At 35.2% G+C, this 114,267-nt stretch overlaps 7 protein-coding genes and 1 long non-coding RNA gene across 10 annotated transcripts; all 8 read right to left on the reverse strand.

Moving 5' to 3' along the window:
• Positions 1-19,388: 19,388 nt before the first annotated feature.
• Positions 19,389-22,297, reverse strand: LOC135670959 (receptor-like protein EIX1). The gene has a single exon (XM_065178765.1). The coding sequence runs from the start codon at positions 22,242-22,244 to the stop codon at positions 19,572-19,574; it is 2,673 nt and encodes an 890-aa protein (XP_065034837.1). The 5' UTR covers positions 22,245-22,297; the 3' UTR covers positions 19,389-19,571.
• A 10,766-nt stretch (positions 22,298-33,063) lies between these two features.
• LOC135670964 (probable LRR receptor-like serine/threonine-protein kinase At4g29180) lies at positions 33,064-44,393 on the reverse strand. Its single transcript, XM_065178770.1, has 9 exons — positions 44,382-44,393; positions 43,906-43,985; positions 37,440-37,584; positions 37,068-37,281; positions 35,746-35,881; positions 35,583-35,657; positions 34,847-34,927; positions 33,310-33,643; positions 33,064-33,210 (listed from the first exon to the last, which is right to left on the reverse strand). Exons 1-9 carry the CDS (start codon positions 44,391-44,393, stop codon positions 33,064-33,066), a joined length of 1,224 nt encoding a protein of 407 aa, XP_065034842.1.
• A 589-nt stretch (positions 44,394-44,982) lies between these two features.
• LOC135671033 (receptor-like protein EIX2) lies at positions 44,983-49,615 on the reverse strand. The gene is made up of 2 exons (XM_065178903.1): positions 46,749-49,615; positions 44,983-45,308 (listed from the first exon to the last, which is right to left on the reverse strand). The coding sequence occupies exon 1, from the start codon at positions 49,538-49,540 to the stop codon at positions 46,820-46,822; it is 2,721 nt and encodes a 906-aa protein (XP_065034975.1). The 5' UTR covers positions 49,541-49,615; the 3' UTR covers positions 44,983-45,308; positions 46,749-46,819.
• Positions 49,616-63,086: 13,471 nt separating this feature from the next.
• Positions 63,087-65,880, reverse strand: LOC135671045 (receptor-like protein EIX1). 2 transcript variants are annotated; one of them, XM_065178925.1, is made up of 2 exons: positions 65,549-65,688; positions 63,087-65,472 (listed from the first exon to the last, which is right to left on the reverse strand). In XM_065178925.1, the coding sequence occupies exon 2, from the start codon at positions 65,397-65,399 to the stop codon at positions 63,090-63,092; it is 2,310 nt and encodes a 769-aa protein (XP_065034997.1). In that variant the 5' UTR covers positions 65,400-65,472; positions 65,549-65,688; the 3' UTR covers positions 63,087-63,089. The 2 variants fall into 2 exon arrangements, with proteins under 2 accessions (XP_065034997.1, XP_065034996.1); XM_065178924.1 differs by having other exon boundaries at positions 63,087-65,880.
• A 4,309-nt stretch (positions 65,881-70,189) lies between these two features.
• Positions 70,190-71,684, reverse strand: LOC103973044 (uncharacterized). Its single transcript, XR_010512630.1, has 3 exons — positions 71,544-71,684; positions 71,272-71,464; positions 70,190-70,846 (listed from the first exon to the last, which is right to left on the reverse strand). It is a non-coding gene; the product is annotated as an uncharacterized LOC103973044 (long non-coding RNA).
• Positions 71,685-72,418: 734 nt separating this feature from the next.
• LOC135671081 (receptor-like protein 11) lies at positions 72,419-77,544 on the reverse strand. The gene is made up of 5 exons (XM_065178996.1): positions 77,170-77,544; positions 74,775-77,093; positions 74,082-74,427; positions 72,954-73,016; positions 72,419-72,874 (listed from the first exon to the last, which is right to left on the reverse strand). The coding sequence occupies exons 1-2, from the start codon at positions 77,349-77,351 to the stop codon at positions 75,617-75,619; spliced, it is 1,659 nt and encodes a 552-aa protein (XP_065035068.1). The 5' UTR covers positions 77,352-77,544; the 3' UTR covers positions 72,419-72,874; positions 72,954-73,016; positions 74,082-74,427; positions 74,775-75,616.
• Positions 77,545-80,924: 3,380 nt separating this feature from the next.
• Positions 80,925-85,031, reverse strand: LOC103973071 (receptor-like protein EIX1). Of its 2 annotated transcripts, XM_065178995.1 has the most exons (3): positions 84,490-84,629; positions 82,534-84,416; positions 80,925-81,144 (listed from the first exon to the last, which is right to left on the reverse strand). In XM_065178995.1, exon 2 carries the CDS (start codon positions 84,341-84,343, stop codon positions 82,586-82,588), a length of 1,758 nt encoding a protein of 585 aa, XP_065035067.1. In that variant the 5' UTR covers positions 84,344-84,416; positions 84,490-84,629; the 3' UTR covers positions 80,925-81,144; positions 82,534-82,585. The 2 variants fall into 2 exon arrangements, with proteins under 2 accessions (XP_065035067.1, XP_009385814.3); XM_009387539.3 differs by having other exon boundaries at positions 82,534-85,031.
• A 13,835-nt stretch (positions 85,032-98,866) lies between these two features.
• Positions 98,867-105,309, reverse strand: LOC135670966 (receptor-like protein EIX1). Its single transcript, XM_065178771.1, has 3 exons — positions 102,939-105,309; positions 102,188-102,247; positions 98,867-99,258 (listed from the first exon to the last, which is right to left on the reverse strand). The coding sequence occupies exons 1-3, from the start codon at positions 105,307-105,309 to the stop codon at positions 98,867-98,869; spliced, it is 2,823 nt and encodes a 940-aa protein (XP_065034843.1).
• Between the last annotated feature and the right edge of the window lie 8,958 nt (positions 105,310-114,267).

Raw genomic sequence — 114,267 nt, forward strand, 5'->3', positions numbered from 1 at the left:
CGCGGTGAGAGGATGAACTCGTCATTACTTGCTTTATCTCATCTGAGGCACTTGGATCTTAGCTTCAATGATTTCAGCGGAATCCGCATACCGGAGTTCATCGGCTCCTTCAAGAAACTGAGATACCTCAATCTATCTTCTACATATTTCATGGGAGGAATACCTGCTCGGCTGGGGAACCTTTCGAGCCTCTACGTTCTTGATCTAAGCGATGCTTTATTCGTCGATGATTATGGCAACGGATATCCCGTCGACAACCTCGACTGGCTCTCCCATCTCACGTCCTTGAAGCACCTGGACTTGAGCGGGTTGATGAACCTAACCGACGTCCCAGATTGGTTCTCGTCGGTGAACATGCTGCCGTCCGTCCAGGTGTTAAACATGTCTTACGGTGGTCTTAATAGCATCCCGGTTTCTGTTGTCCACGTCAACTTCACTTCCTCTCTTACCGTCCTCGATCTCTCCTTCAATAGTTTCAGCTCCACCTTACCCAAATGGTTGGGGAACGTCGGCGGTCTCACCTCCCTTGGCCTTTCCTCTTGCGAGTTACGGGGCACCATCCCCGATGCGATCGGAGACCTGAGCTCTTTGACCTTTCTCAATCTAGGAAATAATTTTCTGCTCGAGGGGATCGTGCCAAGATCCATGGCAAATCTCCGCAGGCTAGAAGAATTAGAAACTGTTATTTTTCAATTGCAATAGCAAAAGCTCACCCGAGAAGTGATTGTTGGCCAAATTCAAGAAATGAAGATTTTGTAATGACAATAAGGGATCTCACCAAGTAATTTGTTATTCGAAAGGTCAAGGTATTGGAGATATGTCCATTGTCAGATTGACGAAGATAAGCCACCGTCAAGCATGTTATCTGAGATTGACACAAATCTAGCATGGGGCCATATCGGCAATTGCCCTGTAAAGGAATTATTGGAGAGGTATAGAGCATCAAGTATAGATGGTAGCATCGTTGGCAATGGACCTTCAAATCTGTTGGAGTCCAAATGTAGTCTTTCTTTCCAACTTGGTGAACTTTAAAGAAGATGGCAGCTTCCCTCCTCCTATTTGGTTGATGGAAAGGTCTAAATATGTGATGGTAGAAGATGAAATATTCCAAAACCAAGCAGGCATTCTCCATGCAATTTTACAGTCTCCCAAATATAATTCTTCCATCTGTGTTTGGAACTGTATTCCGATAGATTGAGGTATCTCAGTTTCTTGAAGATAGATTGAGGTATCTCAGTTTCTTGAAGGAGCCGATGAATTCCGGCATGCGGATCCCGCTGAAATCATTGAAGCTAAGATCCAAGTGCTCCAGATGTGATAAAGCAAGTAATGACGAGTTCATCATCCCCTCACCGCGTAATGCCCAATCATCTGTAAAATTTGTGTTTCGGAGGTCCAGCATGACGACGTGGTCAGTGGTGGTGTCGCAGGTCACTCCCTTCCGTGTGCAACAGTGGTGGCCTGTCCAAGAAGATAGCCGGTTGCGGGTGTCTCGGACACCAGATTTGAAGTCCAGCAGCGCCTCCCTCTCCAAGCTGAAACACCCACTTGTCACCGTGGTCCGGTGGAGGAGGACGGCCAAGAGGCACAACGACAATGATGATAAGAAGCGTAAAGGGAAAGCCATGGCGCGCAGTTTGATCTCCCTCCCAACCTTCCTACTTACTCCAAGCCGCCACAGTCAGAAGAACAGGATGAAGGTGGAGGTGCATGCTACGCTATGCCAAATCACAAATTTATAAGCCAACTGATGGACACAATTTCTTCCACTCCATGGTAAAAAATCACCATGGTCCAAGTGAATATTGGCTCTCTCAAATCTTAAGCAGCACATCAAGCATAATTTAATGTACAATCTTAACAAAACTTGCATGCGTTGGTTGAAGCTTGGATTGTCATAATGACAATTTTAAGAAAGAAAGTGCCTCATCTGCAGCGTAATATGTTTTCTAGATGCTAAAAGAGTACTGTATTCCCCCTCGTTTAGAAGCATCCTCTTGGTAGAACTTTTTTGTCTAGGAAAGACGTCAACTAATATCATGGACGCGCGTGCTTCATACGGAAAGATATACCAAAGAAGGTTAGTTGGGATAGCTACTCAACTCGATCGGGTAACCATCCACTTAGGTGAGTGGGCAAGACTCGAGAACTTTACAGGTCTTCCATGTCTACTGGTGAAATGAAGAAGATGACTTGCATGCTGTGTGGAAGAAGTTGGCCTTTATTCCGTTGTCGATTGGGCTGACAGGTCAAGTCTTCTTCGTGCAGAAGTGGAGATCAAAAGTAGTCCATGGAATGGGAGAATTTTGCGTACATCCCTTTCCTCATCAGTTGCTTTATAAACCATGCATGTTGGCTTTGTGATTTCACCGGCCATACACCTCCACCTTCTTCCTGTTCTTCTGATTGCGGCGGCTAGTAGGGGCAATGGTGGCAAGTGGGTGTTTTTAACACGGAGAGGGAGTTGTTGGAATTAAACTTATTAACTTATCGTAAAGAGATTTAATCTATCAATATATCAAGAGAGAAGTTCATTGTATAAAAAAGGAGAAATAGATTAAATATTTATAGAAAGATAAATTAAATTGACTAATGATTCTTAAAAAAAGTTTTTTAGAAAAAATAATTTATTTTAAAAATAATTAATATAATATATCTATGAAAACTTTATAAACCGTATGTTGGGTCATGAAACATAAAGTTTTTAAAGTTATAAATAGTTTTGAGTAAAAGATAGAATATTTTGTCTTGTCATACACTTCCATTGTGTGATATCCTATCTCTTTTTCCTAATTCAATATTTGGTATCATATCTTAGGTTAAGCTATGCTCTCTTTTACAAGTACTATCCAACTCCAGATTCCTAGATTTAGAAAAGAAATTTATGATATATGATACATCCAAATGAAGATTCTTCTAGACTCTCAAGATATATAGGAGTTTGAGTAATAGATTTGTTAAACCATGTCCAAGAAGGAGCAATAAATGTAGAAACAAGAAAATAACTCAAAAATAGAAGGAAGAAGGATAAAATGACTTTGTTCACAATCTTCTAAAGGGCTTAATGATACATTGTTAGAGATCATCACTCTAGTAAATACTTCAGAAGAGGCTTGAGAAATGCTTCAAAAAGAATTGAATATATAAAGTAAAAAAGCATCACCTACAAGTTTTACGAGTTGAGTTTGAAAAATTACAACAAGGTATTTCTAAATCTATTTTTGAAATAACTTGCTGTAATAGATAGGTAGCTCCGACATTGTCACAATATATTATAGGAGTAGAGTTGATGTTGAGTTCTTTGAGCAGATTTGTGACCCAATTGAGTTCTGCAGTGGTAGTAGCGATGGCACGGTATTCAGCTTCAATTGTAGATCATGCAACTGTCTTTTGCTTCTTAGAACTCCAACTGATTGGATTAGCGTAAAGGAAGACAATATACCCCGATGTGGATGTTCGAACATCAAAATTGCCTGCCCTGTATAGTAGATGACCTTTGTATAAACTGTGATAATTTGTTAACTACAAATGAGATATTAGGACGTGTAAGAGCTAAGTACTGTAGGGAACCAACGACTTGTTGGCATTGAGTGGGTTCCGTAGCAGAACTTCCATAAGATAATTTGAGAGAGCCACTAGCAGATAGAGGAGTTGTAACCACATTTGCGTCTTGCATGTTTGTTTTGGATAATAAATCTTGAATGTATTTTCTTTATGACAGAAAGAGACTGGAAGATGTGAATGTAGCCTCTACATCGAGAAAGTAGTTTAGGGGTCCTAGATCTTTGAGCGAGAATCGATCTGTCAACTGTTTGATGAATGCTTGGATTTCTATGAGGTTGTTGCCTGTGACAATAATGTCATCCATATAAACCAAAATATATATTGTGTTGCTATTGTGTTGTCTCAAAAATAACGAGGAATCAAATGTGGAGTTGAGAAAGCCAATTGAAGTAAAAAAAGAGCCAAGTTCAATATACTAAGCTCTTGGAGCATGACGAAGTCCATAAATAGGTTTTCAAAGTTTGCATACATGCCTTGGATACTGAGGATGAGTGAAACCAGGAGGTTGTTGCATAAAAATATCTTCAGTTAGAGTCCCTTGTAAAAAGATATTATTAACATCCAATTGGCATAATTACCAGCCCTTAGTGGTGGCAAGACTTAGGATAAGTCTGATTGTAGTGGGCTTAACAACGGGATTAAATATCTTAGTGAAATCAACTTCAGGTCGTTAATGAAACTCTTTGGCGATGAGACGTGCCTTATATTGAGCAATAGAGCCATCGGGGTTCCGCTTAACTCGAAAAACCCATTTACACCCGATGATGTTTTATGTATGATGAAAGGGTACTAGATCCCATGTTGAGTTATGGAGGAGGGTATTATATTCCTCACACATGGCGGTACGCCAATGCAGAGATTTTTGGGCTTGAGCGAAGGTGGTAGTTTCAATAGTGGTGGATGAGGAATCTACGATAGCATGAAGATCAAAGACCTGACACAGTTTGAAAATGACACTCTTAGAGCGTGTGGTTATAGGATGGTTGGATACTATGGGACCGTGAGGCTGTGTTGTTGGAACAAGTGGTTGAGAGTCATTGACACAGGCCGGGACAAGTGGAGATACATCAGGGTCACTTGGCCGAGAAGGAGATAAAGATAACAATTGTGATCCTGAGCCAAGTACCCCAATAGTAAGAGAAGAGAGAAGTAGAGTAGGAATGGGCAAATGTTGAACTGGAGGAGTGGAATAGTGTGGATCATGAGAGGAGGAACTGGACGATGTCATAGGAGGCTCGTCTAGTTGGATCAGAGGAATACCCCAATGAGAAATGGTTAATGAAGTGGTCTGCATAGTAGGAGAGGTATAGTTGTGAAAAGGAAAGACAGACTCAACAAAAATAACGTGACGCGATATAAAAAAAATTATGAGTGTGGAGATTATAACAGCGGAAAGCATTATGTTCAAGAGAGTAACCTATAAAATTACAAGGATTAGAGGCATAGGGACGCAACCATGGATAACATAGATAACCAAATACTCTAAGTTTCCGAAGGTTTGGAGGTTTGTGAAATAGTGAGTCAAAGGGGGATTGGTATTGTAGGACTGGCATAGGCATTTTATTAATAAGGTAGACGGCAGTTTGAAAGGCTATCGTCCAAAAGTTTGAAGGCATGAAAGCCTAATAGAGAAGTGTGAGCCCAGTTTCCACTATATGCCAATGTTTGCATTCGGTAGAGCCAACAAGTCAAGGAGTATGTAGGGGGGACTTGAGGTGTTGGATACCACAATCTAAGAGATAGGACGCCATGACTTGATATTCATCGCCACCATCAAAGTAAATCATTTTGATGGTAGAGTGAAAATGGTTTTCGACCAACTTTCGAAAAGTGGGAAAGACTGTCAAAACGTCAGATTTATGGTGAAGAGGTTATAACCATATGTACTTAGTAAAGTGATCTACAAAAATGATATAAAATCTGAATTTATCGAAAGATAGGATTGGGTCAAGGCCCTAAACATCTGTATAAATAATTTCAAATATTTTAGAGGTGGAAATGGAAGATAGGCCAAATGGCTGTCGATGACTTTTATTACTAAGACATGTATCACAATACGTTATAGAACTATGCGATTTAGAAATAGGAAGAAAGAAACTAGAAAGTAATTTATGCTGAATAAAGGACGAGGGATGACCAAGACGACGATGCAACATATCAACTCGAGCCGCAACGGAAGAATTAAAAGTGGGTTGGGTTATTTGTGAAGCTGACGGCCATTCATAAATGTTTCCTCTATTCGGGCCCTGGATCAAGGATGCCCATGTGCAAGTCCTTAATAAGAAAGAAATCAGGAAAGAATTCAATTGAAGTATTGTTATTTTTGCAAAACTGAGAAACAAAAATGAGGTTGCGTTTAATATTAGGGGCACGTAAAATATCATCAAGTGTAAATGTAGTAGTATCAAAAGTAAGTATTGTTGAACCAGTATGAGTTATAGGAAGACCGTTACCATCACCAATGATGTAATCTTCATTGCTACCATAGGGATTGTGGAGAGACAGATTCTGAAGATCAGAGGTAACGTGATGGGAGGTGCCAAAGTCCATAATCCAGTTGGGCTGGCTAGTCATCGGAGTAGTAAGGAGATTTGCCTAAGGCCAGGTGATAGTAGGAAGATGGGGTCGAGACCGACAAACTTTAGCGGAGTGTCCGATTTTATCACATAGCTGGCAGATGATCCGTCGTTGGTGGCTTGAAGGGGCAGGATGCCAAGATGGACGAGTATTGGAGTTGCTACTTTGCAAGAAGTTAGGATGATAAGCGGGATGTTGCATGGGACCCATAGGATCAAGAATACCTTTAGTGATGTTCGAGGGTATCGAGTGTTCTTTCTCTTTGACTTATAACTGACTTGAGCTGTGATGGATGGTTTGGGCAGTTTGTCCACACGTTTCAAATACATCTCATAGTCAGTCAACTTATCATAGAGTTCTTTAAAGGCGACTAGCGAGTCACATACCTGAATTATAGCCACCAACTCTTTGTAGTCGTCTCTAAGACCATTTAGGGTATGGATGATGATATCCTCGTCACATAGGGAATAATGTATCAAAGCCAAGTCATCGATGATAACTTTGATATTTTGTAGATAATCAGTAATAGTACTTCCCTCTTGTTTAGTCACCATCAGCTTGGATAGAAGATTGAGTTTGCGAGTACATGAATGATTCACCAAGGTTATTTACAGTTTAGACCACGTATCAGCAACAGTCACACATGCAAAAATCAATGGAGCGACAGATCCAACAACTGAGGTTTGAATAGCTTGGAGGATGAGATGATCTTGATGCAACCATAGTTTGTGAGCTGGATTAGGTACTGGACTAGGTTCTCCGTGTTGGGCTGATAGCCCATGTTCAGCCCATTGTGGGCTTTATCAGCCCATAGCCCATACCCCTTTGACCTAACCCAAGATCAATATAAGGGGGGTGTGGTGGCTGCGTTTTAGAAACAAGGTGGTTGTGTTTTTTTGGGAGAAAAACTGCAGCAACGTAGACATCCTTGTAGCAGCAAAGAGGAGAAGAAAAAGGCAAAAAAACAAGAGAAAGAAAGGGAAGAAAACAAGGACAACGCAGAGAGACTATTCTCAATCATCTAGCAGTGTTTTCATGTCAAGTTATCTACAATGGACTCTTGCTGTGATTACTTGGGGAGGTTTTAGATATTGTGGACAGTGACGTGATCCTTGTATCCCAGTTATTCTCTTATGATTGTTGCTAGGGTTTAGGGCAAGAGATTGAGATTTGTATATTTCATTATTCTCATAGTGGATTATATCTAGTTTGCCCCGTGGTTTTTATCATTCATATTGAAAGGATTTTCCACATATATCTTGGTGTTATATTTGATTGTGGTTCCATTTAATTTCGCTGCATGTTATGGCCTACTAGTATTTGTTCATATACAAAAGTTATTTCTCTTTATATCCCCATCAATTAGTATCAGAGCAGGGTTGTAATGATTTAATTTTGTATTAGAACATGGAGACCAATAGTGTTTCTCTCATGATTAGTTTAAATGGAAACAATTAGATAATATGAAAACCAAGAATGAAAGATCTCTTGTATTGCAAAGATTTGTATGGACCTTTGTAGGGGGATAATGCAAAACCCACAACTATGATAGATGATGAGTGTAAGAGGTTAGATCAAAAAATAATTGGGTTTATTCGACAATGGCTTGATGATAGTGTCTTTCACTATGTTTCTACTGAAATTTCTACATATTCTCTTTGGAAAAAATTGGAAAGTCTCTATGAAAGAAAAACACTTGGCAATAAAACTTTTTTGATCAGAAAACTTGTGAACCTGAAATATAGAGAGGGTGCTCCTATTGTTGAACATTTGAATGAAATACAGAGTATTACTAACCAGTTATCTTCTATAAAAATGTCTCTTGATGATGAGTTGCAGGCATTGTTACTTCTCAGTTTATTACCAGAAAGTTGGGAGACACTGGTGGTTTCTCTCAGTAATTCTGCGCTAGATTATATTGTCACCATGAGTTAAGTAACAAGCAGTTTGTTGAATGAGGAGTTGAGAAGAAAGAATTCACAGACACTTATCTCAAAGAATAGAGGAAGGTCAAAGTCTAGAAGCAGTTCACGCATAGGTAGGAGCAAGTCAAGATCAAGAAAAGATATTGTTTGCTATAACTATGGCGAGAAAGGACATTATAAGAACTAATGTAAGCAACCTAAGAAGAACAAGGAAAAGGGAAAAGAAGTGGAGTCTACAGAGTCAAAGGATAATACTACAACTATAGTGCAAAGTGGTGATTACTTGATTTTGTCTCCTTCTGATGATATTTTTTCTTATGTGTATCAGGATCTTGAGTGGATGATTGACACAGGTGCTTCTTATCATGCTACACTACAGAGGGAGTTTTTGCTACATACAGGTTTGAAAATTTTGGTATTGTCAAGATGGGCAACTATAGCACAGCAAACATCATTGGCATGGGTGATATCCACATAAAGTCCAACCTTGGTTGCAAGTTGGTGCTTAAGGATGTGAGGCATGTGGTTGACTTGAGGCTGAATTTAATTTCAGTTGGAAGACTAGATGATGAAGACTTTGGAAGCAGATTTCACAGAGGGCAATGGAAGCTCAGTAAGAGTTCTCTTATTGTGGCTAGTGGAAAGAAATATCATACTTTGGACATGTTGCAAGCTAAAGCTTATGGTGAGCAGTTAAATACTATAGAGAAAGACTTCAGCATGGAGTTGTGGCATAGGCGATTGGGACACATGAGCGAGAAGGGGCTAAAAGCTCTTTCCAAGAGAGATGTATATATTTGAACCCTTGTATTGATTGTTTGACTGGTAAACAACATAGAGTTTCATTTGCTAGTCCTGTTATATCTAGAAAAATGCATGCCTTAGACCGTGTCTATACAGATGTATGTGGTCCTTTGAGGATAAAAACTCATGATGGATCTATTGATGTTTTTGGTATAAGTGGTGCACTTTATTTTGTCACTTTTATAGATGATTTTTCCAGGAAAGTTTAGGCCTATGCTTTGAAGACTAAAGATCAGGTGATTAATATCTTCAAAGAGTTTCATGCTAGGGTTAAAAGGGAGACAAAAAGGCAATTGAAATGCATAAGATCATATAATAGTGGTGAGTACATTGGATTATTTAATAATTATTACAGGTCACATGAGATCCAACATGAGATGACAGTTCCTAGTACACCTCAGCATTATGTAATTGGAGAGAGGATGAACCACACCATCATGAAAAAGATCATATATATACTTTCACAGGCCAAGTTACCCAAAAGGTTTTGGGATGAGGCTTTGAGGATTGTAATTGATGTGATCAACTTGTCACCATGCACAGCCCTAGATAGTGATGTTGCAGAGCATGTATGGTCAGGGAAATATATTTCCTACAAGCATTTGAGAGTGTTTGGTTGTCGTGCATTTGTATATGTTCCAGATAATAAGAGGTCCAAGCTGGATGATAAGACTAAAGAATGTATTTTTCTTAGTTACTCACATGATCATTTTGGTTACAGGCTTTGGGATCTAGAAAAGTAGAAGGTGTTTAGGAGCAGAGACGTGGTCTTCTTTGAGGATCAAACCTTTGAGGATTTGAAGAAGAAGGCACCAGCCAAGACTTCTGCAGAAGGATTAGCAGATTGTGACCCAGTTATTCCTCTAGTATATCAGGGTGATGGGGGAGATGTGCAAGAAGATGGTGTAGAACCTGATGTTGATCTACCTGTAGGACATGTTGAGCAAGAAGAAGTAGGAGAGCAAGTTTCAACAGAACCTTAGTTGAGAAGATCTTCTAGACAATGTCAACATTCCAGAAGATACTCTACAGATGAGTATGTGATGCTTACTAATGCAGGTGAACCAGAGAGTTACCAGGAAACAGTTGAAAGTGAGCAAAAAGAGAAGTGGTTAGTTGCTATGCAGGAAGAGATGGATGCTCTTCAGAAGAACCACACTTATGATTTGTGATACTTCCAAATGTAATGAAGGCCTTGAAGAACAAGTTGGTTTTCAGGTTGAAGACCCAAGAATATTGTTCTCAACCAAAGTACAAAGCTAGATTGGTTGTGAAAGACTTTGGTCAAAAGAAAGGTATTGACTTTGAAGAGATATTTTCTCTTGTTATTAAAATGTCTTCTATTCATGTTGCTATTGGTATTGCTGCTAGCCAAGACTTGGAGGTTGAGCAGTTAGATGTGAAGATAGCTTTCCTTCATGGTGATTTGGAGGAGGAAATTTATATAGAGCAACTAGAAGGCTTCAAAGTCAAAGGAAAAGAGAACTTTGTTTGCAAATTGATGAAGAGCTTGTATGGGCTAAAGCAAGCTCCAAGATAGTAGTACAGAAAGTTTGATTCATTTATGACAGAAAATGGATACAAAAGAATAGCTTCAGATCATTGTGTGTACATCAAATGGTTTGGTGAGAATTTTATTATTCTTTTACTTTATGTTGATGACATGCTTATTCTTGGGAAAGATATGTCTAAAATTGACGGATTGAAGAAGGAACTGAGTGAGTCTTTTGCAATGAAGGTCATGGGACCAGCAAAACAAATACTGGGTATGCAGATTTCCCTTGATAGGAAAAATAAGAAGATTTGGTTGTCACAGGAGAAATACATCGAGAAGGCATTGGAAATATTCAGTATAAGCAATACAAAACCAGTTGGTTCTCCTCTTGCAGGTCACTTCAAGTTGTGCTCAGAACAGAGTCCGTCAAGTGATGAGGAGAAGGAGAAAATACAAAAGGTTCCTTATGCTTCAGCAGTTGGAAGTTTAATGTATACAATGGTATGTATGAGGCTAGACATCGCATATGCAATTGGTGTTACTAGCAAATTTCTTGCAAATCCAGGCAAAGAGCACTGGCCAATAGTGAAGTGGGTTTTTAGATATCTCAGAGCGAGCTCTAAGGTTTGTTTAAGCTTTGGAGGTGGACCACTTGTGTTGACAGGTTACACAGATGCAGATATAGCAAAAGATATAGATATAAGGAAGTCCACTTCAGGTTATGTACTTATTTTTGCAGGGGGAGCTATGTCATGGCAATCCATATTACAAAAGTGTATTGCTCTCTCCACCACAGAAGCAGAATATATTACTACTACAGAGGTATACAAAGAAATATTATGGATGAAAGAATTCTTACAAGAATTGGGGCTGAAACAGGAAAATTATGTGGTGCATTATGATAGCCAGAGTGCCATCCATTTGTATAAGAACCTAATATTTCATTCTAAATCAATACATATAGATGTCAGATACCACTAGATTCGAAATGTATTTGAAAAGAAACAGTTGCAGCTTTAGAAAATTCACACAGATGGTAACGGAGCAGACATGTTGACAAAGACTTTACCAAAAGAAAGATAGGAGATATACCATCAACTGGTCGACATGGCTTCAAAGACAGCCTCCCTTATGGGCTAAAGGGGGAGGTTGTTGGGCTGCCAGCCCATGTTCAGCCCATTGTGAGCTTTATCAACTCACAGCCCATACCCCTTTGACTAACCCTAGATAAATATAAGGGGGGTGTGGTGGCTGCGTTTTAGAGACAAGGTGGCTGTGTTTTTTTAGGAGAAAAACTACAGCAACGTAGACATCCTTGCAGTAGTAATGAAGAGAAGAAAAAGGTAGAAAAACAAGAGAAAGAAAGGGAAGAAAAGAAGGACAACGCAGAAAGACTGTTCTCAATCATTTAGTAGTGTTCTCATCTAAGGTTTGATCAAATCTATAGTAGACTCTTGCCGTGATTAATTGGGGAGGTTTTAGATATTGTGGACAGTGACGTGATCCTTATATCCTAGTCATTATCTTGTGATTGTTGCTAGGGTTTAGGGTAAGAGATTGAGATTTGTATATTTCATTATTCTCATAATGGATTATCTCTAGTTTGCCCCGTGGTTTTTACCCTTCACGTTGAAGGGGTTTTCCACATATATCTTGGTGTTATATTTGATTGTGGTTTCATTTAATTCCGCTGCATATTATGGCCTGCTAAGATTTATTCATATACAAAAGTTATTTCTTTTTATATCCCCATCACTCCAGGGATGTTGAGCATGGCTGGCGGACAATTGAAATAGTCGTCAACGTAACCTAGCAAGTTGTATCCAAATAAGAGATTAGAAAATTGAGCATGCCAGGATGCATAGTTACCATCCTTTGATAACTTGAAAGAGATTAGTGTGACTGCATTGATGGAGATAAGCCCGGTAGGAGAAGAACAGTTAGGAACTCACTGCTATAGCCACTGTTTTTTACTGCTGCAGCGATGAGGAAGCTGCAGAGATGCTGCAGCGATGTTAAAGAAATCTACAGCGATGCTGCAGCAGGAGAAATTTGTGAGAAATCTGCTAAAGCTCCGTCGGCCTCAATGCAGGAAGCGGCAGCAACAGCAGATGCAGCGAAAGCTACTGCAATAGAGGAAGCAAGATGCAGTGGCAGATGCAAGCGGCTGCTGCTGCAAGAACTGCAATCATTCCTGCTGCTGTCGGAAAGCAGTGATGGCTGTGCAGCGAGGATAGCGGCAGCAGCACTTCTTGCTCGAGCGAGATGCGGGAATGAAGAGGAGAGGTCACTGGCCGGGGAGCAGTTACGAGGACGGCGGCCACCACGGCAGCGTAGGCGTGGTTCTTGCGAGGGCGGGAAGTGGCCGAGCGGTCGACGAGTTCGGACCAGCTGCAGTGCTCCGAGAGGCAGTAGGTGACGGAGTCAGAGAGGCGAGAGAAGAAGCCCGCAGGCACCGGAGGAGAGGTAAGCAGCGGCGCTACCCTTTTCAGCCAGGAAAGAGGAGGCGGCGGGAGAGGAACCATCGGTCTTCTGCAGTGGAGGAAGGAAGTCAACACCAGTCCTTCCGGCTTCCACACCGACACCTAGAGGAGTAGCAGAAGGCTTCGACAAAGCTATCTACATCCGCAAGGGAGAAAGCTCTGATACCAAGTTAGAAAAGAAATGACCGAAGAAGCTTGTATTCAGTAACTACTCTCATGGTTCCCATTTCCTTCTTTTCGGTAAGGTAGGAAAGCAGCAATCTTTGGTAAGTCAAGTCAAAAAGGTGGAATCTTGTCCACGTCTTTGCACGGGTAAAAAGCTCCGTGCTTATCTCCTGCCTTACCGAATTCATTCGTGGAACTTTCTCGTTCCCGTGCTTATCTCCTGCGAACGCGGAAATAAAACCACGATGATCAGTTCTTTCTTTACTCATTACCATCAACAAAACACTATTGGTTTATCTGATTGATTGATGGCACGAGATGGCAAGATCCAACAGAGACTTCATATGTGACGAAAGAGGTAAGAATTCAGATGGGCGGAACCAGTGATTATGATGCAGAGCATCACGTGGATCATGAACATGAATAGATCGAGACTACACCACTTTGACTCAGAGCAGTAGCATCGCTTAAGACCACTATTTCGGCCTTCTAATGGGTCTAATGCAGCACGGGTCTAAGCTCATTGGTTTTCTCAACATGTTCACATAGTTTTGATCTAATACCAACTCAATTTGACCTAAAAAATCTCGAACAAGACTTTAACAATCCAATCATATATTTGGCACAATTACGAAGCTTTCAACATGTTGTTTGCCATTCCGACATGTCATTAGATCTTCCGATACTTCGTCTAAACCTTCGGCACATTGTTCTTTCTTTCAATATACTGTCCGATCTATCAGCATGTCGACTTTCTAACATGATGCCTGAACTTATAGTACGAAGTTCAATCTTCGGTATATTTTTCAATCATCCGACTCGACGTCTAATTTCTGATATGATATTTTTCTCATTACAACGTTTGATTCTCCTGCTGACAATTTGCCCTTAATGATTTGAGTTCTTGATCGATGTATTTCCTACATCACTTATCTCAAAAAATTATTAGTTCAAAAACTCATTAATTGATTTCATTATCAAAATTCGATGTTCAGCAATAATTTTAGAATTTGTGAGAATCTTGATTTATCTATTATTGTAATGTTATGTATAAAATTATTATTTAAGTAAAAAATTTTTTATTAGAAACTAGACTCTTCGATCCCTTATCTAAGTACAAATAACTATCCAAACATCTAATTAAATTGATCTTCTAAATTTTATTAACTAAAGACAAAATCACTTAACCTATATATCTTATTTTGGTAAAGTTTAAGATTCTAAGATATGAGCCAAATCTAGTATATATAACTTGACTCTCTTGTATAACCTCACACACACCAATATTCAAACGTGTATCCTTATTTAGTTATCTTCACCTTATTTTTAAGGATTCAAACTTAGTATACATCTTTTTTTGAAGTTACAAGATGGTTTACTTATTTTGTGTCTAACCATGGTGGTGTGGTCATCTAACAAAAATTGAACTTCAAAAAATAAATTATTTTGATTCAACCATCTCTTTCTCAACTCACCAACTTGAATCACTAATTGTATTCATCGAGCGTATATTTAGGATATCAAGAAATTACATAGGATACCAAGAAATCACATAACATCATGACATATTATCAATATGCCCACATTTCCATTTGTTTTTTCTTTTTTTTAATTTAAGAATAGTAACCGATCTAATAAATCTATAAAATCCCAAAATAATTAACTAATTATTCTTAATCATAATCAACAATTTCTTATATAGCTACAACGGCCCTCACAAATTGCGGATACTAATTTGTTACGAACCAATCGGATTGAAGCTATAGTGTCATCATTGGCTGGGATCGAAATATCTACGAGATCGGGGTCACAATTTGTATCGATTAAACAAATTGTCGGAATCCCTAAAATTACACATTCTCGAAGAGCCATATATTCTTCTTGCTGATCAACGATGATCACAATATCAGGCAATCCCGTCATATATTTGATACTACCGAGATATGTTTGCAGGTGGCAAATGGGATGTGGGTTGTTGATCAATATTAACAATGACCAATATTGTGTAAAGTTGTAGATCTTTGTGCAGCAGTGCTGCAGTCTATGTGCAGCAATTCTACAGTTGGGAACTTGGAAATAGTTCCGGATGCTGCTTGTCAAGGTGAAGAAGGTAGAGTGGGGGATACCAATTTGGGAGAAGAGCATATCACTGCTGCTGTAGTTGCTGCGACTGCTGTGGCAAAGAGGGCTGCTGCAGTTGCAGCAGAGAGGGCGTTGGCTCTGCAGGAAGAGGCAGAGGAAGGGCAGCAGTAAAGAATGTCGTTGGCATAGGAAGGAGAAGAGGGCACAGCCTAGTGGCCCTTGTTCAGCTTCGAAGGAGGCCGATGCAACGATCCTGGAGGACGTCCGTGGAAGACGCTGTAATGATAAGAGCTCGACGGAGGAAGATGCTGCTGTTGCTGCCACCTTTTGCCAAGAAAAAACACTGCATCTGATGGCGATGCCGGGTGTGGTCACGGTGAGAGCAGTGATGGAGGGGGGAGCAACTGAGATGGAGTCATAGTCCACGAGACAATAGGAGAAGGAGCCGAGATTCGGTGGAGTCCGGTAGGAAGACGGGTCTACTTCGAGATGTTTAGAAGTGGCCTTCACGGCAAGAACTCTAATACTATGATAGAAATAAAATAGAAAGAAGAAGATTTCATTGATTGAAACAATACACAATACTCCATATTTATACATGTTTGGAAGGGAGAATTTTCCTCAACAGAGGAGGATTTTCCTCAACAGATTTACGATATCTTTAGGGAGATTTTTGACTGTTATCATTTTTCACATGAAGAGGGAGGTGTTGGAATTAAAATTATTAACCTACCGTAAAGAGATTCAATCTATCAGGAAGAGAGAAGTTCATTGTATCAAAAGGAGAAATAGATTAAATATGTATAGAAAGATAAATTAAATTGACTAATGATTCTTGAAAGACTTTTTAGAAAAAAAATGATTTTTTTAAAAATAATTAATATAATATATCTATGAAACTTTATAACCCCCAAGAAACATAAAGTTTTTAAATTAGTAAAGAGTTTTTAGTGATAGCCATATATATTCTTTCTATCTAGTTTTACGTTTGGTATGAGAGCTTAGGTTAAGAAATGGCCTCTTCTCCAAGCACCATCCAACTCCATATCCTTTGATTGATAAAAACAATTATAATATATGGTATATCCAAATGAATGTTCTTCTAGGCTGCTCTCAAGATGTATAAGAGTTTATAGAAGATAAATTTGTTGAACAAAGTTCAATAGAAGGAATAATCAATATAGAAGTAAGAAAATAACTCAAAGATAGAAGGAATGAGAAAATGACTTTGTTCACAATCTTCCACAGGCTTGATGATATAAAGTTTGAGATCATCGCTTTAGTAAATACTTCAAAAGAGGCTTGGGAAATACTTCAAAAAGCATTTGGTGGCGTGGATCAAGTAAAAAAGCTTCGTCTATAAGTTTTACGAGTTGATTTCTAAATCTATTTCTAATTACTTATCAAAAGTTATTTCTATTGTTCATTAAATGAGATGAAATGATGAACAAATAAGTGATCAAAGAGTAATAGAAAAAAATACTAAGATCTCTATATCCAAAGTTTGATTTTATTACTATAGCGATTGAAGAGTCAAAAGACTTAAAACAAATATCTTTAGAATAAGTAAAGGGTTCTTTTCAAGTTTATGAACAAAGACTTACAAAAAGAGGAGAAGAAAAATTATATAAAGCAAGCACTACAAACCAAGCTTACTCTTGAAAACAAAGGTAAATTCAAATCTCAAAGAGAAAGAGGCCATGGATAAAGAGGAAGAAGTTACAAAAATTAGACCAATTAAGAATTTTAAAACAATGAAGGTGATGAAAAAAATTTTAACCGAAGAGGTCAAGGTTATGGTTAAAGACATGGATATGGTAGAAATTCTAAAAGGTTTGAAATTCAATACTATGTTTGCAAAAGGTATTGACACTACTCTTAATGACTTATAATAATAATTTGAAGAAAGATCAGTTTATAATATAGTATCTAGATACAAGAGTTTCAAATCACATGTGTGGCATCAAAGAACTATTTTAAAAAATATATACAAGTTATTCCGGGAACATTAAATTTGGTGATATGTCTCAAAAACCAATAAGAACAAAAGTAAAATTTTTCTTAGATTTAATAATGATAAAAAAATATGCATTTCAAATGGTTATTATGTTCTTAATATGAAAAATAATATTCTGAACTTGGACCAACTACTTGAAAAATGTTATGATATGGAGATAAAAGATACGACTCTCTTAATTTATGATAAGAATAAAACATTAATTTCACATGTGAAAATGGTGAAGAACATAATGTTTCCTTTACATTTATGCATATTTGATTGGTTAAATGATTTTAAAATTGATATTAAAGATATTTTTACATTATGGCATCTTAGATATACCCACTTAAATTTTGAGACTTTGAAACTTCTATGGAAGTATAATACGGTGATAATAATATAAAGAATTGATTACCCATCAAAATTATGTGAAGTATATGTCATCGACAAGCAAGAAAGAAATCGTTTCAGATTAAGAAGAACAAAAAAAGAATGGCATCGACTTGATCTGGTGTACTTACATGTTTGTGGCCCTATTAATCTAATATCACTCGAAGGAAGTAGGCTGCCAATTCGGTGAAGCTTCTCCTACCTACCTATTGGAGTATACAACTCTCATTGGTTAAGGCTTAACCGATAGAGCTGTGTTAGGTTAGCATTTCTATTATTCCATAAAGCTAAAGACGAAAGAAACTAAGGGTTTTTAAGGTGATGACAGAGTTGTTGTCAACATATTCTCGCTCTCTTAATCATTCATCATCACAACATATGTCATAATATTTTAACCACAGTTCCATAAGTTTTCATATGAGAATTGCAAGGCTTAAACTTGTACGCAACTTAAATCCAAATACATGCACCTGACACAATACAAAACAGATACGTCCATAATATCCAGCAACAACATATTGAGCTCTCAAACACAAATAAGTTCACCAAAGACATCCCACTAATGGATTATTACATCTCAAGTCTCAAGAGTTTGAACCATAAATAATATAATTTGTTGCCCTGATACATAACCAAATTCAATCTACTCTTAGGCATCTGAAAAATTTGAACAAGGATATGAGCAACCACAACCTAGTAAACACCAAAACTCATATATTAGAAAAACTTCTCACGGATGCATTTTATAAAACTATACAATTATACAAAGAGCAAACATATCTTTCTTTACATGCTTTTCAAATCACAACTTTTTAGCTTAATAAGCACATAAAACACCATAATATTTTTAATACATTTGCATAGAAAAAAATAAGTGGATAGATTTTATTTTAATGCCAAGATTATTATTAATCAATCATGAATATGTATAAGTATAACTAAGCCTTCATATCTAAATTCATGGATGGTCATGACTATAAGAAAAGGCATATATTAAAATAGAAGTCGAAGTGCTAATGGCTATGCATCCTTGTGAGAACACTTAACTAAAATGACCTATTGACATCTTATTTGAAATATGTCCAACAATATAGCATTGAAAAATATAATAATTAAATATTTTAATTATTTTTAATAAATACAATATCGAAAAACTTATTTTCAAAAGCCAATTTAACATTTGCAAATCACATAACTTCATTATTAACAAATATATATTATTAAATTAGAAAACAAGTTGACATAATCATTCGATACTTACGTTAATCATAGATTATTATAACTAACTGATATGGTAATCAAAACTCTCCTTCTTTTCTAAATCATTCGAATAATATAAACCAATCCAGTAAACAATCATAATATTTTTCTTTCTTATTACTATTTTTTTTCTCTAAAATAACAACATACTCAATAATTTTAGAACAATTAATCTATAGCTTTATTTACTCTCTGATTGGTAGGGAATGAATAAAGGAATTCAAAATCATACATATATATATATATATATATATATATATATATATATATATATATATATATATATATATATATACTCTTTTAAATTTAAAACTTACTCTCTTGATAATAAAAACAACATCCTTATTAAATCTCACACCTATTTTATTTTTTTCTCCTCTTTTCTTCCTCTATTTTATTATTTCGAAAGTAATGTGTTTGTTCCTTTAAAATCAATATACCATATTTTTAAACTATATCTTTATACGGAAGACTTAGGTTGTAGTTCTCTTCTTTTTGTAATATTTCTCTGCTTTAAAACTATGAGCCAACTCTTGCATGATGTTTTTATAATTATGCAAACGCCAACTCTTGCACGATGTTATAATTATGCAAACATCAAATAGAAGAAGAAGACGGTAAACAACCACATTACATAGAAATTGATCTCAAACTCCATAAATATAGCAGCCCATCCTTTCTTAGATCAACAATACAAATTCTTTTTTCATCGATCACAACCAACATCTAGGAATCCAAAATATCATATAAATAAAAAGTAGAGTGATGACATACCTTCTCCTCATCTACCGGAAAGCCTAGGATCATCCACACTAGAAATTTTAGGATTAACGTCTCAACAATCGTGGAAGAATTAATTTCCATTGCACCCAAACCCAATCATACGCATCATCAATGAAATGGAAATAAGCATGCCTCCATGCGTCTTTGAGGAAGAGAATACCACAAAAGGTCCAAAATCCTATCACATATCCTAGTATCATGCTGATATAGAACCATAACCACTGGGGTATCTCCTTCTTGTACTCTTGTATATCAATTTGAGTTGTTTTATTATCAAAACAACTTTTGAAAGTTGGTGGTCCACATAAGTCGGCATTGCCCATGTAAATGGATGGATCATTGAGTGTTTGAAGTTGATGACCAGATGGTATTATTCCCGAAAGATTATTATATGATAAATTCAAATAGCTCAAGAAATATAAAACCGATAAGCTCTCAGGAATACTACTAGAAAGATCATTTATCGATAGATCAAGTGATTCTAATGATTTCATTCCTACTATCTCCCGAGGGATTTTTCCTTGTAAATGATTTCTTGATAAATTTAAGTTATTGAGTTCTGCAAGGTCTCCAATTCCTTTTGGTATCTCTCCGGTTAGACTATTATTTGAAAGATCCAAACTTTTCATAAGGTTTACGTTGCATGTTAAATATTGAAGAACTCGTCCTTTCGTAAAGATATCTAATTCACAATCATAATATATACGAGAACGTAATGTCGGTCTTATGGTACTTAAATTACCAATGTTGTGAGGTATTGAACCAGAAAAGTAATTATTCGCAAGATCCAATATTTGAAGCCATTCAAATCGAACAAGTTGCCAAGGAATAACTCCCGAAAATATATTTGAACGTAAACGAAGCACTACTAGTTGTAGATTTTCTCCCATCCATAGCGTTATATTTCCGGAAAGATTATTTTGAGCCAGATCAAGATACCATAAATTTGTGCATTTTTTCAATGACAAAGGAACCTCACCCGAAAAACTGTTATTTTGCAGTTGCAATAGCAAAAGCACACTTAAAAAACCGATCGTGTGTGGAATTTCACCCGAGAAGTGATTGTTGGCCAAATTCAAGAATTGAAGATTTTGTAATGACTCCCCTAGACAATAAGGGATCTCACCAAGTAATTTGTTGTTCGAAAGGTCAAGATATTGGAGATATGTCCATTGGCAGATTGACGAAGATAAGCCACCGTCGAGCATGTTATCTGAGATTATCACCAATCTAACATGGCGCCATATCGGCAATTGTCCTGTAAAAGAATTATTGAAGAGAGATAGAATATCCAGTGTGGACGGTAGCATCGTTGGTAATGAGCCTTCAAATCTGTTGGAGTCCAAATATAAGGTTTCCAACTTGGTGAACTTGAAAGAAGATGGCAGCTTGCCTCCTATTTGGTTGTTGGAAAGGTCTAAATATGTGATGGTAGAAGATGAAATATTCCAAAACCAAGCTGGCATTGTCCCTGCAATTTTACAGTCTGCCAAATATAATTCTTCCATCTGTGTTTGAAACTGCAACCATTCTGGAAATTGAGGTCCCAACTGACAATTGGTTAAATTTACTAATCTGAGTTGGAAAGGGGGGACCCAACTCTGGCCAATTGATATGGTGATGGAGTTGCCATACAAGTCTAATACTTGCAATCTTGTAAGATTCTCAAAATGAACTTCTGAAATAACACCTTCAAGAGAATTTCCACCGAGATACAATTCAGTGATATTAGGCAGCTTACCGATGGAGGAGGAAGGCACGGAACCGTTGAATAAATTAGATCGGAGATCCAAAATGATGAGATTCGTCATTTGCTCTAGCAGACCGCTCAAATTTCCTGTCAATTGGTTGCCTGGCATATGTAATTCTTTCAGTCTGCCTAAGTCTCCAATTACATCAGGAATAACACCACGGAACCCGGTAGCAAGAAGATAAAGATGGGTAAGACTAGTAATATTCCACAACCATTTGGGTAAGGTGGAGTTGAAATTATTATAGGAGAGATCAAGCACAGTAAGAGAGGAGGTGAAGTTGACGTGCACAACAGAAGCTGGGATGGTCTTGAGACCAACGGAAGACATACTTGACACTTGGAGGGATGGCAGCATGTTCACCGATGAGAACCAATCCGGGACATCAGTTAGGTTTAACCCGCTCAAGTTCAGGTACTTCAAGGACCTAAGATGGGAGAGCCAGTCGAGGTTGTCAACATGGGATGTAAAATCTAAAGCATCGCTTAGATCAAGAACGTAGAGGCTCGAAAGGTTCCCCAGCCGAGCAGGTATTCCTCCCATGAAATATGTAGAAGATAGATTGAGGTATCTCAGTTTCTTGAAGGAGCCGATGAATTCCGGCATGCAGATCCCGCTGAAATCATTGAAGCTAAGATCCAAGTGCTTCAGATGAGATAAAGCAAGTAATGACGAGTTCATCATCCCCTCACCGCGTAATGCCCAATCATCTGTAGTATTTGTGTTTCGGAGGTCGAGCATGACGACGTGGCCAGTGGTGGTGTCGCAGGTCACTCCCTTCCATGTGCAACAGTGGTGGCCTGTCCAAGAAGATAGCCGGTTGCGGGTGTCGTGGATGCCGGCTTTGAAGTCCAGCAGCGCCTCCCTCTCCAAGCTGAAACACCCACTTGTCACCGTGGCCCGGTGGAGGAGGAGGGCCAAGAGGCACAACGACAATGATGATAAGAAGCGTAAAGGGAAACCCATGGCGCGCAGTTTGATCTCCCTCCCTACCGAACTACCTACTCCAAGCCGCCACAGTCAGAAGAACAGGATGAAGGTGGAGGTGCATGCTATGTGTGGTACCCATTATCCATGATATATAAATTGGGCATTGCTATGTGTGGTTGGAATAATAAATTAAACTTTATGGTTAGATAGAATTTTGATTTATGAATTCTATCCAAGATATAATTAAAATTGAAACCTTAACTTTACCCTTTATAAAATAAGAGCTCATGTAAAGTAATACTTTAGGTATAAAATTTGAGATGAGAGATGAATTAAAATAGATTAAAGTTTTTATATTAAATACATAATTTTGAATTTTGAACTCGCTTCCTTATTTTTGTTCCATCATCGTAGGGGTAAAATGATAGATACTTAAGGATGAAAGCCGCCATGATTAATACATCGGTCTCAATCGGTGGGATAAGCACTGTTTGACAGACGAGCGACTTGCAGGAAACAAAACAAAAAAAAGTGGGGTCATCTTCTTTAAAATTGATTGATGAGTGGTGAGAAGCCTCACATCCCTAAGCTGCATTCCATGGATTCTTTTTCTACACGTCGCTGGCCAAGAAGACTTTGACTTGCGGTAAATTAGAATTTAGATTAGAGTTCTAAATAGAAAAATTAATTTTTATGAACATAAGGATGCGCCAAACAAACTACAATTTGACTTGCGAATAACATCTATCATTTTCTCTTCTTCTCTTCTTTCAAGTGAATATTGGCTCTCTCAAATCTTAAGCAGCACATCAAGCATAATTTAGTGTAAAATCTTAAAAAAACTTGCACGCGTTGGTTGAAGCTTGGATTGTCATAATGACAATTTTAGGACAGAAAGTGCCTCATCTGCAGCGTAATATGTTTTCTAGATGCTAAAAGAGTACTGTATTCCCCCTCTTTTAGAAGCATCCTCTTGGTATAACTTTTTTGTCTAGGAAAGACGTCAAATAATATCATGGACGGGCGTGCTTCATAAGGAAAGATATACCAAAGAAAGTTAATTGGGATAGCTACTCAACACGATCGGGTAACCATCCACTTAGGTGAGTGGGCAAGATGTTGGGCTGATGGCTCATATTCAGTCCATGTGAGCTTTATCAGCCCACAGCCCACACCCTCTCTTAACCTAACCCTAATTAAGATTAGGGGGGTGTGGTGGCTGCGTTTTAGAGGCAGATTAAGGCTATAAAAAGGCAGCAACGAGGCAGATCTTTGAGGCCACGGGATTCCAAAGAGAAGAAGGAGATCAAGGCAGAAAAGGAAGAGAAAGAAAGGGAAGAAGACAAGGACAACGCAGAGAGACTGTTCACAATCATCTAGCAGTGTTCTCATCTCAGGTTAGATCAAATCTACAGTAGACTCTTGCTGTGATTACTTGGGGAGGTTTTAGATATTGTGGGCAGTGACGTGATCCTTGTATCCCAGTTATTCTCTTGTGGTTGTTGCTAGGGTTTTGGGCAAGAGATTGAGATTTGTATATTCATTATTCTCATAGTGGATTATCTCTAGTTTGCCCCGTGGTTTTTACCCTTCACATTGAAGGGGTTTTCCACGTATATCTTGGTGTTCTGTTTGATTGTGTTTCCATTTTATTCCGCTGCGTATTTTGGTCTTCTAGTATTTGTTCCTATACAAAGGTTATTCCTCTTTTTATCCCCATCAACTGGTATCATAGCGGGGTTTTGGTGATTTAATTTTTGTATTTGAACATGGAGGCCAGTAATATTTCTCGCATGACTAGTTTAAATGGAAATAATTGGATGATATGGAAACCAAGAATGGAAGATCTCTTGTATTGCAAAGATTTGTATGGACCTTTGCAGGGGGATAGTGCAAAACCTACAACTATGACAGATGATGAGTGGAAGAGGTTAGATCGAAAAACAATTGGGTTTATTAGACAGTGGCTTGATGATAGTGTCTTTCACCATGTTTCTACTGAAATTTCTGCATATTCTCTTTGGAAAAAATTGGAAAGTCTCTATGAGAGAAAAACAGCTGGCAACAAAGCTTTTTTGATCAGAAAACTTGTGAACCTAAAATATAGAGAAGGTGCTTCTATTGCTGAGCATTTGAATGAAATGCAGAGTATTACTAACCAGTTATCCTCTATGAAAATGTCTCTTGATGATGAGTTGCAGGCATTGTTACTTCTCAGTTCATTACCAGAAAGTTGGGAGACACTGGTGGTTTCCCTCAGTAATTCTGCGCCAGATGGTATTGTCACTATGAGTCAAGTAACAAGCAGTTTGTTGAATGAGGAGTTGAGAAGAAAGAGTTCAGCAACATCTCAGAATGATTCACAGTCACTTATCTCAGAGAACAGAGGAAGGTCAAAGTTCAGAAGCAGTTCACGTATGGGTAGGAGCAAGTCAAGATCAAGAAAAGATATTGTTTGCTATAACTGTGGTGAGAAAGGACATTACAAGAACCAATGTAAGCAACCTAAGAAGAACAAGAAAAAGGGAAAAGAAGTGGAGTCTACAGAATCAAAGGATAATACTACAGCTACAGTGCAGGGTGGTGATTATTTGATTTTGTCTCCTTCTGATGATATTTTTTCTTGTGTGTGTCAGGATCTTGAGTGGGTGATTGACACAGGTGCTTCTTATCATGCTACACCTCGGAGGGAGTTTTTTGCTACATACAGGTCTGGAAACTTTGGTGTTGTCAAGATGGGCAACTATGGCACAGCAGACATCATTGGCATGAGTGATATCCATTTAAAGACCAACCTTGGCTGCAAGTTGGTACTTAAGGATGTGAGACATGTGGTTGACTTGAGGCTGAATTTAATTTCAGTTGGAAGACTAGATGATGAAGACTATGAAAGCAGATTTCACAGAGGGCAATGGAAACTCAGTAAGGGTTCTCTTGTTATAGCTAATGGAAAGAAATGTCATACTTTGTACAGGTTGCAAGCTAAAGCTTATGGTGAGCAGTTAAATGCTACAGAGAAAGACTTCAGTATGGAGTTGTGGCATAGGCGATTGGGACACATGAGCGAGAAGGGGCTGCAAACTCTTTCCAAGAGAGAGGTATTACCAGATCTCAGAGGTATACATCTGAACCCTTGTATTGATTGTTTAGCTGGTAAACAACATAGAGTTTCATTTGCTAGTGCTGCTTTGTCTAGAAAAATACATGCCTTAGACCGTGTTTATATAGATGTATGTGGTCCTTTGAGGACAAAAACTCCTGGTGGATCTGTTGATGTTCTTGGTATAAGTGGTGCACTTTATTTTGTCACTTTTATAGATGATTTTTCTAGGAAAGTTTGGGCCTATGCTTTGAAGACCAAAGATCAGGTTATTAATGTCTTTAAAGAGTTTCATGCCAGGGTTGAAAGGGAGACAGAAAGGAAATTGAAATGCATAAGATCAGATAATGGTGGTGAGTATACAGGATTGTTTAATGACTATTGCAGGTCACATGAAATCCAACATGAGATGACAGTTCCTGGTACACCTCAGCATAATGCAATTGCAGAGAGGATGAACCGCACCATCATGGAAAAGATCAGATGTATGCTTTCACAGGCCAAGCTACCCAAAAGGTTTTGGGATGAGGCTTTGAGGACTGCAGTTGATGTGATCAACTTATCACCATGTACAGCCCTAGATGGTGATGTTGCAGAGCATGTATGGTCAGGGAAAGATGTTTCCTACAAGCATTTGAAAGTGTTTGGTTGTCGTGCATTTACACATGTTCCAGATAATGAGAGGTCCAAGCTGGATGGTAAGTCTAAAGAATGTATTTTTCTTGGTTACTCACATGATCAGTTTGGTTACAGGCTTTGGGATCCAGAAAAGCAGAAGGTGTTCAGGAGCAGAGATGTGATCTTCTTTGAGGATCAAACATTTGAGGATTTGAAGAAGAAGGCACCAGCCAAGACTTCTGCAGAAGGATTAGCAGATTGTGACCCAGTTACTCCTCCAGTATATTAGGGTGATGGGGGAGATATGCAGGAAGATGGTGTAGAACTTGATATTGATCTACCTGTAGGACATGTTGAGCAAGAAGAAGTAGGAGAGCAAGTTCCCATAGAACCTCAGTTGAGAAGATCTTCTAGACAACGTCAACCTTCCAGAAGATACTCTACAGATGAGTATGTGATGCTTACTGATGCAGGTGAACCAAAGAGTTACCAGGAAGCAGTTGAGAGTGAGCAGAAAGAGAAGTGGTTAGCTGCTATGCAGGAAGAGATGGATGCTCTTCAGAAGAACCACACTTATGATTTGGTGCTGCTACCAAATGGAATGAAGGCCCTGAAGAACAAGTGGGTTTTTAGGTTGAAGACTCAAGAATATTGTTCTCAACCAAAGTACAAAGCTAGATTGGTTGTGAAAGGCTTTGGTCAAAAGAAAGGTATTGACTTTGAAGAGATATTTTCTCATGTTGTTAAAATGTCTTCTATTCGTGTTGCTCTTGGTATTGCTGCTAGCCAGGACTTGGAGGTTGAGCAGTTAGATGTGAAGACAGCTTTCCTTCATGGTGATTTGGAGGAGGAAATTTATATGGAGCAACCAGAAGGCTTCAAAGTCAAAGGTAAAGATAATTTTGTCTGCAAGTTGAAGAAGAGCTTGTATGGGCTAAAGCAAGCTCCAAGACAGTGGTATAGAAAGTTTGATTCATTTATGACAGAAAATGGATACAAAAGAACGGCTTCAGATCATTGTGTGTACATCAAATGGTTTGGTGAGGATTTTATTATTCTCTTACTTTATGTTGATGACATGCTTATTCTTGGGAAAGATATGTCTAAAATTGACAGGTTGAAGAAGGAAATGAGTGAGTCTTTTGCAATGAAGGACATGGGGCCAGCAAAGCAAATACTAGGCATGCAGATTTCTCGTGACAGGAAAAACAAGAAGATTTGGTTGTCACAGGAGAAATACATCGAGAAGGTATTGGAAAGATTCAGTATGAGCAATGCTAAGCCAGTTGGTTCTCCTCTTGCAGGTCACTTCAAGTTGTGCTCAGAACAGAGTCCGTCAAGTGATGAGGAGAAGGAGAAAATGCAAAAGGTTCCTTATGCTTCAGCAGTTGGAAGTTTCATGTATGCAATGGTATGTACGAGGCCAGACATCGCATATGTAGTGGGTGTTACTAGCAGATTTCTTGCAAATCCAGGCAAAGAGCACTGGGCAGCGGTGAAGTAGATTTTTAGATATCTCAGAGGGAGCTCTAAGGTTTGTTTAAGCTTTGGAGGTGGACCACCTGTGTTGACAGGTTACACAGATGCAGATATGGCCAGAGATATAGATACGAGGAAGTCTACTTCAGGTTATGTACTTACTTTTGCAAGGGGAGCTGTGTCATGGCAATCCAGGTTACAAAGGTGTATTGCTCTCTCCACCACAGAAGCAGAATATATTGCTGCTACAGAGGTATGCAAAGAAATGTTATGGATGAAAGAATTCTTACAAGAATTGGGGCTGAAACAGGAAAATTATGTGTTGCATTGTGACAGCCAGAGTGCCATCCATTTGTGTAAGAACCCAATGTTTCATTCCAAGTCAAAGCATATAGATGTCAGATACCACTGGATTCGAAATGTATTTGAAGAGAAGCAGTTGCAGCTTCAGAAAATTCATACAGATGACAACGGAGCAGACATGTTGACGAAGACCTTACCAAAAGAAAGACAGGAGATATGCCGACAGTTGGTCGGCATGGCTTCACATTGAGGAGTCATGGGACAGCCTCCCTTATGGGCTGAAGGGGGAGGTTGTTGGGCTGATGGCCCATATTCAGCCCATGTGGGCTTTATCAGCCCACAGCCCACACCCTCTCTTAACCTAACCCTAATTAAGATTAGGGGGGTGTGGTGGCTGCGTTTTAGAGGCAGATTAAGGCTATAAAAAGGCAGCAACGAGGCAGATCTTTGAGGCCACGGGATTCCAAAGAGAAGAAGGAGATCAAGGCAGAAAAGGAAGAGAAAGAAAGGGAAGAAGACAAGGACAACGCAGAGAGACTGTTCACAATCATCTAGCAGTGTTCTCATCTCAGGTTAGATCAAATCTACAGTAGACTCTTGCTGTGATTACTTGGGGAGGTTTTAGATATTGTGGGCAGTGACGTGATCCTTGTATCCCAGTTATTCTCTTGTGGTTGTTGCTAGAGTTTTGGGCAAGAGATTGAGATTTGTATATTCATTATTCTCATAGTGGATTATCTCTAGTTTGCCCCGTGGTTTTTACCCTTCACATTGAAGGGGTTTTCCACGTATATCTTGGTGTTCTGTTTGATTGTGTTTCCATTTTATTCCGCTGCGTATTTTGTTCTTCTAGTATTTGTTCCTATACAAAGGTTATTCCTCTTTTTATCCCCATCACAAGACTCGAGAACTTTACAAGTCTTCCATGTCTACTGGTGAAACGAAGAAGATGACTTGCATGCTGTGTGGAAGAAGTTGGCCTTTATTGGAGTTGATTCCGCTGTCGATTGGGCTGACAGGTCAAGTCTTCTTCGTGCAGAAGTGGAGATCAAAAGTAGTCCATGGAATCGGAGAATTTTGCGTGCATCCCTTTCCTCATCAGTTGCTGCTTTATAAACCATGAATGTTGGCTTTGTGATTTCACCGGCCATACACCTCCACCTTCTTCCTGTTCTTCTGATTGCAAGTGGGGGTTTTTAACATGGAGAGGGAGGTGTTGGAATTAAACTTATTAACCTATCGTAAAGAAATTCAATTTGTATCAAGAGAAAAAATAAATTAAATATCTAAGAACAAATAAAAAACTATTGATTAGAGGTTTTTAGAAAAGAATGATTTATTTTAAATATAATTAATATAATGTATCTATGGGACTATATAAACCTTGGTCATGAAACATAAAGTTTTAAAATTGTGTAGAGTTTTGAGTGAAAGATAGAGTATTTTGCCTTGTCTACTTTTCGATTGTGTGATAGCCATCATCTTACTCTTCCATTGTGTGATAGTCATATCTCTTTTTACTATCAAGTTCAACATTTGATATTAGAGCTTAGGTTAAGTTATGACCTCTTCTTCAAGCATCACTCAACTCTAAATCTTTTGATTAACAAAAGAAAATTATGACATGTGATAACAAAGAGATTTTCTCAACTACATAGCAGATGAGATTTTCTCAATTGCACGAGGAAATCTCGCTGCTCCATTGAGGAAATCCTCTCATTCATCATATATAAATAGGCACCATATAATACTAATTGAGATGTGTTTTCCTTGTTTTTATCATTTCACTCTTCGTTTTATCAATATGGTAAATCTAAATGAATGTTCTTCTAGACTCTCAAGATGTACGAGAGTTTGTAAAATATGAATTTGTTGAATCAAGTTAAATAGAATGAGCAATCAATATAGAAATAAGAAAATAACTAAAAAAATAGAAGAAAAGAGAAAATGACTTTGTTCACAATCTTCTAAGGGCCTGGTGATATAATGTTTGAAGTCATCACTCTAGTAAATACTTCAAAAGTATTTGGTGGTGTGGATCAAGTAAAATAGCTTCGTCTATAAGTTTTACTAGTTGATTTTGCAAAATTACAATAAGATATTTCTGAATCTATTTCTAATTACTTCTCAAAAGTCATTTCTATTGTTTATTAAATGAGACAAAATGGTGAACAAATAAGTGATGAAAGAGTGATAGAAAAAAAGTACTAAAATCTCTATATCCAAAGTTTGATTTTATTTTTATAGTGATTAAAGAGTTTAAAGTCTTAGAACAAATATCTTTAGATCAACTAATAGGTTTTCTTCAAGTTTATAAATAAAGACTTATAAAAAGAGGAGAAGAAAAATATATATCGTAAACACTATAAACGTTTACTCTAAAAAATAAATGTAAATTAAAATCTCGAAGAGAAAAAGGTTGTGGACAAAGAGGAAGAAGTTACAGAAATCAGACCAATTAAAAATCTCAAAACAATGAAGGTGATAGAAAAAATTTTAGCCGAAAAGGCTAAGGTTATGGTTGAGGATGTGGCCGAGGTCGTGGACATGATAAAAATTCTAAAAGGTCTGAAATTCAATGCTATGTTTACAAAAGGCATGGACATACTCCTAGTGACTTATAATAATAATTTGAAGAAAGATTAATCTATGATATAGTATCAAGTTTTGTTGAGAAAGAAAAGAACCAAAATCAAGTTTTGTTAATAACCTGTAATAATTTGAAGGAAGATCAGTTTATAACCTAGTATCTAGATACAGGAGCTTCAAATCACTTGTGTGGCATCAAAGAACTATTTTCAGAAATGGATACAAGTAATTCCAAGAACATTACATTTAGTGACCTATCTCAAAGACTAGTAAGAGACAAAGGTAAAATTTTTCTTAGATTTAATAATGATAAAAAAATACATATTTCAAATGTTTATTATGTTCCTAATATAAAAAATAATATTGTGAGCTTCGGGCAACTACTCAGATGTGAAAATGGTAAAGAACAAAATGTTTCCTTTACATTTATGCATATTTCATTGGTCAAATGATTTTAAAACTGATATTGAAATCATTTCTACATTATGGTATCTTAGATATACTTACTTAAATTTAAGACATTGAAACTTCAAGTACAATATGGTGGCAATAATATCATGAAATTGATAGCCCATCAAAGTTATGTGAAGTATATGTCATCGACAAACAAGAAAGAAATACTTTCAAATGAAGAAGAACAAAAAGAGCATGACATCGACTTGATCTAATTCATTCAGATGTTCGTGGCCCTATCAATCTAGTATCACTTATAGGAAGTATGTATTTTTTTTACTTTTACTGATGACAAAAGTGGCAAAACTTAGGTTTACATGTTAAAAGAAAAAAAAATAAGCAAATTCAAAGAATTTAAGAATTTGGTTGAAAGTCAAAGTGGTTATAACATTAAATGTTTAAAAATAAATAGGGATGACGAATATTAAAGAAATTTAAAAGTTTTTATAAAAATAATAGAATTTTACATCAATTCACCATATCATGCATGCTTCAACAAAATAGTATCTTAGAAAGAAAAAAATAAAGCTATACATATTATAGTCTGATGCATGTTGAAGAAAAGAAGAATTCCTAAAGAATTTTGGGGAGATGCTATTGCTTGTGCAATTTATTTGCTTAACAGATTTTCACAAGGTGAATTAGTAATATTACACTAGAAGAAGTATGAAGCATATAGAAATCAATATCTTTTAAATGTTGCGAAGGTTAATATGTTAATTGGGTAATATGTTGAACGAGAGGACGATGCGGCGAAGGGTCAGACAAAACACGGGATAAACCAATGACATGCCAAATTCATGCTTTGTAATTAATTACATCTTGATTGAAGTAGTTTATAGTGTAATTAAGTTGGTTTGTAGTGAAACTAAACCAACTTAATTAAGGGCCCATTGAACCTGATCTAGGGCTAAGTTGGACTCATTCGGAGGCTCAGTCAATGACCCAAAAGTCGGGTCAGGTGATGATATTGCTAGATTAGGTAGTGGAACCGTTAAAGGCTCAGCCTCCAAGACCCATTCTCTGAGGCTGTCAGGTGGTGGTATCGCTAGACTGGACGGTGGTACCACCTAGTGTCAGATAGTATTGGCGATTGTACTACCAGTACCTTGAAGACTTGGGATGAGACTATTTTTTACTTCAAATTTGAATCCATTTGGAGCCTATAAATATCTCACTCATCTCTGCTCGATTAATACAAAAACTGAGAACAAAATTATGTAAAAATGCTGTTATAATTCCTTAAGAGTTCTCTTTCTCTAACTTTATGTTTTAAATTCAATTTGAGAGAAGGATAAGAGAATTATAAAGATTATCTCATAAACCTGTGAAAATGAGACAAGAGTTGTAAGGGGATAGTTGGTCTTCATCCGTTAAAAGAAGATAAATAATAGAAGCCAATAGCCTTGACGGAAGAGGAATCAAAAGTAGACGTAGATCACAATGACCAAACCACTATAAAATTGATGTGCACTCTTTCTGCTTTTCGTTACTATTGTTTTCTGTTTTAATTGCTTATCACATTTGCTCAAAGTCAACATTTGCTCAAAGTCAAATACACTTTCGATATCATTTCTGATACAATTTCTTTTTTCGAATCGACGTAATTCAGTCCCACTTAGTATCGATTCGATCCTAACAGATCGTATCCATTCGACTAAGTGACACCTTTTTGGTTGCTCCAACACAGCTGATAGGCATCTAAACAGTTCCAGAACAACTAATATACATCACTTTTTTCAGTCAGCTGGAAGGAAGCAAAGTACTTAAAAAAAGAAATGTATCAATGTAGTACTTGGTAACCACTATGATGCTTTTGGAGAAGAAAACTAAGAAGATTGAATATTGTTTTGACTTCGCTCATACATTAATTTAACATTATTCCTATTTTGTAGATGTAAAAGGGGCAAAAATAACCATCCCAGAAAGGTGCAACAATTGTTTGTGATTCTGAATGTCTCAGATACAGTCAAGAACATTTTATCTATAGAAAAAAAGGTGCAGTTAAGAATCTAAAATGTTTATAAAAAATGAAAAATCGTACTGGATAAGTCAGTTACACTAAGCTCCAGAATCTTGACAAATAATGATCAGGGTACTGTTTTTGCTAGAAGAAAAAAAAAAAACTAACATGATAATATCTTATCAATTGCATTTATTCAATCCAATGATAATGTATGACAAAGGAAAGAGAGAGAAATTCTAGGTAGAGAATGAGAAATATACTGTCCAAAGATACAACATTTTCAGGTAAAGCAGCTTAAAACTGGATTCAATCTTCTCCAAGCATGCAGTAGCTCAGATCATAGAATACTATTCAACATCTTTTTTACCTGAAAGATGATCTCTAAGACTTCCACGAGCAGCATATTCATAAACAAGTCCAAGTTGATTGCTGTCTCTACAGTACCCGATCAAAGACACTAAGTTCCTGTGATGGACCCTCGATAAGAGAAGAGCCTGCAACCCAAAGAGGAAGATATATACTTAATTTCATTCATAACGTATTTGTTCATTAAAATGCTAGTCCACCAAAATGCATTCATATAGATTGCATACCTCGGCTTGAAACTCTTTCATCCCATGTGATCTGGAGCCAGAATTTGCAGACATGGACTCCTCAGATGATGTCCCTTTGACCATCCGATGTGAGTGCAAAAGTTTTACTGCAGCTTCAGTGCCATCATGTAATCGACCATGGTAAACATTCCCAAACCCCCCCTTTCCAAGTACAAGATCAAAATTGTTGGTGATGGCCTTCAATTCATCATATGTAAATCTATGGGTTTCGGGTATAGCAAGCGAGTCTTGAATTGGCGTCGCTATTATTTCATTAAAAGAAACAAAAAGAGTGCTGTTAACACTGCTTCTCATTGTAATGAAGGTGAAGTTTCTAGTACAGAATTCCAAAACATGCATCCACAAGTCACTTGTAAACTCCAGAGAGAAATTTCATGAGCTATGATTCATAATAACTCATATACCTACCAATGATCACTTTCCATTGTCTGTATGTTAAATATGTCCAGGATCATGTAATTAATTTAGAAAAGTTGTGTAGATAATTCTAAAACAGACTCTATAATAATGAGCGTAAAGAACATTGATGAGCCTAAAACATACTTTACAAATATAAAGGTGAAAAAGTTAGCTAAAAATTAACTGACTTAATTTTAGGCAATCACACTTATATGCAAGGTTTGTCAAGCTTTGGTAGAATGGTAGATAATAAATTATTATTTATCAATGCACTAGTTGTTTATAAGTTTGTATTACACATGGCTTAAAAATTGACTCACTTAATCTTGATCTATTTGATAAAGAACTTAGCTTTATCAAAATTTTAATCTTAGGCAGAATTTAGACAAGACTAGAATTGAAAAAGATCAGCATAATTACACCCCAAATCAGAGTTGGGAATGTTCATCATAATGAATGGTCTTATGGAATAGAAACTTCCCTTGAAGTAGTGTGTGGTATCAACCGTAAGCTTACATCTGTTTTAGCTGTTCGCTCCAACTAAACCATAAAAATATTTAGATAAAGATGTTGTTTGGATGCTAACATCTATGACAGATACAGTAACCAAGCTAGAAATCCTTGCTTTACGAGAGTCTCACTTTTGTTACCCTAGATAAAAGAGAAAAGAAATCATTTCAGCAATAAAGGAAGTTACTTTTCTCTATGATATCAGAGAAGACATGTCCTGATATTATACAGATAAGAGTTCTATCTCACTTCTAACATTGCCTTTTTGCTGAAGAAGAAAAGGACATTATACAACAAAATTGTATGTTTATAAGCTATTACTTGCTTAAAACCACTTACATAATTTTGTTGTAGATTTTTTTCTCCTCAAGAAGAAGAATAAAAGCGATGATAGGAGCAGCAGTATTATCAGCGCAAGGATGACAGCAATCAGCACAATGGTGAATTTAGCAAGCTTCCTTCCTTTGCTGCCAATTTGACATGTACTATGACAGAGACATATATCCGGATTGTTGTCCACTCTTTGCAGAACATAAAGTTCATAAGATATTAGTATTAGGTAGAAGGAATTGTGGGAAGATTTGGGATGTTAGACTACAGCACAAACCTCAACTCAAGCAATCCTTTTGATTGTCCATCACACAAAGAAGCTGGAATAGGCCCATTGAGTCGGTTATTTGACAAAATTCTGCAAAAAGTTTGATCTTGCTCAACCATTAGCATATAATATGTGGAGAAAGAAGCCCTGAAGCATGCGCACGACAAAGTTGAAGTTTTCAACATTGAAAACGCATGCACCATGTGAAATGTGTAAGAGAGAAAAATATGTTCTTACAGCACATTGAGTGATGTCAATTCTTCTAAAGAGGGCGGTATTGGGCCTGTTAAATCATTGTTTGACAAGTCCCTGAGACAAAATACATGGATTACATTAGTTAATGATATGTTTTCATAAGAAATTTCATTAAAAAAAAAAGTAGTTACATGTTGATCTATATAACTTTGGTCCTTGGAAACCAGATTTCATGAGTAAAGCCATATTAGAAGCAAAACACAACAATAGTGTTTTGGTTTAGTTCAGTTGTTATAGGATAAGGTTAAAGAAAACCCGAAGCTAGTGCTTTGGTTTGTAAACTGGTCCATCTGCATTCCTAATTTTGGCAACTAACATGAAAACACAAAAGCCTTCTGTTTATGAAGTTAGAAAAAGGAGATTAGAAGTGAATAAAATACACATGTACAAGGGTAACAAGTCAATTTCATGCAACATCTACAAATTGTTCTCAAGTTGTCTGCATGATGTTGCTAGCCAGCAGCCTCTGACGATAAATTTAGAAACTTACAAATAGTAGTTAAGGGCCTTCAGATTAGCCAAAGCATTTGATACAGCACCATTCAACCCATGATAAGAGAGGTTTCTGCAAAAGAAAATAAAGTAGAAATCATTACATCAGAATCAGTGCTTTTTATTGATGTCTTTTAAAACAACCAAATCTTGGAGCTTACAATGAGGTGACGCTTGGGGTACCAGAGCTTGAGTAGGTGCAATTTACTCCACTCCAAATGAATTGCTGCGGAGCACAAGGATCACACTGCCATATCTTCATCTGATATAATTTCTTTATCCCCATCATAGCATCAACTGTTAATTTTACTGGTTAAGCCAATATCTGATATGCTATGCAGAGAGAAATTCTTATTTACTTCATGAAAGAGATAGCTTCGGTGAAGATCAACCATGGTCCACCATACTGAATTCAATCTATTGTGAAAAAAATCCAAGGTTGGCATGTAATCGGATGCATGCCATATAGATGATTATTGTACCCCCCTCGGAACAAATTTTAATATTCATTTCAAAATAGTAAATGGGCTCCATGAAGCATTTTGACACAACTCTGCTCGGAAAAAACGTTTCACATGCATGAGCACACCTACAGCCACACCTTATATGATTTGGTTTAGATGTTTGTATGATCTTACCATTGATATTAATATCCAAATTGTGCTTGACCTAGCTTACGAATAACTATCTTGAAATGATATTTACAGGCACACCAGAACCATTAGATACAACACTTGTTATACGGTAACCCAGCCATTTTATATATTGTCAGTCTCAGTCATTTGTATTGTTGTCAATGTAACTTTTGTTTATCATCTCATACACGTCAAATCACCACGAGAAGTAAAAGCGCAGAAGAATATAAATTATGATTTCTGATAATGCATGGTTCAAGTGCTTGGACTCAAAAAGAATAATTAACATTTTTTTCCGAAAAGTATGCATATCCTCTGAACATAAGATTGACAGTTATGCATAATACCTCAAACATTTCATTGCAATAATCAAGTCTTTGGGATTATTGAACACTCCAAGTTGACCAAATGGATCCCTAAGTTTGTTCCCGTAGACTAATTATTTTAACAAAGGTAGCAGAAAATGTGCTTCATTTTACCGATGCTAAAACAAAATAAAGGAAAGAAACAATGTATTCATCTTCAACTTAATATGTAAACTTCAAATCAGCAATCGGCTAAATAAGCAAACAACTTACTGTATATGTTCAGGTAAGACACCAGTGAAATGGATGATGCACGGTTTTATGCCAGTAACATACTACACTTTTTTCCTTCAGAAAATGGATTAACGGGGGGAAAAGCATGAATGGTCACATTGCATGTTAGTCTTCCAAAAGTGTTCAAGTAATTAATAAGAAAAACACAGTTCATCTTGAGGGGGGAAAAAAAAAAAGAACAAGCAGATGATACAAGTTATTGACCGGACTAGAGCAATGGATGTCCAAAGTAGTGGTGGGATAGCATACCATCGGCTGGATCTGTTGCCAAAACTGAAAGATTAATAGGAATGTAAACCTCAGCAGCATTGAGGATTGGGGGAAGGGTGGAACCGGCCACCCTTGTCAGATTAAAATAACCATTTAAGCCTGGGTACGCCAGCCGATGGACGAAATGGACATGAGTTGCCAGTAGATATGCAGGACTGATGTTATCACTATCGGGTTCCCCGTCTGCTCTCACCTGAAAAATTCTACTTCCATTCCCACTTAAATAGTCGAAATCAGCAAAGTGCAAATAGATATAGAATGTTGTTTGAACACTCGAATTGAGGCCATAGCCCAAGGAATATTGCAATGTAAAATTATCTGCAGCAACAGTTGCAGTCATATTTGACCCACTCGAATTGAGACCACGCCTGGGACCTCATAAGCATCACCACCAGTGGTCTCGATTCCCAAAGAACTGCTTGTAAAATTCCATGTTTCACAGTCAATATAACCATTGCAAGGACGCCATGTCCTGTCATATTTGTCTTCTGGATACCTGTACAGCATGAAATTTGTGAACAAATCTATATTATTAAGACAGATTTGATTTTGACAGACTCAACCACTTTTCAAAGGCATAATAAAGAGAGATTATGCTAGTCGTGTTCCTTAAGACTCCTCCTTCGCCACACACGACAATGTTAATCATTGTCCTCATCGAGTTTGCTGTCCTCTCCCAAATTGTGGTAATTATCTCCTGGTATCTCCTATTTCTGCTCACTTATTTGTGTCAGATATATGTGATTATTTCTGAAACGTTGGTCCGCATATCTTTTTGTTGCATTACTGGAGTCTATAGCAAATTAGTGGAATCAAATTATAACATTATGCTAAGTTCATTTAGCTTGTTCTTCGTGTCTAACTTGTAAAATTAAAGAATCATAATTACCGTATTGTTCATTGTAATTTCACTTCTATAGACATATTTCAAAACCAACTAATTGAGAACAATTAAACATCATTTGATATAACATATTGACATATCCTTCCAATGCATAACTCTTCACGTATCATTTCAAATATGTCCAACAATATAACATTCGAAAATATAATAATTAAATATTTTAATTGCGTTAAACAAATGTAATATTGAAAAGCTTATTTTCAAAAGCCAATTTAACATTTGCAAATCACATAACTTCATTATTAACAAATTTATATTATTAAATTTGAAAACAAGTTAGACGTTGCATCTAACATGATTTTGTTTTCTAGTCAGAGTTTCTTAATATTTGTTTTGACTAGAGAGAGAGGAGTGATTAGGAACCATATTTGTTTTCTACTCACATCTTGCTCTCTCTCTCTCTCTCTCTTTTAAAATCGATAGATATATATGATAATTCTCTTTGTATATCTTCTCCTATTAACATCAAATAATTTATATCTTACTCTCAAGAGGAATCAAAGAATTTTTCACATTTTGTTCTCTCTCTTAAAATCAAAAGTTATATAAAATATCTATAGAAGAAATAAACCTCTTCAAAATGGCTCCTAAGAAAATGACATTCCAACCCCTTTGATATTGTTCCAATTTAATGGTAAGATTAACCCAAGTCATCCCGTCTACTCTATATCAAGTTTTCCTAGTCAAAACATATATTAAGAGACTCTTAGTAGAAAACAAAATCATGTTAGATGCAACATTGACTCTGTCGCTCCAAGTTATCTCTACATTATGCCAAAATTATGAATTGGCCATTCAACGACTCCTCTCTCTCTCTCTCTCTCTCTCTACACGTATGTATATATATATGTATATATATTCTTTGTAGTTTATAGGCAGCATACATGTATGTATATATATATATATATATATATATATATATATATATATATATATATATATATATTCACATCTTGTTCTCTTTCTTAAAATTGATAAATATATATGACATTTATAAAAGAAACAAACCTCTTCAATGCTACTCCAATTTAGTAGTAAGATTAATCCAAGTCACCCGTCTACTTTATATTATATCAGATGCAAACGTTGATTCTAGTAAAAAACAAAGTATATCAGATGCAAACGTTGATTCTGTCACTCCAAATCGTCTCCACATTATGCCAAAGCCATGAATTGAACAATCGACTAATATATTTGGATTATTTAATTTTAGGTTGAAGTAGTAAGAATAGCCTGTTATATTATTAATCAATCTCTCTCAATAGCGATTAACCTAAAGATGCCTGTGAAGATGTGGATTGATAAGCCAATTGATTATTCTTCCTCATCAGGTCACATAGTATCTACATCTTTTGATAAGCCAATGGACTCATATCTTATTAGGCCAAGTACATATATATTATTTATTCCTAAAGTTTCAACATAGACTCAACTAACTTCATTTGTTGCTCTTACATATGCATGTTCAAGCAAGTTTGTTGCCCAACACAACCTTGATTTGTTTTACGACTATTGTTCTTTGTTAAATTAGAATTTGATTACCTAATATATGGATTGGATTCAAAGGCAACCAATGTCCATTTCCAAAAGAATTTTTATCTTAAATCTTTTTAAATCTACTAAGAGAAATTTAAGAACACCCAAATGTGTATCTCTCTCATCGACATCTTAGATTTATGGTATATGTATCAAAATAAATTCTAATTGATTAAAAATTATTATTTTTATTTAGATCTCTAATCTAAATTCTAGTTTACCGTAAGTCAAAGTCTTCTTGGCCAACAACGTGTAGAAAAAGAATCCATGGAATGCAGCTTAGGGATGTGAGGTTTCTCACCGCTCATCTTCGTCTGTCAAACAGTGCTTATCCCACTGATTGAGAACGATGCTATCGGTTTCCAAAATTCTATCTAATCATAAAGTTTAATTTATTATTCCAACCATATATATATATATTATATATATATATATATATATATATATATATATATATATATATATATATATATATATATGTATGTATGTGTGTGTGTGTGTGATTGATATATGGAAGTAGAGTATAATAATCTTTGACCTCTCACTATATAAAAAGGCCCGTAAGGTATATGTTTTGAGATCTGAACTCTCTTAGATCATTTATTCTTTAATATAGTTTAAGAATCAAAGAGTTTTTTTGGGTACACTATTAATATAATTTTATAGAGTTTGGTTCGAAGACATCTTCACCCGATACCGGATATGGATTAAGATCATGATTAGTTTGGACTGAGCATTCGATGTTGAATAATCAAAATCTAAATTAATAATATACATGCATTTACTTCTTAATCTAGTAAGTAATATTTTGCTGAGAGAAAATAAAAGAGGGGAGAAATTGGGAGAGAAGAGAAAGAGGAGCAGCAGCCTAAAGAATGGAAGAAAAGAGAAGAGAAATTGGAAATCTGTGGTCATCATCAATTGATGCAATTCAAATGGAGTCAGCATGAGAACGCAACCACCAGAGAGAGATCCATGGTGACAAGCATGTTCTTGCAATGGGTGCTGCTCGAGAACAAGAAAAAGCTATGCACATCGCAAGCAAAGTACTTGGCTGACCATTCACCAGAATCGGTGCTGCCAACCAACCTAAGCAGACTCGGCCGATGAAGTTTCTCATCGTTTCCCTGCAGCTCAACTCCTCGATGCCATCCGCAGATTTTTGCTTCAGCAGGCAGTATACATATACATGTACCTATAGAGAGAGAAAGAGATTGAAACATGACTTTAATTTTTTTTTGCTAGAGTCTCTTACTTCTAAATTGAAACAATATTGAAGAGGTTGAGATGTCATCGTCTAAACATTAAATTGGAGCCGTATTAAATATCATATAAATATCATACTACTAAAGGATTAAATTGGTGACAAGATGTCTCTTACTACTAAAGGATTTATTTTTTTTTATAAATATCATATATATATATATATATATATAGATTTTAAGAGGGAGAAAAAGATGTGAAGAATATATATATATATATATATATATATATATATATATAGAGAGAGAGAGAGAGAGAGAGAGAGAGAGAGAGAGAGAAAGAAAGGAGTTTGGATGTTCAATTTCAATTGATGGCTTTGGCATAATGTAATGAGGACTTGGAGTGATAAAGTCAACGTTTGTGTTTGACATACTTTATTTTCTATTAGAGTCTCTTAATATTTATTTACTAGAAAAGTCTAATATAGAATAGACGGATGACTTGGATCAGTCTTACTATTAAATTGGAGCAGCATTGAAGGGGTTGGGATGTCATCGTCTTACCACTAAATTATAGTCGTATTGAAAGGGTTTGTTTCTTTTATAAATATCTTATATATTTCTAGATTTTAAGAGAGATAAAAAATGTGAAGAATATATATATATATATATATATATATATATATATATATATATATATATATATATATATATATATATATATATATAAGAGGAGTCTTTGTTAATTGGATGTACAACTCATGACTTTGGCATAATATAGAGGCGACCGAGTCAACATTTGCATTTGATATGATTTAGTTTTTTGTTTAGAGTCTTTTAATATTTGTTTTGATTATGAAGATATGATATAGAGTGGATTGACGACTTGGGTTAGTCTTACCCTTAAATTGGAGCAGTATTAAAGGGGTTGGAATGTCATTATCTTAGGAGCCATATTAAAGAGTTGTTGTTAGTTGGATGTTAATTCATGGCCTTGGCATAATGTAGAGATGACTTAGAGTGATAGAGTCAACGTTGCATCTAACATAACTTTGTTTTCTACTCAGAGTCTCTTAATAGTTGTTTTGACTAGGAAGATTTGATATAGAGTGGACGGATGACTTGGGTTAATCTTATCATTAAATTAGAATAGTATTTAAGGGGTTAGAATATCATTATCTTAGAGTCATACTCAGAGTCTCTTAATATTTGTCTGACTAGGAAGACTTGATATAGAGTGGATGGATGACTTAGGTTAATCTTATCATTAAATTAGAATAGTATTAAAGGGGTTGGAATGTCATTCTCTTAGAGTAAGAGGTTTATTTCTTCTACAGATATTCTACACATCTTTAGATTATAAGAGAGAGAATATTATATGAAAAATACTTTGATTCCTCTTGAGAAAAAGATATAAATTATTTGATATTAATAGGAGAAGATATACAAAGAGAATTACGCTTGAGTGGAGATGATCCAAATCTTTAATTGATCTCACATTATAAAAAAATTAATTTTCTCCGGATAGACGAAAGTTATCAAATTATTTTAAATAGAAAAAAATGATGATGTCAGGCTTATTAGAAAAAAATAAACTACCAAATAATAATTCTAAAATGTTATTATCCATAATCTTTTGGAATACCAGCAATAAAAACTTTTAGTCGACGCCTTTATATATCTAAACTATCATATAATAATTCTACAATGATTAAGAATGATGAGTATCGCTATATCATTATCTATAGTATTTCGAATCCTAGCGATAGAAACTTTTAACTCACGTCTTTGGATTTGTTGAAGCACATCAACTAATTCAAGAAAGAGAAACTAACAATGAACAGATACCTACAAAAACAATGTTAAAGAACTTCTATTTTATAACTACCTCAAATATTGCAGCGGCTCTTTTTTTTTAGTTCCATCACCTCCAATTACAAGACCTATTAAATCCAAAAATCCATGCATTTTACGCAATACAAAACGAAAACACCCATAATGTCCACATATAATAGTAGTGACATATTGAGCTCTCAAATACAAATAAGTTCACCAAAGATATCCCACTAATGGATTATTACATCACAAGTCTCAAGAGTTTGAACCATAAACGATATAATTTATTGCCTCGATGCATAACCAAATTCAATCTACTCATTGGCATCTGAAAAATTTTAACAAAAATATGAGCAACCACAACTTAGTAAGCACCAAAACTCATATAGTAGCAAAACTTATCATAAATGCATTTTAGAAAACTATACATAAATACTAAACCCTCTTTTATTCTTAAATAAAGAATAAACATGCTTTTCAAATCATCACTTTTAGCATAACAAGCACATAAGATAATATAATCTTTGAAAATGTTTGTATAACAAGACATAAGTGGATATATTTCATTTTTAATGCAAAGATTATTTTACTAATTATGAATAAGTATAAGTATAACTAAGCTTTCACATCTAAAATTCATTGATAGTCATAACTATAACAAAAGACATATATCTAATGGCTATAACCATATTATATCCCATGACAAGAATCAAAAACATATTCAACCTCCATGGTATAGGTAAGACATTTATCCCTATGTTATGCCCCATAAGAAACTAGTTTATGAACTTACGAGTAATATATAACCCCAATTGGTAAGATCCAAATTAAAACTAACATATTGAAAAATTAACCATCATTTAAAATAACATATTGACATATCCTTCCAATGCATAACTCCTTACCTATCATTTGAAATATGTCCAACAATATAGCATTCAAAAATATAATAATCAAATATTTTAATTATTTTAAACAAATGTAATATCAAAAAGCTTATTTTCAAAAGCCAATTTAACATTTGCAAATCACATAACTTCATTATTAACAAATATATATTATTAAATTGGAAAACAAGTTACACAAAATCATTTGATACTTACGTTAATCATAGATTATTATAACTAATATAGTGATCAATACTCTCCTTCTTTTCCTAAATCATTCCAATAATATAAACAAATCTAATAAACAATTATAATATTTTCTTTCTTATCGGTGACTATTTTTTTCTCTAAGTTCATATATATATATATATAATGGCAGCGGTGGGGCGACGGAGTCCCCAATGGCTTGGCCGTCGTAGTTGCCGTGAACGAAGGAGGCCCTTACGAGATACCTGTCCCCTTCCTTCAACCCGGGCACGGCGTAGCAATTGCGAGTTCCGTGGGGAAAGCGTCGAATCCTCCCACTCTTAAACTAATTTAAGAATTAGAAGGTTTTATCAAGTACACCATCAATGTAATTTTATACCGTCTCTATCAAGAGTAGATATGGATTAAGATCATGGTTGGTTATGAACGATTATTTCATGTAGAACAATCAAAATCAAAATTAATAATATGTAATCTAGTAATATATTGTTGAGAGAGAAAAAAAAAAAAGGAGAAAATTGGGAGAGAAGACAAAAAGAGGAGCAGCAGCGTAGGAGACTGAGTATAAGAAGAAAGAACCGAAGAAAAGAGAAGGAACACAGAATAAAAGAATCAAATATAATTGTAAATCTGTGGTCATCATCAATAGATTGCAATTCAAATGGAGTCACCATGAGAACGCAGACACCAGAGAGAGATCCATGGTGACAAGCAAAAGTACCTGGTTGACCATTCACCAGAATCACTGCTGCCAACCAATATATATATATATAGAGAAAGAGAGAGAGAGGAGTTGTTGTTACTTGATGTCTAATTCATGACTTTGATATAATGTAGAGAGGTTTGGAGTCAAATAGAGTTTGACATGACTTTATTTTTTTGGTAGAGTCTTTCAATATTTGTTTTACTGAAAAGATTTGATATAGAGTAGATGGATAATTTGGATCAATCTTACCACTAAATTGGAGCAATATTGATGGGTTGAGATGTCATCCTCTTACCACTAAATTGGAGTCATATTGAAAGGGTTTATTTCTTTTATAAATATTATATATATTTTTAGATTTTAAGAGAAAGAAAAAGATGTGAAGAATATATATATATATATATATATATATATATAGTATCTTAATATTTATTTTGACTAGAAAGACTTGATATAAAGTGGATTGATAACTTGGATCAATAATAGGTTTATTAAAAAATCTGAACTATCAGATAATAATTCTAAAACGATTAAGAAAGATGAGTATCGCTATGTCATTATCTAAAGTATTTTGAATCCCAACTAATTCAAGGAAGAGAAACTAACAATGAACAAATACCAACAAAAACATTGTTAAAGAACTTCTATTTTCTAACTACTTCAAATATTGCAGCGGTTCCTTTTTTGAGTTCCATCACCTCCAATTACATAACATAGACCTATTAAATCCAAATCTATGCACTTTACACAATACAGAACGAAGACATCCATAATGTCCACATATAACAGCAGCAGAAGCATATTGAGCTCTTAAACACAAATAAAGTTCATCAAAGACATCCCACTAATGAATTATTACATCACAAGTCTCAAGAGTTTGAACCATTAACGATTTAATTTATTGTCTCGATGCGTAACCAAATTCAATCTACTCGTAAGCATCTGAAAACAACAAGGATATGAGCAACCACAATTTAGTAAACACCAAAACTCATATACTAGCAAAACTAATCATAAATGTATTTTAGAAAACTATACATAAATGTTAAACCCTCTTTTATTCTTAAATAAAGAGCAAACATGTTTTCCAAATCATCACTTTTAGCATAACAAGCACATAAGATAACATAATCTTTGAAGACATTTGTATAACAAAACATAAGTGGATATATTTCATTTTAATGCAAAGATTATCATTCACTAATTATGAATCACTATAAATATAACTAAGCTTTCATCCCTTTGTATAACTAAGAATAACTAAGCTATAACCATATTATATCCTGAATCAAAAACATATTCAACCTCCATGGTATAAGTAATACATTTATCCCTATATCAAAAACATATTCAACTTATGAACAATAGATAACCCCAATCGGCAAGATCCAAATTAAAACCAACTAATTGAAAAATTAACCATCATTTAAAATAACATATTGACATATCCTTCCAATGCATAATTCCTTATGTATCATTTAAAATATATCCAACAATAAAACATTCGAAAATATAATAATAAAATATTTTAAATAAATATAATATCGACAATCTTATTTTCAAAGCCAATTTCACATTTACATATCACATTACTTCATTATTAACAAATATACATTATTAAATTTGAAAACATGTTATACAAAATCATTGGATACTTACCTAAATCGTAGACTCTTATAATTGATATAGTCATCAACACCCTTCTTCTTTTTTTGTAAATTAGTCAAATAATATAAACCAATCGATTCAATAAATAATGATGATATTTTCTTTCTTATCATCATTTTTTTTCTCTAAGATCACAATATATTCAATGATTTTAGATTAATTAATCTATAGTCCTATTTACTCTATGATTGGTAGGAGATGAATAGGAATTCAAAATCATACATATATATATATAATCTTCCAAATTTTAAACTTATTCTCTTGATATAAAAACGACATCCTTATTAAATCTCACACCTCTTTTTTTTTTCCCCTTTTCTTCCTCCGTGTCCAATCCACACACTAGTCAAATTATAATGTCTACTCTATCATTTCGAATACAACGTGTTTTTTCCTTTAAATTCAATATAAATATAAAATATTTTTAAACTATATCTTCGTATGGAAGACTTGGTTGTATGTTATCTTCCTTTTCTAATATTTCTCTACTTTAAAACTATTAGCCAACTCTTGCATGATGTTATTATAATGAAAGCCTCAAATAGAAGAAGACCATAAGTAACCACATTATATAGAAATACCAGTCTTCAAACACCATAAATAAAGCAGTCCATCTTTTTTTATATCAACGACATAAATTCTTTTTTCATTAATCATAGCCAGCATCTACAAATCTAAAATACCATATAAATAAAAAGTAGAGTAACTACGTACCTTCTCTCCATCTACCATAAAGTCTTGGATCATCCATACTAGAAATTTTAGAATTAAAGTCTAAACAATCATCAAAAGATTAAATACCATTGTACCCAGAACCAATCATACATATCATCAATCATATGGAAATAAGCATGCCTCCATGCGTCTTTGAGGAAGAGAATACCACAAAAGGTCCAAAATCCCATCACATATCCTAGTACCATGCTGATATAGAACCATAGCCACTCGGGATTCTCCTTCTTGTACTCTTGCAAAATATTTTGAGTTGATTTATTGTTAAAACAACTTTTGGAAATTGGTGGTCCACATAAGTCAGCATTGCCCATATAGATGGATGGATCATTGAGTGTTTGGAGTTGATGACCAGATGGTATCATTCCCGAAAGATTATTATACGATAAATTCAAATAGCTCAAGAAATATAAAGCCGATAAACTCTCAGGAATGTTACCAGAAAGGTCATTTATCGATAGATCAAGGGATTCTAATGATATCATTCCTCCTATCTCCCAAGGAATTTTTCCTTGTAAATGATTTCTTGACAAATTTAAGTTTTTGAGTCCTGCAAGGTCTCCAACTCCTTTTGGTATCTCTCCGGTTAGATGATTGTTTGAAAGATCTAAACTTTTCATAAGTTGCATGCTGCAATGTAAATAATAAAGATCTTGTCCCTTCATAAAGACATCTAATTCATTATAACAAAAATCATTATATTGTGATGTCGATCTCATGGTACTTAAATTACCAATGTTGTGAGGTATTGATCCAGAGAAATTGTTATTGGCAAGATCCAATATTTGAAGCTGTTCAAATCGAGCAAGTTGCCAAGGAATAACTCCAGAAAACATATTTGAACGTAGACGAAGTACTAGCAGTTGTTGTAGATTATCTCCCATCCATAGCGTTATACTTCCGACAAAATTATTTTCAGCCAGATCAAGAAGCTGTAACTTTGTACAATTTTTCAATGACAAAGGAACCTCACCCGAAAAACTATTATTTTTTAGTTGCAATAGCTGAAGCTCACTTAAAAATCCGATCGTGTGTGGAATTTCACCCGAGAAGTGATTGTTGCCCAAATTCAAGAGAGAAAGATTTTGTAATGATTTTCCCAGACAATAAGGGATCTCACCAAGTAATTTGTTGTTCGAAAGGTCAAGGTATTCGAGACCACCTGTCCATTGGCAGATTGATGAAGATAAGCCACCGTCAAGCATGTTATTTGAGAGTGCCACTGATTGAACATCATGCCATATCGGCAATTGCCCTGTAAAGAAATTATTGGAGAGGAATAGAGTCTCAAGTGTAGATGGTAGCATCGTTGGCAATGGACCTTCAAATCTGTTGGAATCCAAATATAATATTTTCAACTTGGTGAAGTTCAAAGAAGATGGCAGCTTGCCTCTTATTTGGTTGTTGGAAAGGTCTAAAAATATGATGGTAGAAGATGAAATATTCCCAAACCAAGCGGGCATTGTCCCTGCAATTTTACAATAATCCATGGATAACACTTGGATCTGTGTTTGGAACTGCAACCATTCTGGAAATTGAGGTCCCAACTGACATTTGGTTAAATATACAAATCTGAGTTGGAAAGGAGGGACCCAACTCTGCCCAATTGATATGGTGATGGGGTTGTAAGACAAGTCCAACACTTGCAATCTCGTAAGATTCTCAAAATGAACTTCTGAAATGACGCCTCCGAGAGAATTATCACGGAGATACAATTCAGTGAGATTAGAGAACTTACCAACGGAGGAAGGCATGGAACCGTTGAATAAATTATATCGGAGATCCAAAATGATGAGATTCGTCATTTGCTCTAGCAAATCGCTCAAATTTCCTGTCAATCGGTTGCCTTGCATATGTAATTCTTTCAGTCTACGGAGATCAACCATGGATCTCGGTACGGTACCCTCGAGTTGATTGTCTCCTAGATCAAGAAAAGTAAGAGAGCCCAAGTCTCCAATTGTATCGGGAATAACGCCATAGAACCCAGAGCGATGGAGATCAAGTTGGGTAAGACTAGTAATATTCCCCAACCATTTGGGTAAGGTGGAGTCGAAATTATTCAAGGAGAGATCAAGGACGGTAAGAGAGGAGGTGAAGTTGACATGGACAACAGAAGCTGGGATGGTATCGAGACCAACATGAGACATACTTAACACTTGGAGGGATGGCAGCATGTTCACGGATGAGAACCAATCTGGGACATCGATTAGCTTCAACCAGCTCAAGTCCAGGTGCTTCAAGGAGGTAAGATCCGAGAGCCAGTCGAGGTTGTCGAGGGATGTAAAATCTAAAGCATCGTTTAGATCAAGAACGTAGAGGCTCGAAAGGTTCCCCAGCCGAGCAGGTATTCCTCCCATGAAATTTGAAGAAGATAGATTGAGGTATCTCAGTTTCTTGAAGGAGCCGATGAATTCCGGTATGCGGATTCCGCTGAAATCATTGAAGCTAAGATCCAAGTGCCTCAGATGAGATAAAGCAAGCAATGACGAGTTCATCCTCTCACCGCGTAATGCCCCATCAAGCGTATTCGTGTTCCGGAGGTCCAGCTTGACGACGTGGCCGGTGGTGGCGCGACAGATGACCCCCGCCCATGCGCAGCAGTCTTGGCCTACCCAAGAAGATAGCCGGTTATGAGTGTCGTGGATGCCGGCTTTGAAGTCCAACAGTGCTTCCCTCTCCATGCTGAAACACCCACTTGTCACCGTGGCCCGGTGGAGGAGGAGGGCCAAGAGGCACAACGACAATGATGATAAGAAGCGTAAAGGGAAACCCATGGCGCGCAGTTTGATCTCCCTCCCTTACCTAACTACCTACTCCAAGCCGCCACAGTCAGAAGAACAGGATGAAGGTGGAGGTGCATGCTATGTGTGGTACCCATTATCCATGATATATAAATTGGGCATAGCTCACTCAGCTTGCTTGCTATGTGTGGTTGGAATAATAAATTAAACTTTATGGTTAGATAGAATTTTGATTTATGAATTCTATCCAAGATATAATTAAAATTGAAACCTTAAGTTTACCCTTTATAAAATAAGAGCTCATGTAAAGTAATACTTTAGGTATAAAATTTGAGATGAGAGATGAATTAAAGTTTTTATATTAAATACATAATTTTGAATTTTGAACTCGCTTCCTTATTTTTCTCTATCGTCACTTTCAACATAACATCATGTGACGTAAGAGTGAGGGCCAAGTATTTGTTCCATCATCCTAGGGGTAAAATGAAAGCCACCATGATTAATACGGCATTTTGGAAACTGATAGCATCGGTCTCAATCGGTGGGATAAGCACTGTTTGACAGACGAGCGGTGACTTGATTGATGCAGAGAAGATGAGTGGTGAGAAGCCTCACATCCCTAAGCTGCATTCCATGGATTCTTTTTCTACACGTCGCTGGCCAAGAAGACTTTGACTTGCGGTAAATTAGAATTTAGATTAGAGTTCTAAATAGAAAAATTAATTTTTATGAACATAAGGATGCGCCAAACAAACTACAATTTGACTTGCGAATAACATCTATCATTTTCTCTTCTTCTCTTCTTTCAAGTGAATATTGGCTCTCTCAAATCTTAAGCAGCACATCAAGCATAATTTAGTGTAAAATCTTAAAAAAACTTGCACGCGTTGGTTGAAGCTTGGATTGTCATAATGACAATTTTAGGACAGAAAGTGCCTCATCTGCAGCGTAATATGTTTTCTAGATGCTAAAAGAGTACTGTATTCCCCCTCTTTTAGAAGCATCCTCTTGGTATAACTTTTTTGTCTAGGAAAGACGTCAAATAATATCATGGACGAGCGTGCTTCATACGGAAAGATATACCGAAGAAAGTTAATTGGGATAGCTACTCAACTCGATAGGGTAACCATCCACTTAGGTGAGTGGGCAAGACTCGAGAACTTTACAAGTCTTCCATGTCTACTGGTGAAATGAAGAAGATGACTTGCATGCTGTGTGGAAGAAGTTGGCATTTATTGGAGTTGATTCCGTCGTCGATTGGGCTGACAGGTCAAGTCTTCTTCGTGCAGAAGTGGAGATCAAAAGTAGTCCATGGAATCGGAGAATTTTGCGTGCATCCCTTTCCTCATCAGTTGCTGCTTTATAAACCATGAATGTTGGCTTTGTGATTTCACCGGCCATACACCTCCACCTTCTTCCTGTTCTTCTGATTGCAAGTGGGTGATTTTAACATGGAGAGGGAGGTGTTGGAATTAAACTTATTAACCTATCGTAAAAAGATTCAATCTATCGATATATCAAGAGAGAAGTTCATTGTATCAAAAGGAGAAATAGATTAAATATTTATAGAAAGATAAATTAAATTGACTAATGATTCTTAAAAGAGTTTTTAGAAAAAATGATTTATTTTAAAAATAATTAATATAATATATCTATGGAAACTTTATAAATCCCATATGTTATGTCATGAAACATAAAGTTTTTAAATTAATGAAGAGTTTTGAGTAAAAGATAAGAGTATTTTGCCTTGTCCTGCTCTTCTATTGTGTGATAGTCATATATAATCTTTCTATCCTTTGATTGATAAAAAAAAATTATATTATATAGTATATCTAAATAAAAATTCTTCTAGGCTCTCAAAATATACGAGAGTTTGTAGAAAATGAATTTGTTGAACCAAGTTCAATAGAAGGAACAATCAATATAGAAGTAAGAAAATAACTCAAAGATAGAAGGAAGGAGAAAATGATTTTGTTCACAATTTTCTAAAGGGTTGATGATATAATGTTTGAGATCATCACTTTAGTAAATACTTCAAAAGAGGCTTGGGAAATACTTCAAAAAGCATTTGATGGTTTGGATCAAGTAAAAAAACTTCGTCTACAAGTTTTACGAGTTGATTTTAAAAAATTACAATAAGGTACTTCTGAATCTATTTCTAATTACTTCTCAAAAATTATTTCTATTGTTCATTAAATGAGATGAAATGGTGAACAAATAAGTGATCAAAGAGTAATAGAAAAAATACTAAAATCTCTATATCCAAAGTTTGATTTTATTGCTATAGCGATTGAAGACTCAAAAGACTTAGAACAAATATCTTTAGAACAACTAATGGATTCTTTTTAAGTTTACGAACAAAGACTTACAAAAAGAGGAGAAGAAAAATATATAGAGAAAGCACTACAAACCAAGTTTACTCTTGAAAACAAAGGCAAATTCAAATCTCAATCTAAGGTTTTTATTACTCTTACTGATGATCATAGTGGCAAAACTTAGGCTTGCATGTTAAAGGAAAAGAAAAAAATTTAAGCAAATTCAAAGAATTTAATAATTTGGTTGAAAGTTAAAGTGGTTGTAAGATTAAATATTTAAAAATAAATAAGGATGATGAATATTCAAGAAATTTGAAAGTTTTTATAGAAATAATAAAATTTTATATCAATTCATCATGTTACAAGCCTCAATAAAATGATATCTTAGAATGAAAAAATAGAACTATACATATAATATAGTCCGATGCATGTTAAAGGAAAAAAGAATTCCTAAAAAAATTTCAAAACATGCATCCACAAGTCACTTATAACCTCCAGAGAGAAATTTCATGAGCTATGATTCATAATAACTCATATACCTACCAATGATCACTTTCCATTGTCTGTATGTTAAATATGTCCAGGATCATGTAATTAATTTAGAAAAGTTGTGTAGATAATTCTAAAACAGACTATAATAATGAGCGTAAAGAACATTGATGAACCTAAAACACACTTTACAAATACAAAGGTGAAAAAGTTAGCCAAAAATTAACTGACTTAATTTTAGGCAATCACACTTATATACAAGGTTTGTCAAGCTTTGGTAGAATGGTAGATAATAAATTATTATTTATCAACCCACTAGTTGTTTATAAGTTTGTATTACACATGGCCTAAAAATTGACTCATTTAATCTTGATCTATTTGATAAAGAACTTAGCTTTATCAAAAGTTTAATCTCAGGCAGAATTTAGACAAGACTAGAATTGAAAAAGATCAGCATAATTACACCCCAAATCAGAGTTGGGAAGGTTCATCATAATGAATGGTCTTATGGAATAGAAACTTCCCTTGAAGTAGTGTGTGGTATCAACCATAAGCTTACATCTGTTTTAGCTGTTCGCTCCAACTAAACCAAAAAAATATTTAGATAAAAATAGTTGTTTGGATGCTAACAACTATGACAGATACAGTAACCAAGCTAGAAATCTTTGTTTTACGAGTCTCACTTTTGTTACCCTCGATAAAAGAGAAAAAAAATCTTTTCAGCAATAAAAGAAGTTATTTATCTCTATGATATCAGAGAAGACATGCCCTGATATTATACAGATAAGAGTTCTATCTCACTTCTAACATTGCCTTTTTGCTGAAGAAGAAAAGGACATTATACAACAAAATTGTATGTTTATAAGCTATTACTTGCTTAAAACCACTTACATAATTTTGTTGTAGATTTTTTTCTCCTCAAGAAGAAGAATAAAAGCGATGATAGGAGCAGCAGTATTATCAGCGCAAGGATGACAGCAATCAGCACAATGGTGAATTTAGCAAGCTTCCTTCCTTTGCTGCCAATTTGACATGTACTATGACAGAGACATATATCCGGATTGTTGTCCACTCTTTGCAGAACATAAAGTTCATAAGATATTAGTATTAGGTAGAAGGAATTGTGGGAAGATTTGGGATGTTAGACTACAGCACAAACCTCAACTCAAGCAATCCTTTTGATTGTCCATCACACAAAGAAGCTGGAATAGGCCCATTGAGTCGGTTATTTGACAAAATTCTGCAAAAAGTTTGATCTTGCTCAACCATTAGCATATAATATGTGGAGAAAGAAGCCCTGAAGCATGCGCACGACAAAGTTGAAGTTTTCAACATTGAAAACGCATGCACCATGTGAAATGTGTAAGAGAGAAAAATATGTTCTTACAGCACATTGAGTGATGTCAATTCTTCTAAAGAGGGCGGTATTGGGCCTGTTAAATCATTGTTTGACAAGTCCCTGAGACAAAATACATGGATTACATTAGTTAATGATATGTTTTCATAAGAAATTTCATTAAAAAAAAAAGTAGTTACATGTTGATCTATATAACTTTGGTCCTTGGAAACCAGATTTCATGAGTAAAGCCATATTAGAAGCAAAACACAACAATAGTGTTTTGGTTTAGTTCAGTTGTTATAGGATAAGGTTAAAGAAAACCCGAAGCTAGTGCTTTGGTTTGTAAACTGGTCCATCTGCATTCCTAATTTTGGCAACTAACATGAAAACACAAAAGCCTTCTGTTTATGAAGTTAGAAAAAGGAGATTAGAAGTGAATAAAATACACATGTACAAGGGTAACAAGTCAATTTCATGCAACATCTACAAATTGTTCTCAAGTTGTCTGCATGATGTTGCTAGCCAGCAGCCTCTGACGATAAATTTAGAAACTTACAAATAGTAGTTAAGGGCCTTCAGATTAGCCAAAGCATTTGATACAGCACCATTCAACCCATGATAAGAGAGGTTTCTGCAAAAGAAAATAAAGTAGAAATCATTACATCAGAATCAGTGCTTTTTATTGATGTCTTTTAAAACAACCAAATCTTGGAGCTTACAATGAGGTGACGCTTGGGGTACCAGAGCTTGAGTAGGTGCAATTTACTCCACTCCAAATGAATTGCTGCGGAGCACAAGGATCACACTGCCATATCTTCATCTGATATAATTTCTTTATCCCCATCATAGCATCAACTGTTAATTTTACTGGTTAAGCCAATATCTGATATGCTATGCAGAGAGAAATTCTTATTTACTTCATGAAAGAGATAGCTTCGGTGAAGATCAACCATGGTCCACCATACTGAATTCAATCTATTGTGAAAAAAATCCAAGGTTGGCATGTAATCGGATGCATGCCATATAGATGATTATTGTACCCCCCTCGGAACAAATTTTAATATTCATTTCAAAATAGTAAATGGGCTCCATGAAGCATTTTGACACAACTCTGCTCGGAAAAAACGTTTCACATGCATGAGCACACCTACAGCCACACCTTATATGATTTGGTTTAGATGTTTGTATGATCTTACCATTGATATTAATATCCAAATTGTGCTTGACCTAGCTTACGAATAACTATCTTGAAATGATATTTACAGGCACACCAGAACCATTAGATACAACACTTGTTATACGGTAACCCAGCCATTTTATATATTGTCAGTCTCAGTCATTTGTATTGTTGTCAATGTAACTTTTGTTTATCATCTCATACACGTCAAATCACCACGAGAAGTAAAAGCGCAGAAGAATATAAATTATGATTTCTGATAATGCATGGTTCAAGTGCTTGGACTCAAAAAGAATAATTAACATTTTTTTCCGAAAAGTATGCATATCCTCTGAACATAAGATTGACAGTTATGCATAATACCTCAAACATTTCATTGCAATAATCAAGTCTTTGGGATTATTGAACACTCCAAGTTGACCAAATGGATCCCTAAGTTTGTTCCCGTAGACTAATTATTTTAACAAAGGTAGCAGAAAATGTGCTTCATTTTACCGATGCTAAAACAAAATAAAGGAAAGAAACAATGTATTCATCTTCAACTTAATATGTAAACTTCAAATCAGCAATCGGCTAAATAAGCAAACAACTTACTGTATATGTTCAGGTAAGACACCAGTGAAATGGATGATGCACGGTTTTATGCCAGTAACATACTACACTTTTTTCCTTCAGAAAATGGATTAACGGGGGGAAAAGCATGAATGGTCACATTGCATGTTAGTCTTCCAAAAGTGTTCAAGTAATTAATAAGAAAAACACAGTTCATCTTGAGGGGGGAAAAAAAAAAAGAACAAGCAGATGATACAAGTTATTGACCGGACTAGAGCAATGGATGTCCAAAGTAGTGGTGGGATAGCATACCATCGGCTGGATCTGTTGCCAAAACTGAAAGATTAATAGGAATGTAAACCTCAGCAGCATTGAGGATTGGGGGAAGGGTGGAACCGGCCACCCTTGTCAGATTAAAATAACCATTTAAGCCTGGGTACGCCAGCCGATGGACGAAATGGACATGAGTTGCCAGTAGATATGCAGGACTGATGTTATCACTATCGGGTTCCCCGTCTGCTCTCACCTGAAAAATTCTACTTCCATTCCCACTTAAATAGTCGAAATCAGCAAAGTGCAAATAGATATAGAATGTTGTTTGAACACTCGAATTGAGGCCATAGCCCAAGGAATATTGCAATGTAAAATTATCTGCAGCAACAGTTGCAGTCATATTTGACCCACTCGAATTGAGACCACGCCTGGGACCTCATAAGCATCACCACCAGTGGTCTCGATTCCCAAAGAACTGCTTGTAAAATTCCATGTTTCACAGTCAATATAACCATTGCAAGGACGCCATGTCCTGTCATATTTGTCTTCTGGATACCTGTACAGCATGAAATTTGTGAACAAATCTATATTATTAAGACAGATTTGATTTTGACAGACTCAACCACTTTTCAAAGGCATAATAAAGAGAGATTATGCTAGTCGTGTTCCTTAAGACTCCTCCTTCGCCACACACGACAATGTTAATCATTGTCCTCATCGAGTTTGCTGTCCTCTCCCAAATTGTGGTAATTATCTCCTGGTATCTCCTATTTCTGCTCACTTATTTGTGTCAGATATATGTGATTATTTCTGAAACGTTGGTCCGCATATCTTTTTGTTGCATTACTGGAGTCTATAGCAAATTAGTGGAATCAAATTATAACATTATGCTAAGTTCATTTAGCTTGTTCTTCGTGTCTAACTTGTAAAATTAAAGAATCATAATTACCGTATTGTTCATTGTAATTTCACTTCTATAGACATATTTCAAAACCAACTAATTGAGAACAATTAAACATCATTTGATATAACATATTGACATATCCTTCCAATGCATAACTCTTCACGTATCATTTCAAATATGTCCAACAATATAACATTCGAAAATATAATAATTAAATATTTTAATTGCGTTAAACAAATGTAATATTGAAAAGCTTATTTTCAAAAGCCAATTTAACATTTGCAAATCACATAACTTCATTATTAACAAATTTATATTATTAAATTTGAAAACAAGTTAGACGTTGCATCTAACATGATTTTGTTTTCTAGTCAGAGTTTCTTAATATTTGTTTTGACTAGAGAGAGAGGAGTGATTAGGAACCATATTTGTTTTCTACTCACATCTTGCTCTCTCTCTCTCTCTCTCTTTTAAAATCGATAGATATATATGATAATTCTCTTTGTATATCTTCTCCTATTAACATCAAATAATTTATATCTTACTCTCAAGAGGAATCAAAGAATTTTTCACATTTTGTTCTCTCTCTTAAAATCAAAAGTTATATAAAATATCTATAGAAGAAATAAACCTCTTCAAAATGGCTCCTAAGAAAATGACATTCCAACCCCTTTGATATTGTTCCAATTTAATGGTAAGATTAACCCAAGTCATCCCGTCTACTCTATATCAAGTTTTCCTAGTCAAAACATATATTAAGAGACTCTTAGTAGAAAACAAAATCATGTTAGATGCAACATTGACTCTGTCGCTCCAAGTTATCTCTACATTATGCCAAAATTATGAATTGGCCATTCAACGACTCCTCTCTCTCTCTCTCTCTCTCTACACGTATGTATATATATATGTATATATATTCTTTGTAGTTTATAGGCAGCATACATGTATGTATATATATATATATATATATATATATATATATATATATATATATATATATATATATATATATATATATATATATTCACATCTTGTTCTCTTTCTTAAAATTGATAAATATATATGACATTTATAAAAGAAACAAACCTCTTCAATGCTACTCCAATTTAGTAGTAAGATTAATCCAAGTCACCCGTCTACTTTATATTATATCAGATGCAAACGTTGATTCTAGTAAAAAACAAAGTATATCAGATGCAAACGTTGATTCTGTCACTCCAAATCGTCTCCACATTATGCCAAAGCCATGAATTGAACAATCGACTAATATATTTGGATTATTTAATTTTAGGTTGAAGTAGTAAGAATAGCCTGTTATATTATTAATCAATCTCTCTCAATAGCGATTAACCTAAAGATGCCTGTGAAGATGTGGATTGATAAGCCAATTGATTATTCTTCCTCATCAGGTCACATAGTATCTACATCTTTTGATAAGCCAATGGACTCATATCTTATTAGGCCAAGTACATATATATTATTTATTCCTAAAGTTTCAACATAGACTCAACTAACTTCATTTGTTGCTCTTACATATGCATGTTCAAGCAAGTTTGTTGCCCAACACAACCTTGATTTGTTTTACGACTATTGTTCTTTGTTAAATTAGAATTTGATTACCTAATATATGGATTGGATTCAAAGGCAACCAATGTCCATTTCCAAAAGAATTTTTATCTTAAATCTTTTTAAATCTACTAAGAGAAATTTAAGAACACCCAAATGTGTATCTCTCTCATCGACATCTTAGATTTATGGTATATGTATCAAAATAAATTCTAATTGATTAAAAATTATTATTTTTATTTAGATCTCTAATCTAAATTCTAGTTTACCGTAAGTCAAAGTCTTCTTGGCCAACGACGTGTAGAAAAAGAATCCATGGAATGCAGCTTAGGGATGTGAGGTTTCTCACCGCTCATCTTCGTCTGTCAAACAGTGCTTATCCCACTGATTGAGAACGATGCTATCGGTTTCCAAAATTCTATCTAATCATAAAGTTTAATTTATTATTCCAACCATATATATATATATTATATATATATATATATATATATATATATATATATATATATATATATATATATATATATATATGTATGTATGTGTGTGTGTGTGTGATTGATATATGGAAGTAGAGTATAATAATCTTTGACCTCTCACTATATAAAAAGGCCCGTAAGGTATATGTTTTGAGATCTGAACTCTCTTAGATCATTTATTCTTTAATATAGTTTAAGAATCAAAGAGTTTTTTTGGGTACACTATTAATATAATTTTATAGAGTTTGGTTCGAAGACATCTTCACCCGATACCGGATATGGATTAAGATCATGATTAGTTTGGACTGAGCATTCGATGTTGAATAATCAAAATCTAAATTAATAATATACATGCATTTACTTCTTAATCTAGTAAGTAATATTTTGCTGAGAGAAAATAAAAGAGGGGAGAAATTGGGAGAGAAGAGAAAGAGGAGCAGCAGCCTAAAGAATGGAAGAAAAGAGAAGAGAAATTGGAAATCTGTGGTCATCATCAATTGATGCAATTCAAATGGAGTCAGCATGAGAACGCAACCACCAGAGAGAGATCCATGGTGACAAGCATGTTCTTGCAATGGGTGCTGCTCGAGAACAAGAAAAAGCTATGCACATCGCAAGCAAAGTACTTGGCTGACCATTCACCAGAATCGGTGCTGCCAACCAACCTAAGCAGACTCGGCCGATGAAGTTTCTCATCGTTTCCCTGCAGCTCAACTCCTCGATGCCATCCGCAGATTTTTGCTTCAGCAGGCAGTATACATATACATGTACCTATAGAGAGAGAAAGAGATTGAAACATGACTTTAATTTTTTTTTGCTAGAGTCTCTTACTTCTAAATTGAAACAATATTGAAGAGGTTGAGATGTCATCGTCTAAACATTAAATTGGAGCCGTATTAAATATCATATAAATATCATACTACTAAAGGATTAAATTGGTGACAAGATGTCTCTTACTACTAAAGGATTTATTTTTTTTTATAAATATCATATATATATATATATATATATAGATTTTAAGAGGGAGAAAAAGATGTGAAGAATATATATATATATATATATATAGAGAGAGAGAGAGAGAGAGAGAGAGAGAGAGAGAGAGAGAGAGAAAGGAGTTTGGATGTTCAATTTCAATTGATGGCTTTGGCATAATGTAAAGAGGACTTGGAGTGATAAAGTCAACGTTTGTGTTTGACATACTTTATTTTCTATTAGAGTCTCTTAATATTTATTTACTAGAAAAGTCTAATATAGAATAGACGGATGACTTGGATCAGTCTTACTATTAAATTGGAGCAGCATTGAAGGGGTTGGGATGTCATCGTCTTACCACTAAATTATAGTCGTATTGAAAGGGTTTGTTTCTTTTATAAATATCTTATATATTTCTAGATTTTAAGAGAGATAACAAGATGTGAAGAATATATATATATATATATATATATATATATATATATATATATATATATATATATATATATATATATATATATATATATATATATATATATATATATATAAGAGGAGTCTTTGTTAATTGGATGTACAACTCATGACTTTGGCATAATATAGAGGCGACCGAGTCAACATTTGCATTTGATATGATTTAGTTTTTTGTTTAGAGTCTTTTAATATTTGTTTTGATTATGAAGATATGATATAGAGTGGATTGACGACTTGGGTTAGTCTTACCCTTAAATTGGAGCAGTATTAAAGGGGTTGGAATGTCATTATCTTAGGAGCCATATTAAAGAGTTGTTGTTAGTTGGATGTTAATTCATGGCCTTGGCATAATGTAGAGATGACTTAGAGTGATAGAGTCAACGTTGCATCTAACATAACTTTGTTTTCTACTCAGAGTCTCTTAATAGTTGTTTTGACTAGGAAGATTTGATATAGAGTGGACGGATGACTTGGGTTAATCTTATCATTAAATTAGAATAGTATTTAAGGGGTTAGAATATCATTATCTTAGAGTCATACTCAGAGTCTCTTAATATTTGTCTGACTAGGAAGACTTGATATAGAGTGGATGGATGACTTAGGTTAATCTTATCATTAAATTAGAATAGTATTAAAGGGGTTGGAATGTCATTATCTTAGAGTAAGAGGTTTATTTCTTCTACAGATATTCTACACATCTTTAGATTATAAGAGAGAGAATATTATATGAAAAATACTTTGATTCCTCTTGAGAAAAAGATATAAATTATTTGATATTAATAGGAGAAGATATACAAAGAGAATTACGCTTGAGTGGAGATGATCCAAATCTTTAATTGATCTCACATTATAAAAAAATTAATTTTCTCCGGATAGACGAAAGTTATCAAATTATTTTAAATAGAAAAAAATGATGATGTCAGGCTTATTAGAAAAAAATAAACTACCAAATAATAATTCTAAAATGTTATTATCCATAATCTTTTGGAATACCAGCAATAAAAACTTTTAGTCGACGCCTTTATATATCTAAACTATCATATAATAATTCTACAATGATTAAGAATGATGAGTATCGCTATATCATTATCTATAGTATTTCGAATCCTAGCGATAGAAACTTTTAACTCACGTCTTTGGATTTGTTGAAGCACATCAACTAATTCAAGAAAGAGAAACTAACAATGAACAGATACCTACAAAAACAATGTTAAAGAACTTCTATTTTATAACTACCTCAAATATTGCAGCGGCTCTTTTTTTTTAGTTCCATCACCTCCAATTACAAGACCTATTAAATCCAAAAATCCATGCATTTTACGCAATACAAAACGAAAACACCCATAATGTCCACATATAATAGTAGTGACATATTGAGCTCTCAAATACAAATAAGTTCACCAAAGATATCCCACTAATGAATTATTACATCACAAGTCTCAAGAGTTTGAACCATTAATGATTTAATTTATTGTCTCGATGCGTAACCAAATTCAATCTACTCGCAAGCATCTGAAAAATTTTAACAATAAGGATATGAGCAACCACAATTTAGTAAACACCAAAACTCATATACTAGCAAAACTAAGCATAAATGTATTTTAGAAAACTATACATAAATGTTAAACCCTCTTTTATTCTTAAATAAAGAGCAAACATGTTTTCCAAATCATCACTTTTAGCATAACAAGCACATAAGATAACATAATCTTTGAAGACATTTGTATAACAAAACATAAGTGGATATATTTCATTTTAATGCAAAGATTATCATTCACTGATTATGAATCACTATAAATATAACTAAGCTATCATCCCTTTGTATAACTAAGAATAACTAAGCTATAACCTTATTATATCTCGAATCAAAAACATATTCAACCTCCATGGTATAGGTAAGACATTTATCCCTATATCAAAAACATATTCAACTTATGAGCAATATATAACCCCAATTGGTAAGATCCAAACTAAAACCGACTAATTGAAAAATTAACCATCATTTAAAATAACATATTGACATATCCTTCCAATGCATAATTCCTTAAGTATCATTTGAAATATGTCCAACAATATAACATTCAAAAATATAATAATAAAATATTTTAAACAAATATAATATCGACAAGCTTATTTTCAAAGCCAATTTCACATTTACATATCACATTACTTCATTATTAACAAATATACATTATTAAATTTGAAAACATGTTATACAAAATCATTGGATACTTACCTAAATCGTAGACTCTTATAATTGATATAGTCATCAACACCCTTCTTCTTTTTTGTAAATTAGTCAAATAATATAAATAAATAATGATTTAGGTAAATTAGTCAAATAATCCAATAAATAATGATGATATTTTCTTTCTTATCATCATTTTTTTTCTCTAAGATCACAATATATTCAATGATTTTAGATTAATTAATCTATAGTCCTATTTACTCTATGATTGGTAGGAGATGAATAGGAATTCAAAATCATACATATATATATATAATCTTCCAAATTTTAAACTTATTCTCTTGATATAAAAACGACATCCTTATTAAATCTCACACCTCTTTTTTTTTTTTCCCTTTTCTTCCTCCGTGTCCAATCCACACACTAGTTAAATTATAATGTCTACTCTATCATTTCGAATACAACGTGTTTTTTCCTTTAAATTCAATATAAATATAACATATTTTTAAACTATATCTTCGTATGGAAGACTTGGTTGTATGTTATCTTCCTTTTCTAATATTTCTCTACTTTAAAACTATTAGCCAACTCTTGCATGATGTTATTATAATGAAAGCCTCAAATAGAAGAAGACCATAAGTAACCACATTACATAGAAATACCAGTCTTCAAACACCATAAATAAAGTAGTCCATCTTTTTTTATATCAACGACATAAATTCTTTTTTCATTAATCATAGCCAGCATCTACAAATCTAAAATACCATATAAATAAAAAGTAGAGTAACTACGTACCTTCTCTCCATCTACCATAAAGTCTTGGATCATCCAAAATTTTAGAATTAAAGTCTAAACAATCATCAAAAGATTAAATACCATTGTACCCAGAACCAATCATACATATCATCAATCATATGGAAATAAGCATGCCTCCATGCGTCTTTGAGGAAGAGAATACCACAAAAGGTCCAAAATCCCATCACATATCCTAGTACCATGCTGATATAGAACCATAGCCACTCGGGATTCTCCTTCTTGTACTCTTGCAAAATATTTTGAGTTGATTTATTGTTAAAACAACTTTTGGAAATTGGTGGTCCACATAAGTCAGCATTGCCCATATAGATGGATGGATCATTGAGTGTTTGGAGTTGATGACCAGATGGTATCATTCCCGAAAGATTATTATACGATAAATTCAAATAGCTCAAGAAATATAAAGCCGATAAACTCTCAGGAATGTTACCAGAAAGGTCATTTATCGATAGATCAAGGGATTCTAATGATATCATTCCTCCTATCTCCCAAGGGATTTTCCCTTGTAAATGATTTCTTGACAAATTCAAGTTCTTGAGTCCCGCAAGGTCTCCAACTCCTTTTGGTATCTCTCCGATTAGATGATTGTTTGAAAGATCCAAACTTTTCATAAGTTGCATGTTGCATTGTAAATAATGAAGATCTTGTCCCTTCGTAAAGACATCTAATTCATCAGAACAAAAATCAGAATATTGTGATGTAGATCTCATGGCACTTAAATTACTAAAGTTGTGAGGTATTGATCCAGAGAAATTGTTATTGGCAAGATCCATTATTTGAAGCTGTTCAAATCTAGCAAGTTGCCAAGGAATAACTCCAGAAAACATATTTGAACGTAGACGAAGTACTTTCAGTTGTTGTAGATTTTCTCCCATCCATAGCGTTATACTTCCGACAAGATTATTTTGAGCCAGATCAAGAAACCATAAATTTGTACAATATTTCAATGACAAAGGAACCTCACCCGAAAAACTATTATTTTTTAGTTGCAATAGCTGAAGCTCACTTAAAAATCCGATCGTGTGTGGAATTTCACCCGAGAAGTGATTGTTGCCCAAATTCAAGAGAGAAAGATTTTGTAATGATTTTCCCAGACAATAAGGGATCTCACCAAGTAATTTGTTGTTCGAAAGGTCAAGGTATTCGAGACCACCTGTCCATTGGCAGATTGATGAAGATAAGCCACCATCAAGCATGTTATTTGAGAGTCCCACTGATCTAACATGAGGCCATATCGGCAATTGCTCTGTAAAGGAATTATTGGAGAGGAATAGAGTCTCAAGTGTAGATGGTAGCATCGTTGGCAATCGACCTTCTAATCTGTTGGAGTCCAAATATAATCTTTTCAACTTGGTGAAGTTCAAAGAAGATGGCAGCTTGCCTCCTATTTGGTTGTTGGAAAGGAATAAATCTGTGATGGTAGAAGATGAAATATTCCAAAACCAAGCGGGCATTGTCCCTGCAATTTTACAGTCTGCCAAATATAATTCTTCCATCTGTGTTTGAAACTGCAACCATTCCGGAAATTGAGGTCCCAACTGACAATTGGTTAAATATACTAATCTGAGTTGGAAAGGGGGGATCCAACTCTGTCCAATTGATATGGTGATGGAGTTGTCATACAAGTCTAATACTTGCAATCTGGTAAGATTCTCCAATTGAACTTCTGAAATGACACCTCCCAGAGAATTTTCACCGAGATACAATTCAGTGAGATTAGACAACTTACCAACGGAGGAGGAAGGCATGGAACCGTTGAATAAATTGTTTCGGAGAACCAAAATGATGAGATTCGTCATTTGCTCCAGCCAACCGCTCAAATTTCCTGTCAATTGGTTGTCCGACATATATAATTCTTTCAGTCTACGGAGATCAACCATGGATCTCGGTACGATACCCTCGAGTTGATTGCCTCCTAGATCAAGAAAAGTAAGAGAGCCCAAGTCTCCAATTGTATCGGGAATAACGCCATAGAACCCAGAGTGATGGAGATCAAGTTGGGTAAGACTAGTAATATTCCCCAACCATTTGGGTAAGGTGGAGTCGAAATTATTAAAGGAGAGATCAAGGACGGTAAGAGAGGAGGTGAAGTTGACGTGGACAACAGAAGCTGGGATGGTATCGAGACCAGCGGAAGACATACTTAACACTTGGAGGGATGGCAGCATGTTCACGGATGAGAACCAATCTGGGGCACCGGTTAGGTTCAACCAGCTCAAGTCCAGGTTCTTCAGGGAGGTAAGATGGGAGAGCCAGTGGAGGTTGTCAACATGGGATGTAAAATCTAAAGCAGCACGTAGATCAAGAACGTAGAGGCTCGACAGGTTCCCCAGCCGAGCAGGTATTCCTCCCATGAAATATGTAGAAGATAGATTGAGGTATCTCAGTTTCTTGAAGGAGCCGATGAATTCCGGTATGCGGATTCTCCTGAAATCATTGACGCTAAGATCCAAGTGCTTCAAATGAGATAAAGCAAGCAATGACGAGTTCATCATCCTCTCACCGCGTAATGCCCGTTCAAACGTATTCCGGAGGTCCAGCATGACGACGTGGCCAGTGGTGGTGTCGCAGGTCACTCCCTTCCATGTGCAACAGTGGTGGCCCGTCCAAGAAGATAGCCGGTTATAGGTGTCGTGGATGCCGGCTTTGAAGTCCAACAGTGCCTCCCTCTCCATGCTGAAACACCCACTTGTCACCGTGGCCCGGTGGAGGAGGAGGGCCAAGAGGCACAACGAAAATGACGAAAAGAAGCGTAAAGGGAAACCCATGGCGCGCAGTTTGATGTCCCTCCCTACCTACTCCTAGTCGCCACAATTAGAAGAGCAGGACGAAGGTGGAGGTGCATGCTACGCTGTGCCGAATCACAAATTTATAAGCCAACTGATGCACACAATTTCTTCCATTCCATGGTCAAATTTCCATGATGCATGGGATTAATTGTACCGACCCGCTCTCCAAAGAAGACTTTGACTTATCAGCCCAATCGAAGTTTCGTGGCCATGCGGAGAGCACACAAGTCACCTTCGCCATCGGAGAGTTCATATGTGACGAAAGAGGTAATAGTTCAGATGGATGGAACCCGTGGTTATTATGCAGAGAGCTCATGCGGATCATGAACGTGAAGCCAAGTATGCATAGAATAGATCGAGACTACACCACTTTTGACTCAGAAACAGTTGACTGACTGAAATAACAAGAGTGCAAAATAGTAAGTATTTCTTTTTTGATTTCTTAATTAGAATTAAATTGCCTCGGTACCTAAGTTACTGAGAGAACAATACATACACCGAAAGAAATCCTAAGTATTAAGTGTTTCTTACCTACGCATCTCAAGGTTTTGATAGAAGAAGGTGTGAAAGAAAAACACTTCCATTTCTAAATAGAAAATATTTTTTGAAGGTCCATGCGAGATGATATATTTGGATTGACTCATGAGATAGATAGTCTTATTTTTTGAAGGTCCATGCGAGATGATATATTTGGATTGACTCATGAGATAGATAGTCTTATTTCTTACACATCAATATCAATCTCATGCGAGATTGATATTGATTGTGTAATAATCATAGTGGTCAGGAGATAGGAAGATGGTGTGTTTTCACAATATCGTTGTGAATCAAGATCTTGCCGATCACACGAAGGACAACATCAATACCATCAAAATAATAATAATAATAATAATGATTCTCGACACTAATTCAATCCCAAAATTTAAGCTTTTAGATTAAGTACCAAGCTTAGTATATATATAATTTACACATATTAATATTTTTTAATAAATATATTTTCTACTAATGCTATAGGGCTTATGGAATAAAGCTACTCGATGAGAAAGGTTCCGCTTTCGTCGAAGCTTTCACGCTCGTTGAGATTCGTGATGCCATCTTTACCTACGGGATTTGATGATTACATTGTCTTGACCTGACGACTTGTGAAGATGAAGTCTGCCATCGACGGCTAAAGCCATTTCGTGGACCCGCGCTTGACCCCTATTCTAAACCCGTCGGTCGCCGAAGCAGGTGGAGACAGCAGTGGGGAATAATAAGAGCGAGTGAGGGTTGACTTGACTTCAGTGTCGGGGCTCGGTGGATGACTTGCCTACTCTCGTGGTTCCCATTTTCTTCTTTCGGTAAAGTAGGAAAGCAGCCACCTTTGGTCAAGTCAAGTCAAAAAGGTCGAATCTTGTCCACGTCTTTGCACGGGTAAAAAGCTCCGTGCTTATCTCCTGCCTTACCGAATTCTTTAGTGGAACTTTCTCGTTCCCGTGATTTGGCAGCCTCCATCGTCTTCTTCTTTTGGTGCTGCGAACGCGGAAATAAAACCACGATGATCAGTTCTTTCTTTACTCCATTAGCATTAAAAAAAAACACTATTGACTTATCTGATTGATGCCACGAGATGACAAGATCCATCTATACATGATCTCCTACCTTGTCTGGTGATAATTATTATTATTTAAATATTCGAATGATTCTTTATAAAATTTTATAAAAAGCTGTTAATGTCATTCCTCAACGTATACATCTAGAGTAGTGGATATGAGGATTTCCTTAATTATCATTTAAAGAGCTTGTACGTCAATACTCCGTAAAAATTTATCAATCTCGACCCAAATCCCAATGGCTTCATGTGAATCTCATGACTAATTCGACTACTAGCCAATCTAATTGGATTGTGGACTTTAACGCCTCTCATCACATCACATTTGATCTTCAGAACTTATCTATCCACAATAATTATGGAGGAAATAAAAATATCATCATCGGTGATGGTAAAAGAATTCTCATTACTCATATTGGTTCCACAATATTTAATTCACTTACCATAACTTTTACACTCGATGATGTTTCGTGTGCACCTCATATTAAATAAAATCTTATTTTTATTTCTCAATTCCGTAAATAAAATAATACCTCAATTAAATTCTTTCTTGACTCTTTTCTTATTAAGGATTTGAGCATGGGGGCATCCTCAGTCCAAGGCCGGTCAGAACAAAGACAACATTTATGAGTGGTCGTCGACTTCGCAAATAACCTAGCCCACTGTTCACTCTTCAGGTGCTGCTTCGATTGATGTGTGGCATCAACATTTTAGTCACCACCCGTTCTTTATCCAGCAAAGATTACTTTCTCATTACTCTCTTACTACCTTTAATATCAATAGCATTATAATTCATTATAATGCTTGTCATAGCAATAAAAGTCATATACTACCTTTTGGAACATCCTTTGTATCTTGCTTTAAACCGTTTGAAATTATTTATACCGATGTTTGAGGCCCTGCCCCAACCCCTTCTTTTGACAAGTTCATATTTTATGTCATTTTTGTAGACTGTTTCACTAATTACACATGGTTATATCCTCTCCATCATAAATATGAAGTTTCAACAATCTTTACTAACTTTAGAAAGTCAATCAAAAATTTCTTTCAGTCTTCCATAATAACAATTTACTTTGATGGCGGAGACGAATATCAAGCCCTCACATTTTGCCTCATAGCTTGTGTTATATACCTCCTCAGACTCCTCAATTAGTTGGTTCTGTCGAATGCAAGCATCAGCATATAGTTGAAATTGGTCTCACACTTCTACATCGACATCTATGCCACCAACTTTTTAGTCAGTAGTCTTTCAAACTGGTCTCACACTTCTATATCAGACATCTCATTAATCATATGCTCACTTCAGTCCTCCAAGACCAATCATCATTTGAAAAATTATTCCGTAAGCTTCCAAGCCTTCAGAAACTCAAAATATTTGGTTGTTTATGTTATCCATGACTATGTCCTTACGCCTCACATAAGCTAACACCATGATCTAAGTCCTGTATTTTTACAGGATACCATTTTGAACATAACACTTTCCGATGCTACAAACCTCTAACTCAAAAAATCTTTATATCATGTCACGTTATTTTTGTGAACAAATTGTAATAACATAGTTGAACAAGTATAATCAACCCAAGCTAAAGTGAATAAGTTGAAAGCTACTGATGCCAGGTATTTGTGAAAAGCTACTGATGCCAGGTATTGATAAATATAGGAGAGAGAAAGTGTTTAAGGAAGGAGACCTATGTGAAAAGAGAAGCAATTGATTATAAGGTATTTGTGAAAAGAGAGATTTTCTATAAGTATTTATAATAAATTTAAATCGAAGAAGTATGGTCCTATAAGGTCTTAAAGAAAATTAATAATAAGACCTACGTGATTGATTTATGGGATGATCGGGGGATCTTAAAGACCTTCAATGTTACGTATTTATATGATTATATTCCATGCAAACATAATTTCAAGGTAAATTTTTTCTCAAGTGGAGGGGATTAATCCGGAACGAGTAGAAAAAGATTATTTTTTCATATTTACTTATAAAATCAGTTTGTGAAAATATTTTTTAATAATATTTTGTTAATTTTATTTTTGTACTGTGTCAGAATTATTGGCCATGGATGGGGACTCATCACCAGCATTGTACTGATGTTTACATCCGAAGACTCCATGCAGCACCACTGTCACCGCCACAGTCGCATAGTAATATGCTGTCAGATCGAACTATTAAGGATCCTTCTCTCTCGTCTTCTCCGACCTTTTTTTTCTTCTCATGCTTTACTTTCTTCTACAAACAACGGTGATTGATTGTGGTATCAGCTGAAGTCTAAAGTTGTAATGGCAACTCATTCGGTGGAGTCATCAGACAGTCACCGATCCTTCCGCTTAGTATTTTTCAGGCCTTGAATTCCTTGCTCCGACTTAATTCTCTCACCCCTTTTTATCATCTACCGACTTCTGAAATCATTTTCCTAATAGATACGGATCATCACACTCAATCTCTTGATTTGAGAAAGGCCATTGTCCACAGCACAAAGAAGTGAGCAGAAAGGGAAGTCAGGCAACAGACAGATGCGAGGGGAAACAAAAAAGTCAAACTCGGTGAATTGACCTGCTCGGTGATTAGTGTTAAGATATCATAAAGATATCCATGTCTTATATAAATCAAATTGATTATTGATCCTTTAACAAATCGTTCAAACAATATAATATAATATATAAATCCGATCTGTCGGGTCATCAAACACAAAGAGTTTTTATAGTTATAGATATAACTATAAATTTCAGAGGAATCTTATAGATTTCAGAGGAATCTCAAAACTCACCCAAATCCAATCCATCTTACTTGATTTCTTTAAGAGCCACATGTACGCTAACATGCATCTAAGCCATACAAAGTATCGGCGTTTGTACACCATTTGGTTTGCTGTTACAAGAGAAAGAATCACCTGTTGCTTGCTTGCAAGTAAGTCCACAGGCAGTACTCATACATGGATGAATGATTTCTCATAGGAGACTTTGGAGCCTACCCAGCTCTCATCAAACATTATGATCCAAACACAATTTGTTCTCACACAATTTTACATTTACAAATTTGACAAACGGAAACTCTAAACTGAGAGACAAGCAAACATAGCTTATGCGTTTGGGTCACTTCCATCGTTGTTCTCTGGTTGCAAGTTCTCCTTCAATCGCATCACCACTTCGGTCATGGTTGGCCTCTGATGAGCAGAGATATCAACACATCTCATTGCTAAATCAATGACCTTTAGGACAGAGCAGTTGTCGTATTGCCCTCCGAGTTTTGGATCAGCCACCTTAGTGATGTCGGCTTCAGCTAGCCTCGATAGTACCCATTGGACTAAGTGACCTTTTTGGTTGATCCAACACGGCTGATTGACCAGTAACCAGTTCCAGAAGAACAACTCCGAAGCTGTATACATCACTTTTTTCAGTCAGCTGGAAAGTAGCAGAGTACCTGAAAAAAGAAATGTATCAATGTAGTACTTGGTAACTACTATGATACTTTTGGAGAAGAAAACTAAGAAGATTGAATATTGTTTTGACTTCACTCATACATTAATTTAACATTATTCCTATTTTGTAGATGTAAAAGGGGCAAAAAAACCATCCCAGAAAGGTGCAACAATTGTTCGTGATTCTCCTCTTGGAAAGTTAGCTAAGAAAGAAATCTGCATCACATTTGGAAAAAGAACATTTTTTTGTGTTTCTTCTCATTGTGATTCTCCATCATTCTCTTTTTCATTTAGTTGCCAAAGTAATTCTTAAGTTCTCTATAAAACAAATTAAACCGACTTGTCAGTAGAGGGGCAATCAAGGAAATCCTGAGCAATTCACACTGCAAATATTATCTGGCAAACTTCTGTGAAGTAGAAAACATACTCGGGATCTATGTATCCTGGAGTGCCAGCCACAACATCAGTAGATACGTGAGTCTGGGCATCGGTCAGGAAAGGCTTTGACAGCCCAAAATCTGCTACCTTTGCCTCAAAGTCATGTGTTAAGAGGATATTGTTAGTCTTCACATCTCTATGGATTATAGGTGGCACACATCCCTTGTGTAGATACTCCAGACCTGTTCAGAAATTGTTCAGTGGAACAGAAAGTGAGAAATTGAAAAGATATATAAAAAGCGATACCAATTGTAAGATCACCTTGTGCGGCTTCCACTGCTATCTGAATTCGTTCTCTCCAACTCAATGTTTGGCTATTTCCAGTTTTATCTGTAAAATGAACTCCATAAATTCAGCATAATGTAAAATTAACTCAAGAATATTATGTTGCACAGTTCTGTAAGGACCGGATGAATTTGACAATGCAATAAAGATTCTGAATATGTCTCAGATACAGTTAAGAACATTTTATCTATAGAAAAGAAGGTGCAGTTAAGAATCTAAAATGTTTATAAAAAATGAAAAATTGTACTGGATAAGTCAGTTACACTAAGCTGAGCCTGATGTACTAACTAGCATATTAACTTTGTTTGGTCTAAATCAGCCCACCTTTCGATATGGGACTAATCAGGGGTGTTACAATCACCTGCTCACTTTCGATGTGGGACTAATCAGGGGTGTTACAATTAGGTAACCCTTTCCTACTCGAGCCCCCTCACCATGCCCAAATGCTAGGTCGGCTCTTATACCAAATATCATGACCCGAGCCTGATGGGCTAACTAGCCTATCAACTACTATAAAATTGGTGTGCACTTTCTTTATGCTCTTCATTACTATTGTTTTCTGTTTTAATTGATTATCACTTTTTTTTAAAATCGACATCGTTTTTTCAAAAGCACAAATTCAGCCTTCTTTTAGTGTCGATTCGATCCTAATAGATCGTATCCATCGGACTAAGTGAAGCAAAGTACTTGAAAAAAGAAATGCATCAATGTAGTACTTGGTAACCACTATGATACTTTTGGAGAAGAAAACTAAGAAGATTGAATATTGTTTTGACTTCGCTCATACATTAATTTAACATTATTCCTATTTTGTAGATGTAAAAGGGGCAAAAATAACCATCCCAGAAAGGTGCAACAATTGTTCGTGATTCTCCTCTTGGAAAGTTAGCTAAGAAAGAAATCTGCATCACATTTGGAAAAAGAACATTTATTTGTGTTTCTTCTCATTGTGATTCTCCATCATTCTCTTTTTCATTTAGTTGCCAAAGTAATTCTTAAGTTCTCTATAAAACAAATTAAACCGACTTGTCAGTAGAGGGGCAATCAAGGAAATCCTGAGCAATTCACACTGCAAATATTATCTGGCAAACTTCTGTGAAGTAGAAAACATACTCGGGATCTATGTATCCTGGAGTGCCAGCCACAACATCAGTAGATACGTGAGTCTGGGCATCGGTCAGGAAAGACTTTTGACAGCCCAAAATCTGCTACCTTTGCCTCAAAGTCATGTGTTAAGAGGATATTGTTAGTCTTCACATCTCTATGGATTATAGGTGGCACACATCCCTTGTGTAGATACTCCAGACCTGTTCAGAAATTGTTCAGTGGAACAGAAAGTGAGAAATTGAAAAGATATATAAAAAGCGATACCAATTGTAAGATCACCTTGTGCGGCTTCCACTGCTATCCGAATTCGTTCTCTCCAACTCAATGTTTGACTATTTTTATCTGTAAAATTAACTCCATAAGTTCAGTATAACATAAAATTAACTCAAGAATATTATGTTGCACAGTTCTGTGAGGACAAGATGAAGCTGACAATGCACTAAAGATTCTGAATATATCTCGGATACAGTCAAGAACATTTTATCTATAGAAAAAAAAGGTGCAGTTAAGAATCTAAAATGTTTATAAAAAATAGACAAATTTCATGAGCTATGATTCATAATAACTCATATACCTACCAATGATCACTTTCATGTTAAATATGTCCAGGATCATGTAATTAATTTAGAAAAGTTGTGTAGATAATTCTAAAACAGACTCTATAATAATGAGCGTAAAGAACATTGATGAACCTAAAACACACTTTACAAATACAAAGGTGAAAAAGTTAGCCAAAAATTAACTGACTTAATTTTAGGCAATCACACTTATATACAAGGTTTGTCAAGCTTTGGTAGAATGGTAGATAATAAATTATTATTTATCAACCCACTGGTTGTTTATAAGTTTGTATTACACATGGCCTAAAAATTGACTCATTTAATCTTGATCTATTTGATAAAGAACTTAGCTTTATCAAAAGTTTAATCTCAGGCAGAATTTAGACAAGACTAGAATTGAAAAAGATCAGCATAATTACACCCCAAATCAGAGTTGGGAAGGTTCATCATAATGAATGGTCTTATGGAATAGAAACTTCCCTTGAAGTAGTGTGTGGTATCAACCGTAAGCTTACATCTGTTTTAGCTGTTCGCTCCAACTAAACCATAAAAATATTTAGATAAAGATGTTGTTTGGATGCTAACATCTACGGAAGATACAGTAACCAAGCTAGAAATCCTTGCTTTACGAGTCTCACTTTTGTTACCGTAGATAAAAGAGAAAAAAAAATCTTTTCAGCAATAAAAGAAGTTACTTTTCTCTATGATATCAGAGAAGACATGTCCTGATATTATACAGATAAGAGTTCTATCTCACTTCTAACATTGCCTTTTTGCTGAAGAAGAAAAGGACATTATACAACAAAATTGTATGTTTATAAGCTATTACTTGCTTAAAACCACTTACATAATTTTGTTGTATATTTTCTTCTCCTCAAGAAGAATAAAAGCAATGATAGGAGCAGCAGTATAATCAGCACTGGGACGACAGAGATCAGCACAATGGTGACTGTAGCAAGCTTCCTTCCTTCGCTGCCAATTTGACATGTACTATGACAGAGACATATATCCGGATTGTTGTCCACTCTTTGCAGAACATAAAGTTCATAAGATATTAGTATTAGGTAGAAGGAATTGTGGGAAGATTTGGGATGTTAGACTACAGCACAAACCTCAACTCAAGCAATCCTTTTGATTGTCCATCACACAAAGAAGCTGGAATAGGCCCATTGAGTCGGTTTTTTGACAAAATTCTGCAAAAAGTTTGATATTGCTCAACCATTAGCATATAATATGTGGAGAGAGAAGTCCTGAAGCATGCGCACGACAAAATTGAAGTTTTCGATATTGAAAATGCATGCACCAGGTGAATTGTGTAAGAGAGAAAAATCTGTTCTTGCACGATGTTATAATTATGCAAACATCAAATAGAAGAAGAAGACTGTAAACAACCACATTACATAGAAATTGATCTCAAACTCCATAAATATAGCAGCCCATCCTTTCTTAGATCAACAATACAAATTCTTTTTTCATCGATCACAACCAACATCTAGGAATCCAAAATATCATATAAATAAAAAGTAGAGTGATGACATACCTTCTCCTCATCTACCGGAAAGCCTAGGATCATCCACGCTAGAAATTTTAGGATTAACGTCTCAACAATCGTGGAAGAATTAATTTCCATTGCACCCAAACCCAATCATACACATCATCAATGAAATGGAAATAAGCATGCCTCCATGCGTCTTTGAGGAAGAGAATACCACAAAATATCCAAAATCCCATCACAAATCCTAGTACCATGCTAATATAGAACCATAGCCAATCGGAAATCTCCTTCTCGTGCTCTTGTATATCAATTTGAGTTGTTTTATTATCAAAACAACTTTTGGAAGTGGGTGGTCCACATAAGTCGGCATTACCCATGTAAATGGATGGATCATTGAGTGTTTGAAGTTGACGACCAGATGGTATCATTCCCGAAAGATTATTATATGACAAATTCAAATAGCTCAAGAAATATAAAGCCGATAAGCTCTCAGGAATACTACCATAAAGATCATTTATCGATAGATCAAGGGATTCTAATGATTTCATTCCTCCTATCTCCCAAGGGATTTTTCCTTGTAAATAATTTCTTGACAAATTTAAGTTCTTGAGTCCTGCAAGATCTCCAATTCCTTTCGGGATCTCTCCGATTAGACTATTATTTGAAAGATCCAAACTTTTCATAAGTTGCATGCTGCATTTTAAATAATGAAGATCTTGTCCCTTCGTAAAGATATCTAATTCATTAGAACAAAATTCATAATGTTGTGATGTTGATCTCATAATATTTAAATTACCAATGTTGTGAGGTATTGAACCAGAGAAGTTGTTATTCGCAAGATCCAATATTTGAAGCCGTTCAAATCGAGCAAGTTGCCAAGGAATAACTCATGAAAACATATTTGAACGTAAACGAAGCACTACCAGTTGTTGTAGATTTTCTCCCATCCATAGCGTTATGCTTCCGACAAGATTATTCTGAGTTAGATCAAGACACCATAAATTTGTACAATTTTTCAATGACAAAGGAACCTCACCCGAAAAACTGTTATTTTGCAGTTGCAATAGCAAAAGCTCACTTAAAAAACCGATCGTGTGTGGAATTTCACCCGAGAAGTGATTGTTGGCCAAATTCAAGAAATGAGGATTTTGTAATGACTCCCCTAGACAATAAGGGATCTCACCAAGTAATTTGTTGTTCGAAAGGTCAAGGTATTCGAGATATGTCCATTGGCAGATTGATGAAGATAAGCCACCGTCGAGCATGTTATCTGAGATTGACACAAATCTAACATGGGGCCATATCGGCAATTGCCCTGTAAAGGAATTATTGGAGAGGTATAGAGTTTCAAGTGTAGACGGTAGCATCGTTGGCAATGGACCTTCAAATCTGTTGGAATACAAAAATAATATTACCAACTTGGTGAACTTTAAAGAAGATGGCAGCTTGCCTCCTATTTGGTTGTTGGAAAGGTCTAAATATGTGATGGTAGAAGATGAAATATTCCAAAACCAAGCTGGCATTGTCCCTGCAATTTTACAGTCTGCCAAATATAATTCTTCGATCTGTGTTTGAAACTGCAACCATTCTGGAAATTGAGGTCCCAACTGACATTTAGTTAAATCTACTAATCTGAGTTGGAAAGGGGGGACCCAACTCTGGCCAATTGATATGGTGATGGAGGTACCATACAAGTCTAATACTTGTAATCTTGTAAGATTCTCAAAATGAACTTCTGAAATGATACCTCTCAGAGAATTTCCACCGAGATACAATTCAGTGAGATTAGATAGCTTACCAACGGAAGAAGGCATGGAACAGTTGAATAAATTAGATCGGAGATCCAAAATGATGAGATTCGTCATTTGCTCCAACCAACCGCTCAAATTTCCTGTCAATTGGTTGCCCGTCATATATAATTCTTTCAGTCCGCCCAAGTCTCCAATTGCATCGGGAATAACGCCATAGAACCCAGAATAATGGAGATCAAGGACGGTAAGAGAGGAGGTGAAGTTGACGTGGACAACAGAAACCGGGATGCTATTGAGACCACCGTAAGACATGTTTAACACCTGGAGGGACGGCAGCATGTTCACCGCCGAGAACCAATCTGGGACATCGATTAGGTTCAACCCGCTCAAGTTCAGGTGCTTCAAGGACGTGAGATGGGAGAGCCAGTCGAGGTTGTCGACGGGATATCCGTTGCCATAATCATCGACGTATAAAGCATCGCTTAGATCAAGAACGTAGAGGCTCGAAAGGTTCCCCACGCGAGCAGGTATTCCTCCCATGAATTGTGTAGAAGATAGATTGAGGTATCTCAGTTTCTTGAAGGAGCCGATGAATTCCGGTATGCGGATCCCGCTGAAATTATTGAAGCTAAGATCCAAGTGCTTCAGATGAGATAAAGCAAGTAATGACGAGTTCATCATCCCCTCACCGCGTAATTGCCCAATCATCTGTAGTATTTGTGTTTCGGAGGTCCAGCATGACGACGTGGCCAGTGGTGGTGTCGCAGGCCACTCCCTTCCATGTGCAACAGTGGTGGCCTGTCCAAGAAGATAGCCGGTTGCGGGTGTCTCCGACACCAGCTTTGAACTCCAGCAGCGCCTCCCTCTCCATGCTAAAACACCCTCGTGCCACCTCTGCCCCGTGGAGAAGGAGGATGCCCAACAGGCTCTACAACAATGACGAGAAGAATGATGAGAAGAACAGGGCGAAGGTGCATGCTACGCTATTCCAAATCACAAATTTGTAAGCCAACCGATGCACACAATTAATTGTACCGACCCGTTCTCTAAAGAAGACTTCATATGTGACGAAAGAGGTAAGACTTCGACTTGTCAGCCCATTCCAAGTTTCGTGGCGATGCGGAGAGCACCTTCACCATCGGAGACTTCATATGTGACGAAAGGGGTAAGAGTTCGGATGGACGGAACCAGTGGTTATGATGCAGAGCATCATGTGGATCATGAACGTGAAGCCAAGTATGCATAGAATCGATCGAGACTACACCACCTCGACTCAGAAACAGTTGACTGACCGAAATAACTTGGGTGCAAAATAGTAAATATGTGTGGTTGGAATAATAAATTAAACTTTATGATTAGATAGAATTTTGGAAACTGACAGCATCGGTCTCAATCAGTAGGATAAGCACTGTTTGACAGAAGTGGGGTCGTCTTCTTTAAATTTGATTGTGCATTCCATGGATTCTTTTTCTACACATCGCTGGCCAAGAAGACTTTGACTTGCGGTAAATTAGAATTAAGATTAGAGATCTAAATAAAAAAATTAATTTTTTTAGTAAATTAGAATTTATTTCTGTAAATATATCATAAATCTAATATCTTGATGATAGAGATACATAGGAAAACATTTGGGTGTTCTTAAATTTCTCTTGGTAGATTTAAAAAGGATTAAGATAAAAATCCTTTCGGACATATGTGAAATAGCATATAAGAAATTTCAGACTTCAATTTGGATTAACTAATGAAAATAATTTTTATACTGATTTATCAAAGAACAATAATCTTAAAAGAAATCAAGGTTGTGTTGGGCAACAAACTTGCTTGAACATGCAGATGTACGAACAACAAATTAAGGTAGTTTAGTGTATGTTGAAACTTTAGACCCTATGTGACCCGATATAAAAATTAATATATGAGTTCAATACATGAAATTGAATAATCAAAAGAAATAGACACACCCGATAAGAAAGAATAATCAACTGACTTATCAATCTTACTATGCATCTTTAGGTTAATCGTTATTAAGAGAGATTGATTAATAATATAACAGACGATTCTTACTACAACCCACCCAAAATTGAATAATCAAAAGATGTTAGTCAGATGTTCAATTCATGACTTTGGCATAATGTAGAGATAATTTGGTGTGCCAGAATCAACGTTTGTCTGACATACTTTATTTTCTGCTAGAGTTTCTTAATATTTGTTTTACTAGGAAGACCTGATATAGAGTAGACGGATGACTTGGATCGATTTTACTACTAAATTAGAGTCATATTGAAAGGGTTTTAAAATTTTTAAAATTAGAGTCGTTATGATGCAGAGCAACATGCGGATCATGAGCGTGAAGCAAAGTATGCATAGAATGGATCGAGACTACACCACTTTGACTCAGAAACAGTTAACTGACTGAAAGAAATCCTCAAGTGTTTCTTACCTACGTTTTGATAAAGTGCCAAAGAAAAACACTTACTAGACTCTTTTGGAGTGACTCCTGAGATAGATAGATTTATTCCTTACATTTTTGCATAATGAAGAATACAAATGCTTGACCACATAAATTTTATAAAAGTTATTTTGAGTATATGTTCCCTTATTAATTCTCTTGATTGTTCTTTTGATATTGTGCCACATACCACCATATTGTGGATGGTACCCATTATCCATGATCAAATAGAATTTTGGAAACTGATAGCATCGGTCTCAATAAGTGGGATAAGCACAGGCGTGGGGTCGTCTTCTTTAAATTTGATTGTGCATTCCATGGATTCTTTTTCTACACGTCGCTAGCCAAGAAGACTTTGACTCGCTGTAAATTAGAATTTAGATTAGAGTTCTAAATAGAAAAATTAATTTTTAATAAATTAGAAATTATTTTGGTACATATACCATAAATCTAAGATCTCGATGAGAGAGATACACAGGCAAACATTTGGGTGTTCTTAAATTTCTTTGAGTAGATTTAAAAAGGATTAAGATAGAAATTCTTTCCGAAATGGACATTGGTTGCCTTTGAATCCAATCCATATATTATGTAATCAAATTCTAATTTAACAAAGAACAATAATCGTAAAACAAATCAAGGTAGTTGAGTCTACATTGAAACTTTAGGAATTATATATATATATATATATATATATATATATATATATATATATATATATATATATATATACTTGGCCGAATAAGATAAGAGTCTTAACACATGAAAATTGAATAATCAAAAGATGTAAATACTATGTGATGTGATAAGGAAGAATAATCAACTAGCTTATCAATCCACATCAAGTTAATCACTATTGAGAGAGATTGATTAATAACATAATAAACGACTCTTACTACTTCAATCCAAAATTAAATAATCAAAAGATGTTAGTTGAATGTCCAATTCATGGCTTTGGCATAATGTGGAGATGATTTGGAGTGACAGAGTCAACATTTATGTTTAATATACTTTATTTTTTACTAATCTCTTAATATTTGTTTTACTACAAAGACATGACAGAGTCAACATTTACGTCTAACATACTTTATTTTTTGCTAGTCTCTTAATATTTGTTTTACTACAAAAACCTAATATAGAGTAGACGAATGATTTGGATCAGTTTTACCACTAAATTGAAACATAATTGAAGGGGTTTGTTTCTTTTATAAATATCATATATCTATCGATTTTAAGAGAGAGAGAGAGAGAGAGAGAGAGAGAGCAAGATTTGAAGAATATATATACATAAATGTATGCCACCTATTAAGAATATACACACATAGAGAGAGAGAGAGTGGAGTTATTGTTAGTTGGATGCCCAATTCATGCCTTTGGCATAATATAGAGATGCGTTGGAGTGACAGAGTAAAAGTTGCATTTAACATTACTTTATTTTCTACTCATAGTCTATTAATATTTGTTTTGATTAGAAAAACTTGATATAGAGTGGAGGAATGACTTGGGTTAATCTTATCATTAAATTAGCGCTCTATTAAAGGGGTTAGAATGTTAATAACTTAGGAGTTGTATTGAAGAGGTTTATTTCTTCTATAGATATTTTATGTATTTTTAGATTTTAAGAGAGATAAGATGTGAAAAATACTTATGTATTTTTAGATTTTTAGATTTTATGTATTGAAGAACTCACCTTCTGGGCAACTGTATCCATCTATTGGCTATTGATTCATGTCCATGCTATTGGCTGCCAATTCGGTCAAACTTCTCCTGCCTATTCGAGCATACAACTCTCATTGGTTAAGGCTTAACCGATAGAGCTGTGTTAGGTTATCATTTTTATTATTCCATAAAGCTAAAGACGATAGAAACTAAGGGTTTTGAAGGTGATGGCAGAGTTGTTGTCAACATCTCGCTCTCTTAATCATTCATCATCACAACATATGTCATAATATTTTAACCACAGTTCCACAAGTTTTCATATGAGAATTGCAAGGCTTAAACTTGTACGCAACTTAAATCCAAATACATGCACTTGACACAATACAAAACATATACATCCATATAATATCCAGCAGCGACATATTGAGCTCTCAAATACAAATAAGTTCACCAAAGACATCTCACTAATGGATTATTACATCACAAGTCTCAAGAGTTTGAACCATAAACAATATAATTTGTTGTCTTGATACATAACCAAATTCAATATACTCGCAGGCATCTGAAAAATTTTAACAACAGGGATATGAGCAACCACATCTTAGTAAACACCAAAAATCATATATTAGCAAAACTTCTCATGGATGCATTTTATAAAACTATACAATTATATAAAGAGCAAACATATCTTTACATGCTTTTCAAATCACAACTTTTTAGCTTAATAAGCACATAAGACACCATAATTTTTTAATACATTTGCATAGAAAAACATAAGTGTATAGATTTCATTTTAATGCCAAGATTATTATTAATCAATCATGAATCAGTATAAGTATAACTAAGCCTTCATATCTAAATTCATTGATGGTCATGACTATAACAAAGGGCATATATTAAAATAGAAGTCCAAGTGCTAATGGCTATGACCATATTGTATCCTGGTGATGACAAGGATCAAAATCACATTTAATCTCCATGATATAGGTAATACATTTATCTCTATGTTAGAACAACAACAATTGATAAAGTCTAAATCAAAACCAACTAATTGAGAACAATTAACCATCATCTAAAGTAACATATGGACACCTTATTTGAAATATGTTCAACAATATAGCATTGGAAAATATAATAATTGAATATTCTAATATTTTAAACAAATGCAATATCAAAAAGCTTATTTTCAAAAACCAATTTAACATTTTCAAATCACATAACTTCATTATTAACAAATATATTATTAAATTAGAAAACAAGTTAGACATAATCATTCGATACTTATGTTAATCATATATTATTATAACTGATATGGTAATCAAAACTCTCCTTTTCTAAATCATTCGAATAATATAAACCAATCCAATAAACAATCATAATATTTTCTTTCTTATGTGAGAATGACTATTTTTTTCTCTAAAATCACAAGATACTCAATAATTTTAGAATAATTAATCTATAGCTCTATTTACTCTCTCATTGGTAGGGAATGAATAGGAATTCAAAATCATACATATATATACTCTTTCAAATTTTAAACTTACTCTCTTGAAATAAAAACAACATCCTTATTAAATCTCACACCTCCTTTTTTTTTTTTTTCTCCTCTTTTCTTCCCCTGCCAAAGCCACCCCTCTCTTCCTCTAATTTATTATTATTTCGAAAGTAATGTGTTTGTTCCTTTAAAATCAATATAGCATATTTTTAAACTATATCTTCATACGAAAGACTTGGTTGTAGTTCTCTTCTTTTTGTAATATTTCTCTGCTTTAAAACTATGAGCCAACTCTTGCATGATGTTATAATTATGCAAACATCAAATAGAAGAAGACCATAAATATAGCAGCCCATCCTTTCTTAGATCAACAATACAAATGCTTTTTTCATTGATCACAGCTAGCAGCTAGGAATCCAAAATACCATATAAATAAAAAGTAGAGTGATGACATACATTTTCCTCAGCTACCGTGAAGCTCGGGATCATCCACACTAGAAGTTTAGGATTAACGTCTCAACAATCGTCGAAGAATTAATTGCCATTGCACCCAAACCCAATCATACATATCATCAATGATATGGAAATAAGCATGCCTCCATGCGTCTTTGAGGAAGAGAATACCACAAAATATCCAAAATCCCATCACAAATCCTAGTATCATGCTAATATAGAACCATAACCACTCGAAAATCTCCTTTTTGTACTCTTGCATAAAACAATTTTTGAAAATTTGTGGTCCACATAAGTCGGCATTGCCCATGTAAATGGATGGATCATTGAGTGTTTGGAGTTGATAACCAGTTGGTATCATTCCCGAAAGATTATTATATGATAAATTCAAGTAGCTCAAGGAATATAAAGTCAATAAGCTCTCAGGAATGCTACCAGAAAGATCATTTATCGATAGATCAAGGGATTCTAATGATTCCATTCCTCCTATCTCCCAAGGAATTTTTCCTTGTAAATGATTTCTTGACAAATTTAAGTTATTGAGTCCTATAAGGTCTCCAATTCCTTTTGGTATCTCACCAAATAATTTGTTGTTCGAAAGGTCAAGAAATTTAAGATATGTCCATTGGCAGATTGATGAAGATAAGCCACCATCAAGCATATTATCCGAGAGTGCCACTGATTGAACATGGGGCCATATCGGCAATTGCCCTGTAAAGGAATTATCGGAGAGGTATAGAGTTTGAAGTGTAGACGGTAGCATCGTTGGCAATGGACCTTCAAATCTATTGGATTCCAAATGTAATGTTTCCAACTTGGTGAACTTTAAAGAAGATGGCAGCTTGCCTCCTATTTGGTTGTTGGAAAGGTCTAAATATGTGATGGTAGAAGATGAAATATTCCCAAACCAAGCGGGCATTGTCCCTGCAATTTTACAGTCTGCCAAATGTAATTCTTGGATCTGTGTTTGAAACTGCAACCATTCTGGAAATTGAGGTCCCAACTGACATTTGGTTAAATCTACATATCTGAGTTGGAAAGGGGGGACCCAACTTTGGCCAATTGATATGGTGATGGAGTTGCCATACAAGTCCAACAGTCGCAATCTTGTAAGATTCTCAAAATGAACTTCTGAAAGGACACCTCCAACAGAATTTCCAGCGAGATTCAATTCGGTGAGATTAGAGAACTTACCAAAGGAGGAAGGCATGGAACCGTTGAATAAATTAGATCGGAGATCCAAAATGATGAGATTCGTCATTTGCTCCAGCCAACCACCCAAATTTCCTGTCAATTGGTTGCTCGGCATATGTAATTCTTTCAGTCTACGGAGATCAACCATGGATTTCGGTACGATACCCTCGAGTTGATTGCCTCCTAGATCAAGAAAAGTAAGAGAGCCCAAGTCTCCAATTGTATCGGGAATAACGCCATAGAACCCAGAGTAATGGAGATCAAGATGGGTAAGACTACTAATATTCCCCAACCATTTGGGTAAGATGGAGTTGAAATTATTGAAGGAGAGATCAAGGACGGTAAGAGAGGAGGTGAAGTTGACATGGACAACAGAAGCTGGGATGGTATCGAGACCAACGTAAGACATACTTAACACTTGGAGGGATGGCAGCATGTTCACGGATGAGAACCAATCTGGGGCACCGGTTAGCTTCAACCAGCTCAAGTCCAGGTTCTTCAGGGAGGTAAGATGGGAGAGCCAGTCGAGGTTGTCTAGGGATGTAAAATCTAAAGCATCGCTTAGATCAAGAACGTAGAGGCTCGAAAGGTTCCCCAGCCGAGCAGGTATTCCTCCCATGAAATATGTAGAAGATAGATTGAGGTATCTCAATTTCTTGAAGGAGCCGATGAATTCCGGTATGCGGATTCTCCTGAAATCATTGACGCTAAGATCCAAGTGCTTCAAATGAGATAAAGCAAGCAATGACGAGTTCATCCTCTCACCGCGTAATGCCCGATTAAACGTATTCCGGAGGTCGAGCCTGACGACGTGGCCAGTGGTGGCACCACAGATGACCCCCTCCCATGCGAAGCAGTCTTGGCCTACCCAAGAAGATAGCCGGTTATAGGTGTCGTGGATGCCGGCTTTGAAGTCCAACAGTGCCTCCCTCTCCAAGCTGAAACACCCACTTGTCACCGTGGCCCGGTGGAGGAGGAGGGCCAAGAGGCACAACGACAGTGATGATAAGAAGCGTAAAGGGAAACCCATGGCGCGCAGTTTGATCTCCCTCCCTCCCTACCTACTCCTAGCCGCCACAATCAGAAGAACAGGGCGAAGGTGGAGGTGCATGCTACGCTATGCCAAATCACAAATTTGTAAGCCAACTGATGCACACAATTTCTTCCATTCCATGATGCTCTAACTTTCTCCGCTCCATTACATCATGCGTGGAATTAATTGTACCGACTCGCTCTCCAAAGAAGACTTCGACTGAGAACACACAAGTCACCTTCACCATCGGAGACTTCATATGTGACGAAAGAGGTGAGAGTTCAGATGGACGGAACCAGTGGTTTTATCATGTGACGTAAGAGTGAGGGCCAAGTTTTTGTTCCATCATCGTAGGGGTAAAATGATAGATACCTAAGGATGAAAGCCGCCATGATTAATACGGCTTTTTGGAAACTGATAGCATCGGTCTCAATCAGTGGGATAAGCACTGTTTGACAGACGAGCGACTCGCAGGAAATAAATCCAAAAACGTGGGATCATCTTCTTTAAATTTGATTGATGCAGAGAAGATGAGCGGTGAGAAGCCTCACATCCCTAAGCTGCATTCCAAGGATTCTTTTTCTACCTACTGGTCTATAATGACAATTTTAGGACAGAAAGTGCCTCATCTGCAGCGTAATATGTTTTCTAGAGGCTAAAAGAGTACTGTATACCCCCTCTTTTAGAAGCATCCTCTTGGTAGAACTTTTTTGTCTAGGAAAGACGTCAAACAATATCATGGACGCGCGTGCTTCATACGGCAAGATATACCAAAGAAGGTTAGTTGGGATAGCTACTCAACACAATCGAGTAACCAACCACTTAGGTGGGCAAGACTCGTGAGCTTTACAAGTCTTCCATGTCTACTGGTGAAATGAAGAAGATGACTTGCATGTTGTGTGGAAGAAGTTGGCCTTTGCTGGAGTTGATTCCGTTGTCGATTGGGCTGACAGGTCAAGTCTTCTTCGTGGAGAAGCGGAGATCAAAAGTAGTCCATGGAATGGGAGAATTTTGCGTACATCCCTTTCCTTTCCTCATCAGTTGCTTTATAAACCATGTATGTTGGCTTTGTGATTTGACCGGCCATACACCTCCACCTTCTACCTGGTCTTCTGATTGTGGCGGCTAGTTGGGGGCAATGGTGGCAAGTGGGTTTTTTTAAAATGGTGAGGGAGGTGTTGGAATTAAACTTATTGACTAATGATTCTTGAAAGAGTTTTTTAGAAAAGAATAATTTATTTTAAATATAATTAATGTAATATATCTATAAAAACTTTATAAACCCGAAATATAAAAGTTTTTGATGCTATAAAGAAAGATAGAATATTTTGTCATGTCCTACTCTTCCTTTGTGTGATATCCCTATCTCTTCTTCCTAGTTCAATATTTGGTATTATATCTTAGCTTAAGCTATGGTCTCTTTTCCAAGTACCATCTGTTACGATCAAGAGCACTAAGAGGGGGGGTGAATTAGTGCAGCAGAAAACTTTCTACGATAAAAATCGCGTTCGTTCGATAAAAGTGATTTCGGTAGGAAAGCCGATTTGTAAATCACTTTAACTTTTGATTAAGCGAGATGCAGCAAAGATTTAAGTGCAGTTTGCAGTTATTGTTCAAATCAGATAGTAGGCGCAAACTAAAATATGATATTCGTACGAAAAAACTGATTTACGTCTAAATGCTGATTCGTAAATCACTTGATTAAGCGAGATGCAGTTAAAGCAAGGATATAAAGGCAGTTTGCAGTTATGATAGAAATCAAAACGTAAACGCAAACTGAAATATGATGATCGTACGATAAAATTGATTTACGTCTAAACGCCGATTCGGAAAGTGCAAAGCTTGAAACCCAATCGTATATATGCAGAAAGCAGTAAGCTTTTGAGGAGATTTGCAGTAAGGATAAGATGCTCAAAGTAAATGCAAACCGAGATTTAGAGTGGTTCGGTCAATCTTGACCTACTCCACTTTTGGCTTCCTCTACCGACGAGGTCACCGACGTCAACTAGAGGCCTTCCTTCAATAGGCGAAGGCCAACCACCCTTTTACAGTTTTACTCCTTTTGACGGGCTTAGAAGACAACCCTTACAGAATTTTCTCTCCTCTCTTTAAAGATAAGAACTTGGAAGAAAAGAGGGAGAAGAACTTTTGGCCTTTATAACAATTTTGAGCTCTAAGAATCACAGAATAAGATCAGGATTTCGGTGTGTGTATGTTGCCTTTCAGTGCTGAATGGGTGGGGTATTTATAGGCCCCAACCCAGTTTGAATTTGGAGCTTAAAACTGTTAATTCCCGAAATTCCGGGATCTGGCGGTTGCACCGCCTGGCAGAGCTCGAAGACTGAGCCTCTGGGCGGTGCCACCTCCTGTCAGGGGCGGTTGCACCTCCTGCCAGAGCTCGAAGACCGAGCTCAGGCGGTGCCACCTCATGACTGAGGCGGTTGCACCGCTCAACCAGAGCTCGAAGACCGAGCCCAAGCGGTGCCACCTCTGTCAGGGGCGGTTGCACCTCCTGCCAGAGCTCGAAGACTGAGCTCAGGCGGTGCCATCGCCTGACTAAGGCGGTTGAACCGCCTGGCAGAAATCAGGGTCCGAATGGGTTGATCCATTCGACCCAATTTGGGTTTTTTTAGGGGCCCAATTGCCCCAAGATTAAGTTAATGGGATCACCTCCCATTTCCAACTTAATCATTGTGCTAACTACGATTTTTCCTAAGATATTTACTACAACTTGCTCCGATGCGTAAATCGCTTCTTCCGTCGAGCTTCCGGCGAACTTCCGTCGATCATCCGATGAACCCTCGGTGATGCTCCTGCGGACTTCCGGCAAACTCCTGGACTTGCGACGATCCACTTGGCGAGTTCCGACGAGCTTCGTTGGCAATCTCATGGACTTCTCGGATTTGTTCCCGCAGAACCTCCAACGACTGTCCGAACTTCCATCGAACTCTCGAACTCCCAATGTGATCATTATCTTGACTCTGGCGCAACTCCTATTGCATATCTTATTTTCATTGTAGTTAATCCTGCACACTGAAAATAAAACTTCGATCGAGACAATTAATCCTAAGCAATTAACCAAGTTGTCTGGCATGTCATTGGTCCCTCGATGCTTCGTCCGATTCTTCGGCGCTTCGTTCGATTCTTCGGCACATCGTCCTTTCCTGCAGCCTATTGCCCAATCGGCCAGTTGACTACGCAACTCCGATATCCTTGGCACAATACCTGCTCTTCTTGGCCCGATGCCCGAGTCCATGGCCCGAAGCCTTCTGTCGATACGTCGACCGATCCACCGGCCCGACGTCCAATCTTCTGACATGTTCCTCCGGCACAACATGATTTTCCTACTTTAATTGTCTCATCCTGATCGAAGCATCCCGCGTCACTCAAAACGCAGATTAAATCATAAACATATATCAAGTAGTTTCATCATCAAAATACGAGATTCAACAATCTTCCCCTTTTTGATGATGACAACCACTTGATGACGGAGTTAAACTTAACTCCCGGAGTTTAAACAAACTCCCCCTATCAATATGCCATATTGATAGAATCTTGAATTCAAACTGAATTCAAGTCATTGCAATATTCATCATGAATACTTGCAACACGTCATCATAAACTTATGCATAACATCATACTTCTCCCCCTTTGTCATCAACAAAAAGGAGAAGTCCAACTATTCTTGTGTTTGGAATATTAGTTTGACTTATTGCATGAAAAACATAATATCAAGTTTTATCATCATGCAGTTTTGAAGCCAGAAAATTTAGCAAATGTTACATCATGCTTAGAACATTCAAGCTATCAAGTTTTAGATATGCAAGTTTTACAGCATACAAGATAGCACTTTTAGGACATACAAGCTAGCAATGTTACAACATTTTAGAACTTGCAAGCTAGCAATTTAGAGATGTTCAAGAAGGCAACTCTTGCTTCTTGAAATATGCAAGTTGCAAGCTAGCAAATTTTTGCTTCCTTTGCAATGTTTGAGCTCGCAATTTTGCTTCCATTGCAAGGTGTAAGTTTAGCATGTTTAATTTTCTTGAGATAGCAACTATTTGCTTCTCTTTATACTACAAGCCAGCAATTTTTACGATATGCAAGTTTTACTACATACAAGCTAGCAAAAATTTCGAAAGCAAATGCAAGATAGCTTTCTTGTGTAAGCTTATGATTCTTGCTTCCTATTGCAATGTGCAAGTTGCAAGTTTTGCTTCTTGAGATAGGCAATATAGCACTTTTACAATTTTTATTTGGCAAGCTTGTGATGTTCAAGATAACAAGCTCTTTATTCTCTTTTGAGAAGTGTCATTTTTGCTTTCTTTGCAAAGTGCAAGCTAGCAAAATGCCAAACTAGCAAGAGATAATGTTTTACATGAGGCAAGCAAACAATTTGGCAAGTGTTACATTTGCATCTTCTCTTTAGAGGAGTGTAATTTTTGCTTTCATCTTGAATTGTGTAAGTTAGCTAGTTTGCCTTTTTTCATGATGTCAACGCTAGAAATTCTTGCTCCCCCTTTGTCATTGTCAAAAAGAAGGGAAGACCCTTTTTTTTTTAATTTTCAGATTATGACAAAGGTAAGTATCAATTTTATTTGTGCATCATTATATATTCAAATTAAAACATACACAATTTTAAAAACCTTATTTTTCATGCACGATACCGAAAAATAAATCAATCATCATCATCATTAATGGGTATATCATACATGATACTCAAACATTAAAATTTTTAAGCATTTATCAACATGTTGATCATGATACCAAACATTCATCATTTAAAGCATTCATGATACATATCATATGCAATACATCATGTACATCATTGTCATAAGTATTGCATGCATTTTCAAATTCATGAATATTTCATCATTGCATGCATCATGCCAAATCATAAAATATACAATCATCATTAATGCATGATTCCTAATCATTTATTTTGCAACATGATGGTACCAAATTTGTTAAATTACATCCTACCATACATGATCGAAACTTCTTATTTGTATACATCAAAACAAATTAATGAATATTTAATGTATTCTTATCATCACATAAGGAATATCAAGAAGAATTATTAGGTGATGAGATAAACATTTCATGAATACAAGGAATTGCATAAAAATCATATCATAAGTGTTTCATGTATTCATATTATCACATGAAGCATACAAGACAACAATGCAAAGAAATCATGTCATGAAGAATATCAATGTGAAAATTCAGCAAAGATCACATGATACAATCGCAAAGCATGATATAATTATGCGATATATCATGAGATGATAATTTATCATATCAATGAAAGATATCAATGAGGTTCAATTGTTAGGATCAATTCGTGAATACCAAAGATATGATTTATGGTTCATTAAAATTCTTCTTAACATGTTCACGATCAAGATTCATATAATTCATAATAAAGCAAATTGATGTACAATCATCACAGAAGACATACAAGGCAAAGAAATCTTGTTATTTCTATATTATGAAATATATGATATCAAGGCTCATGATTTATTTGAAAAGATATAGCACAAAGAGCAACTTGAAACATTCTTATCAAGATCACATTTTAAAATATTCCAAGTATCAAGATATCAATATGACACTTCATTGGATTCTGAGAAATCAAAAGACAAGTTACACTTCATTTGAAGAATTCTTTTTTGATAAATGTAGGGAGCATAATGAACGATCTTGATTTATAAAGAACTTCATGTTATAATTATCAAGATCATGATTTTAATAATTATTTTCTTTAGCAAAGAATCACAAAAGCACTTTATTTTTGCATAAGAAATCTCATTGTATTGTTAGGATCAAGATATGTATGTGAAACAAATCTTTGCAAGTAAAAACACTATCATCCATATTTCAAGATGGAATTTATAAGCAGGAATCATTTCATCAAATCCATTTCAGAAAAATATTTTATAATAAATGTATGAGAAAATCCGATTGTTAGGATACCAATTGTTAAGCGAATCTGAAAATGAAATTAACACTTTCATGCATTCAGACAAGATTTTGCTATAGATTTTCAAGTTCAATCATGAAGATAAAACATGCTCATGATCATAAAAATTTTGTATCCAAAACACATAATTTCCAACATGTTATTAAGGCATGTAATAGTGTAAAATCATCATGGCAATTAAGTGATTTGAACATTGAATCAAGAAAGTCCAAAAAATAATCTTAACAAGTTCATGTATTCGAGCACATTTTTGCCATAGTTTTTCAAATACACTCATGAAAATAACACATGCTTATCATCATGTATAGCTTAAAATCTCATGCATAAAATTGTTAATCAAAATATCATTATGCATTTCTTTAAATCAAACATGATTTTTTTTAATCAAAATTGAGAAATAACAATGGAAATAAACGTAATACACATTATTACTTCTTAACCATGATTTCATATTTTCAATCAAGATCATTTTATTTGTTTATCATAAAATATGCATTATTATCATTTTCGAAATTACTTAGCATGATCATAATTTTTTTAAAACATGTAATTTTTAAGAAAATTAATTCTAAACTAAAAAAAAATACATCATGAAAGCATCAAGTAATTTCAAAATAAATTAGGGGGATTTCGATTACCTCATCATTGAAAGTGATTAAGGTGTAGTTTGCCACCTTGCCTTTCATGATTTTCTCCTCGTCTTTAGAGGAGCTCGATATTGTTTATTTTAGATTTTTATTTAATAAACTTAGCCTCTTCCTTCGTTCAAGTTTATTGTTTATTTTAGATTTTTATTTAATAAACTTATTAAGATTTAGTATTCGAAGTTCAAGTTCATCATTGTCCTCATCACTTGAGTCATCGCTCAAGTGGTATTCATTTGTCCGGAGTTCCAAATCCTTCCTGTTCTTTGGAAGGTGATTTTGTTCATCATGTGCATTGTGCACCATTTCATACGTCATCAACGAACCAATTAGTTCTTCAAGTGGTAAGTTGTTTAGGTTTTTAGCTTCTTGTATTGCAGTTACTTTTGAATCCTACTTCTTAGAAAGAGAACGCAAAATCTTATTTACGAGTTAAAATATGAAAAACATTTTTCAAAAGCTCTTAAACTATTGACGACATCCGTGAAACGGGTGTACATGTCGCCTATAGTCTCGCTTGGTTGCATTCGAAAAAGCTCAAAATCATGCAATAAAATGTTAACTTTCGAGTCTTTGACTCTACTAGTTCCCTCGTGCGTGATTTCAAGTGTTCGCCAAATGTCAAAAGCCGTTTCGCACATATAAATCCGATTGAACTCATTTTTGTTCAAAGCTCAAAATAAGGCATTCATAGCCTTTGCGTTTAAAGAAAAATACTTCTTCTCCAAATCCGACCATTCGTTCATTGGTTTAGAGGGAAGTTGAAAACCGTTTTCAATGATATTCCATAAATCCAAATTCATAGAAATCAAGAAAACTCTCATTCGAGTTTTCCAATAAATGTAATCCAATCCGTTAAACAACGGTGGACGAACAACCGATAAGCCCTCTTGAAAGCCATGAAGAGCCATTTCTCTCGGGTGTAAATCCGAAATAAGAAATACTGGGCTCTGATACCAATTGTTAGGATCAAAAGCACTAAGAGGGGGGGGTGAATTAGTGTAGTAGAAAACCTTCTACGATAAAAATCGCGTTCGTTCGATAAAAGTGATTTCGGTAGGAAAGCCGATTCGTAAATCATTTTAACTTTTGATTAAGCGAGATGCAGCAAAGATATAAGTGCAGTTTGCAGTTATGGTTCAAATCAGATAGTAGGCGTAAACTGAAATATGATATTCGTACAAAAAAACTGATTTACGTCTAAATGCTGATTCGTAAATCACTTGATTAAGCGAGATGCAGTTAAAGCAAGGATATAAAGGCAGTTTGTAGTTATGATAGAAATAAAAACATAAACACACACTGAAATATGATGATCATACGATAAAACTGATTTATGTCTAAACGCCGATTCGGAAAGTGCAAAGCTTGAAACCCGATCGTATATACGCAGAAAGCAGTAAGCTTTTGAGGAGATTTGCAGTAAGGATAAGATGCTCAAAGTAAATGTAAACCAAGATTTAGAGTGGTTCGGTCAATCTTGACCTACTCCACTTTTGGCTTCCTCCACCAACGAGGTCACCGACGTGAACTAGAGGCCTTCCTTCAATAGGCGAAGGCTAACCACCCTTTTACAGTTTCACTCCTTTTGACGGGCTTAGGAGACAACCCTTACAGAATTTTCTCTCCTCTCTTTAAAGATCAGAAGTTGGAAGTAAAGAGAGAGAAGAACTTTTGGCCTTTATAACAATTTTGAGCTCTAAGAATCACAGAATAAGATCAGGATTTCGGTGTGTGTATGTTTCCTTTCAATGCTGAATGGGTGGGGTATTTATAGGCCCCAACCCAGTTTGAATTTGGAGCTCAAAATTGTCAATTCCCGGAATTCTGGGATCTGGTGGTTGCACCGCCTGACTGGAGTGGTTGCACCGCCTGGCAGAGCTCGAAGATTGAGCCTCTGGGCGGTGCCACCTCCTGTCAAGGGCAGTTGCACCTCCTGCCAGAGCTCGAAGACCGAGCTCAAGCGGTGCCACCTCCTGACTGAGGCAGTTGCATCGCTCAGCCAAAGCTCGGAGACCGAGCCCAGGCGGTGCCACCTCTGTCAGGGGCGGTTGCACCTCTTGCTAGAGCTCGAAGACTGAGCTCAGGCGGTGCCACCGCTTAGCAGAAATCAGGGTCCGAATGGGTTGATCCATTCGGCCCAATTTGGGTTTTTTCAAGGGCCCAATTGCCCCAAGATTAAGTTAATGGGATCACCTCCCATTTCCAACTTAATCATTGTGCTAACTACGATTTTTCCTAAGATATTTACTGCAACTTGCTCCGGTGCGTCAATCGCTTCTTCCGGCGAGCTTCCGGCGAACTTCCGTCGATCATCCGATGAACCCTCGGTGATGCTCCTGCAGACTTCCGGCAAACTCCTAGACTTGCGACGATCCACTTGGCGAGTTCCAACGAGCTTCTTTGGCAAGCTCATGGACTTCTCGGATTTGTTCCCGCAGAACCTTCGACGACTGTCCGAACTTCCGTCGAACTCTCGAACTCCCAACGTGATCATTATCTTGACTCCGGCACAACTCCTATTGCATATCTTATTTTCATCGTAGTTAATCCTGCATACTTAAAACAAAACTTCAATCGAGACAATTAATCCTAAGCAATTAACCAAGTTGTCTGGCATGTCATTGGTCCCTCGACGCTTCGTCCGATTCTTCTGTGCATCGTCCTTTCCTGCAACCTATTGCCCAATCGGCCAGTTGACTCCGCAACTCCGATATCCTTGGCACAATACCTGCTCTTCTTGGCCCGATGCCCAAGTCCACGGCCCGAAGCCTTCTGTCGATACGTCGATTGATCCACCGGCCCGACGTCCAATCTTCTGACATGTTCCTCTGGCACAACATGATTTTCCTGCTTTAATTGTCTCATCCTGATCGAAGCATCCTGCATCACTCAAAATGTAGATTAAATCATAAACATATATCAAGTAGTTTCATCATCAAAATACGAGATTCAACACCATCCAAATCTAGATCCCTAGATTGAGAAAAAAATTTTATGATATATGGTACATCCAAATGAAGATTCTTCTAAACTCTCAAGATGTATAGGAGTTTGAGAAGATAGATTTGTTAAACTATGTCCAAGGAGCAATAAATGTAGAAGCAAGAAAATAACTCAAAGATAGAAGAAAGAAGGAGAAAATGACTTTGATCATAATCTTCTAAGGGCTTGATAATACAATATTTGAGATCATCGCTCTAGTAAATACTTTAGAAGAGGCTTGAGAAATGCTTCAAAAAGCATTTGGTTGTATGGATAAAGTAAAAAAGCTTTGCTTATAAGTTTTATGAGTTGAGTTTGAAAAATTACAAGAAGGTATTTCTGAATCTATTTTTGAAATACCTTGCTGTAATAGAAAAAATAAGTGATCAAAGAGTAATAGAAAAGAATACTAAGATTTCTAGATTCAAAGTTTGATTTTATTACTATAGCGAATAAAGAGTCTAAAGATTTGAAACAAATATATGTAGAATAACTAATAGGTTCTCTTCAAGTTCATGAACAAAAACTTAAAAAAAGAGGAGAAGAAAAATCTATAGAAAAAGCACTACAAACTATGCTTACTCTTAAAAACAAAGATGAATCAAAATCTCAAAGAGAAAAAAGTCGTGGACAAAGAGGTAGAGGTGGCGGATATAAAACTAATAAAAAATCTTAAAATAATGAAGGTAATAGAGAAAATTATAACCAAAGAGGCCGAGGTTATAGTCGAGGACGTGGACGTGGTAGAAATTTTAAAAGGTCTAAAATTTAATGCTATGTTTGCAAAAAGGTATAGACACTATTCCTTTGAATGTTATTATAATTTTAACAATCAAGATGATGAGGCAAATTTTGTTAAAAAAGAAAAGAATGAAGATACAGGTTTTGCTAATAACTTATAATAATTTGAAGGGAGATTAGTTTACGACACAATATCTAGATACAGGAGCTTCAAATCACATATGTAGCACCAAAGAACTCTTTTCAGAAATGGATACGAGTTATTTCCGGAACATTACATTTAGTGATATATCTCAAAGACTAATAAGAGACAAAGGTAAAATTTTTCTTGGACTTAATAATGGTAAAATTTATGTATTTCAGATTTTTATTATGTTCCTGATATAAAAAATAATATTATGAGCTTGGGGTAACTACTTGAAAAATGTTATGATATTGAGATAAAATATATGACTCTTTTAATTTGTGATAATAATAAAACATTAATCTCACGTGTGAAAATGACAAAGAATAAAAGGTTTCCTCTGCATTTATGCATATTTGATTGGTCGTATTATTTTAAAACTAATATTGAGGATATTTTTATATTAAGGCATCTTAGATATGCTCACTTAAATTTTGAGACTTTGAAACTTCTAGAAAAATATAATATTGTGACAAGAATACCAAGAATTGATTGTTCTTCCAAATTATATGAAGTATATATCATTAGCAAGCAAGAAAGAAAGTCTTTCAAATTTAGAAGAACAAAAGAATGGCATCGACTTGATTTGATACACTTAGATGTTTGTAACCTATCAATCTAGTATCACTTGAAGGAAGCTTGTATTTTCTTACCTTTACTGATGATCATAATGACAAAACTTGAGTTTACATGTTAAAGAAAAATAAAGAAGTTTTAAGCAAATTCAAACAATTTAAGAATTTGGTTAAAAGTGAAAGTGGTTGTAAGATTAAATATTTAAAAATAAATAGGGATGGTGAATATTAAATAAATTTGAAAGTTTTTATAGAAATAATATAATTTTATATTAATTTATCATGTCATATACACCTTAAGAAAATAATATCTTAGAAAGAAAAAATAGAACTATAGTTAATATGGTCCGATGCATGTTAAAGGAAAGAAGAATTCCTAAAGAATTTTGCTTGTGCAGTTTATTTGCTTAAAAAAATTTCGACAATGAGAATTGGTAATATTACACTAGAAGAAGTATGAAGCTTACAGAAATCAAGAGTTAATCATTTGAGAATTTTTTGGAAGTGTTATATTTGCTAAGATACCAGAAGAAAAAAGAATAAAACTTAAGAATAAAAATTAAAAATGCATCTTGTTAGGTTATGCTAAGAATTCCAGTGGTTATAAACTCTACAATCCTATCGAAAACAAAGTTGTAATGCCAAGGTTTGTTGAGTTTGAGGAACAATAGATTTGGAACCAGAAAAGTGATGAGCAACATAAGAAAACTATATCTTCAGAAGAGGATGATATAATACAAGTAAGCATCGAAAAGTCTTTACTTGAATCATCACCTAGATTGGCTAGGTCACATGATTCAAGAAGTCTAATTGTAAGGATAAGAATAATTCAGGAGTTATATGATGTTACTTGAAAGGTCGATACTAACAATGAAGAGCGTTTTTTATTTTATCTTTTTGTACGATATAATCCATCAACCTTCAAATAAGTTTGTAGAGAAGAAAAATAACGACAAACTATGAACAAGAAGATTCGTGTTATTAAGCAATTGGTGTAAAGTGGATTTTCAAAATAAAAAGAAATGCAAGAGGAGGTATAGAAATACAAAGCATGATTGGTTACAGATGATTACAAACAATAATATGTGATTGACTATGAAGAAGTATTTAAACCAATTACTCGATTGGAGATAATAAGATTACTTATTTTTCTAGCAGCTCAAATGAAAAGAAAAATTTTATAAATGGATGTCAAATCAATATTTTTTAATAGAGTTCTTGAAGAAGAGATATATGTTCAATAACCTCCTGGTTTTAATATTCATGAATAAGAATATAAGGTATACAAGTTAAAAAAAAGTGTTTTTTGTGCTTAAACAAGCCTAAGAGCATGGAATTCTTGGATATATACTTATTTTATTTAAAATAATTTTCCTAAATATCCATATGAACATGCTTATGTACATGATTTAATTTTTATAAGCAATAATATCTTCATGATTAAAGACTTTAAGCACTTTATGATGAAGAAGTTTGAGATAATCGACTTGGGCCTAATGATTTATTTCCTCGATATTGAAGTTGTACAACATAATGAAAGAATTTTAAATTATGCAAAGGAGGTTCTAAAAATATTTTTCATTAAAGATTGTCACTCTACAGATATACATATGGAATATGGTACCAAGTTAACTAACAAAGGTGAAAGTAAATATATTAATCTAATTTATTATAAAAAATTAATATTATTAATACAGAGATATGAGATGATAGACTCAACCACTTTTCAAAGGCATAATAAAGAGAGATTATGCTAGTCGTGTTCCTTAAGACTCCTCCTTCGCCCCACACGACAATGTTAATCAATGTCCTCATCGAGTTTGCTGTCCTCTCCCAAATTGTGGTAATTATCTCCTGGAATCTCCTATTTCTGCTCACTTATTTGTATCACATATATGTGATTATTTCTGAAGTGTTGGTCCGCTCATCTTTTTGTTGCTTTACTGGAGTCTATACGGTATACTAAGTGTAATCAAATTATAACATTATGGTAAGTTCATTTAGCTGCTTGTTCTTCGTGTCTAACTTGTGTAATTAAAGAACCATAATTACGGTATTGTTCATTGTAATTTCGCTTCTATAGATAATTAAACATTGATTTAGCCTAATAGTCTTTTCTAGCGAAGAACACTTTTACTGGACATCTGTGGTTAAAATTGGGAGTCAGTTTAATCAAAATTGTAATTGAAGAGTATACAGAGTCAATTGTGCAAATGAGTCTTTATGTTCGTTACAATTCTTTGAGATAACCACAAACAGATTATAACACTTTGTTCCCTTTATAGAAGATCAAGGCTCCATCCCTTTCCAAATTTTCAGTAGTGATCCGGCCTCAAAAGAACTACCCTAAGCAATGAATCCCGTATACCCCACCACATTACGCAGTTCTAAAGGAAAGCTATGAGAAAACCCTCGGGTTCAAGAAATCCCCTTTCTCCATGCGAGGCATGTGATGGGAATATAAAAAGGAATAACCTTTGTATATGAACAAATACTAAAAGACTATAATATACAGCGGAATTAAATAGAAACGCAATCAAACAGAATACCAAGATATACATGGAAAACCCCTTCAATGTGAAGGGTAAAAACCACGGGGCAAACTAGAGATAATCCACTATGAGAATAATGAATATACAAATCTCAATCTCTTGCTCTAAACCCTAGCAACAACCACAAGAGAATAACTGGGATACAAGGATCACGTCACTGCCCACAATATCTAAAACCTCCCCAAGTAATCACAGCAAGAGTCTACTGTAGATTTGATCTAACTTGCTAGATGATTGAGAAAAGTCTCTCTGCGTTATCCTTGTATTATTCTCTTTCTTTCTCTTCCTTTTCTGCCTTGTTCTCTTTTTCTCTTTAGAATCCCATCAAAGATCTGCCTCGTTGCTGCCTTTTTTTATAGTCTTTTTCTACTTCTAAAACGCAGTCATCACATCCCCTAATCTTAATTAGGGTTATATTAAGAGGGGGTGTGGGCTATGGACTGTCCTAGCCCACATGGGCTGAATATGGACTATCAGCCCAACAGCATGAACAATGTACAATCTGTATGGGAGAAGAAATTTCAGCAAGCATGGATCCCAAGTTGGTGAGGGATCCCAAGTTGTAGCGACTGTAGAAGAGTAGTGCAGCGAATTGATTTGCGTGCTGGTACGCCAGGTGGTTGTCGATATGCCTCAACTCCAGCAAAGATATGAACGGCGTTCCCAAACCAATGTTGGCCAGGCATATCGACAGGGAGTCGGACAGGGACGGGACGGGGCAGCGGACACCGACATAGAGATGGAATAGCAGTGGAGGGGCGACGGAGTCCCTAATGGCTTGGCCTCCGTTCGCATGACATATGTCTGTTACGGCGAAAGGAACTATCGAGCTATCGACTAATTATATAAGTCCAATATGAATGTGATGATTAAAAAAGCTTTTATCATTACCCATTTTTTCAGAATAAAAAGGTTATGAATTCGGTCTTAAGAAAAAATTATTATTATTTTTTTCTCGATTATAATAATCTTAGACCTCACTATATAAAGATTCCTCAAGTATATTTTTTGAGATCTAAATTCTGTTTGACCTCCAACTCCTAAACTAATTTAAGAATCAGAAGGTTTTATCAGTCACACCATCAATGTAATTTTATAATGGTTGGATTAAGATCATGGTTGGTTATGAATGGTTATTTCATGTAGAACAATCAAAATCTAAATTAATAATATGTAATCTAGTAATATATTGTTGAGAGAAAAAAAAAAAAGAGAAAATTGGGAGAGAAGACAAAAAGAGGAGCAGCAGCGTAGGAGACTGAGTGTAAGAGAAAGAACGGAAGAAAAGAGAAGGAATACAGAATAAAAGAATCAAATATATTTGGAAATCTGTGGTCATCATCAATAGATTGCAATTCAAATGGAGTCACCATGAGAACGCAACACCAGAGAGAGATCCATGGTGACAAGCAAAAGTACCTGGTTCACCATTCACCAGAATCACTGCTGCCAACCAATATATATATATATATATATATATATATATATATAGAGAGAGAGAGAGAGAGAGAGGAGTTGTTGTTACTTGATGTCCAATTCATGACTTTGATATAATGTAGAGAGGGTTGGAGTCAGAATAGAGTTTGACATGACTTTATTTTTTTGGTAGAGTCTTTCAATATTTGTTTTACTGAAAAGATTTGATATAGAGTAGATGGATAATTTGGATCAATCTTACCACTAAATTGGAGCAATATTGATGGGTTGGGATGTCATCCTCTTACCACTAAATTGGAGTCATATTAAAAGGGTTTATTTCTTTTATAAATATTATATATATATTTAGATTTTAAGAGAGAGAACGAGATGTGAAGAATATATATATATATAAAAGAGATGACATGGAGTGACAAGTGAACGTTTGCATTTTATATGATTTTGTTTTCTGTTCAGAGTATCTTAATATTTGTTTTGGCTAGAAAGATTTGATATAAAGTGGATTGATAACTTGGATCAGTCTTATCCTTAAATTGGAGCAGTATTAAAGAGGTTATAATATCATCATCTTGAGAGCCGTATTGAAAGGATTTATTTTTTCTATAGATATTCTATATATCTCTAGGAGGGAGAATAAGATGTGAAGAATACTTTCATTCTTCCTAAGAGAAAGATATAAATTATTTGATATTTATGAAAAAAGATATATAAGGAGAGTTGTGCTTGAATAAAGATGACCTAAGTCTTTATTGATCTTATATAATTAAAATTTTATTTTTTTCTATAGAGGTAGACTAATGTTGTCAAATCATTTTAAATAAAAAAATTGATGATAACAGATTTATTAGAAAAAATCTGAACTACCATATAATAATTCTAAAACGATTAAGAAAGATGAGTACCACTATATCATTATCTATAGTATTTCGAATCTCAGCTAATTCAAGGAAGAGAAACTAACAATGAACAAATACCAACAAAAACAATGTTAAACAAATATTGCAACGGTTCCTTTTCATAGTGAGCTCTCAAACACACCAAAGACATCCCACTAATTGATTATTACATCGCAAATCTCAAGAGTTTGAACCATAAACGATTTAATTTATTACCTCGATGCATAACCAAATTCAATTTACTCGTAGGCATCTGAAAATTTTTTAATGTAATCTTTAAAAACATTTGTATAACAAAACATAAGTGGATATATTTCATTTTAATGCAAAGATTATCATTCACTAATGATGAATCAGTATAAGTATAACTAAGCTTTCACATCTAAAATTCATCGATAGTCATAACTATAACAAAGGGCATATATCTAATGGCTATAACTATATTATATCCCATAACAAGAATCATGAGATATAATATATAACCCAATAAGAAACTAGTTTAAGAACTTAAGGAATATATAACCCCAATCGATAAGATCCAAATTAAAACTAACTAATTGAACAATTAATCATCATTTAAATTAACATATTGATTCATAATAACTCCTTATGTATCATTTGAAATATGTCCAACAATATAGCATTCGAAAATATAATAATAAAATATTTTAAATATTTTAAACAAATGTAATATTGACAAGCTTATTTTCAAAGTCAATTTAACATTTGCAAATCACATAACTTCATTATTAACAAATATATATTATTAAATTGGAAAACAAGTTAGACAAAATCATTCCATACTTACGTTAATCGTAGATTATTATAACTGATATAGTGATCGACATTTTCTTCTTTTCCTAAATCATTCGAATAATATAAACCAATCCAATAAACAATCATAATATTTTCTTTTTTAATCTGAGAATGACTATTTTTTATCTAAGATCACAACATACTCAATGATCTTAGATTAATTAATCTATAGTCCTATTTACTCTCTAATTGGTAGGGAGTGAAAGGAATTCAAAATCATATATTACTCTCTTGATATAAAAACATCATCCTTATTAAATCTCACACCGTTTGTTTTTCTTTTTCTTTTCTCCCTATGCCAAAGCCACCCCTCGCTTCCTCTGTGTCCAATCCACACACAATAGTCAAATTATAATATCTATTCTATCATTTTGAAAGTAATGTGTTTGTTCCTTTAAACTCAATATAGTATATTTTTAGACTATATCTTAGTACAGAAACTCGGTTGTATGTTCTCTTCTTTTTCTAATATTTTTCTACTTTAAAACAATGAGCCAACGATGTTATGATTATGCAAACATCAAATAGAAGAAGACCCTAATTACATAGAAATTGATCAATACCTCTCTTCAAATCTAAAATACCATATAAATAAAAAAAACAGAGTGATGACATACCTTCTCCCCATCTACGGTAAAGTCTTGGATCATCCACACTAGAAATTTTAGGATTAAAATCTAAACAATCGTCAAAAGATTAAATGTCATTGCACCCAGAACCAATCATACATATGATCAATCATATGAAAATAAGTATGCCTCCATGCATCTTTGAGGAAGAGAATACTATAAAAGGTCCAAAATCCCATCACATATCCTAATACCATGCTGATATAGAACCATAGCCACTCAGGAATCTCCTTCTTGTACTCTTGTATAATATTTTGAGTTGTTTTATTATTAAAACAACTTTTGGAAGTTGGTGGTCCACATAAGTCGGCATTGCCCATGTAAATGGATGGATCATTGAGTGTTTGGAGTTGATAACCAGTTGGTATCCTTCCCGAAAGATTATTATATGATAAATTCAAGTAGCTCAAGGAATATAAAACAGATAAGCTCTCAGGAATGCTACCAGAAAGATCATTTATTGATAGATCAAGGGATTCTAATGATTTCATTCCTCCTATCTCCCAAGGGATTTTACCTTGTAAATGATTTCTTGACAAATTCAAATTATTGAGTTCTGCAAGGTCTCCAACTCCTTTTGGTATCTCTCCGGTTAGACTATTATTTGAAAGATCCAAACTTTTCATAAGTTTTATGCTGCATCTTAAATAATGAAGATCTTGTCCCTTCGTAAAGATATCTAATTCATTAGAACAAAAACCATAATATTGTGATGTCGATCTCATGCTACTTAAATTACCAATGTTGTGAGGTATTGATCCAGAGAAATTATTATTTGCAAGATCCAATATTTGAAGCTGTTCAAATCGAGCAAGTTGGCAGGGAATAACTCCAGAAAACATATTTGAACGTAGACGAAGTACTTGCAGTTGTCGTAGATTTTCTCCCATCCATAGCGTTATACTTCCGACAAGATTATTTTGAGTCAGATCAAGAAACCATAAATTTGTACAATTTTTCAATGACAAAGGAACCTCACCCGAAAAACTGTTATTTTTTAGTTGCAAAAGTGAAAGCCCATTTAAAAACCCGATCGTGTATGGAATTTCACTCGACAAGTGGTTGTTGCTCAAATCTAAGAACCGAAGATTTTGTAATGATTTTCCCAGACAATAAGGGATCTCACCAAGTAATTTGTTGTTCGAAAGGTCAAGGTATACGAGACCACCTGTCCATTGGCAGATTGACGAAGATAAGCCACCATCAAGCATGTTATTTGAGAGTACCACTGATTGAACATAGGGCCATATCGGCAATTGCCCTGTAAAGGAATTATTGAAGAGAGATAGAATATCCAGTGTAGACGGTAGCATCGGAGGCAATGGACCTTCAAATCTGTTGGAATCCAAATCTAATATTTCCAACTTTGTGAACTTTAAAGAAGATGGCAGCTTCCCTCCTATTTGGTTGTTGGAAAGGAATAAATATGTGATGGTAGAAGATGAAATATTCCAAAACCAAGCGGGCATTGTCCCTGCAATTTTACAATAATCCATGGATAACCCTTGGATCTGTGTTTGGAACTGCAACCAATCTGGAAATTGAGGTCCCAACTGACAATTGGTTAAATCTACTACTCTGAGTTGGAAAGGAGGGACCCAACTCTGGCCAATTGATATGGTGATGGAGTTGTCAGACAAGTCTAATACTTGCAATCTGGTAAGATTCTCAAAATGAACTTCTGAAATGATACCTCCCAGAGAATTTCCACGGAGATACAATTCAGTGAGATTAGAGAACTTACCAACGGAGGAAGGCATGGAACCGTTGAATAAATTGTTTCGGAGATCCAAAATGATGAGATTCGTCATTTGCTCCAGCCAACCGCTCAAATTTCCTGCCAATTGGTTCAACGGCATATGTAATTCTTTCAGTCTACGGAGATCAACTATGGATCTCGGTACGGTACCCTCGAGTTGATTGACTCCTAGATTAAGAAAAGTAAGAGAGCTCAAGTCTCCAATTGCATCAGGAATAACGCCATATAACCCAGAATAATAGAGATCAAGATGGGTAAGACTACTAATATTCCACAACCATTTGGGTAAGGTGGAGCTGAAATTATTATTGGAGAGATCAAGGACGGTAAGAGAGGAGCTGAAGTTGACGTGGACAACAGAAACCGGGATGCTATTAAGACCACCGTAAGTCATGTTTAACACCTGGAGGGACGGCAGCATGTTCACCGACGAGAACCAATCTGGGACATCGGTTAGCTTCAACCCGCTCAAGTCCAGGTGCTTCAGGGAGGTAAGATGGGAGAGCCAGTCGAGGTTGTCAACAAGGGATGAAAAATCTAAAGCATCGCTTAGATCAAGATGGGTAAGACTACTAATATTCCACAACCATTTGGGTAAGGTGGAGTCGAAATTATTATAGGAGAGATCAAGCACAGCAAGAGAGGAGGTGAAATTGACGTGGGCAACAGAAGCTGGGATGGTATTGAGACCAACGGAAGACATAGTTAACACTTGGAGGGATGGCAGCATGTTCACCGATGAGAACCAATCTGGGACATTGGTTAGAACTAACCGGCTCAAGTCCAGGTGCTTCAGGGAGGTAAGATGGGAGAGCCAGTCGAGTTTGTCGACGGGATATCCGTCGCCATAATAATCGAAGTATAAAGCATCGCTTAGATCAAGAACGTAGAGGCTCGAAAGGTTCCCCAGCCGAGCCGGTATTCCTCCCATGAAATATGTAGAAGATAGATTGAGGTATCTCAGTTTCTTGAAGGAGCCGATGAATTCCGGCATGCGGATTCCGCTGAAATCATTGAAGCTAAGATCCAAGTGCTCCAGATGTGATAAAGCAAGCAATGACGAGTTCATCCTCTCACCGCGTAATGCCCAATCATATGTAATATTTGTGTTTCGGAGGTCCAGCATGACGACGTGGCCAGTGGTGGCACCACAGATGACCCCCTCCCATGCGCAGCAGTCTTGGCCTACCCAAGAAGATAGCCGGTTATGGGTGTCGTGGATGCCGGCTTTGAAGTCCAAAAGTGCCTCCCTCTCCATGCTGAAACACCCACTTGTCACCGTGGCCCGGTGGAGGAGGAGGGCCAAGAGGCACAACGACAATGATGATAAGAAGCGTAAAGGGAAACCCATGGCGCGCAGTTTGATCTCCCTCCCTCTCTACCTACTCCTAGCCGCCACAATCAGAAGAACAGGACGAAGGTGGAGGTGCATGCTACGCTATGCCAAATCACAAAGTTATAAGCCAACTGATGCACACAATTTCTTCCATTCCATGGTGCTCAAACTTTGACTTGTCTGACATTCCAAGGATTCTTTTTCTACTTACCGGTCTATACGTTCGCTGGCCAAGAAGACTTTGACTTGCGGTAAATTAGACTTTAGATTAGAGTTCTAAATAGAAAAATTAATTTTTAGTAAATTAGAATTTATTTCTGTATATATATATATATATATATATATATATTAGTATTACTTTTTATTCTTCTGTAGGTTGGTCATCTTCTTCTTATGAACATAAGGATGCGCCAAACAAACTACAATTTGACTTGCGATTAACATCTATCATTTTCTCTTCTTCTTTCAAGTGAATATTAGCTCTCTCAAATCTTAAGCAGCACATCAAGCATAATTTAGTGTATAATCTTAACGAAACTTGCATGCGATGGTTGAAGCTTGGATTGTCATAATGACAATTTTAGGACAGAAAGTGCCTCATCCGCAGCGTAATATGTTTTCTAGAAAAGACGTAAAATAATATCATGGACGAGCGTGCTTCATACGGAAAGATATACCAAAGAAGGTTAGTTGGGATAGCTACACAACTCGATCGGGTAACGAACCACTTAGGTGAGTGGGCAAGACTCGAGAACTTTACAAGTCTTCCATGTCTACTGGTGAAATGAAGAAGATGACTTGCATGCTGTGCGGAAGAAGTTGGCCTTTATTGGAGTTGATTCCGCTGTCGATTGGGCTGACAGGTCAAGTCTTCTTCGTGCAGAAGTGGAGATCAAAAGTAGTCCATGGAATGGGAGAATTTTGTGTGCATCCCATTCCTTATAAACCATCAGTTTCTTTATAAACCATGCACGTTGGCTTTGTGATTTGACCGGCCATACACCTCCACCTTCTTCCTGTTCTTCTGATTGTGGCGGTTAGTAGGGGCAATGGTGGCAAATGGGTGTTTTTAACATGGAGAGGGAGGTGTTGGAATTAAACTTATTAACCTATCATAAAGAGATTCAATCTATCAATATACCAAGAAAGAAGTTTATTGTATGAAGAGGAGAAATAGATTAAATATTTATAGAATGATGAATTAAATTGACAATGTTTTTTGAAAGAGTTTTTTTAGAAAAGAATGATTTATTTTAAATATAATTAATATAATATATCTATGAAAACTTTATAAACCCTATGTTGGGTCATGAAACATAAAGTTTTTAAAGTTATAAAGAGTTCTGAGTGAAAGATAAAATATTTTGCCTTGTCCTACTCTTTCATCGTGTGATGTCCTTATCTCTTCTTTCTAGTTCAACATTTGGTATTATATATTAGGTTTAGTTATGGTCTCTTTTTCAAGTACCATCCATCCCTAGATTGAGAAAAGAAATTTATGATATATGATATATCCAAATGAAGATTCTTATAGACTCTCAAGATGTATAGGAGTTTGAGAAGATAGATTTGTTAAACCATGTCCAAGAAGGAGCAATAAATGTAGAAGCAAGAAAATAACTCAAAGATAAATGAAAGAAGAAGAAAATGACTTTGTTCACAATCTTCTAAGGGCTTGATGATGCAATGTTTGAGAGCATCGCTTTAGTAAATACTTCACAAGAGGCTTGAGAAATGCTTCAAAAAGCATTTGGTTGTATGGATAAAGTACAGAAACTTCGCCTATAAGTTTTACGAGTTGAGTTTAAAAAATTACAACAAGGTATTTAGAAATACCTTGCTGCAATAAAAAAAAAGTGATCAAACAGTAATAGAAAAAAAAACTAAGATCTCCATATTCAAAGTTTGATTTTATTGCTATAGCGAATAAAGAGTCTAAAGATTTAGAACAAATATCTTTAGAACAACTAATAGGTTATCTTTAAGTTACATGAACAATGACTTTAAAAAAGAGGAGAAGAAAAATCTATAGAGAAAGCACTACAAACTATATTTACTCTTTAAAACAAAGATGAAACAAAATCTTAAAGAGAAAAAGGTTATGGACAAAGCGGAAGAGGTGGCGGATATCAGACCAATCAAGAATCTTAAAACAATGAAGGTGATAGAGAAAATTATAGCAAAAGTTCTCGATCGTTCCCAATAGTCTCGTCGTTCTCGATCTCAACGATAACTTTCTCAATGGCTCCATACCTTTATCGATTGAAAAGCTCTCTAATTTCACATGTTTGATACTCGATAAAAATTCCCTTGGAGGTGTCCTTTCATAAGCTCATCTAGAGACCCATACAAAATTGAAATGACTATCATTGCTTGATAATGTTAGATAATGTGATCCTATTTAATTATATAAGATATATTATGGATATGATCAGATTTTAATTATGGTTATCAGTCAATAGAAATGAGATCAAATTATGATAAGATTTCTTTAGAGATATCTTAATAGGAGGAACTCTCATAATTATTTATCCTAGATCCTCTACTCTCACTTATAAATAGACAGAAACTTTTAGGGATTATACACACAATGCGGGAATGTATGAATATATGACATTATTGAGATATTACAAATCTTCTCTTATCTCCCTTTAGTCATGTGAACCAGTCAATAAGAGATTGCAGATCTTCTTTTATATCCTTATTAAATCTCATATTTTAATGATGAAATCAATTGATAAAATTATGATCTAATATGCATTTAAGTGATGTAGGACTAACATCAATCAAGGAAAGCCAATTCAATTAAAGTAGGAAGAATTAGATGTTGGGTCAGAGTAGAACATGTTAGAAGATTAGATGTCGAGCCGGAGGAATGATCGATGTGTCGGAAGGACTTCGTGCCATGAGTTCAGGGATCGGGCTGAAGGATCGGACATTGCACTAAGGAGATTGCAAGTTGCGGAAAGTTAACATGCCGATTGGGCAATATGCCGAAGGATCGAACGATGCGTTGGATGAACCTATGACATGTTGGAAAACATAGGATTCATGCTTATAATCATATATGTTTAGATCGAGTTAGTTTAGGTCTAATTGAGTTAGTTTTGGGATGAAACGATGCCAACTCAATTAGTTGCCCATTAGGCCTGAGTTGAAGTTGTTTTGGGCTAAGTAGAAGGTGATGGTACTACTAGTGGTCAATTTGGCAAGCGGTGGCATCCCCTAGTGCTAGCAGGCGATAGCATCCACCAATACCTTGAAAACCCGGGATGAGACTGTTTTGGCTCCAAATTTGAATCTATTTAGGATCTATAAATACTTCACTTATCCCTGCTCGGTTTACACAAGAACTAAGAACAAATTTGTGAGAAAACACTATTATAATCTTATAAGAATTCTCCTTCTCTTCTCAAAGTTAGATTTTTGTTTAAGGGAGTGACTTATAAAGGTTATCTCCTAAACTTATGAAACGAAGAAAAGGGTTATAAAAGAAGATTGATAGTAAAAGCCAGTGGCCTCAACGGAGAAGAAATCAGGAGTGGATATAGGTCAAGATGATTAAAACACTATAAAACTCTGTTTACATTTCTGTTATACTTTTTATTCATATTACTAACCGATTTACTTGGTTACTATGCTCATTACTCTTACGAATATTTTCAAGTTAAACATCCTTCCGATACGAGCTTTATCGAATGAAAATTTTGAATTATCGAAAGTTTTATGAAAACCCTAATTCATATTTTTTTCTCGATTAGTTTAACACCCAAGAGAATGGCTTTTATCAGCAATATAGAGGGTTACTTTATCACTCATCCTCCTATGTTCAATGGAACGAACTACATGTATTGGAAAACACGAATGAGAGTTTTCTTGCTTTCTATGAGCTTTGATTTATAGAATATTATAAACTTGGTTTTCAAACACCCTATAAACCTATGAACAAATGAAATGATTTTGAGAAAAAAATATTTTCGTTAAATGCTAAAACTATGAATATTTTGTTTTATACCTTGGACAAAAATGAGTTTAATCATATTTTGACTTGTGAAACTATATACGATCTTTGGTACACACTCGAAATCACACGTGAAGACACAAGTAGAGTTAAATATTCTACAATTAATCTTTTGATGCATAGTTTTGAATTGTTTCAAATGGAATTAAGCGAAACCATTAAAGACATGTACACTCATTTTATGGATGTCGACAATAGTTTAAAAGTACTTGAAAAAAGTTTTTCTAACTTTAAACTTATAAATAAAATATTAAGATGTCTTCCAAAAAGTTGGGATCTAAAAATGATGGTAATATAAGATGCAAAGGACTTGAACAATTTTGTTCTTGAAAAACTTATCTGATCTTTATTGACCTATGAAATGACTTATATGACACATGACGAACTTGAGAACAACCTTCCAAAGAATAGGAAGGATTTGAGAACAACCCATGTTACATATTTTACTTAAAAATAAATATAATTTTTGTAGAAGACATGGTCATTACACATATAATTGTTCATTTAAAAGATATGATATGCATAAATTTGTTTGGGTTCCTAAAGAAATCATAAATGACCTTATGCCAAAAATACGATAAGTAGATCTAAACATGAGAGACCCAAAGTCAAATGGGTACCTATAGCAAACCTACCTTCTTGTATACTATAATTAATTTTTATGAATCAAGATTGTTTACTATAATTTTTCTTTTCACTATTTGATTTATCCAAATAAATCATAACTTTTCTCTTGATTTTTTGATATTTGATTCACAACTTAAAAGTTGTCTTATTACTCCCATGTATTCATGAAGTGTATATCTCATCACCAAAATTAATTTTTCTTATTATCTTTTATATGGTAATTTAAAAATTAATGTAAAGGAAAATGAATTGCACCATTATATTATTCCCTTCTTTTTGACAATGATAAAGGGAGAGAAAGAATTGGCAGCTCAAGAAAAGCAAAACTTGCTAGCTTACTTATTTCAAAAGAGAAGCAAATATTGCTAGCTTGCACATTGCAAAACGAAAAGAAAAGTGCTACCTTACAATCTCAAGTAAAAATGCTATCTTGCTCATCTTAAGAAGTAAAACTTGTAAATTTACACATTGCAAAAGGAAGCAATAATTGTTAGTTTGCACACTTCAAAAAAAAGCAAAAATTACTATCTTGCACATCTCAAAAGAGAAGCAAAACTTGCATATATCTAAAACTTGCTAAGCTTGCATGTTCTATAGTAAAGTAAAACTTGAAAATTTCAAAAATATGCTAGTTACATTTTTTTCCTTTTTATTGATGACAAAGTGGGAGAAGGTATGATGATTTGAATCATGGTATGATGTACTTTAATGTTTTAAAATTATGATTATGCATGAAATACTCATGATTATGTATGATGCATGCAATGATGTACTCATGAATTCAAAGGTTCTTTCATTATAGTTTAGTTTAAACTCTAGTCATCTTCTTCTTATGAACATAAGGATGCGCCAAACAAACTACAATTTGACTTGCGATTAACATCTATCATTTTCTCTTCTTCTTTCAAGTGAATATTGGCTCTCTCAAATCTTAAGCAGCACATGAAGCATAATTTAGTGTATAATCTTAAAAAAACTTGCACGCGTTGGTTGAAGCTTAGATTGTCATAATGACAATTTTAAGAAAGAAAGTGCCTCATCTGCAGCGTAATATGTTTTCTAGATGCTAAAAGAGTACTGTATTCCCCCTCTTTTAGAAGCATCCTCTTGGTAGAACTTTTTTGTCTAGGAAAGACGTCAAACAATATCATGGACGCGCGTGCTTCATACGGCAAGATATACCAAAGAAGGTTAGTTGGGATAGCTACTCAACACAATCGGGTAACCAACCACTTAGGTGGGCAAGACTCGAGAGCTTTACAAGTCTTCCATGTCTACTGGTGAAATGAAGATGACTTGCATGTTGTGTGGAAGAAGTTGGCCTTTGCTGGAGTTGATTCCGTTGTCGATTGGGCTGACAGGTCAAGTCTTCTTCGTGCAGAAGCGGAGATCAAAAGTAGTCCATGGAATGGGAGAATTTTGCGTACATCCCTTTCCTTTCCTCATCAGTTGCTTTATAAACCATGCATGCTGGCTTCGTGATTATACCGGCCATACACCTCCACCTTCTTCCTGTTCCTCTGATTGCGGCGGCTAGTGGGGGCAATGGTGGCAAGTGAGTGTTTTTAACATGGAGAGTGAGGTGTTGGAATTAAACTTATTAATCTATCGTAAAGAGATTCAATCTATCAATATATCGAGAGAGAAGTTCATTGTATCAAAAGAAGAAATATATTAAATATGTATAGAAAGATAAATTAAATTAACTAATGATTTTTGAAAGAGTTTTTTAGAAAAAAAGTGATTTATTTTAAAAATAATTAATATAATATATTTATGGAGACTTTATAAACCATGTTGGGTTATGAAACATATAAGTGTTTGAAGTTATAAAATGTTTTGAGTGAAAGATAAGAGTATTTTACTTTGTCCTATTCTTCTTTCTATCTAGTTCAACATTTGATATTAGAGCTTGGGTTAAGATATTTTCTCTTCTTCAAGCACCGTCCAAATCCAGATAAAAAATATATATATTATATAATACATCCAAATGAAGATTCTTCTAGGCTCTCAAAATATACAAGAGTTTGCATAAGATAAATTTGTTGAACCAAGTTCAATAGAAGGAACAATCAATATAGAAATAAGAAAATAACTCAAAGATAGAAGGAAGTAAAAAATGACTTTGTTCACAATTTTCCAAGGGCTTGATGATATAATATTTGAGATCATCGCTTCAGTAAATACTTCAAAAGAAGCTAGGGAAATACTTCAAAAAGTATTTGGTGGTATGGATTAAGTAAAAAAGCTTCGTCTACAGGTTTTAGGAACTGATTTTAAAAAATTAAAATTAGGTACTTCTAAATCTATTTCTAATTACTTCTCAAAAGTCTTTTCTATTGTTCATGAGATGAAATGGTGAACAAATAAGTAATTAAAGAGTAATAGAAAAAATACTAAGATCTCTATATCTAAAGTTTGATTTTATTGTTATAGAAGAGTCAAAAGATTTAGAACAAATATCTTTAGAACAACTAATGTGTTCTTTTTAAGTTTATGAACAAAGACTTACAAAAAGGGGAGAAGAAAAATATATAGAGTAAGCACTACAAACCAAGCTTACTCTTGAAAACAAAGGTAAATTAAAATATCAAAGAAAAATAGGTTGTGGACAAAGAGGAAGAAGTTGCAAAAATTTGACCAATTAAGAATCTCAAAACAATGAAGGTGATGGAAAAAATTCTAGCCGAAAAGGCTAAGATTATGGTCGAGGACGTGATCGAGGCCGTGGATGTGGTAGAAATTCTAAAATGTCTGAATTTCAATGCTATGTTTGCAAAATTTATGGACACTACTCCTAATGACTTATAATAATAATTTGAAGAAAGATTAATCTATGACATAGTATCAAGTTTTGTTGAGAAAAAAAAGAACGAAAATCAAGTTTTATTAATGACTTATAATAATTTGAAGGACGATCAGTTTATAACATAGTATCTAGATATAAGAGCTTCAAATCACATGTGTGGCATCAAAAAAATATTTTCAAAAATATATACAAGTTATTTTGGGAACATTAAATTTGGTGACATATCTCAGTAAGAACAAAGGTAAAATTTTTCTTAGATTTAATAATGATAAAAAAATATATATATATTTCAAATGTTTATTATGTTCATAATATGAAAAATAATATTTTGAATTTGAGGCAACTACTTAAAAAGTATTATGATACGAAGATAAAAAATATGAGTCCCTTAATTTGTGATAAGAATAAAACATTAATCTCACATACGAAAATGCTGAAGAACATAATATTTCCTCTACATTTATGCATATTTAATTGGTTAAATGATTTTAAAACTGATATTGAAGATTTTTTTACATTATGACATCTTAGATAGACTCACTTAAATTTTGAGACTTTGAAACTTCTAGAGAAGTATAATATGGTGATAATAATACCAATAATTGATCACCCATCAAAGTTACGTGAAGTATATGTCATCAGTAAGCAAAAAAGAAATCATTTCAAATTAAAAAAAATAAAAAAGCATAATATCGATTTGATCTAGTGCACTCAGATGTTTGTGGCCCTATCAATCTAGTATCACTTGGAGGAAGTAAATATTTTTTTTACCTAATGATCATAATAGCAAATCCTAGGTTTACATGTTAAAGGAAAATAATTTTTTTTTAAATAAATTCAAAGAATTTAAGAATTTGGTTGAAATTCAAAGTGGCTATAAGATTAAATATTTAAAAATAAATAGGGATGATGAATATTAAAGAAATTTGAAAGTTTTTATAGAAATAATAAAATTTTATATCAATTCACCGTATCGTACACGTTTCAACAAAATGATAACTCAGAAAGAAACAATAGAACTATACATAATATAGTTAGATGCATGTTAAAGAAAAAAGAATTCTTAAAGAATTTTGAGGAAATGCTATAGCTTGTGCAATTTATTTGCTTAACAGGATTTCATTAAAATGAATTGATAATATTACACTAGAAGAAGTATGGAGCTTATAGAAACCAATATCCTCTTGGATGTTGCGAAGGTCAACATACCGATTAGGCAATACGTCGAGGGAGAGGATGATATGTCGAAGGAGAGAACGAAATGTCGGATGAACCAATGACATGCCGAACAAAGGATTTATGCTTTGTAATTAATTGTGTCTTGATCAAAGTAATTTATAGTATAATTAAATTGATTTGTAGTGAAACTAGGCCAACTTAATTAAGGGCCCATTGGGCCTGATTTAGGGTTGAGTTGGGCTCATTGGGAGGTTGATTTAGTGACCCAAAAGTTGGGTCAAGCATAACATAAGTTCAGCATAACGTAAAATTAACTCAAGAATATTATGTTGCTCAG

The sequence above is a fragment of the Musa acuminata genome, unplaced genomic scaffold, assembly GCF_036884655.1.
Source record: "Musa acuminata AAA Group cultivar baxijiao unplaced genomic scaffold, Cavendish_Baxijiao_AAA HiC_scaffold_1137, whole genome shotgun sequence".
Classification (NCBI taxonomy): Eukaryota; Viridiplantae; Streptophyta; class Magnoliopsida; order Zingiberales; family Musaceae; genus Musa; species Musa acuminata.

Bases quoted from the DNA above. Each gene is read 5' to 3' on its own strand.
- LOC135670959 (XM_065178765.1), bottom strand. From the start codon at position 22,244: ATGGGTTTCCCTTTACGCTTCTTATCATCATTGTCGTTGTGCCTCTTG.
- LOC135670964 (XM_065178770.1), bottom strand. The intron at 34,928-35,582 runs GTAAGTTTCTAA...AACTTTTTGCAG, and splicing joins AAGGCCCTTAACTACTATTT to AATTTTGTCAAATAACCGAC. The intron at 33,644-34,846 runs GTTTGTGCTGTA...ATTCTGTACTAG, and splicing joins AAAGGATTGCTTGAGTTGAG to AAACTTCACCTTCATTACAA.
- LOC135671033 (XM_065178903.1), bottom strand. From the start codon at position 49,540: ATGGGTTTCCCTTTACGCTTCTTATCATCATTGTCGTTGTGCCTCTTG.
- LOC135671045 (XM_065178924.1), bottom strand. From the start codon at position 65,813: ATGGGTTTCCCTTTACGCTTCTTTTCGTCATTTTCGTTGTGCCTCTTG.
- LOC135671081 (XM_065178996.1), bottom strand. From the start codon at position 77,351: ATGGAGAGGGAGGCGCTGCTGGAGTTCAAAGCTGGTGTCGGAGACACC. The intron at 77,094-77,169 runs GTGAGGGGATGA...CAATAATTTCAG, and splicing joins GATGATTGGGCAATTACGCG to CGGGATCCGCATACCGGAAT.
- LOC103973071 (XM_009387539.3), bottom strand. From the start codon at position 84,754: ATGGGTTTCCCTTTACGCTTCTTATCATCACTGTCGTTGTGCCTCTTG.
- LOC135670966 (XM_065178771.1), bottom strand. From the start codon at position 105,309: ATGGGTTTCCCTTTACGCTTCTTATCATCATTGTCGTTGTGCCTCTTG. The intron at 102,248-102,938 runs GTAATTTAAGTA...ACGATTGTTTAG, and splicing joins ATCAATACCTCACAACATTG to ATTTTAATCCTAAAATTTCT. The intron at 99,259-102,187 runs GTATGTCATCAC...TTATATAATTAG, and splicing joins TTACCGTAGATGGGGAGAAG to TCGATAGCTCGATAGTTCCT.